A 144,179-nucleotide genomic window follows, 5' to 3' on the forward strand; every position below is an offset into this window, starting at 1 on the left:
AAAGTCATACTATATCGAAAAAAAGTCAGCGTAGTATGGCAAAATATGTCAAAAAAGTCATAGTATGTCAAAAAACGTCAAAAAGTCATAGAATAGTACACCGAAGAAAGTCATAGTACAGAATGTCGAAAAAAGTCATAGTATAGTATGGCGAAAAAAAGTCAGTGTAGTATGGCGAAATAAGTCCTAAAAACATCATAGTTTAGTATGTCGAAAAAACTCACAAAAGTCATAAAAAAGTCATAGTTTAGTATGTTGAAAAAATTTGAAAATTTCACAGTATAGTAAAAAAGTCATAGTATAGTATGTTGAAAAAGTCATAAAAAAACATAGTATAGCATGTTGAAAAGTCATAAAAAGTCATAGTGTCAAAAAGCCATCAAAAAGTCATAGCATAGTATGTCAAAAGGTCATAAAAAAGTCATAGTATAGTATGTTGAAAAAAGTCATAGTAGAGTATGTCGAAAAAAGTCATAAAAAAGCATAGTAGAGTATGTCCTAAAAAGTCATAGTATAGTATGTCGAAAAAGTCACAAAAAGTCATAGTGTCAAAAAGCCATCAAAAAGTCATAGCATAGTATGTCGAAAGGTCATAAAAAAGTCATAGTATAGTATGTTGAAAAAAGTCATAGTAGAGTATGTCGAAAAAAGTCATAAAAAAGCATAGTAGAGTATGTCCTAAAAAGTCATAGTATAGTATGTCGAAAAAGTCACAAAAAGTCATAGTGTCAAAAAGCCATCAAAAAGTCATAGCATAGTATGTCGAAAGGTCATAAAAAAGTCATAGTATAGTATGTTGAAAAAAGTCACAAACGTCATAGGATAGTATGTATGTATGTAGTATGTAGTATGTCGAAAAAAAATTATGATGTTTTTAGGACTTATTTCGCCATACTACACTGTATGGCGAAATAAGTCAAATAAGTAAATACGTTTTTTTCGACATACTAAAACTATGATGTTTTTAGGACTTATTTCGCCATACTACACTGTATGGCGAAATAAGTCCTAAAAACATCATAGTTTTAGTATGTCGAAAAAAAACTCACAAGTCATAAAAAAGTCATAGTTTAGTATGTCGAAAAAGTCATAAAAACGTCATAGTAGAGTATGTCGAAAAGTCATAAAAAGTCATAGTGTCAAAAAGCCATCAAAAAGTCATAGCATAGTATGTCAAAAGGTCATAAAAAGGTCATAAAAAAGTCATAGTATAGTATGTTGAAAAATGTCATAGTATAGTATGTTGAAAAAAGTCACAAACGTCATAGGATAGTATGTCGAAAAGTCATAAAGTCATAGTACAGTATGTCGAAAAAATTTAAAAATTTCACAGTATAGTAAAAAAGTCATGAAAAAAATTATAGTATAGTATGTTGAAAAAAGTCATAGTATAATATGTCGAAAAAAGTCATAGTATAGTATGTCGAAAAAAGTCATACTATATTGAAAAAAGTCAGCGTAGTATGGCAAAATAAGTCAAAAAAGTCATAGTATGTCAAAAAACGTCAAAGTCATAGAATAGTACGTCGAAGAAAGTCATAGTACAGAATGTCGATGTTGAAAAAAGTCAAAGTATAGTGCGTTGAAAAAAGTCATAGTGTAGTATGTCGAAAAAAATCATAAAAAAGTCATAGCATAGTATGTCGAAAAGTCATAAAAAAGTCACAGTATAGTATGTCGAAAAAAGTCATAGTATAGTATGTCGAAAAAAAGTCAAAAAGTCATATTATAGTATGTTGAAAAATCATAAAAAAGTCATAGTGTAGTATGTCGAAAAAAAGTCAGTGTAGAATGGCGAAATAAGTCATAAAAACGTTATAGTATAGTATGTCAAAAAATCATAAAAAAGTAATTTAGTATGTCAAAAAACGTCACCAATGTCATACTATGATGTTGAAGAAAGTCATAGTACAGTATGTTGAAAAAAGTCACAGTATGTCGAAAAAATGTAAAAATGTCACAGTAGTAGTAGTATGTCGAAAAGTCATAAAAAAGTCTTAGTATAGAAGGTAAAAAAAAAGTCCCAGTATAGTATGTCGAAAAAAAAGTCATAGTATAGAATGTCGAAAAAAGTCACAAAGTATAGCATAGTATGTCGAAAGAAAAACATAAAAACGTCATAGTACTGTATGCAGAAAAAAAAGTCATAGTATAGTATGGCGAAAAAAGTCATAGTATAGCATTTCGAAAAAAGTCATAGTATAGTATGTTGAAAAGTCATAAAAAAGTCATAGTGTAGTATGTAAAAAAAGTCAAGTATAGTATGTCGAAAAAAGCCATTAAAGGTTATTTTTTGGGCTTTTCCGCTTTTAATGGATAGGACAGCTATGTGAGAAAGAGGGAGAAGAAATGCAGGAAATCATCACTGGTCAGATGCGAACCATGGACCTCTGCATCAAGGCATAAACCTCTATGTTTATGTGCCCCGCGCTACCCACTGAGCCAACCCAGCCACAAAAGAAAGTTGTTAAAAGTCATAGTATAGTACGTTGAAAAAAGTCATAGTACAATATGTCGAAAAAAATCATAGTATAATGTCAAAGAAAGTCATAAAAAGTCATAGTATAGTATGTCAAAAAGTCATCTAAAAGTCATAGTATGTCGGAAAGTCATAAAAATGTCATAGTATAGTATGTCGAAAAAAGTCATACTATATCGAAAAAAAGTCAGTGTAGTATGGCAAAATAAGTCAAAAAAGTCATATTATGTCGAACAAAGTCAAAAAGTCATAGTATAGTATGGCAAAGAAAGTCATAGTACAGTATGTCGAAAAAAGTCAAAAAGTCATAGTATAGTATGTCGAAGAAAGTCATAGTACAGAATGTCAAAAAAAGTCATAGTATAGTATGTTGAAAAAAGTCATACTATAGAATATTGGGGGAAAAAAAGTCAGAAAAAATCATAGTATGTCGAAGAAAGTCATAGTACAGTATGTTGAAAAAAGTCACAAAATGTCATAGTATAGTATGTCGAAAAAAGTCATAGTATAGTACGTCGAAAAAAGTCAGTGTAGTATGGCGAAATAAGTCATAAAAACTTCATAATACAGTATGTCAAAAAAGTCACAAAAAGTCATAATATAGTATGTTAAAGAAAGTCATAGTACAGTATGTTGAAAAAGTCAAGTATAGTATGTCGAAAAAAGTCATTAAAGATTCTTTTTGGGCTTTTCCGCTTTTAATGGATAGGACAGCTATGTGAGAAAGGGGAGAAGAAATGCAGGAAATCTTCACTGGTTAGATTTGAACCCTGGACCTCTGCATCGAGACATAAACCTCTATGTTTATGTGCGTCTGCTCTACCCACTGAGCCAACCCAGCCACAAAAAAAAAAAGTAATTAAAAGTCATTGTATAGTATGTCGAAAAAAAGTCATAGTACAATATGTCTAAAAAAGTCATAGTATAATGTCGAAGAAAGTCATAAAAAGTCATAGTATAGTATGTAAAAAAGTCATCAAAAAGTCATAGAATGTCGGAAAGTCATAAAAATGTCATAGTATAGTATGTTGAAAAAAGTCATACTATATCGAAAAAAAGTCAGCGTAGTATGGCAAATTAAGTCAAAAAAGTCATAGTATGTTGAAAAAAGTCATAGTATAGTATTTTGAAGAAAGTCACAAAAAGTCATAGTACAGTACGTCGAAAAAAAGTCATAGTATAGTATGTCAAAAAAAAGTCAAAAAGTCATAGCATAGTTTGTCGAAAAGTCATAAAAAAGTTATAGTATAGTATGTCGAAAAAAGTCATAGTATAGTATGTCGAAAAAAAGTCAGTGTAGTATGGCAAAATAAGTCATAAAAAACGTCATAGTTTAGAATGTCGAAAAAAGTCATAGTATAGTATGTCGAAAAAAGTCACAGTATAGTATGTCAAAGTCATAAAAAAAATCATAGTATAGTATGTCGAAAAAAGCCCTAGTATAGTATGTCGAAAACAAGTCAGTGTAGTATGTCGAAAAGTCACAAAAAGTCATATTATGTCGAAAAAAGTCACAAAAAGTCATAGTATAATATGTCGAAAAAGTCACAAAAAGTCATAATATAGTATGTCGAAGAAAGTCATAGTACAGTGTGTCGAAAAAGTCATAGTATAGTATGTTGAAAAAAGTCATAGTATAGTATGTCGAAAAGTCATAAAAAATCATAGTATGTCGAAAAAAGTCATAAAAAGTCATAGTACAGAACGTCGAAAAAAGTCACAAAAAGTCATAGTATAGTATGTCGAAAAAAGTCACAAAAAGTCATAGTATAGTATGTCGAAAAAAGTCATAAAAACGTCCTAGTACAGTGTGTTGAAAAAAAGTCATGAAAACGTCATAGTAAATTTGTAAAATGTAACAAAAAGTCGTAGTACAGTATGTCGGAAAAAGTCATGGCACAGTATGTCAATAAAAGTCAAAGTATAGTTTTTCAAAAAAAGTCACAAAAAGTCATAGTGTGTCGTACAAAGTCACAAAAACGTCATACTATAGTATGTTGAAAAAAATCATAGTATAGTTTGTCGAAAAACGTCACAAAAAGTCATAGTACAGTATGTTGGAAAATGTTACAAAATAATATCAAAAAGTCATAGTAAAGTATGTTGAAAAAAGTCACAGTATAATATGTCGCAAAAAGTAATAGTATGTCAAAAAAGTCACATTATATGTAGAAAATAGTCATAAAAAGTCAGTATAGTATGTGAAAAAAGGTATAGTATAGTATGTCAAAAAGTCATAAAAAACTCAGGTTTGGACCCAAGTGCAGAACAGATAAGGAGAAAGCAGGTGGAGTTCAAATTATTTAATTAAACTTAATAAATAAAATAAACTTATAGCACAAAGTCCAAAAACAGGCAGATAACCAAGGGAAATCAAAAAGAAAACCAGGAACACTGAAACATATATATCTATACACAACAGAAACTAATCACTGGAAACAGGCAAGACTTCAGAACACAAGGAGAGACAATGATCTGAGCGCATAGACTAAATACACAAGGCAATGAGAGTAGTAACGACAGACAGGTGACATGAGGGCTGATAAACAGGTGAAATACATCCGGGCGGAGCAGACAAGTCAAACAAGACATGAGAAATGGCACCACCACAAAATAAAACAGGAAACCAAACAAAATCCAGGATCATGACGGGTAACAATAACACAAACTGGTGACTGGTAACACAAAGGCAGGCTGGCGAGGGACGACACAAAACAAGTGTACAAGGGAAGACATGCTGGGCAGGGCTACAGAGACACATAAGGCAAACAGCACAGACACAGAAAACTCAAACAAAATGAATGAAACAAGAATTGAAAACCAGAAAACACCAAATCAGAAATACTGTCTTAAAGTTATATAAACAACAAAAAGTCTGAAGGCCTCTGGCCACAGAGCAGGACCGTGACAATAGTATGGTATGTCGAAGAAAGACTTTTTATGATGTTTTTCAACAAACTATACTATGGTATAGTTTGTTGAAAAACATCATAAAAAGTCCTAGTATAGTACGTCGAAAAAAGTCATAGTATAGTATATAAAAAAAAAACTAAAGTCATAGAAAATCCTAGTACAACTTAAAAGTCATAGTATAGTATGTCGAAAAAAGGTTATAGTATACGGTATGTCGAAAAAAAGTAAAACTATAATGTTCCACAACAAAACAAATGTTTTTATTCAAGAACAGTGGAGGAAATATTCAGATAAAAGTACTCGATGCAGGAAAATGTCCCCTCTGATAGATATATTATATCACTAGATTATTATTACTCATGCATTCATGTAAAAGCTGGATTTTACTGTTTACTGTGGTCATTTGAGGTGGAACACATTTTTAACTGCAACTAATGATTAATGTCATTATGGATTTGTTGTACGTTTTCTGTGCAAAAATCAATGCAAAGTAACTAAAACTGTCAGATAAATGTAGTGAAGTAAAAAAGTACAATATTTCCCTCTGAAATGTAGTGGAGTAGAAGTATCAAGTGACGTGAAAAGATAATACTCACTTGAGTAAGTATGAATGAGAATGCCACTTTATACTTCTACAGTACTTTAGTAGATGTACTTAGTAAAGTTCAACATCAATTTTAAGACATGTTGCCTGCTGCAGGTGCCTAATTTTTTTTTAAATGTTCATTCATTAGATGCCACTGTATTATTGAGTATTAAGGAAATAATTATAGGTTTCTTTGTTTAAGTTGATCTGTGGTTGCGTATAACACACAAGAGTAATTTCAAAGATAAAAAATAACCCCCACATCAGGACAGAAAGAACCTTAAGAAATGTACAGCTTGGGTTTAAAATGCATGAACTGACTTCATGTCTTTCTGTCTGTCAGGAAATGCTTAGTCACTCGCTCGGTGACTCACCAACCCTCTGGAGGTTCGACTTGTTCCTACCCCCAGCATTGACGGTATGACCATCCACAGATGGTCAGCAATGCTCAATCAAGAAACATGTTGCGCGCCATAAGCGCTGCATAGCAGCACGTTTTTGGGCTAAAATGCTGAAAAATACACAAGTATAAAAACCACAAACGGCCTCTACGTTAACTTGTATCAACAGTCTTTTATTTGGCCATACATTTCATTCATTCATTTAATAATTAATATACATTATATATACATAAGCAAACAAAGACATCAATGTCCTTGTTTATTCATCTTGCAGTAAAGGTTGGCAGTGCATTCTTGGCCTTTTTACCAGTGTCATTGGGTTTCTTTCATTCATCCTCTCATACACACATGGTATAAGTCGGCTCAGAGCCGTACCATCACGTGTTTGTGCTGCAAAAGTTCGATCCAGTTCAGCCTCTTCTCAGCGGTCTCTGTTCTGCTCATCTGCGCCAGTACTGAAGAGAGACAGGAACAATGTTTTTTTAGACTGAACAGAATAGAGAAATTTACTTTTTAACATGTCGCCAGAGGAGGTGCTGCGTATTTTAGCCTGTTTAATCCGAATTGTTCATTGGTGACGTTAAGTATGTTTTGTGTTTGGGTACACGTACCTGAGCAAACTTGTGTATCTGCTCGACCACAGCAGCAAACAGAGCGCCCACACTCTCATCAATCAGACTCTGCATGTAATGGACTGCCTCCTCATCCGACAGGTCCAATCTGAACTTGTCCTGCACCTGGAAGCAAATGACGAGGTCCATTAAAAACATTATTCAAGATATACCAGTGTAATTACTTTGCTCCATCTAAAGTGCCCTGATAAATTAAGCCCCCAATGAATCTGCTGTGTCTAAACTCCACTGAAATAAAAAAAGAAATGTACCTTTTTCACTGTCTTGTCAGGCTCCAGGGCGATGTCAGGAATGTTGGCATCCACCATAAGAGAGAACAGATTCAGGATCAGGTTGGAGTATCTGAAGAAATAGAGAGAAGAAGGATTTAACCTCATTGATTCAATATGTGTGGTAATGTATTGTCGTTTTAACCTTATTGTAACTTCCTTACAAAGACTATAACTATTTTTTTTATTTGGAGTTGGAGATTTCTGCTGATGTGTCATACTGTTAATTTGATATATTTTAGTTCACCAGATACAACTTGACTATACTTCCCATTACTGTCTAGTGACATGGACTTAAACTAAAGTCTGAAATGAATCTAAAAACTGGTAAAGTATGAAAACCAAGCGGCAAACACAGATAATTCATCACAGCACACATTTAACGCCATTATTTTTATCCGAGTTTCTGGAAGCCCCTGGCTGCTTAAACTAAGTCTCTGCAAGTTTACTTCCATGCTCTACTGACATACTTTGGTACCAGTAACAGCATAAAAGGTCGAATGTCATTTGAATGGTTTAAGAAAGTGGTCAGCAAAAATGTAAAATAGACATGATTTATAGCTAAATTTGTACTAAAACATGACTCTTCTCTTCAAAAAATTGTTTGAAAAATTCTGTGCATTTGTGTGTCCGGTCTCCTTACCTCCTGAGGTGCAAGAAGGCGGTGTAGCACTGCTTCCTGAACTCTTGGTACTGCTCGCTCTGCATGCCTCCCATCCCCTCCACCATCTCTTTGCTCAGCTTCATGGGCGGAGGCAGCGGTTTGGGGTCTCGACCCAAGATGTAGCCGAAGTCGATGTGGAAGAGCTTTCCTGTAGGGAGGAGAGATAATATTATAAAACTGCTTCATAAGCTAGGATGTCAATAAACCAATATCTGAAATCTGACATGTTTGCCTCACCGGTCTTTGTCAAGAGCAGATTGTCCAAGTGTCTGTCTCCTACTCCGAGGATGTATGTGATGACGCAGTAACCAGCTGGAAGGACGCAGTGAGAGAGACGACATTGATTAACTGCGTTTTGCGGGTAGAGCATACCAACAGATTAAACATGGCTCTGTTAAAATAAAGTGACTCACCGCAGCTCTTGACGTAGGTGTCCATCACCTCTGAGCTGATGCCGTAGGGTCCTTTTTCACTTGGTGCATGCTTTCTGAAGAAGCTCTGTTGAAACAAACGGTGTGATTATTGTCAGCTAGAACAATATGTAAGCGATGTCCTGATTGTTTGTCCTCTATGCTCACCTGGATGTTGCCTTCAGTAGCCAGGACTTCAGCAACAGGAACAGACTGAACAAACTGCATAAATCCTAGAACAACAATATAATTATTTATAGTTGTAGTATAGAAAATACAGCAGTAATAAAAACACATTTTATATATTTTTAAACATTTTCTACGCTTTTTTAAATTGCTCTTTCAGTAACTATTTGTGCTGCTCCTTTTTTTTTTTTTTAACCCTAACTAGCATATGAAGCCTTATTACTGTATGTATTACATTTTTATAGGAGCCTATTTTCTGTTGTGTTGAGAGGTCATCACTTACCGTGCTTGGTGCTGGTGGCCAATACTTTGTAAGGTGTCAACTTTAGGTCCAAATTCTCTTTCCTCAACAGCTATGAGCCCAAAAACAAAACAAATATTGTTTACATTATAAAGAGACACAATGGAAGCAACAACTGTATTTTCTGTGTCATTATTCTTCATGAAATAATACATTTAAAAAAACAAAAAAAATTCACGGATACAAATATACTGTAGCTGCATAATACCAATACTATTGTGGACTTTAATGTGTCAACTGAAACATTTTTCATAGTAGAAAAGAAAACCCAAAGAGACCAATGACTATAAGTGCCTAGTAGTCTAATTAAATTAAACTAAAACTACCACTAAATACAGTAAATTCCCGTTTATGAAACCAGCCAAAATAAGAGTATTCTTACTTTGTCCATGAGCGAGATGATCTGAAGGATGAGCTGATCCTGTCTCAGGTCGTCTCCATGTTTGAAGATAACTGGGTACATGGCTCCATCCTCAGCCTTGAAAATCAGTTTGGCTGGCATCAGAGCGCTCTGACATACACACCCAAAAGGGAAAAGACTCATGAACAATGTGTCACACCGATACTGTTTTTAGCCAAGACAAAGCAGAGAAGATGAGAAAGTGATTTGTGAGGATGAAAGTTAATTTTTCTGTACCTTGAAGAGTGTGGCCGTCTCGGGGACGATGCCTCTGATCCTAATCTGAGGCTCCAGAGGAAGAGGAATCGGCTCGATCTCTGAAAGATTCACCTTCTCGTTGTCGGCCAGCAGAGCCTGCAGTCGCTCCGTCTGTAGACACATGGGGAGGGAACACAACTCAGCATGGATCAGTGTGCTCATGTGCTGTTGCAGTAAAAAGCAACTGCCATACAAATGAATGATTTTGTAGAAAAAAAAAAAACTGTGATTGAAGCATGTTTTAGACATATTTGCACAATAAAATATGGAAACACACACTGCATAATTTAAATAGGCAGACTCCGAGAGAAAATACTGTTGTAGGTTTAGTAAGTATTTACATGTGCAGGTATTCTGTTGTTACCTTCTTCTTGCGATTTCCGCTCTCCCTTTGCACAGCCTTCATCAGCTGCACCAGTCTGTCTACAAACGTCTGCTGGGCGGCCAACAGCGACCGCATCACCCTCACGCTCTTATCACCCTGGAGGGAAGACGAAGTGTGTCCGTCAAAAGGGAATAGACAAAGAAAAAAATATATAGTAAGTGTTGTAGTTCAGTTTGTTGCAGAACCTATACAGACAGTGCTACTGTGATGCAGACATGTATCAGAGTGCAAAAAGATTAAAGGAATGGTTTGACAACTTGTTGTCTAAATGTATGCACAGTACATGATTTGTTCCAAGGGCCTGACCTTGAGTAAAGCCTGACTGAACCTCCTCATGACGTTCAGGTACATCTCGTGGGTCTTAGGATCTCTCTGCTGGGTGTCCTGATCCTCACATTCCACAATCACATACCTTAAGACGGCACACAGGTTTTGCAGACAGATGAATATAAACACAAACCATGTTCAGCAATAATAAACTAAGAGGTTTTGAACTGCTACTCACCAATACAAATAGTTGGCGAGTGTGGAGTTCTTGCAAGCACGGGAGATAAGAAATGTGCACAAGTCTTGCTACAAAGAGATAAAGAAAACATAAATACTTTTAAGATTTCTGGCACAATACTGTGTTTCTGACTCCCTGTTGCTTCATCAACTGATGAATGTCTGTGTGTTATGGGGAGATTGATACAGATTAAAACTATATTCCCCAATATAACGGTTTCTTTGCTCTACTTTTCTGTTCAGCAACATTTTGCCTTCCCTACCTCTAGATTCTCGCTGTCGGCCCCTTCCTTGCCTTTCTGCGTGGCAGTGGAAGGTCCAGATGTGCCAGACAGGATTTGGGAACTACAGATAGAGAAAAAAAAAGTAAAGTCAGAGAACATGGCAATTAAAAAGTTAAGTGCAATTTTACTTTAACTGGAGACATGGTGTGTTTTAGACTGTCTCTGTCTCCAGATTCTGGCCAGAGCTCTAGAGAGTCACGCCAGTAAAATCACAACACCCTAAGAATTCATTACGGCTTCTGAAAGAAAAATAATCAAATTCTGCAAAGCAGCAAATACTCTCCAAACCAGTCAGAATTCCTGAGGTAAATTTAGATCTAGGCAGTAAAAAACAAAACAAGAAAAATAATCACTGGAGGTACGACAAATGTTTTGCTTCTCAGTGTTATTTTTTTAAACATTTTAACAACTGACCACAACAGAACCTCCACATGTGCCTTACTTCTGTCAAAGCTGCTAGTAGTGTTGACGTATTTATGATCCATAGCCACAGTAGCTGTTATAACTTCTCATCCAAATACTGACCTGTCCAGTGCGGAGTCATCTGAAAGTCCCTGGACGTCTCTCTTGCTGCCTGGCTCCAGGCCTCCCTGAATATCACCAAAGTTCTCGTACTTGAGCGCCTGGACCAGCTGGAGAAGATACATCAGCAGGTCCTAGAGAGAGATGAGACGGGAATAATTATGCAAAAGACTTTCTTTCCAAAGTACTTAATATTTTGGATTTAAAGCTCAGGTTTATCGTTACATAACTCATTCATTTTTAACAGCACTGTCTTCATACTTTTGTGATAAGCATACTTTGGAAAGTAAACTTTGGAATAAAGCTTTGTCTCAGAAGACTTTAAAGTTTTTTTTTTACACACTAAGTTATCATCATCATCATCCACCCACACAAGTATACACTCCTGCTGACCCCTCTTAGTCCTCCTACACCTACCTCATCATCTGCCTGCTGCAGGCGTGCCACAGCGTAGCGTCTGACCGTGGGGTTGGTGAACTGGGAGGACAGCAGCTCCAGGGAGTCCTCCACATCCATCGGCCTCCACTTCCCCAGCAACTCCAGAGCCTGCTTGGCCTCCTGGGGCAGATCCCAGTTCACACACTTGAGGAACTTTGTCAAGGCCTGTGGCGAGAGATGGAGGAGCATTGAACATGTGGGAGAGAAGAGGATTGAGATAAGATTCTGAGTAGACTTGGGTATGGCGGAGCATAGTCTTGCATTACCAGATCTATCTCCACAGCGCTGTGGAGTAAGGTCTGGCTACAGCACACATACATTCTAAGATAGGAGAAAAAAAACGCTCAGGGTTGTTTGCATTTCTTTAAACCAATCCCAATTGTCTTGGGCGGCGCTAAACTCTGGACGCAGTGACGGTAGCTCTGCAAAATAGTCTCGGGTTCACACAATACAGGAACGTGAGCGATTTAAATTAGCTGGATACATGGTCAACGTAATTTGCTCTTACCAGTGTATCCCCGTGTGTACTTCGTCCACAGCAATCCTCTCCAATAGGTCCCAAAACATCCCAGTTAGATAGTAAAAGCCCTAAACATATTATTTGTAAATCTTTACAATCATTCCCTGAAAGAACCAAGCAGGACTGCCTTATTGCATGATCCAAATTTTCCTCCAAACTTTCCATTTTCAGCGTGTAGCTAGCTAACTCGAAGTTTATTGTTGTATCCTGAAACAAAGGGATTTTGACAACGGCAACAGATAGAGAGCGGAAGGTGAGGGATATCACGCTGGATGTCAGGCAATTGTCCTGGAAATGTACTTCCTTTGATCCAGACTAGTCAGAGCAGAATATAACAAACACACGCACCTTCTCCTGTGTGGTGAGGTAGTATCTGAACTTCCACACCAGGTCCTGTTCTTCAGAGCTCAGCTGCTTGGTTGGAGGGTAGCTCACGATGATCTGTTGGTGCACGCACACACACACACACACACACACACACACACACACACACACACACACACACACACACACACACACACTTATTAACATTTTATTAAATGTTTGAGATCTCAGATAGTCCATTAAAAATAAAGGCACTTTGACTTGAAAGGAAAAAGGAGAAGAAGATGTGCTTTAATAAATAACAGCTGTATCTGAAAGTTAAATTCCTTGATATCCTTCTTTGATACTGAAAATCAAAGCGCTTCAACTGAGCATAACACCCAGAGAGATGATCCTTGAGTATTAATATCTGTGTTAAAACAGTTTGTTCCAAATGCAGAGCCAGCGCTGTTAATTCAACCAAATAATCACCAGTGATACTGCTGAACTGCTAATTTGACTTCTCAGGAGTTTGAGGTCCTATGACGATGCCGTCCTATGATGATGGGTTTGACTTAAACTAAAGGAGACTGAGACTGCTTTAAGGTTGTTGCTCCTAAACTTTGGATCTGTGGACATCTTTAAAAAGCATCTCAAAACTTGCCTGTGTATCATTTCTATTATTTCTATTAATGTTGTTTTTACTCCTCTTGAGTCTGTATTTTATGTCTGTATTATTGTGAAACACTGTGTGACGTCAGCTCTTGAAAGATGCTATTAATTTTAATAAACGTACTTGGTTACTGTTGGAGTTGATTACAGTATGTATGGACCCTAAATAAAAACTAGACTGCTTGTTACTTACATTAAGCTGGTCACGTGTGGCAGCGTTGGGCTTCAGGTCATGATCTGAGGGCCCACTGCGGAGGCTACGAGCCAGTTTGTGATGCTTGCTCTCAACCAGGTTCTCCTGTAGAAAGACCATGAATTGGAAAATATTGCGCATATATATATACAGTATATATACTATAAATTAAACATGCCAAATTATTGTCTTATTTGTACATGAATGCACTTAAAAATTCATATAATGCTAATTTAATAAATATGTACCGTGCGTGCGTGTGTGTATGTGTGTGTGTGTGTGTGTGTGTGTGTGTGTGTGTGTGTGTGTGTGTGTGTGTGTGTCTGTGTGTGTGTGTCTGTCTCCTCTCACCATCCCCATCTGTGGGTCAGGAACTTTGACGATGTCGCAGCTGGTAAGAACAGGTGATGTGTCGTCTCCATCCTGAGTGGGGACAAAGTAAAATAAACCAATCAGCTGGTACCGTTTTCATTATGATTCATGGATACTACATGTTACAATTGCACCTAGTTATGTGCTTAGAAATATGAAAATACCTTTTCATAGTAGACAATGCTGTATTCCTTATCATTTGTTTTGACACGGGGAAACTCCACCATGAGGTACATGAAGTTAGAGCTGCGTTTCTCACTCTGCAAAAACATACACGAAGAAAACGTTTTAATTAAAAAAAAACAGATGACACATGCAAACACTTAGCCTAAACCTACAGCAGAAAAAAGGTTGTGAACACAACGTTGACATATCACCTCAATTTGATATAGCTAACGTGTTATTTACACATCCATATAAGCATTCATTGGAGTTGTGTTTGTGGCGAATATATTAAAACATAGCGGCCCTTAGAGCTAAATGCTAACATCAGCACATTAAGCTGGAACAATGTTCACCATCTTAGTATAGTGTTAGTATGCTAACATTTGCTAATTAGCACTTAACACGAAGTACTGCTGAGGCTGATGGTATTTAGTCATAAACCAAAGTATTGGAAAACATTTCAATTTCGACCTGATGGTGGCGATAGATGAAAAGTTGAGGGTTTACCAAACTTATTAGAATTCATCCTGAGGGGGACATGAATGTCTGTACAAAACCTCACAGAAATCCATCAAATAGTTGTTAAGATATTTTATTCTGGACAAAGTGGCCTTTTCCACCACAGGAATAATAAAAAAAAAAATGCTGTTTTGAAACACAGTGGAGCTAAACCCACTCACCTCGTTGATCATCTCAATTTCTCTGAAGGTCAGACGGTCCAGCCAGTCAACCTTCACCATGTGCCCCTGTCGATGGGCCTTTGTCAGCTGGATGGAGAGAGAAAGCAAGAAAGAAGGGAGGAAGAAAGAGGATAGGGAAACAGGAAAAAAGGTTTACTAAAATACAAAAAAACACAGAGGCTGAGGTTCTGTTGCAGCAGAACTGGTCACAGCAGGGTGGCTGATGTGCAAACAGCTCAACCAATCATGCACAAATCCAGTGCCAGCAGCCAATCCAGCATCTCCGGTCACACACTCAGCAGCCAATCCACTCATCAGTCAGTGTGGGTGTCGGGAATGAAAGCACACATTTGGCCATGAACAGGAAGACCACAACTCAGCTGGTTAGAATTAGTACTCACTCTTTAAAATAACATATGACGAAGTAGTGGTATCAGCCTAGAAAAAACTTTGGGTACGATTAAGTCAACTGCACTCGGAATTAATAAAAAATGTTGGAATCAATTAATCTATTATAGGAATTAAATGTTTAAAAAACCTGATGTAATCAGATGTTAAAATGAAATTAACTCCCTGACACCCTCCCCTAAATATTACAAAAAGCTGCAACAAGTTGGAAAACATAATTTTCTTGTGTCAACATAAACAAGAAAAACATGCACACACACGCTCTTACAAAATACACTAATGTATAGCAACAGCAGAAAACTTAAAAACCAATGTGTGTGATGCTTTCAAGAATGCAGCCGTACACCTTGACAGACAAGTGTTTACACCAAAATCTGGGTCAAAATGTATTTGTAAATGCATTGAATGAGTTTATAAAACACTTGGGGTCCCCACTTAGAACATTGCAAAGTGTTCAGGGATTTAACAGATGAAGGGCGTATTTGTACGTTTAAATAATGATGTGAACTTCCCTGACACAGTCTTAATTGTTCTTATGTGGTAATCCACATTTAAGCAGTGAGTGATACATAAATCACTTATATATAAGTGATTTGCAAATACGTTTGGACCAAGCCCTTCTTCACACACACATACAGTACACAAACACATTCTGCATTGCCAACACTAACTCCTCCACTTGTACTCACATCACTGAGTACCTCCAGGTCAGGGCCCTGGAACAGATGATGGTTTAGACACGACTTTGTATCGGTGGGTTTCTCTCCTTTCCCAACACCCATCTTATTTCTTTCTTTCATTCATTCATTCATTCATTCATTCATTCATTCATTCATTCATTCATTCTCACACACACACACACACACACACACTTCCTTTTCTTCCCAATCCTTAACCCTGTTCTCCTTTCCACACGCATACAGTATTGTACCTTGGCGAGTCTGCCCATCTGGTCCTCTGACAGGCTGCTGCTGGTGCGTCCTGGTGTGGTGGTGGGCTCTCCTCCATCCCCCTCAACACCTGGCCAAACCTTCAAGTCATGCATACCTTGCCGAAACATACTAGAAGCCAACAGGAGAAGTTTTTTTTTTTTTAAATTTCATATCAGTGTTTTTTTTGTTGTTTTAGTGCACTTTTACATAGAAATCTTACAAAATGCAGCTGTGAGGTGAAGTCAAAGCTGATCGTTGAACCTAGTAACAAAACAGAACTTTCCAACATTGTTTTATTGTATCAGTAACAAACCACAAGTAATAGTGTGAGGTTAGACTCACCCATATTTGCCAAACAGGGTGACAGTGGTTCCCCCTACGGGGACGGCTCTGCCAGGCCCATAGATGTCCCACACTGTGAGAGCAACCTGGGCACTTTGGGGAAGGTCTGGGTACTTGACTGGCAGCCGCAGCCACTCGTTCCAGCTGCACATGACAGCAGGACAGAGGTTAGAGAGTAAAAAGAAAGGAAATAAAAGGTCTGAGGAACTGAAATGTAACTACAGGAAAAAATATTTGCTAGTATTGGAGGGAGCTTAGTGTCTTTTCAGCTATGAAGAAGGTAAAATAACAATAGGGCAACCTAAGAGGGAGCAGATAAAAATACTCTCATAAACATTACAGAGACGTTTTTATGTCATTTTGGGGGGATGTCTAGTTCATTTGATATCACAGAGAGTCTTGTGACTGAAAAGAGAGAAAACACACAGAAACAGACAGCTTGGTTCTCACTTCCAACGTGTACTGAACGCTTTGTACGAGGTGCGAACAGGCAGGGCAAGAGGTTTTCCTTCAGCAAACACCTGACAGGTGACATAGAGGTCCGAGCAGTTCTCCTGGTAGAGGCCAGAGAACCGCAGCATCGGGTCCTCGAGCAGAGCTTTGTAGCTCTTCTGCTCTCGTTTCCCCTCTAAACTGCCTCTGGAAAGAAGAGAGAAGAGACAAAGTAGGGAGGTGAGAAAGACGAGAAACAAATATGTTGTTTGCTAATGTTATCAAGAGTGCTCCACTTGTTCTTTACAAATATGTCAACATTTGTAAACTTTTTCTTGGAAGGTTTGTGTTTTTTTGTGGTGTTTCCTTAAACATCACTTTTACAGACTGGGCTTAAAGTTGATTTAGATTTTCCATATTTTAATTCAAAAAAGAATAAAGACTAGAGACTGTGATGATAGAGAAATGTGATTACAACAACTTAAATAGCATCATGTGTTTTGGGATTTTTCTTTTTTTGCTCTTTAACATATAAAATAGCAGTATAAGGACAAATAAAACTATTCATTTACATCAACAAATACGTATAAACCTATTTCCATAGATTTGTTGATCTACATGCAAAAGTTTTCTTTTTACAAGTTCTGATCTGTTTGTTCTTTTCTTTTTGCTCTCAATGTGAAAAAACACTAGCATGTAGTGTACATTATAACTAAATTGACTGCATCAGTAAAGATGGTTAATATGTATTTCGTTAAAATTGAGATGCGAGAGAAAATCCGGACACAGTTTACAATTAATTAGACCAATTATATTGAAATAATAAGACTCATGAGATTTGCATATTTTAATAATGATAGATGACAGTGCTTTCAGATCAAGAGTCCTGAAAGTTAACATCAAATGTTCTTCAACTTCGGTCAAATGATGGTGGATTCAGTTTACTGAGTTAGAATAGAACTTTATTGTCCCAAAAGCAGGGAATTTGAACTTTAAACAACAATATATCATTGATTTTGTATCACATTTCTGTAATAGGCCTATTAGTCGATTAATTAGAATCAGTTAATTATAGTGTGATTTTTCTTTTAATGTATTGTGTCCAAAAATTAATTTGGACACACTTTCACAAATGTGAGGAGTTGCTTACTTTTCTTTCAGCTGTAGGTCTGACTAGAAATACAACTAAAGATTTTGATCATTGTCAATTAATTTGTAGATCATGCTCTTTAATAATCGATTAGCTTCAAAATGCCCATCTTCAACGTACTCGTTTTATCAGCTCAAATGTTCAATTTGCAGCCGTATAATGTAAATCATAGAGAACCAGAAAATCATTATAGTTGGCTTGAGGAATGCTTATTCAATTATCAAAATGGTCAGCTATTAATTTTCTGAACATGGACTACTTAATTAACTGACAAATTGTTTCAATACAAGGTCAGACTACATCTCTAAACACATTTCACTCTGGGATTTGTTATGATAACTGTGACATTTACTTGACTGTTTGATTAAAATTGGATAGATTAACAGACAGACAGACTGAAAATATGTCAATGAGACACGCAAACACACACATAGCAAGCATCCTGTCAAGTCACAAGATAGATTAGTTACACCGCCTGACCAAAAGCGACGCATTAAGTACAAAACTTACATCTTAAGTTGAACGTTGATGTCCAAGTCACAGCTGTAAACATAGTTAAATTTATCAGTGTCCATCTTCCGACGGGGGAAACACTAAATGTTGAACAAAAACCTGACGACTTCAACATGAAATCCCGGACGGTTATAAGGGACTTTACAAGCGGTTGGGTCTGCGACAAGGCCTCGGCTCAGCACAAAACACTCTGCGAAACCCCGTTTAAACTACTGCTCGCAAGAAAAGCTACTTAATCAGTCTGTACACACGTTTACAAATGTAACTTTGAGTGCCTGTATTCAAGGTAAGGACATTATTTTAACGGATGCCCCACCGGGCATGATTTTATGTTTTTGATAGCTTCACAACAACACAGCATCAGCCAAAAATCTACAGCCAGGCTAAAGTAGTCGATCCTCGATGCTGTAGGATTGATAAAACTGAGGAGGCAATCATTGTATTGTGTATTGATTCGTCGAGCCTGATTGGACCAACGAGGAAGTAGAAAAGAGGCGGGGTTTATTTTACAGTGTGCTTATAAAAGGGACAGTGCACCTAACGTTAACAAAGCATGGCAATTATATACAGCTCTTATTATTTTTTCTCTATTTATCTGTACTTATTCCCCTCTGGATATCAATAAAGGCTTTCCTTATCTCATCTTGTGAAAATATTGTAGGCCTACTATATAATGTAATGATTTGTACTAAAAGAAATAATATCTGTGTAGGAAGTGTCTGTTTCTGAGGATCCATGTCTTTCTTTCTTTCTTTCTTTCTTTTTCTTTCTTTCTTTCTTTCTGTGTTTTGTGGGCTTGGAAAAAGAGACAAACTGTTTTGCTAATTTGACAAAAACATACAATATATTTGATTCATATTCAATATGGGCATATAGCGCATACAACATTATGCACATTTGTTGTTTATTTTCCCCAGTTTCTAAAGTTAAAATTTCAATGTTTTTCTATATTCTATGATATAGGTTATTTTCTCCTTATGTTTATATGCCTAAATGAGTGATTACAAATCTAAAATCAATTGGTTATTAGCTACACCTCCTTCATGTATTATATTATTGATTTTAGGTAGTTTTGGATATGAAAGTCAATTAACATGCAGTTGTATATGTTAGGTAAATGTAAACATTGAGGATAACAAAAGAGAAATGAATAAATTATGGATGTATTTAGCTATTAGGGTTCCACTTTATTTCTTCATTTTGTGTGATGCCTTCGCAAATGTTTTTTTTTTTGTAAAGCTATGTAATTTTTAAAACAAAATTCCTTTTATTTCAACTGCATATATTATATTATAGGTCCAAATTGGATGGGATTTATTTATTCATCAATAGCAAATCAGACATAGATATTTGTATAGTATCAGAGAGATACAATACCCTGTTTGCCCTAAAACAAACAATAATAATAATAATAATAATAATAATAATAATAATAATAATAATAATAATAAAATTGATGCACAATATTTAGGTAATGCGAACTAGGCATGCTCTTTAAAATTGCATTGTACTATGTATGTTTACAATTAATTATTTGCTGAAATTAACATAGTTATAGAAATATGAGGAAAAAAAACGTTTACAGCACGGGTTTACTGGCCTCTTAGGGTACAGTTTGTCTATGGAAGATATTTATTGACTGTGAAGAAGTCCCAACAAAAACAGTCCTGTTACCAAATGATGACAGCCCCTTGAACATTCAAACAAAGTCCTCCGCAGTTAAAACATACTTGTCCCCAAATAAAGTGCATATCCGTGAAGGGCAACAGGCGTGTGACAGGAAAATCCTCATCTTTTGTTTTAATGAGGTCCTCCCTTTTCATCAACGCTGACGACAACCGGTTGTCAAATCAGGGTGTGAAGTCATTGTCGGGGAATTGTATGGGACCCACAGGCTCTGAAGAGGTCAACACCACCCGAGTTAAACTTATGGAAGAACATCTTCCATCCTTTGAAACAGCATCTGAATAAAATCAAGTGAAGGAGAAAACTGACCTCTAATATGCTCAAACCATCTCTGCTATCAGGTGTTATTATGTATTCCTACCTGTAGGCCTATATTGCTAATAACAGATGACAAAAGTACTTGAACTTCAACAAGTCTCCATAGAAACAATGTACAGCTTGAGAGAGGCAACTGTGAGTCATACACATCGAATGAATGAAGAAGCACCCCTGACTGATGAGGGAAGCCTATCAACACTCTCCAACGACTGTGGGGGTACCAGAGAAAAGGCACGTTAAACACCACGTTATGAGGCCTCAGGGCCTCCTGTGAGAGGATTTTTCCTATGATCTTGCACTTCAGACTGCAGACAGCAAACAACTGGAAGAAGATGAGCTAATGTGTTGTTGGCCCAGTGATACTGCATTGCATTGTCAGGTCTGATCACATTTTATATTTTAAAGTGCTCATATTATGGTCATGGACTTTGGGCTTTTTCACTTTGTAAACCTATAACATGCACAAAAAAGATATATAACTCAATAAAAGAAAGGGGAAAAGCCAAAAAGCATAATATGAGCACTTTAAAATTACACAGAAATGTACACGCCTGCACAACATCCAGTAAACTAGAGCACAATGGATAATGGATTTTTGGGGCTGATGGATGCAGATATCAAGGATATACAGTATAGGCCAAATTACATAAACAGGCATTTGGATTTTTAGTAGTTACTTCTTGATGATGACAATAATAAAAGTTGTGATACAAATACTAAGAAAAGTATTAAAGAGGAAGCTTCAAGATTCATACTTGACTTTGTAAATAGCAGTTTAACAAAAAGCAACTTACATACTTACTACTTACTTTTCCCCCAAGGATTTCAGCCAGATCTCATGGCCTTTATCAGCAGATAAAGAAAATGATGTGAGACATGGCTGAAACTAAACTATTGCTTTAACAAACTTTTAATTGATATATTCTGATCAACTTCTTGTCAAACTTTGTAATAAGTTCTTCGAAATTACTTTTTTTTCCTCTGCAATATTGTATGTTTTTAATTGTTTATCAATACTAATATACTCACAAAAAGCCAATACTGTCTGACAAGTTTCTTCTTCCCTGACACTCTGCTTGTCCATCATTCCTATGAGGTTGGACGGGACCTGCATGAGGTCACAGACTGGAGTTAACGGTGTGACATCATTAATATGATGTCATTCTGCTGAGGTAGAAAGGGGTCAGAGGTTACAGCAGGCTCCTGCAGCTGAAATGCTTATAAATGAGATCAGACTCCTGTGTATGAACATACAGATGGGTGAAAACCAACAGTTTCTCTGAACATCATTCTTCCAAAAGAAATTCCCTCATCTAGTAAGTGGAGACACCTTTGTCAAAAATCTCCCATAGGCGTTAAACTGGTTTGAGATCTGGTGACTGTTAGGCTACAGCATTTCATTTACATCATTTTCATCCTCATCGAACCATTCAGTGACTCCTTGTGCCCTGTATGGAAGCATCTGCATATGACAAGTATTACATGTTTTCCTTCACCTTGAAAGCAGCCTGAGTAGATCATCTGAAGCCCTTTTAACTCTATATTTTGAGTATAGAACTTAGATTTATTAATTTCAGTAGATCAGTATTTTGGCATGTGTTTTACATGTACATAAGTCTCAGCTTCAGTTTCTGGACAGCGAACTGGACAAAACCATATGAGAGGTTGAATGGTGATGAATCATGTTTGATAATTCCATCCCATCCCTCTTTCTCTGCTCCTTTTCTCTCTTCCTCATACTCTCCTTGGACATCACCTCTCTCTTTCTTTCTTTCTCTCTCTCTCTCTCTCTCTCTCTCTGCCCTCCATCTCACCTCTCTCCTACCCTTCCCTCTCTTAGTCACCACATGGATGTGTCATTATTTCTATCACTTTAGAGGTTCATGCCCGCTGAAGCGCAGCGAGGTGATCTCCGGAGTGCCAAAACCGCGCCAAGATCTTTACCCCCCCTCCCCAATGAATGGCACTGCTGACACCTTCTTCAGCCAGGCCTGTGGCCACATGACGACACTGACCACACCTCCACGCCATGGTCGTAAAGCTCCAGGATGTATAAATAAGGGAGCAAAGGGAGAAGAGGAATCAGAAACTGACCAGACCAGATGAAGATGGAGCTCGCCGGGGTTAACTGGGTGCTTGCAGCTGCAGGGCTTCTTCTGTGGACCACTGGTGGGTCGGCTGCACCCATGGAGTGTCACTTTAACTCCAGAGGTGAGATCCACATGCTCTAAAATCTTATCCGGAAAAAGTAAATATATATCTCCATTCTTACTGAGTTCATTTTTGACTGGCATGTGTTGTTCCAGCACTGTGTGTGTTCGAGGGGAGCCACTACTCGCTGGGGGAAACCTGGATGGACAACATGTGTATGCAGTGTACCTGTCTGCACCCTGTCGGTGTCGGTTGCTGCGAGACGTGAGTACACAAACAACCTGTGTGGTTTGGTGTCCAGATGCCCTCAGTTACTGTACATGCGCTGTATAAGTATCCAGGCTCTTACTTTAGTAAATGTAGCAATACCATGATTTTTACACCTTTACTAAATGTAACTATAAGTAGTAAAAAATAAAACTAGTCATGATGCAGAATTGACCTTTTCAGAGTGTTTTATTATATTGTTTTATTATTATGTTGTCTTATTACTTCTGATGTAAACAGCATTTTAATATTGTTGCTGGCCGAGGCTCAGTGGAACTATTTTATCAACTTTTTAGGATGTTTAAGGATATATTAATAGTACTATATATTTATTACTATATTTTCTAAATATTGTATATTTTTTAGTGTACTATGGATCTTCCATTGTGTCCTGAATAAAGTCATTATTATTATTATTATTATTATTATTATAATAATATATATACTGTATATTTTATAATAAAATGTTACCATATATTTTATAAGCTGATCATATGCTTCATACCATAACTAGTAACTTATTAATAAGTCAAATACATGTAGTGGAGTGAAAACGACCATATTTCTCTCTAAAATGTAGTAGAAGTATAAAGTAGCATAGAATTAAAGTAATACCTAAAAACTCTACTAACAGTGCTTGAGTAAATGTGCTTCGTTACTTTCCACCACTTGCATTAAGGGCTCAAGAACATTTTGGATGCTTTTATTCAGGCCCTTTTCTTGAAAATGTCAAGACTTGACTGTTTTGGAAGATCACATTAAACTGCAACCTCTGGCGATCATTGCTGATTTTCCAACAGTGTTAGGAGTTCACAGTCCACATTACAAGAATAAAGTTGGGTACAAGAAATCTGTTTTTTTGAAGACATAAGACTGAAAAAACTGCAAAAAGCCAGTGTCTTCCCCTTTACCTTGATAACTGTCCAGGGTACAACGGCCCGTGGATTTCCCTGCGTGGTGCGAGGTGCGGGTGGAGCAAGTGACCTGCAAAGTGTCCCTGGTCCAGACAGCCGACCCCCGCCTGCCCTGCACCCCAGATGAGGACATCAAGGACCCCAGCCACGGATCGCTTCAGCAACAACTCCACGGGTAGAAACCCACTCAGACCAGCGACTATCTGTTCAATCTGTTTGCCTGTGAAACCAATATTCACTATAGTTAAATACCAGTAACCATTTTATACACATACTGTACTAATATAAAACTTTAACAGCATCTGTACTTTTTGGATTGTATCATCAATGAAGGAAATGTGTCTGTGAAAATATATTGAAGTAAAACTCCAGCAGAGAATTTTTTTTTAACACTGAGCACCAAATTATATACCACTTTAACACATTTAGACATCAATCTTTTTAAGATATACTTCATTTTCAGTATAGGTTTGAATTTAGTTATTACAGTAAACTGTTTGACTGCTTCTTGAATTAATCCAACAATGACTTATTGTAAATATAAGCAAATATATACATACACTAATATTTATGACAATTCCTGTTGAATTTGACCTGTTCTCTGCTGTAACTCATTTATCCTCCAAATAAAAATCTTGTTTACAAAGAGAATTTATGTAGAATTTTGTAAATGAACTTCTTCACACGTAATTATCAAATTTAAATCACACTTTTAATTATTTTTTCTCTTGTAGTATTTACATCTCAATACAGCCTTTGCTCAAGCTGAAAGAAAAAGTGAAACAGTAAAAATATTCTGAATACGAAAAAGTTTTTTCATAAAATGAGAGAGCAAGTGTGCGAATGAGTAAAGGAATCAAAAATTAAATAAATACAGAAATGCACAGCAACCACAGTGACAGTTGCGCGTCATGAGGTCTAAAAAGAAATATGTATTTAAAGTTAAGATGCGCCGCGAAATGCATATGAAAAGAAAAACATAGGTTGCATAATATACATATGGAACTAATCACTGGCTCCGCATATACAATGCAGACAACAAAATCATAATGCTCCTTTGTTCCTATAATGTGCACCTTTGTGCTAAAAATACTGTTTCTCTCTGTAACACACACACACACACACACACACACACACACACACACACACACACACACACACACACTCAAATAGTAATGCTGTTGGCCCCTGAAAAGTGGGACATGTAGGATGCCAAGGCAGGGTTGGTGGGCAGGATTTTGATAGGCAGATCCCAGCTGAAGGTATCCACGTCGACATGCTCCGCCCCGGCCCAAACTGTGACCTCTGATTGGTTCTGCAGAACTGTGGGCGGTTCCATAGGCTCCCGGGCAGTGACGAATTCAAGGTGAAGGCGCCATCTCAGCATCACTGTACAAGCAGAGTTCCAATTTGGGTTGTTAAGTTGATGTGTGATAAATTGTTATTGACCTAATCCTGCATATTATGGAGTTACAGTAGAAAATAGCTTGATACATGGGTCTAAATAACCTTGTAAACCCTTTAATAGTTGAGTTCTTTCTGGAGATATGTTAGATGCCTGAACACTATATTTGGACAGATTTCTTTTTCAGGGATTATGAAATGTTCTAAACCAGGTCTGACACTGTGGGCCTCCCCCTCAGACAAAACTGATACAACTGCACTACCTCCATTTTTGGCACCACTTAAAGTTTCATTGATACTGAAGAAAACTGATTCTTGAGTTATAAGAAGCATTTTTCTATGACTTAGAAGTGGGCTTATAAACATTTGTTCACAAATAACATCGGAAATAATTATATCTTCAAGGAGTGTAAGTCATGCTAAATCTTTTTTTTTTTGTTTTTTTAAAGATTATTTTTTGGGGCCTTTCTCCCTTTCTTAGCTAGTGACAGTGGATAGATAGGAAAGGGGGAGAGAGTGGGGGATGACACACAGCAAAGGCTGCAGGTTGGATTCGAACCCTGCACCGCTGCAAAGGACTCAGCCAACATGGGGCGAACGCTCTTACTGGGTGAGCTAGAGGTCGCCCCACGCTAAATCTTAAAATATATGCATCATGTCTGGGTGTGAACAAACATTCACAGGTTGCCTTTACCTAAAGTCGGACGTGTGGGAGAAATTTACCCATCTGTTAAAGTTTTGACATGTAAAGCATTCTACATTTGATGTGTAAATGATTACTATTCACATTTAGTCAAACGATGGCTCATGAAACATTCTATTAATAATGGTCCTAACTACCAAAAACAAACTATTTTCACTATGTCAAAAGGTTTGGATGACAAGTCACTAAAATAGTCTTAGACTTCATGTTTAACCAAAAAAGACCCCAAAACAAAAAGAACTTCTGCTTATCAGACCAATCCGTGAAATTTTTAAAAGCTATAACAGTGCAAATATTATCATTATGCAAGCATGGAAAAAATAAAAATAAAACTTGAGACGTCACATTTGACATGTTTCAGCCTACTGGTGACTGACCTATGTCTGTGCTGAAACCCGGCGTGACGTTGAGAGGGATGGGGAGAGAGAAGTGGCTGAAGGCGGTGTGAAGGCAGGACTCCATGTGTCGCCCGTGTCCAGTCACACTGATGACCTGTCCGGGGCGCCGCTGGTACTGCTGCTGGATCTCCTCCTCATTCTGAAGGCTCACTGAATACTGGAATACATATACACAGGATATTATTGTTAATATTTAAAAAAAAACTTTTTGTACATAAATGGAGAGTGCAGCAATGTACATAAAAAGAATGGCAAACACACCTGCAAGCAAGGAATGTCTCCCTCTGAAAAGTTGAATGTGCCTATAATGTCCTCCCCAAGTCTGTAAACAGTCTTGAAGATGCAGAACTTTGCCACTTTCCCACGCATATTGGTGATATTAAACATGTCTGGACAACAGAAAGGAACACACAAGTCAAATATGGACATACAAATACAAACCAGTTGAAAATATAAATCAGAAAAGAGGATTAAAAGTAGAATACCAGTATTATTTAGAGGTCCAGAGCGTTTACTAAACTATTGTTACTATTTTGTGTCTAGTTTACATTTCTTTTTTTTTTTTTTACTTTTGTCATCCATTTTAGTACATCTTCATATGACATGTTTACATGTCACATTTAGCTGGAAATTAGCTGCTCTGGTGGTCAACAAAGTAACAATTAACACAAGGCAACACAGGTATATTTCTTGCTATAAACTTAAATCGTTCTATGAATATATTCAACTTCAAGAAAAATAAAATAGCAATAATAGCTGAAACTGACAAAAGCAGAATCATGCTTTGGGTTTAAACAGAACAAGTAGAGTGAGATAATAAAGCAACGAGCAGCGAGACAGAGAATCTGACTCACGGGGACAGCGTCTCGAGGTGGTGATCATCAGCATGTCCAGTGCTCTCTCCAGAGGCCGAGCATCCCTGCGGCTCGCTTCCTCTTCCTCTAGGAATGGATTGGAGGGGGAAACCTCCTCATCCTGTGGAAATGGAGGCTCTGGCATGCCTACAGGTTAGACAGGAAAATGTCAACAAAATGACTATTTTTTTGCAACTCCATTTTCTAGGCAACGCATCACTGTCTTTATCTCCACAGGCCAAAGAGCATGGTAAATCGCAAATAAACAGGCCTTTTTTATTTGCCACAAAATCATTTCTGTGGTTTCATGGCGCAAGTGACACACACCATTAGCACTGGAAGCTTTACAGTGCAAAATGCAAGCAACTGAAATTAAAAGTAGTCCAAATGCATCTCACCTTGCAGAACCAGCACTCTGAAGGGAACTCTGAGTAGTTTGATAGGAGAGTTGACTCTCTGGCAGCCGATGGTCAGTTTGTAGACGTACTTCACTGCCTGACCACGGAAACTAGGAGGACCATCTATGGGTACGATCTCACTGTATGAATCTGTGAGAGAGTGAGTACGCATGTCAGACTGTTTGAATCACACACAGAAACAAATACGTTAATTTATAAATGTTGCATAACCATTAGGGAAAAGAAATACTAAATATGAAACACTTAAAAGCTCTACAATGTAAAGGTGTTGTCATTTTTTTTTTTAAACATATGTACACACATACAGGTTTTACTCTCCCCGGGGTCCAGGCGCAGGTCACAGAATAATATCTTAGGTGGTGTGTCCAGCACACACTGACCTCGCTCTCCTGTAAAAGGAAGGATTAGTATTTAGGTGTTCCGAGGCATGCTGCACACAAAGCAATAAGGCTAATAATATGTTGAACCTTTTAAATCTTGGTTTATTTAAAATGCAACACAAATGTGTAAATGTTTTTATCTGGCAGATAGTGATTTTTCATTTCTGCTTATCTCAGATTGCATATATTCCTCCCCCCACTAACCTCTGCTTGGAATAAGCACTGTGTTGCTCTCAGCCTGGACATCCTGTTTGTTGCCCTGGGACGGCAGGGCCACTCTGCTTTCACTAGCATGAAACTGGCAGTGGATCTGGGCACTGGCCCATGCCAGCATCTCACTGGGACACAGTCAGATAACACAAGGGTTACACAAGGGCATTTATAGAGCGATTGGTTAAATGATTGCTTTAGGTGTCCTGCATTACATTGTCCCAGTCTATATGAGGTCACAAGAGACTACACAACAACCCAGATGGTCACGTAAAAATGACGACATACTGATCCACTAATTCAAAAATAAAAAAACATTTCAAAAGTCCCATATACATAGCATAACTCTTATCCTGGCCCATGGACCTGCATGTTACATTATCATATGTTTATGATTGTTGACTTTTGCAGTACTTCTTTTTCCCTTTTCTCTTACTATGTTTGTTGTGACCGTTTTGCACCAAAATACAAAGACAGATTATCATCAGCATCCTTAACAATACAGAGATTACAGAAAAAAACAGAAATACTGTTTTTTTTGGAATACCTTACCAACATCAATGGTCAGTAGTAGGGTACCAGTTCTTGTTTAAGCACACAAGGACCTTTGTCTTCTATCTACATTATATATATATATATATGTAGTGATTCTGTGACAGTAAGTAAGTAATCTTTGTCGATTTGGATGTGCCTTCAAAAGCTTGGCTAAGTCACGATATTCTCCCTCCAAATAGTTTTAATAGTTTATGTTTCGCAATATTTATAGTATTTTACAAATGCAGAGACAGAAGGTGGAATATTCATGTCTATGATCGGTGAAGAGGTTAAATGAGTTAAATCCTACCTGGTGGCAGAAGTGGAGAGGTGGGACATCGGGTTGGTGAATGTTATGAGACACTCCATGAGCTCCCCGGCCAGAAACACGGGGCCTCTGGCCATGGAGGCCACCACCTCGATCATCTGTAACGTTAGACACCAACAACACTACTTAGCAAACCAAACATCAAATCACTAATATGGAGAATGCACTGGGATCCTTAAATACTTTGCTTTGTTATTCCAGCAAGATGAACAGTTTTGTATGAACATACCGCTACAAGCTAGCTAGTCAGACTGCAGACATAGCTAAGTTAACTTGTTTGGTCCTGCTTGCTAGCTAAAGGGTGCTGTTTTAAGAGTAATTTAAACAAATACCTTGGCCTCAAACGTTACTGCGGAAAGACAATTACGCTGTCTTATCCCAAGGCGGACCTACATTTACTTCTAGAAGAAAACGATACAAAATGTGACTGTGTTTCCCTAAGAACTAGACATTGCGTATCTGGTTAGTTAGCTAGCATCCCAGCTACAGTAAACAGATGGTCTATATCCGCTGTTGTTCGACCAATCACGAACCAAGAAAAACAAAAGTCATAAAGAATAAAAACAAGTGTCAGGAAAACACGTTATTTCTTAAGTATATACTCTGTTTGACATTCTAGTGTCGCCACAATCTTAATTTAACATGTTTTTACACACTTAAACGGCAATTTAGAATTCCAGTAAAAAATGTTGGTCGACCATTTAGTACCGTGATACATTTTTTTTCCTAGGATGGCGAAGGCATGAATCGCCCTCTAAGAATGTCAAGGAAAGCCAATCAGAGGCAGAGTAAGGCAGAGTAGGGCGGGATATGCCAGAGTGATAGAAGGCTCTGGGATATGCCAAAGAATTTCTAATATGGGAAGAAGTTCCACTCTCTCGTTACTTCCGGCTTCTGAACTGGTTGCAGTTCCACCAGAGTTCCATATAGGGGGCGCTCACAGGCGAGTGCAGAATGAATGGGACTCTATGGAGCTATACCCCTCAAAATCCACTTTTCTCAGAATATAATTTTTTGTCTAGTAATTTGAATGTTGCATTTGAAAGGGGAGGCTAAGAAAATACACACTGCTGGGTGTTAGATTTTTTTAAAGTGGCTTTTTTGTTCTAAAAAGCCTTTTAAAATGTCAATGACGTCATACACATATACGGCCAGAGATACTGCTTTACGGCAAGCTCTGAGTCGCTTCCTTTTTTCTCTCGAGGCATCGACAACACAGCTGACAGATTAGACTCTCCCTGTCAATACACGTGCTAGAAAGAGGTTTGCTAATGTTTTAAAGACCACGGCGAAATATTCACTCTGACATTCTGGTTCTGCTTCGGATGCCGTCAAGCGGGATCTCCGATCGTAACCAGTCCTTCACTGACCAATCAGCATTCATTAGCAGAATGCTAGCCTGTTATGGGCAACAACGACTCAACCTGTAACAAATCGAAAGGGCATAAGTACTCGTTCATTCAACTTTTGACCTATAATCCATGTTGAATTTGCAAAAACTACAATCAAATCTGAGATTTCTCAACGACAATCAGGCGAAAGAGACAAATTTAGCCGTCTAGCTCCATAGAGTCCCATTCATTTTGCACTGGACCGTGATCACCCCCAGTGGAACTCTGGTGGAACTGCAACCAAAGTAGGTACAATGGGGCTTAATAGGGAGTGGAACGGCTTTCCGTAGACAGGCTTTGGATATGCCTTCAACCATCCTGGGAAAAATAAAAAAAAATCCGCCCCGTGGCACAGCTAACGAGGGGTGGACTGTTGCTATGGTAACTTGTAGGGAGGCGTAAACTATCTACAAATAACTAACACCTCACATTCTACAGAAGTTGTTTTATAACGCTTTTAATACATTGTATATTTATCTAAATGTGTGATGCCTGTCAATTGAAAGGAGGAATAATACGTGGGGACGAGTATAATCCCCCCTTCTTACTCAGAATGGTACAGGCTCAGCAGCGGCTTTTTGTCGGATTGTTGTATCCCTAAAGTAGGCTTGTCAGGTATTTATTTCCAGCCTGTTTACCAATTTTAACGCCATCAAACACAAATAACAATTAGCCATTCTTTGATTTTCCATCTAAGGTAGAGTTAGCTAGTAGCTTGGTGGAGGTTTGGATCAACGAATGTTGTAAAAGGAGGCGTTATGTGTAGGCAGCCTGAGCTAATTTGTACCTGAGATATTTTTCTGAGGGCAATAAAAGCCCTTGTATGAGTGGTAAATTGATTTGCATATTGAGCGCAGTGTGCTAGGTGCTAGCAGAAGCTACAGGGTCCTGACTGAGGTCGGTTTGGAGCAGCAGTGGGATGACGCAGTCTCTCCGGTATTATATAAAAAAAAACAACCTCTACATGATTAATGATTAAGGTGTTAAGTTATTAGTTTGCGGCTTTGCAACTAACCGCCGGTTACTGAGATGTTTGCTTGATATCGGCCCTGCTGTAATGTCCATCAGGTAAAAGTGATCACCACTTTTTAACCATTTTGTTTGATCATCTTTAATGTCATTGTAGGTGTCCCGGATGAACGACTGAGAGCGGCATCCTTAATACTTTCTAACTGTCAGCTGCTGACGGCACAGCGATATCCGGACTCCATGCAAAGAGGGGGACGGGGGTCTGCCATTTGTTAAAAGAGGAATCCAGAAGGTGATGGTGATGCAAATTGCTGCAACTAGCCCCCGAGAATATGAACATATTGAGCTGTAGAGGCTAAATTACCTCGTGGATAATACTAATCTTATGATGCCACTGGGACCTTCTACCCGAAGGAGCAATTATTTACCTGCAGGTATTCAAAGTTCGTCCGTTGGGAACCGGTTTAACTCACAGGAATGACCATTTGAAGCTTACTTGAACTACTTAGAATTTTAAGATTTCTAGATCACATGTAGCTTACCTCCTTAGTGTTTTGCTCCATGGTGAAGGCACGACAAACTAACTCTGTTGACATAAGGTGGTGACAACTCCCTATCATTAATGACAAGTGGTTTCATGCTCCCATTCATACATACTTAAGCTCCACATTGCTGGGTATCCTGCTAAAATGACTACAGAGTGGGGTGAAAAATCCTCAGCGGACCTTATGAGTAGGTATGTCTCCAAGGAAATGGGATATGGAGTGCCCAAGGAGGGTTGGCGTATCTGCCTGGCACATGAGTTCAAGGAGAAGAGAAAGCCCTTTCAAGCAAAAGATGTCTCGCTGTCCAATTTCTTGGAGCACATCGGTCTTGGAATCAGGTGAGACATGCACTCCACAATGTACAAAACACTACAAAAGCCCATGTCTACAGTTTTCTATGATAAACAAAATCCTCCAACAAATAATTGCCATTGAAAAAAAAATCAACATTCATTCAACAATAGTAAATAGTCTTTAACATGTTGTACAGTGCACACACCCTAGAGATTGTTTCCTCTAATGACAGTTTACACCTCCATATGTCAGTGCAACCTGTATCATTTAACCAACGTGGATGTTTTCCTGTGTAGTACCTGGGCAGGCATTAGCCTATAGTGTCATATTTCTGCTCTACTTCTTATCTCCCAGTGCAATCCTGCCTTGAAATGGTTGATGCTACTATAAGTTATATTTTCCATGCACTCCGATAACAAAACATTTACTTGTCCACATAAAGGCAGTTTAATTTGCAGTTAAAATGATAAATTTCAGCAGACATCACAGTAAACCATCAAGAAGCATTAAAACAGTATTAAACCAGTTTAGCTTATTGTCTTAGTTTTTTTTTTCAACAATGGCTAAAGAAAAATGTATTTCATGTGTCATAAGCCTCTTTCCGAAGAAGTAGTTACAGGAATGTAGCTATAGGAACAGTCCACTTCTAAACAGTTCTACTAACTACTCCCCCAAAACCGTTTTTTTTGTTTTGTTTTCACACTGGCCAAGTGGCCATAGAAACTGGTACGATGGGTAAGTTTAACTAGCATTAACAATTAGCTGGTTGAATGCGTGATGTTTATCTTATGAGTTGGCATACGTAGGCGAATTGCAACAGACAGTGAAGAATATGTACTGTTTGTGTTTCAGACGTTGCTAGGTCACTAAGAGAAGACACACCAGCCCGATAATCGGGTGTCGGGTCGTCTGGCGAGGTCCGTGACTCGAGTCTGTTCGGTGTGTCCCGTGCCGTCGGCCGTCCGAGGAGCCGTCGGCCTTCATTTGGGCCGACCTGACATGTTCAGTCGGGGACAGGGCAGTCAGGACTCACCCGGAAATGGGAAACCGCTCAAAATCTGACGAAAATCTTTTAAACTGACCTTTGTCAATCTGAAATGAAGACCGATTCAGCAACTGCATGGCCTATTTCTCGCTTAAAATGTTTTCAAAAAACACGTTTCGGTGAACTATTTTAGTACAATATGAGATCGTATTCTGAACGAGCCGCCATGACAGTCTGGCTGTGAATTTCCGGAGAAAAAAGAACCACGTGACGCGTTAGTCCAATCAGCTGCCGGTCTTCATTTTCTGGGAAATAATCGGACTGTTAATGGAAACAATACAGAGCAGCGCCGCCTGCTGCTATGGAGACATATTACGTTTCGCGCACACGCAGAGCGTACGCTCAAGTCGGCGTCGCCTCAGTGTGTTCTGAGGCATTTTTTGGACCTCGGGGACCCGACTGATCAGTCCGACTGGCTTTTCTGCCGACGGTCGGCCCGTCTGGTTGGTGTGTCAGGGCCCTAAGGGTTCCTAGGTGGAAAAGGGAAAAGACCCTGCCCTGAAGTAGGAGCTGAAAAGGAACTGCGGTCAGAGGAACTTAAAAATCCCCAAATTGGTCCAGTCGGAACATCAGAAAAAAGGGTTCTAGGAATGTTATGTTCTAGGAACTGCAAAAATCCCTCCGGTTGGAAAGGGACTTATATTTTCTGTCTCTGTGTACAGATAGAAGAGCACCTTTTAACACCCGAAGGGGGGTGAAGGGTTCTTTTGTAGTGCTGTCTGCCATTTTGTTTAGTCTATTCAAGAGCAGATAATATAGTTCTTGGTGTTTCCTGCCTATGATTTTGCCTCTGTATTTCCATACCAGCAAATTAGACAGATTCAATTCAGTTCAAAAAGCGTTCTTTATAAATGTTCTGTTGAATCAAAAAGGGTGTGGTCAACTTAAAATACTTCCATTGTTTTCAGAGGAAATTAACAAGTGGTTGGCCCGTCTTTAAAGTGGTACATGAGCTCTGGTCCCAGGTCAGGTTCAAGGTGCTGGTAATTTAATTCTCCAAAACTTTTAAAGCGTTCCAGCATTAAAGACAGGAAGATTTTAGGTGATCCATTCACAGTCCCACAAACCTAATGTCTGCATGTAAAGTGAGTACAGCTTAAATCTCTGCATCCGAATTGTCACCCTACAGCTATAGAAAAAAAAATCCAGCACAGATCTCAACATCTGTTGATCTGATCGCGTTTGTTTTCCCAACAACCTGCTGACTTCCAAGATGCAAAGTGATACATTCTGCAGCTTTAGTGGATTGATGGGCACACAGCCAGCATCACTTTCTCTCACTTATGTCAATCCCGAGAGTGTGTCTGTGTCAGAGGGAGTCTGGTGCGACAGTCATCATCTGTCCGTCATCAGGCCCGCTCTTTAGTGATTTGGACTCAATGGGTTTCTTATTGATGACTTTTGACTGAATAACTCAAGCTTTTATATAATTTTATTTCCATCCAAATCACAGCTATTAACGCTTCTACTTTTTTCACATTGTCTCCCCACGTGACACCTGCAGTGAAACGTAAGCTTGTTTATTCTCTATATGACATGTAATTTCCTTAGAGCTGCGAGCAAACACACCAGTGAGGTGCGTTGTTTTTGTATTATGTGACATAGTGCTCTGCTGAAATCCAACAAGTTCCCAGAAAATTGTTTAAACAGTCCACGTTAAACCACAAACTTGCTTCACTTCTTCAATCTGTTGCAATGTTTTACAATGCTGTAAAACAACCATACTGCTGACATTTTCTTACCCAAGGTGTCTCGGTCTGTGTAATCGCCATGGCAACATTTGTCTATTGCACAGATTACTGTGATAGTCTTTATGCAGTAGGATGAGGTTGTTTGGAGAGTGTTAAACCCAGGGTGAGCCACAACTTCAGCTCTTCATTATTTGAGTAAGATGTGGAGCAATATAGAATTACTATAATACATAAAAGAAATCCACTGTACAAGTTACCACCGTACAAGCAGGAGTGCCTTTTTTGCTAGAAAAATATATAGAAATACTGTAAATTATTGAGGCTTTTTTCGCTTTATACTGTACCCAAACAAGCTAATTGTGTAACAATAAGTTAATGCAGTACTTTATAGTTAAGCTTTGAAAGTAAGAGGAATTTAAAATGTGTCTTTAACCTACTTCATGGTCATTATAAGTTGCAATTGATTGTTTTTCACCAAAACCTTCCACTGAGCGCCTCATCAGTGGACCAATGCTTCAACCTAAATCAGCTGAATGGTAAATGTGTTTGTGATTAGATATCAATTAGAAGGACTGGAAACTTAGATTTAGGTTAGCATACTTTGGGTCCGTTTCAGAAAGCAGGTTTAGTGAAAACTCTTGAGTTTGTTAACCCTGAGATGAGGGGAAGTCTGGGTGTTCCGTTTCAGAAAGGGAGGTTATTTAAACCTGAGAAAGAGGGGTTACTCCAAAGTGTGCCTCGCTCTGAAACGTTTTTTTAAACGTTTTTGTAGTGTTCCCTGGACACAAACCAGTGAGAGCCATTAAAAAGAATTAAATGATTATAAATTATAATTCTGTTAATAACATGGTGTTGCAACCTCAGAATGGGATTAGTAGTAGGGCTTTGACTTTTACCCAAAAATCATATTTGAAGTTCGTTTGTTTATGAATATTAATATTCGAATATATTCGAATATTTATTAATAATATTTTGACCATTAAATGCCTTCAGTAAGACTTATATTGGTATCAAACTTCGTATATGTTCTGTCCACCAGAGGGCAGTGTATCAGTCAGTAGGCGTGCAATGATGTTGTTAGAAGAAAAACACACTGCCACCACTGTTATTTTTTTTATTTTTTTTTTTAATTAAAAGTCAGACTCTGGATTAAACACAAACAATATGCTTTCAACAGGAAGGTCGGATATTTCACCGTAGCCTACGTAAGTGGTCTAATGTTCATACTTTTGCGCTGGTGTGTGCGTCGAGCCGCGTGTGTATGGGGGTGTGTGTGTGCGTCTGGGGAGTTTGTGTTGTGAGAGAGTGAAGGTGATTACCGGTAGCTTCAGAGCGAGTAGCGACTCTATAGTCTTAGCGAGAGAAACTAAGTGTCTCCCCTGTTCTTTCTGACCACGGTGGGAAATCTGGAGCAGTAGAAGTTAACCCTCTCCTTGATTTTACGTTGTTATGGAGAAGGAGAACCAGGAAATGAGTCGGGGGAAATGCGCTACCAAGCCACGGCCGAGCGACGTGCGTCGCCGCGACGTGTAGTTACATTTTGAAATGCGTGAAAAAGCCTCGGAATCTGAATTGAAAACAAGGTTTACAAGCAAACACATTTACAAAAACTAATGCCCATAACAGGTTCGAAATTCGAATATTAAGGGCTGCCTAATATTCGTTCGAATATCAATTTTATTTTTTAATATTCGAATTATATTCGAATATTGAAGTTCGGCGTCAAAGCCCTAATTAGTAGTAGCTTACTTTTTCGCCCACAGGATTGCACCTAAATGAAATTATAGGTGTAGTACCATTCCAGTTTTCACCAGTAATATTATAGGTTACCTGGGATTAAATATGAAATTAATATTAGAGCTTACGCATTGACTCGAGCAGCAATTTTCTCCCACACCAATTCTCACTATTTTGCGTGTTGCTTTTTTAAAACAAAATATATATTCAAACTCGCTGTATGTGCGCTTGAGTAGTTCCAGTTCCAGAGGGATAAAGTATGCAGACCGATTTGTTTGTAGTTGTTGCCATGGTGAATCGTAGTATAATGGCTCCATTCATGCTGCCTTTTTATTGTGGTGCTGCACGCTTAACTCTGAGTGAACATCCTCTGAGTTGATTGAAACAACTCAAATCAGCTGTTCTGGAACCGAAAACTCAGAGTTTCCCATCTCAGGGTAAATCAACTCAGAGTTTAGGGTTAGACTCAGAGTTTGTTAAACCTCCTTCCTGAAACAGGCCCCAGGCCTGTATTTATACAGTAGATTAATACCAGCTGAGCCGCAGAACAAGAAGATCCTCACAATAATGCAACCTGCCATGGCTTCAAATAACTCGCTTGAGCTGATCCTATTCATCTCCTGAGTGGAGCTGTAAATCGCAGACCATTGTTGTTTCTCTGGACTGAGCTTTTCCTGTGAAGTTATTGTTTGCAGTACAGACAGGCCCTGCATTGGCATGCACAGCAATTTTGCAGTTGCATTGGATCTTCCTCACAACAACAAGAAAGCCCTTTGATGCTGAAACATTATTTGGTGTGTAAACACGGTCATAATGCTAAGCACAAAGCTACATTTCTCCATGTTTTGACATTCGATGCCGCAGACTGTTGAGCCGTTGAGCCACATTAATATTAGGTTGCTTTACTAGAGTTTCTGGCAACCTTAGGTGGGTTCTGGAATGAAATGGTAACCTCCAGGGTTAAAGAACAGATGCTTTTTCACACAGCAAATGCTATATTTCTAAAGGGTGTGTTTAGTCAAAATTGATCGAGACAAGATACTTTAGTATCTGAGTGTCTTACCACCTGCTTTGATGGGGAAAAGCCTGCTATACAAGCAAAACGTATATGGTTGTTGAAGCTGTCCATTTATTTTGAAGCTTGTACTCTTTGGTTTCCTCCAGTGTAGGGGTTCTTAAATCGTTTGTCAGCCCAAATAAATATGCCTTAGACCAAAGATGGATGAAGGCCAAAACTAGAGATGCCAGTGGTTCAGTTGTAGCACTGAACTAAATATTTTAGGCAGCATCTGTAAATGCAGCTGTTTGGGATTTTGCATTAAGCAAATAACAGGAAATTGTAGCACCTGCAAAGTAAATGCATTGTGTGTTGTTCACCAACCTGTCAGCTTGCTGCAGATATATTTAGCAATGGAAAAGAAAGCATGTTTATTGCATCCTGACCTTTCAAGGACCACTCAAAGTCCAGGATCTAAAAGTTAAAATGATGCAAGCTAAATGTAATGAGGGGCATCATTAGCACTGCAGCCTGTTTTGTGCTGAGCTAATGGCTTACCTACTGAAATATAACTCCTCAACTCAGCAGTAGCTTGCTACTTTGTGGCACATGAGCGGAAAGTGTACCATGTCTGAGCTCAGAGCATACACGGATGAATGAGTCGCGTTAACTGTGATATTGTAAGCCTGGGGCTGTGGGTGCGGTTTGAAACCTTTGTAACATAGCCTTATTAATATTTTACGCCACAACCCTGGAGTGCTGCACCTAGACACACTTCAGACATACTCTCACTGCGAACAACACTCAAATAAAGTAGAGGTGCCACTTTGACCTCATTCCATTTACAAGTGCTTCCTTCATGAAGTTGCACAATGCCCTCGTGTGTGTGTGTGTGTGTGTGTGTGTGTGTGTGTGTGTGTGTGTGTGTGTGTGTGGCTGCTTTTTAAATAAGCAAGGAGAAAACGCATGTTAACCAGTTCCATCACATGCTTGTGATGGTTACTTATAAACTAATTTGATAATTAAGAATGTCCCTATTCGTAACCCTTTAACACATGACTGTAGTTAGGGTGCAAGTATTACCACTGACTGTCTGAATATTTGTTGATGTCCTCGCTTGTTTTCTGGCATCTTTATTTACTTTCTCATCTGCATCTTCATTTACTTTCACATTTGCATCCTTCCACTTATGATTTTAAGGTAATCTGTTACTTTCATTACTGTAAACTTTATGTGTTCATCCAGGTATCTAAAGTGGTGGTACAAGAAGACACAGGTGGAAAAGAAAGCTCCATTCATTGATATGTTTCGTGCCCAACCCTTGCGTCAAATATATGGTGAGTTCAGATCTATCTTACAATAGATATAATACATATAAAACAATAGTTATATGCTGAATGGTTGAATTTTAGACAGACAAGTGGTCCAACATCTACGGTTTTATCAACATGTTAACATGTGACTACCAGTATAATTATGATTATCAATTTTGTGTAATCTTGAACCAAAACCTATTTTGACCCTTTGAATTTGACCAGTTGGGCGCCCGGATAGCTCAGTTGGTAGTGCGGGCGCCCACATATAGAGGTTTACTCCTCGACGCAGCGGGCCTGGGTTCGACTCCGACCTGCGGCCCTTTGCTGCATGTCATTCCCCCTCTCTCTCCCCTTTCATTTCTTCAGCTGTCCTGTCAATAAAGGCCTAAAAATGTCCAACAAATAATCTTGAATTCAACAATTTAAGGTCTTAATAGCAATTCTAATGTGACTGAATCCAAGTTGACACCATACTCTAATCTGCAGGTGCTCCACTTGGCGGTATTGGAGGAGGCACCATCACGAGAGGTTGGAAGGGGGAATTCTGCAGATGGCAACTAAACCCCGGGATGTACCACTACAAAACTGTCACAGCAAACCAGGTATGTAGGATCTCAAATAGATGAAAACTCATGTGATGCTCATGCATACTAAATCATAAAGAATAACTAAAGGATATTTATCTGGCTGTATATACAGTGAGGAAAATAAGTATTTGAACACCCTGCTATTTTGCAAGTTCTCCCACTTAGAAATCATGGAGGGGTCTGAAATTGTCATCTTAGGTGCATGTCCACTGTGAGAGACATAATCTAAAAAAAAAAATCCAGAAATCACAATGTATGATTTTTTTTAACTATTTATTTGTATGATACAGCTGCAAATAAGTATTTGAACACCTGTCTATCAGCTAGAATTCTGACCCTCAAAGACCTGTTAGTCTGCCTTTAAAATGTCCACCTCCACTCCATTTATTATCCTAAATTAGATGCACCTGTTTGAGGTCGTTAGCTGCATAAAGACACCTGTCCACCCCATACAATCAGTAAGAATCCAACTACTAACATGGCCAAGACCAAAGAGCTGTCCAAAGACACTAGAGACAAAATTGTACACCTCCACAAGGCTGGAAAGGGCTACGGGGAAATTGCCAAGCAGCTTGGTGAAAAAAGGTCCACCGTTGGAGCAATCATTATAAAATGGAAGAAGCTAAACATGACTGTCAATCTCCCTCGGACTGGGGCTCCATGCAAGATCTCACCTCGTGGGGTCTCAATGATCCTAAGAAAGGTGAGAAATCAGCCCAGAACTACACGGGAGGAGCTGGTCAATGACCTGAAAAGAGCTGGGACCACCGTTTCCAAGGTTACTGTTGGTAATACACTAAGACGTCATGGTTTGAAATCATGCATGGCACGGAAGGTTCCCCTGCTTAAACCAGCACATGTCAAGGCCCGTCTTAAGTTTGCCAATGACCACTTGGATGATCCAGAGGAGTCATGGGAGAAAGTCATGTGGTCAGATGAGACCAAAATAGAACTTTTTGGTCATTATTCCACTAACCGTGTTTGGAGGAAGAAGAATGATGAGTACCATCCCAAGAACACCATCCCTACTGTGAAGCATGGGGGTGGTAGCATCATGCTTTGGGGGTGTTTTTCTGCACATGGGACAGGGCGACTGCACTGTATTAAGGAGAGGATGACCGGGGCCATGTATTGCGAGATTTTGGGGAACAACCTCCTTCCCTCAGTTAGAGCATTGAAGATGGGTCGAGGCTGGGTCTTCCAACATGACAATGACCCGAAGCACACAGCCAGGATAACCAAGGAGTGGCTCTGTAAGAAGCATATCAAGGTTCTGGCGTGGCCTAGCCAGTCTCCAGACCTAAACCCAATAGAGAATCTTTGGAGGGAGCTCAAACTCCGTGTTTCTCAGCGACAGCCCAGAAACCTGACTGATCTAGAGAAGATCTGTGTGGAGGAGTGGGCCAAAATCCCTCCTGCAGTGTGTGCAAACCTGGTGGAAAAACTACAGGAAACGTTTGACCTCTGTAATTGCAAACAAAGGCTACTGTACCAAATATTAACATTGATTTTCTCAGGTGTTCAAATCATACAAATAAATAGTTAAAAAATCATATATTGTGATTTCTGGATTTTTGTTTTTAGATTATGTCTCTCACAGTGGACATGCACCTACGATGACAATTTCAGACCCCTCCATGATTTCTAAGTGGGAGAACTTGCAAAATAGCAGGTAGAGGTGTTCCCCTCACTGTTTTCCTCACTGTATATTTTGGTCCATGGACAATGGCTCCCTGACTTATTTGAATCTCAGCAATCAAAGTCCAGCAGCCTGTTAAGTCAAGGTTTATAAGAAGTCACATATTTCTTGACAGGCTGGTTTTGGGATTTTTTTTTTTTTAAGTTGATCATTCTCTTAATCCATAGGACAGTCCCTATCCAGTACCAGCCAAATGCTGAAGAGAAAATATTTAAACGGTTCCCTGCAGTTAATCCACATTATTGGATCTATTTTGTTCTTTTGTGGTGTTAATTTCCTATTCACCTGAGTAACTGGTCAACAACTAAATGCCACATGAACATATTTCCAATACGGCAACATTGGAGTTTAATGCTTAGACAATTTTCAGTTACATACAATAATACTAATTCAGGCGTTGGTGTAGAGGAGACAGATTATTTACCTACAGCAGTCTCTGTAGACTATAACGCAATGCATGGTGTGTTTTGAGGAGTGGGTGCGACTCTTTTTGTCCCTGGATAAACTCGCTCTATTGCTGTTACTGTCATTTCCACTACAGCCGTCTCCACCTGAATGTAGAACCAATAGCTGGATGCACATTTAAGTTTAGACATGTCCCCAGAGGGTTGTCAGAGGGCACTCTGGGAAATGTAGGAAGATAAGGCTGCCTTCACACTCACTGAGTCGGCTGTCAGACGGTCTGGCGAAAATGCAGGTCTTTCCATTCATTTTGAACTGGTGTAGTTTAGGCTGCGGCGGTGGGGGCTGAAGAAAATGCAAAAGTTGATAATTGACGAATGAATGAATTCACATTATTTTCCTTTTCTTAGTTTACAGTGTGTTTGCGACGCGGTGGGCAAACAGTTTACCAGCAGGTGCTATCTGTAGAGCGTCCTCCCACACTACAAGGCTGGAACTGGGGCTACTGCGGAGAGTATGCCTTCTATCATGCCTTGTACCCCCGCGCCTGGACTGTCTACCACCTGCCGGGACAGAATGTCACCTTAACCTGCAGACAGATTTCCCCAGTCATCCCCCATGACTACCAGGTAACAGAGGCATCTCTGGATTTCATACAGTCCAATAGAGTTATGATACTTTTGTTGCAATAGGCATTATATTTTGTTTTAATATTGTAGATTTAAGAAAATACAACAAGGACTTAAGTTTTTGAAAATAATAGATTCCATCACATCTTGGCCATTAAGACAAAAATTAGACCGATATTACCTTACAGCAGTCAGCAGCAGCGTATATGTTGGCCGATAAGTAACAAGAAATTGTAGCAAAGAAATGCCAAACTAGGTTTAAGGTAATTTAGTAAAAAAGTGTCGCCATTACATGGCAAGGGGATTTTTTTTCTCAATATAAAATATCTAGTTGAGTAGCTTGGTCACAATGGTAACAGTATTTATACTTTATGTTTAAAAAAGATAACTATCGACTATATGTTATCAGTATTGTCCTAACAAATCCAGTATCAGATATAATTAAAAGACTTGAATGTCTTACTCCTAAGAAGTCCAATTGAATTTGCACAAACAATAAATAGTATAGTTGCTGAAAAGCACACAAGCTTGTTGAAATAAATGTGGGCTAATGATTCACCTACTCTACATAACATCTTGTTTAAGCCAAGCAATTAGATGGTTAAGATATGTCCTAATTACAGAATACTGATAACCCATGACTAAAAAGAGCATCCACACAAAGACAAAAAAGCCTTTTTTCCTTCTTCAGGATCATTATTGATCCTTGCTCATGTTGAAATTGTTTTTTTTTGGTTGCTAGGTTCAAACGGTGTATGTATGTTGACATGCTGGTTCTACAAAAGTTTTCTACATATTCCACCATGTATATCTCCCTTCTCTCAGGACTCTAGTCTCCCAGTGGCAGTATTTGTGTGGGACATAGAGAACAAGAATGACTTCGCTCTGGATGTCTCCATCATGTTCACTATGGTCAACGGATCGGGACACAAGGATGACAAGAGCGGGGGACACTGGAATGAACCATTCCACCTGGAGAAGGAGGGGGAGGCGGTGTCTGGGGTCTTGCTACATCACTGCCCTCCAGTGAACCCGTACACTCTGTGCATCGCAGCCCGAGAACAGGTTTGATTTACAAGCTTATGATTTTTAGCAGCTTCAAGGTTTTTGTAAAAGGTTGTACTGTACTGTAGGTACAGTAGCTGTACAAACAATTATCAGGGAACAAACAGGATTTGCAACAATAGTCTTGGTTATCTGGAAGTGGAATTATAATAATCAGCTGGTTGTGAAATCTGTGGTGTTAGTGAGCATTAGGTTTTAGATTTACTGTGTGTGTGTGTGTGTGTGTGTGTGTGTGTGTGTGTGTGTATTTTAACAGCCCGACAGGGAGGTCAGTCACCAGACAGCGTTCAGTCCAAAGGGAACCTGCAGTGGCCTGTGGAGTGACCTCATCACTGATGGACGGCTGGACTCTCCTACAGGTCAGTGCTTAAACACACGGTGAAGGGATGAGACAGATTCATAATAAAACAGATGTCTGAAGTTGTTTCCTCAACATGAAGCAGAAACATAAAAAAGAAGTGGGAAGTAGAATGAAAGAAACTGATACATAGTAAAACACCCACAATAGCAATACATCACTTGAGCATTAAACATTGTGAGCAGATATGACAAAATGTAAAATAGTAATTGGTGAATAGTAATTGGTGTAACTATTTTCAAAATGATAGTTCAATAAATAACAGGTACAAGTACATAATCGCTGAGATTTTGTGCAAAAAACAGTGATATTTTATATTTTATCGAGTGAGTTGACCCGACTCAATGAATAAATAAGTGGTGGATAAAGAGCAAGAGCTAAACCACTCCATTTCTTTAAAGTAAAAAGGAGGTTGTTTACCAATTTTGTGATATTTTCTCTATATGTCATTTTTAATACTGTTCTGTAGTGATATATAGTTTTAAGTTTGATGGAGATGCCAGGTATGACCCATGTTAACCTCCTTCTCTGACTAACCTCCGCAGGATCCAGCCCGCCGACGCCTAAGGGAGAGAAGGTGGCAGCAGCGTTGGCTGTAGGCTGCTCAGTGCCGGCTCAGAGCCATAACCGCCTGGAGTTCTGCCTGGCCTGGGACATGCCCACAATCACCTTCGGCTCTAGAGAGAGGGAACACATCAGGTACGTCAAACACACACACTGTGAGGTGCTTTGCAGAAATGCAAAAGCTGGGGTTTGTTATAGCTACAGATATCTTTCTCCCTGTTTTTTAATTCCATTTGTTACTTTTAACTGAAAAAAGACCACACTAGTGTTTCTTGTTAACTTTCTTTGCTGTGGTTGTTTGGTGTGGGTCACTTTCAGTGCTGTGTACAGTGTTGAGCGTTAACAAAGCTATTGGCTGTCCATGCTTATTCCTTCTTTTTTTTTTTTTTTAAATCCCAGTCTCAGATGTGTTTTTGCATTTGTGATAAATTGCAGCCTACCAATTTGCCATGTATAATTTATTGTGGCCAAAGTACAATAGGCCTTCCCAAATGCAAAAAATAAAAACCTACAGTGACGTCCAAACAAATATACTTTAAATGCCGTGTCCTATTTCAAAGCATCAGGCCCAACTGACACACCTTTGACCTCTATGTGGAATATTATGTAATGCAAGGCAAAAGTAAGACCTTCTTAAAATGTTAATCAAAATACAGTGTTTTCTGCTTTTGTATTTGCATTTGTTGAACATGCAGTGTCTCTAACATCAGCTTGTGGCTTTTCTTTGTCCAGGAGATACACGCGTTACTTTGGGACCAAAGGGGACGCGTCCCCCTCGATTAGTCACTACGCCCTAACACACTACACACAGTGGGAGAAGAGCATTGAGGAGTGGCAAAGACCCATACTGCAGGACAGGTAGTCTGTAGGTTACATGAGAAATAAACACTAGTTTATCAAAAACTATGATAAATTACATTGACCTCAATACCAATCAATAGTTTTCTGTCTATGAATGCTTAGAATGTGTTTATCCTCTCACCTTGGCTTGTGTTGCAGCTCTCTCCCCTCCTGGTATAAGTCAGCCCTGTTTAACGAGTTGTACTTTGTGGTGGATGGAGGCACGGTGTGGACAGAGCTACCAGAGGACGCTGATGTCAGTGGTGGGGTGCGCAGCGAGGACGGGGGGCTGCCAGCTCAGCCTGCTGTCATCAAGGAGTTTGGCCGTTTCGCCTACCTAGAAGGTAAGTGCCAAAGTGCCACGTGTTAGTCCGCAAGACTAGACACATAGTTTAGGGCTCCAATAATGAATCGATTAGTTGATGGACAAAAAAATTCCTAACTAAGCAAATAATTGAACATTCCCTGGTTCCAACTTCTTTTAATGTGAGGATTTTGTGCATTTCTGTTTTATATAATTGTAAACTGAATTGGGTTTTGGATTGTTGGTCAAACAAAACGAGATTTAAAGACATTACCTTAAACTCTGGGGAATTATATAATGGGGATTTTTCACTACTTTGACATTTTATAGACAAAACTATTTAATAAGTTGCAGCTCTACTGCAGTTTGTTAATCAAGGTCTAGAAACTATAAACGTTGATCACATTGTAGGCTTTCATTGATTGCAGTTTACAACTAAATATTAATGTGACATATCTGATATTAAAGTGAACTTGAAGTGGTGTCCAAAAAAAAAATGTGTACACAAAATACTACATACCAAAGCATGATCCTTCATGCTAACACTTGCTAAGCAAAAGTCATGCATTTGTTTTCGTTTATTGAAAAAAAACAGATCTGTCGCACAAGAGAAAAACAAAATTGTATTCAGTATTCAGGGTTGGCAAAAGTAAAAAAAGAAAGATCTGCCTATATTAAATATGTGACCAACATTACTATGTTATTGTTGTTTCCCAGGTCAGGAGTACAGAATGTACAACACATACGATGTGCACTTCTACGCCTCCTTTGCACTTATCATGCTGTGGCCCAAACTTGCCTTGAGTGTGCAATACGATATTGGTGAGTGAAGTGCTGTTATCTTAATGTTTTATCAATTATCCAAGCATGTGTATTTGATAAAGAGCAATACCAGGGCAAGGGTATATTTAGGGGCATTAATCTCTTCTCAGCTGGCAGTGTGGTTCAGCAGGACCCCACAGAGAGGCTCCATCTGATGAGTGGGCAGTATTCTCCTGTCAAGGCCAAAAATGTGGTTCCTCACGACATAGGAGACCCAGGTAGGAGAAAGACAATCTCGTTAACTACAGGGATAACTCAATGTTTGATTTTCATAGGTTTCAGTGCATTTCTGTAGCCTGGTTGACACCAGACCCTTCTCAGTTGTAACTGAGAGTGGGTCTGGGGAAGGTTAATTCACAGCCCATTTCCAAAGGGGCGTCACCAACGGACGCCGCTCAAATGTCTCTGGGCGCAATTGGATAGTCCTTCAACCAATCAGACCAACGATCCGGGTGACGGAGCAGCAACAGCGGCATCAACGGGTTGCTGCGCTTCGGTGGCCGTCACGTTGAATGTAAACAAAAAGCTGCTTGCTGTCGCTGCGCTATCATCATCGTGTAAAGCCCGCAACCTCAACGGTTGTGATTGGTGCCTCGATTTGGAAAAATTGTAAATGGGCTTGAATGTGCTCTTGGCCAGACTGACTTGCAGAGCAAATCTCAAATTTGCCGGAAGTTCGTCAGGGTTTACAACATGATGACTCTGTCCCTAGATGATGAGCCATGGCAGAGGGTAAATGCCTACCTCATCCATGACACTGCAGACTGGAAGGACCTGAACCTGAAGTTTGTCCTGCAGGTCTACAGGGACTTTCATCTCACACAGGACAATCAGTACCTGCAGGACATGTGGCCCGTCTGCCAGGTATAACTGATCCATATAGTCTGCATTAGGGCTGAACGATTTGGGGGAAACAATTCTAATTGCAATTTTCCTGCCAGATATTGCGACTATGATTCGATTTGCGATTATTATTTTTTTTTTAGCTACGTCTTGCACCTTCTACAATTATGTTAAATAAAGGAATACAAAATAAATGAAAGAGCCACTGAATATGTAACATTATTCCAGCATTTATCGTATGAAAAAACAAATATAATAATGAAAAGCGGAATAAAAAATGTTAAATCAAATGTGACACCAAACATTCAACTAAATATTTCACATTCGATCGTCTTCACGATTAGCTAATCGCATTCTTTCAAATCTCGATTTCGATTTGAAAACCCTAGTCTGCATTTCAGATCCCATCTGTAGTGGTAACACAAAATATGAGTATACTGGATTATATGGTGCTTGCTCAGATTTTTGTTCCACTCAACTATGTTATTGTGGTTGTTCTGCTAGGCGGTGATGGAGTCAGAGATGAAGTTCGACCTGGATGGAGATGGCCTGATAGAGAACTCTGGATATGCTGACCAGACCTATGACGGTTGGACGGTGACTGGACCAAGGTGAGAGGATGAAAAACATGGTTGCCCTGAAATAAACACTATCAGTAGAGATTAGGTTACAGAAATATCTAGGTGAGAGAAAGAGTATCCCTTGTTCTGAGTACACAGGACTCCCTCCCTTGGGTTCTCTTATATCCCAGTGAATCTTAGTGCTCTGTGATAACACCCAGTAGCTATTTGCACACAGTCCACACCTAATACCATTAAAATATTCAAATTCTATTAACAAATTAGTAACCTTGAAACAATGAATACTTGGCATCCAAAAATGTAACCGCTCTATTTTGATTAAATTAAATCTAATCTAATCATTAAAATCTATTTGTATTAATTTAGCACTCCTCATAGAAAGAAACTACTGTATGATGATTGCATAAATGCATAAAACCTTAAGTTAGGGCTGTGCAATTAATCGCAATTTTACAATTTTGGCTCCTAATCACAAACACAAAATAATCGAGAAACATTTTTCTGCACATTACGTTTTGCAAGTAAACTCTTATTTTGTCTTATATTCTGAATGAAAGGGGGAAAAAAAGTTAAAACGGGAAAAGTATGAAGGGAAATTTCACAATTCTAGGTGTTTTCACTTTAGTGTATGACTCTTCACTGTTTTTTTTAAGTTCAATAATTGCAACATCTTTCCAAAAGACAATGAATAATTGTGTTAATCACAATTTCAATATTGACCAACAATCGTGATGATGATTTTTCCCCCCATAATCGAGCAGCCCTACCTTAAGTCTGAATTGGATAGCAGGGAGAAGGAAAAGGAAAAAAGCACGACTCCTGACAAAGAAGGAAAAAATGAGTTGTGCATAGCTGCAGTGCTTCTCTAACTGTGACCTGAGGGCCAAGGTTGAGTTCAGTACTAAGCTTGACATTTTTCCATGAAGTCAATCCTTCAGTGTTTTAAATGATTACAGCAAGGTTACATTTGTCTCAAATTCCACACTGTTTTTATGTGAGAGAAGTCACATTAATTAATCTATTTTATCTGGTGTGGTTTTGTGTATTTGTATTCTACAGTGCGTACTGTGGTGGGCTGTGGTTAGCGTCCCTGTGTGTGATGTGTAAAATGGCCAAACTGGTGGCCAATGAGGAGACATACCAACGTTATAGAGACATCTTGGGCAGGGGCAGTGCTGCTTTTGACAAACTGCTGTGGAACGGTAAGTAAATATCTATAAAATATTTATTAGATTAGATTCAACTGTATTGTCAGTGTGCAGTGTACAAGTACAAAGACAGCGAAATACAGTTTGCGTCCAACCAGAAGTGCAAAAAAAAAAGCAGAAAAGTGCAATGCGATATACAAGTATAGACAGGTGGTGCATAGGCAGGACAAGAAATATATTGCAGTGATATAAGAGCAGAATAAATATGGCTATGTAATATGAACAATGTATGAACAACATGTACAGATATGTGCAATGTAGTAGCAGTGACATACTAGTAGTAAGAATAATATAGATATATGCATTGTATTAAGAGAATATATAATAAGAAAAACTGAATAAATATGGATATACTGAATGAACCATATAGACAGATATGTACAGCTATGTGCAATGTGGTAACATAAGAATAGTAAGAATAAGTGTATGTGCAGGATGAATAGTATGAAGAGCAGTGTAATATGGCTATGTATAGGTTATATGGAAAGGGTTCACTCAGTTGCATTTAGTGCATATTTAAAAACCTACATATTGTGTATTTTGATCAAATCTTGTGAAAAGCTAAATAGTGAGAGGCATGACAAACTCATTTGCTTATTCCCACGTACTGTTAAACACATCAATGATAAAAAAATAAATTATCTTGAGATGTAAACTGCCTTTCCTTTACTTTCTATTTTCCTTTCATGTTTAGGCAAGTACTACAACTATGACAGCAGTGGGAGAGACCTTTCTAATAGCGTCATGTCTGACCAGTGTGCTGGCCACTGGTTCCTGAGAGCATCCGGGCTGGGAGAGGGAGACTACCAGGCAAGTTCCACAAGCTCCACCTTTTTAAACTGTAGGCAATAAGCCCTGCTTTTAGTAGAGGAGCTGTTTAGCCCTTCCAAAGCAGTACAAGATGACATGGGGTACGTCCCATAGCACTTAAACTGCATCCCTGATTCCTCCACTTGCCTCCCTTCCTCACATCTTAGTCCCTCCCACCGAGGAGGCCTGGGAGAGACGCAAGGAAATCATTGGAGGAGATGTGCGGGCAAATGTGTTTTAGAGGGATGAGTCCTTTTCCTCTGAAGCGTCACATGAATTCGTCCGCTGTTTGGACGGAGTAGCCGTTTTTCTTTTTTTGAGCAAAGACATCCAGAAACTGGATTCAACTTTCAGTTATCTCCTCCTTTAGCTACTCTCACTCCTATTATATAGCTATTCTGTACTTTTTATTTTCCCCCTTTCTGCTTTTATACATGCATAGTAGCAAAATAGCTTTTTGAAATTTGTTGGAATATTGTAAATATGTCTAATTGCACACAGTACATAGTTTTTTGGATTCTTTTTTTGGGCTTTTCCTCCTTTAATTTGACAGGACAGCTAGGTGAGAAATGGGAGAGAGAGGGGGAAGACATGCAGTAACTCATGGTCGGATTCAAACCCTGGACCTGTGTCGAGGCATAAACCTCTCAGTATATGTGCGCCTGCTCTACCCACTCAGCCACCCCGGCCACCATCGTGTTTTGTTTAATGTTCATGACCTAACATCTCTTGCTTTCCCTACGCCAAGCTGCAAATTACCCAAACATCAACAAAGTTGTGTTTTCACATTAAGACATGCATCAAAGCTTTGTGGTTTCAGCATCATTTCCTCTCTCCCACCAGGCTTTTCCAAAAGAAAAAATCCAGAGCGCACTAAAATCTGTCTTTGACTTGAATGTAATGAGCTTCGCTGGAGGCCAGATGGGGGCAGTTAACGGCATGCGTCCTGAGGGAGTGCCCGACCGCTCCAGTGTCCAGTCAGATGAGGTCTGGATTGGAGTAGTGTATGGACTGGCAGCCACTATGATCCATGAGGTAAGTGTGTGTTTTAGTGTCTACACTGTACCACAATAAAGTATATATTGAAATTTTGTTGTTGTTGAAAACTATAGAGGAAATATTTATTCATAATTCAAACTGAAAGTCCAAAGAGAAATTGAAAGTCCAAAGAGAAAACGAAGCGAGATCAAATTCAAAATATTATCATTTTTTTAAATTTTCCATTGATCAAATTCAAAATATTATGAACAGCAAGGGGAGCTGACTGCTGGGTTATCCTCTTATTTCACATGATAGAAACTGATGATGTAGTCTAAACACAAACCACATTTCATGCAACAACAGTGAAGTTTTCATGTAGTTACTATAATTGGGCCCGTGTTAGTGAGGACTAGATTAGGACTGTATTTAAAGCTGATTCTGGTTTCCAACTTCGCCCCAGGTGTGTCTGTTTAAAACACGGACGGAGACAACTTCTCTCTTCTGATGTTTTATTTAATGAAGCAACAGTACAAACATGGGTGTGGGTAGCTCTGCTACGTGTGTTTGTGTGTTGTCAGATCTCGAGGACACACACACACACACACACCCACACACACACAATCTCAACCGGGTAGTCATCATCCGAACTGCGACCTCTCCTTTTTCTTTCTCTCACTTTTTTCTCCGGGTGGTGCGCGCAGTGTGAGGTGCGTGTCCGCGCTATTCTCCGGAAAACGTGTGTGAAACAGCAGATGGAAATTATAAAAAAGAAATCAATTCTATAATCTGGATCGGGAGTTTGCCGTAGCAGCAGCAGCAAACAACTGGAAACTTCTTACAATTTTTGTCTGCTATTTCACCACTAAATTCAAAATTGAGACTTTTTTATGCGAGCAATTAATTGTGTAGAGTTTAAATATGGGCAGTTTCACAAACATTGATGGCCAACTGCACATTTTCTCCGATGTTGTCAGAAGCTCCAGTCTGACGGGACAGCCAGCTGGTGGCGGCCGGGATCGCCTCCCTGCCGGCCGGCCAGTGATGCTCACAGACACCGCTGTCAGCTGGAAGTCTCTCAATAGAATCATGTTTATTTCCTGAAATATGGCTCGTTTACCGTTTGAACACATTGTCATCAATATTAACAAGGTTTAAAATGACCCATTTTTCAAATTTGGATATCGTTTCAAAATTGGAAATCAAATGAACAAAAAAGTACACAGGCTGTACAAAAGGCCGTCAATCAGGAGTGATTGTTGTGAGTACGTGTCGGAGAATAGCGCGGACACGCACCTCACACTGCGCGCACCACCCGGAGAAAAAAGTGAGAGAAAGAAAAAGGAGAGGTCGCAGTTCGGACGATGACTACCCGGTTGAGATTGTGTGTGTGTGTGTGTGTGTGTGTGTGTGTGTGTGTGTCCTCGAGATCTGACAACACACGTAGCAGAGCTACCCACACCCATGTTTGTACTGTTGCTTCATTAAATAAAACATCAGAAGAGAGAAGTTGTCTCCGTCCGTGTTTTAAACACACACCTGGGGCGAAGTTGGAAACCAGAATCAGCTTTAAATACAGTCCTAATCTAGTCCTCACTAACACGGGCCCAATTATAGTATCTACATGAAAACTTCACTGTTGTTGCATGAAATGTGGTTTGTGTTTAGCCTACATCATCAGTTTCTATCATGTGAAATAAGAGGATAAGCCAGCCTGGTGGCCAAGCTGCAGACAGATGCTCCTCAACAGTGTGCTCCCCAGCAGTCAGCTCCCCCTGCTGTTCATAAGGGGCCTCTGCACCCCTTTCGTTTCAGACCCTCCCACCAGCCTTTGGGCCACGCCTCCTCATTTACATTGACATGTGTCAAGTCCAAATGAAAAGCCAATGTTAAATGTAAATTCAAAAGCCAAATATTAAATCCAAATGAAAATCCAATGTTAAATTGAAATCGAAAAGCCAAATATTAAATCCAAATGGAAAAGCCAATGTTAAATATAAATTCAAAAGCCAAATATTAAATCCAAATGGAAAAGCCAAATGGAAAATTAAAAAAAAATATATATTTTTTTAATTTGATCAATGGAAAATTTAAAAAAAATAATATTTTTAATTTGATCTTGCTTTGTTTTCTCTTTGGACTTTCAATTTCTCTTTGGACTTTCAATTTGAATTATGAATAAATATTTCCTCCATAGAAAACACTCAAGTAATTTATCATTCAAAGGCCTGCATTCTTAAGTTTGCAATGGTTAAAAGTCTTAATATATATTGTTAATCATAAAAAAAAGTCTTAATATACTGTATTAATCTAAAATGTTGTTCTGTTAACTATGACTCCAGCTTCATATTAAAGGGACAGATATAATAGCGGTATTCAATCTTCTCACCTAACTCTTGTGAATAAAGCAAATAAGCCTATTTCAAAAAGTACATAACCATTTCTTTAAGTTTCCACATGTTTGTTTAGGGACGCTGCCCTAGAAGTAATAATAATAATATTAATTAATTAATTACATTTATATAGCGCTTTGTCATAAACACCCAATAGTGCTTCAGGGTGTGGGGACTACTCTCTACCTCCTGGGTGGTGCACCAGGTGGGTGCACCACACATCAGCTCGGTAGAGAGGGAGGGGAACATGTTTTTGGTGGTGGGGGAAACCGGAGCACCCGTAGAAAACATGCAAACTCCACAAAGAGAGGCCCACGATGACCAGGGTTCAAACCTGGTACCTTCTTGCTTTGAGGCCACAGTGCTAACCATTGGGCCACCGTGCTGCATGTAGAAGTAACTTGATGTTTGCCTGGCTGGTTGTATTGACTGTGTGACATTAGCTGAAATACTGCCTCACACCTCTGCGGCTGTCTTTTTTTAACTCAGGGCATGCTGGAGGAGGGTATGCGCACGGCGGAGGGTTGCTACCGAACTGTGTGGGAGAGGCTGGGCATGGCTTTCCAGACTCCTGAAGCCTACTGTGAAAAGAGCATCTACCGCTCTCTGGCGTACATGAGGCCTCTGAGCATCTGGGCCATGCAGCTAGCCCTGAACACCTCGCAGAAGGATCAGACCACATCAGCTCAAACTGGAGCCACAGATGGGGAGCAGGGACGGGATTTGAGAGAAAATCAGAGCTAGGACCTGAGCCATTAGACTGGTGAGATCGGAGAGGTACAGCGAGTTCCTCTGAAAACAACTTCCGGACTCTCCTGCAGCCACCACCCTCATCTGCATTTTTCAAGAGACTGCAAATGGTTCCTGATTACTTTTTTTTTTTTTTTTTAAAGTTGTGCGATGTCAGGTGGTAGCCAGGCTATGTCAAAATCAGAGCCAGTCTGTATTGATAATAAAAATTGACCTTGTGTTTCAGCAACATATTGTCTGTTTGCACGCACACACATGCAAGCACTACATTTCACAATCCTCCATAATGTTTCCTTATTTGGAACAAGTTTATATGCTAAATATTTGAGGACTGTTGTGTTATTATACCACTCACATGTAGTCATTGTCTTTAACAGTTAAGTACATCAGATGGCCTGTGGGTTAATAAAGAAAGATTTCTTGAGCCGAAATATACACTTAAACACTTAGTACAATTAAATTTGAAGGCTGTACTAAGGTAATATGCGATGAGTAGTGTTGGAAATTGATTTCTTTTTATGGCATTTGGTGCCTTGTTGCATGTTGGCCATATCTACAGTATATTAATATAGCGGCAACATTTGCAATGTTTTTTAAAATCAATCCTCATGACAATCATGCTAAATAAATGACAATGAGATTCAACAGCAGGTTCATTGTGTTTTTTTCACAAAACATTCAAATATTTTTTCAACAAGTAACAGGGACATCAGAGTTTATTGAAGTTAAAGTTACTCAAGATACAGACAGGTGACAAATTAAAGGAAAAACTGAATAAATTAATTGAGAAACCCAACAAATGAGGACAAGGAATCGCTGCATGGTATCAACATTAAGTGGGCATGTCTGTGAAGGGGAGACTCGTAGGTACTTTTATTCTGATATCTTCAGGTAAGTGGTCAAGGCATTAATTTAGCTGGTGATCCGGCTGTCAGTTTGTAGAAATGCTACAAAAAGTTGCTGTTATTTGCTCCTGTGTTGTTTCTTAACTAAGATTGTGTTCATTTAATGATGCCAACAAGCTGTTAATCTTTATGCGTGTAATGTTTCCTGAATTTAGAGCTCTAATGCTGCTAACACAGCTTTCTATATTTTGTCAGTTTAATTTTCTGTTATCTGGAAAAAGTGGAAGCTACATAATGCAGACTTGTAGCATCTAAGGGTGTGGATTCTTTTTTTTTAAAGTTTCAATTACAATTGGACTATTGACTTTAAATTCAATTATTTTGGATACATAGACATACAGCAAAGTATGATGTGCTAGTTATTTTGCTGCTGGTTTCTCACCTTTTCCCCTGATTATGGCAACTACCTTGGTAATTAAAGTTGCATGGTTATTTCAACACCAGTTTCACAAAAACTGAACCTCCTAACCATCTCTCCTTGGGAGCAGCCTCTACAGAGGGGCAATATGCAATGCAACCTTCCTCTTAACCTTCCTGTAGTCCTCCAGGATGCGATCAGTCAGGGAGGAGGTAGCAGGCAGAAAGGACTGCTTTCTCCTGGGAGCTGGCAGCAGTCAGGAAGGAGGCAGAGAAATAGGGGTCAGTGAAGGGACTTGACACAGTCAAATCAAGTGTTTGGTCTTCCTCAAAGCACACGTCTTGTTCGTCCTCACCTTCATTCACACCCTCCAAAATGTCCTCTGTCTCCATTGTGACGGGGTTCACCTTCAGGGGCTGTCCAGTCTGACTCAGCAGGAAGACCAATCAGCTCTCCTATGAAAAAGAAGAGTGAGGATCTCTCTCTCTCTCTCTCTCTCTCTCTCTCACACTCACACTCACACACACACACACACACACACCTCATTAGTTGTATTCAAAGCACTCTATATTGATACCATTTAATTTTAATATCAGAGCTGTTTCTGCTATGAGTATACATGTATGGTTTGCTTTGGCAGTGGGAGTGATACAAATAAAGCCTTGTTCAGGGTTCGTACACCTTTTCCAAGGTAAAATTCAAGCACTTTCAAGGTCCATTTTAAAGCTTTTTCCAGCACCGTAAACCACTGTAAATTACATACCAATACATAGTCAAAATTATTATTTAGTGTTTTTATCACATTAAAAGAGATAATGCTATAAACAGCCAAAATTGTGTTTCGTAATAGCAGAAGGATCAGATATCTTCATGGTTCATAACATAACATACAGTAAGACAGCTATGGAGAGTAGCACTGACTGGGAGGATTTGAGCCAAATGACATGCAGCTGGGTTATTCTGTGTCAAATCAGACAAAATCCAGGAAAACAGTTGCTGCACCCTTAGATTTTGCTCAAAGTTTATGCTACCTTTAATGTCTTTACACACTTTTTTTCCCAAATCTAGCCGTACCATGCATGCTGTACCAACCTGTAATGGTTCAATCATATTGACATGTTTGTCTTCCACCCTACAAAGTTTGGGCTGTCTATGAATAATACTTTTCATTATATTAATGTCCAAATATTGCTTCCCAGATAATGTGATTTTCAGGCTGTAAAACTGAAGTAATTTCAAGGGCTGAAAATATGAAGACAGGATTTGAACAGAAATATTTTACAGGCCTTGGTTTTGGGACACATTCTTGATATAGACAAGGTTTGAACAAAATCTGAGACAGTACAACAACAACAACAACAACAACAACCTGTAATTCCATTTTAACCCAGAAGACTGACAGTGCACAGGCACCTGCCTGATAAATAGCCTATATTAATTGAAAAAAAAATGCATTTCATTGCCAAGACATATACATTTATCTACTGGAATAGAGCAGTGTAAATATTGCATAAGGGCATCCTCAACCTTACAGTAGGCTACTTGTATGACATGTTATGTTCAGCAATCAACGATTGTTGTTATGCACTGGACTAACGTTTGCAGGTTTTAATTTGCGGGTAGTTAATGTTATATTTACTGTGATGTAACTTTGGCTATGTTCACTGCATATTCCACAAATGAACATGCCATAACAGACATGCAATACTAACATTACATTTTCACACCTACTCTCAGTCACTTAGCCTGCGAATTCCTAGCTAGCAGTTACTAGCGTAAACAAATAGGCGCTAACGTGTACAGTACATAGACAGTAAAAGGGTACAGTAGGCTACTTCAGTTGGCTTACTTTAAACTTACTTCATGTGACTCAAGAGCACAGACTCGCCCATTGTGAAAAGCTGCACGTCTTTTTTGCAGACTTTACAAGAGGCAACTTGTGGGGTTTGTCCCTGTTTAATCCATAACTTGTACTTTTCATCTTCCAGCCAACGTTCATTGAAACGAGAGCAGCATATTTACGAATCTCACTATGGCCTGCCAAGACCCGCCCTACGAAGCAGCTCGATTGGTTGGGGTTAGGCATTTGGATAGCCGACCTATACAAATGGGGTTACGTTACCTTGCGTAAGCATGGACGTCTGGCCAATAAATGCTATTAAAGAGCGGGTCTTGGCATAGCCATAGTGGAATTCGTAATATTGCCTCCCGGCATGGTACAGTAGTGGTTTCATGGGGGCGGAGTCACACCTGGCAGATCGCAGACACACATGCAAGCGAGCAGGTTTCATTTTAAGCTCTCCAACATTTTATTTCTCCATTTAATAAACAAACTATTCAGTCAGATAAGTATTTGTTCTGAAAGAAATAGTGTTACAATTTCAAGCATTTTATCCAAAATGTAAGCACTTTTCAAACCTTGAAAACACAACATCAAAATTCAAGCATTTTCAAGGATTTCAAGCACCCGTACGAACCCTGCTTGTTGAATTAAAGTTGAAAACCCACAAACCATAAGTATCATGTTGCCAGATATCAATTAGACGTACCAGTGTATTTGGCAGGTTGGAACAAATGCTGGTGTTGACAGAGTGGACCACATCCCCGGCGTAGTTGAGGAGGGATGACGGCCTGCTGGTCACCGCCGCAGTCCCTCAATCCTGGTTCCCCCTGTCCAGGCCTTCCAGGAGGTACTGTAGTTTGCACTGGAACTTGGAAAAAAAAACATATTCATGCCAATGAAAAAAGTCTTGCTTTTCAATCTGAATAATGCTTTCATAAAATTATTTAAAATATCATAACATAAGAGAGACACCAACCTGGACTGAACCTGTTCAGGTGGCAGTAGAAAGACTCCAGGGATGTGGACCTTCTGGCACAGCGGTGTTAAGGAAAAACTCAGGAGCAGCACAACTCATTTCACATACGTGATGAAGGTTCAGGAGACCTTGATAACTTACACAGAAGCATTTAATGAACACTCAATTGAGTAAACAATTAAGCAGGCAGTACAGTTAAACCACAATGTGTTATTGTGCAGTGCCGTCCCAACTCTCTGAACTTTCTGTCTTCCTGAAGGTGTATTTAAACTCGTTACATTTAGCTGAACCTTTAAAGGCAAACAAAGATATTGCAGTCACCTAAACACAGATGATAAAGCCTAGTTCAGCCTCTCTCTCTCTCTGGGAAGTATATGCTAAAGTGTGGCAGGCCCACCGATCTCCAAAAGGAGTCAAGGGCGTGGAGCATCAACCATGGATGTATGACGTCGCGATACCACGCTTCAGTCGTGTCGGACAAATGGATCTGTACCGTGAGAGAAGGTGGCAGCAGGAATAGTGTGATAAATACTAGTGCTGTCAGTTAAACGCGCTATTAACGGCGTTAACGCAAACCCATTTTAACGCCGTCATTTTTTTTATCGCAAGATTAACGTTCTTTTTGGCCTAGCAAACTTTGTAGTTTTTTCACATGCTGTTGCAACAACTAGTAACGTTAGAAAAACTACAACACCACACCGGACCTAGCTAGACCGGAAACAAAACAACAGACACACTTGTTTGGGCTTGCGAGCCGGCCAAAGAGTAGTACATACCTGCAAAGTAGTCGCTTTTCGCCGAAAATCGCCATTTTGAATGAGAAAATGTCATCCACGTGAATCGTGTAGATCCGAAGAGTTTTTATTTATATATATATATTAGGGCTGTCAAAATAACGCGTTAATTTAGATTAATTAATCTGAGAAAAAATAACGCGTTAAAATAAATAACGCAGATTAATCCATTCAATATTGACGTTTGACCCGGAGCCGTTCTAGCCACCATTGGACTGTAAAATGAAGGAGGGAGACGAGAATGTGCTGCCTGGATCATTAACTGGAACATTTACTTGTAAAAATCTTCTTCCTGCCAACCCTGGCTACCGAAATCTGGTGCCACTTATATGTCTGCACTTCTCTCTGATGCTCTGAAACAGACGATACAGGTAACACAAACACCGCTGCATGTGACGCTAGTTAACACTATACTCGACAGCAGCTAACGTTAGCCTACCGCTAGCTAGTTAACACTATACTCGACAGCAGCTAACGTTAGACTACCGCTAGCTAATAGCTGGATTAAACACGGTTAAAATGCTGACAGCTAACGCTAAACAGTGTAAAGTTTGATTGTGTTTTACTGTAGAGGATTCAACACCGGTATGGTAACAATCTGCAGCTACCGTCGGAAAAACAACACAGACGGTGCGTTCAATGAAACTGGAAACTACAGCTTCGTGGTGCATTTGAAATTATTGTAAATGTCCCTTTCCCATCTGGTGGTTGTTTTTGTCGTTCAACAGCAATTTACTAGTGAAATAAGTTATTGTTACGGTTATACATTATTATTAAATCATTTAATTTTGACCATATGGCCTTAGTAATAAACAAGCCGTTCTTTAATGTCACCGACTGTTGTTTAGTACCCTTTTTTTTTCTTTTTCTTTTTTTTACTTTCTTAAAAAGTATCGGTTCAGGCACCATTAATTATGTATGCGATTCATTTCAATTAATTAATCACAAAGTATGTAATTAATTAGATTACATTTTTTAATCGATTGACAGCCCTAATATATATATATATATATATATATAAATCTTTCGGTTCAGGCACCGTTTTAAAAGTATCGTTGTATCATGTTGATAAGAGTATTGAAATGAGAAAAAAAATAATGGGACAAAAAGAAATCAAGGGACATTTAGAATAGAGAAAAATGTGCGATTAATTGCGAGTTAACTATGACATTAATGCGATTAATCGTGATTAAATATTTTAATCGTTTGACAGCACTAATAAATACATTTTAGCCATTGAATTCATTTTTCTTCCTTTGGAAGTTCTAAAATCTAAGTAGTGACAACAAAACTGTTGGTGAGTCCACATGATACAAACCCTTCGTGGTCTCGTGACATCCTTAGTTTGCCAATAACACTCTTGAGGCTCTGGACCAAATTTGTCAAAAACTGGTCATTAAGGGGTGCTACAAATGTGAAAAGTTAATTTTTTATAAAGGGCTCATGCAATTTGTACAAAATCTGGAGGGTACGATTTAGGGCCTCTTCTGAAGCCACGCCCACAATGTTGTACTGATTGGTCAAAGTGGCCTATTACACTTTTACTTTAAATATCTGATATTTGCCTGATCAGCATGTCTTCTCTTCATAGCATCACAGCAAATTAGCTATGTATTTAATATCTAAAACATATATACCAAAACCATATTACAAAAGTTATCATTGCTCTTTTTTTAACCAAAATACAGAATATTGATTCATGACAATCATCAACATTGGGACTTTACAGTCAGTGAAGGCAGCAGCGTCATGGCCTTGACACAGTGAAAATATAGCCTCATTCTGACATTTCACCTAAATTAAAACAAGCATTACTGGATAATAATAGGAATTATTAGTGTGCAAACCCAACTAAACTGACTGAACACATATTTGTAGATGCAGAAAATGCTTTTTGTTTGTTGTTTGTATAAATCACTACAATGTAATAAATTAACAATTTATAAAAGTATAAAGTAAAGCTGATCTACTGGCCTTGGGGCTAGTTGGGGGAAAGGTTTTATGCTATGACCGGATCGGATGAAACCTCTAGGAGTTTGTTAAAGTATGACATGTGGAAATGGCCAAAATCACACAAATTTCGAACTTTCAATTCAAAATGGTGGACTTCCTGTTGCGTTAAGGGTATGGCTCCAATGAGCTTTTTTGTACGTCTTGACATGCTACATATGTGTACCACGTTTCGTTAGTCTACGTTAAACGTACTGCAGGGGCTACATTTTTTTTATTTTGTAGGGGGCGCTAGCAAGCCATTTTTGTGTCGCCTATTCCCGAAACCCTTAAAATACGTACATTTTCACCAGACTTGATGCAACCTTTTGTGCTTTTCGCCATCAAAACAGGAAGTGGGTGTAACTTGAGTGTACATTGACCAATTGGCTTTGACCAAAACTTTTCAGGATTCATAAGAGTCCAACCAGGAAGAGCGTCATGTCTAAAAGCCACCATGGGCTTAGCGGATAACGGTGGTACTGCACCCCATGGCCCAGAAAGACTTTTCACATAGACTTTGCATGGCGAAAGAAACTTCTATATTTCAGCGGATCATTTATTGGGGGTACATCAACTTACCAGCCCGAACAATTAAAGGGTCCTTGTTTAAAACGTCACGTTTTTAACATTTTTAAAATTCACTAGTAGCCAAATCCAGAGTTATTAAACTAGGTATGACGAACGTGCATAATGACGCGAGTAGAGTCGCGGGACTGCGCGCGCCCGCTCACATGACTGTTCTCCCGAGGTCCTGTAGCTAGCTGTAATAATGGATATAGCTAATGGTTGTAATTCACCACGTGTTCTATTAATACGTCCATGGTATTATCTTATGATACACCCGAGGGATGTATGTATGCTGTAAAGCCTGTAACGTGGATGTAACGTCATGTATGAAGCGTTTCCCAAACTGGCGGGGCTATCGGCTAGTAGCTATTAGCGGTAGCTAGCATGGATGTATTAAGAGAACGATAATACCATAATTAGCTATATGCCTACATAACGTTACTACAGACATAGTGATTACATTGCCTTGGTTCTCTCTTATGATACATCCGAGGGCTGTATGCTGTAAAGCTTGTAACGTGGATGAGGGATGAAGCCATGGATGAGCCCTGTTCACGAAACTGCAGGCTAACCTTAATAGCTAGCGCTAGCTAGTAGCACGACATAATGATTAAATCTCCTTGGTTGTCTAAATACATCCATCGTTTATTTAGATAAGCATGTAAACGATCAGGAAACACAATGTTTAACATTAGTGAATATTTTAGACAATGAAAACGGCGAGTTCATGAGTTCGCCACTTGTAAGAGACATGAAAGAGAAGGTCATGAACGAGCATGTTGCTACTGGTTGCTACGACAACACAAACAAACTGTTGCTGGTACGCATGTCCATCGTGATGTCATGGGCCAGTCAACACGGAAGAGCCGAGCTCCGTGTTTGCGGTTTTGAGCACTCTCATCGGAATGTACGGGGCTTCCCGCCGAACACTGTATCCAGTTCTCTTAATACATCCATGAGTCCAACCCTGAGGACATCTACAGGCCGATATTGACTCAAAGTTATAGTGCCCCCTAGTGGCAACAGGAAGTAGGCCTAAAAGTCAAGGTGATATACTTTAACGAACTCCTCCTAGAGATTTCATCCGATCAACTTCAAATTCATTTTGTGCCATCTCAAGACCTTAACGATGACAAGTTATTAAAATCTTGAGTTTTCGTCCAACGGTGTGGGCGTGGCGGCCATTTTGAGCATTTATCGATGAACAAAGAAGTTGTTGTAACTTTAGTGTACGTTGTCACATCTGCCCAACATTTCTCGCGTTTGACAAGAGTCCAGGTCTGAGGACATCTATAGGCCAAAATTGACCTTTGGTCATAGCGCCCCCACGTTGGCAACAGGAAATCAGCCTTGACAAACATCATCCGATTTACATGAAACTTATAATGTGTGGTCTACATGTGATACTGAGCCGCCCCCTATACTTTAACCACGCCCACTTACTCAGACCACGCCCCCTTTTATGGCTTTTGAACCATTTAAGGTAGAGTCTTGTGTGAGGTATCATTGAACTCAGGAGAGAGTTCCTTTTAAATTGGTGATGGTTTGATCCACCCCCTATGCTTTAGCCACGCCCCTTTAATAACTAATGACCCGTTTGATGTACACTATTGTGTGAGGTTTCATTGATCTCAGGAGAGAGTTCCATTTTCATTGGTCATGGTTTGGCCCGCCCCCTATGTTTTAGCCACGCCCCTTTCACAGCTAAAGAACTGTATGAGGTAGAGTCTTGTGTGAGATATCATTGAACTCAGCAGAGTTCCCTTTTCATTGGTGACAATTTGCAGTGTCTGAGAACGGCGCAAATGCACGGTCGCAAGGAGCGGTGTCCGCCATTAACCCAGACATGCAAGGAGGTGCGAGGGCCCGTCCAACGCCGCTTGCAGCTTTAATTAAGTTTTGAAATGTTTTGTTTATGACCAATGTTTGTTTACTTTATAAGATATTGCATTGTTTTATTCTAACAGCTCATGGTGAAATAAATCAAAAAACATCATCGAGGGGAGATTGTTACATAAAACATTGCTTGACAGAATTTGCTCAAACTGTTTTTTAAGTTCCAGCAGCAAAATAGTGGAATGCTTCTCATGTTTTAATCAGGTTAAAAATGCTTGAAAAACAGACAGTCAATGTTGTCTGATAATTCCTCTCTGAATGTATTCACGCTGATCTGTACTACAGGTGTAGCCTATTTATTAGTGTCATTTTCACCAGGTCTGACATGTGTGCACATTTTCCCCTCAAAAATTAGGGGTGCACCGAATGTTCGACTACAGAAATTATTCGGCCGTAAATAGCACCAAAAAAAAGTTCAGCCGATAGCATTTCACCATAACACAACAGCAAATCCCACAACATGACAGCATTTCACCACAACAGCAAATCACACAACACGACTGCAAATCACACAACACCACAGCAAATCCTACAACACCACAGCAAACCCTAACCCTAAACCTAATTATGGGCATTCTCAATTGGTGACGTCACCAATTGAGATAGTTGAGACGCTAATTATGCAGGCAAGGGCATTTCAGGCAGTTAAGGAGAAGTTCTTTCTGTGGGAGGAAAAGCTCCCTTTGGCGTAAAATGTGTTTTTATTTACTTTAAAGACCTATTACATACACAAAACAACTATATAACACACTAAATGATGGTGGAAATCCCCAAAAAGCATAATAGGGCCTGTTTTTAAATCATAAAACGTCCCTGGGTGGGCTTGAACCACCATCCTTTCGGTTAACAGCCGAACGCGCTAACCAATTGCGCCACAGAGACAACGCTAGCACAGACCTGAGGGGGTGGGGCCTCACTCTTCAAGCCCCACCCATTTCCATTTGCTACTTTTTTAACTTTAATTCAATATCTATGGATCCAAAGACGTGATACAAACCTTCCGTGGTCTCGTGACATCCTTAGTTTGCCATGACACTCTTAAGGCTCTGGACCAAATTTGTCAAAAACTGGTCATTAGGGGGCGCTACAAATGTGAAAAGTTCATTTTTTATAAAGGGCTCATGCAATTTTTACAAAAAAATAAATGAACGTACTGCAGGGGTTAAATTATTTTCATTTTGTAGGGGGCGCTAGCAAGCCATTTTTGTGCACCTATTCCTGAAACCCTTAAAATACGTAAATTTTCACCAGGCTTGATGCAACCTTTTTTAGTGTGCAAATCAAACTAAACTGACTGAACACATATTTGTAGATGCAGAAAATGCTTTTTGTTTGTTGTTTGTATAAATCACTACAATGTAATAAATTAACAATTTATAAAAGTATTTTTCCCCTCTTTTTTCTGGGCCAGTAAAACTGATCTACTGGCCCTGGGGGCTAGTTGGGGAAAAATGTTATGTTGGTGCCAATTATTTTAGAGTTGATAGCCCATGTAATTGTAGTGATATAAAAAAAGGAATCTATCAGTCTTTAATGTGGAAAGACTCAAACTGCAGGGACTGTATGTCTCCTGACAAAGCCGTTATGAAGGCATAAAGAGCCTCTTCCTCTCCCCCACTGACCTCGTTTTTCCTAAAGCTGCGAATGAGGTTAAAAAAAGATAACTTTCGTCCCTGGGTGGGCTTGAACCACCAACCTTTCGGTTAACAGCCGAACGCGCTAACCAATTGCGCCACAGAGACTTCTGACTGTGCCAATGTTAGGTTTGGTTAGGTTTGGAAATAACCTAAGCGAAACAGCCAGAAATAAACATTTAAAATACGTCATACACATTTTTGGTCATACTGCCCAGCACTAGGTGCCGGCAGTTGTTGACATTATTTATTTATTTAGGCTAACGTTAGCTAGTGATGCACCTATAGTTTCCAACCACAAGGAACTGACTTGTGATTGGGACTGGCATTAACTTCCTTGGATAACTATGACATTGATGACTGAAAACCTACAGAGACATAAGTAAAGTTCTGTCACTGGGATTTTTAATGTTAGGTTACAGTACACTGGTAAGAAAATCTTTTCGTCCCTGGGTGGGCTCGAACCACCAACCTTTCGGTTAACAGCCGAACGCGCTAACCGATTGCGCCACAGAGACGAAGTTGGTGCTTACTGCACAGATCAGGTTTTTTGATTCTGTGCTTCACAGCGACAACGGATAGACCATGAACAAGGGGACTGAGTGAACTGCAGGCGTGTTACTGCTTCGGGGGAAGGGGTTCTTCATAGCCCAGGTAGCACAGTCGGTAGAGCATGAGACTCTTAATCTCAGGGTCCTGGTTATACTCGCGCAATTTATGAACAGATGTTATAGGTTCTATTGGACGCCCCTGTTAACACTTTAATGCGTTACAAATTATGTAATTTGCACCTAAGCATGATGTTTGGCAATTCCCCCAGAAATGGAAAAAAAAAAGGCTATGCGCCCAACGTGGGGCTCGAACCCACGACCCTGAGATTAAGAGTCTCATGCTCTACCGACTGAGCTAGCCGGGCTGCTGGACCAGGATGGAAGGTAGAGAAGATAAAGGTACATTAGGTAGCATATGACACTACAGAGTAGGGCTGAACCGTTGAAACAACGCAGCCACGCTGCTGTGAAAGCACCCTGAACGTTATTAGAGTTAATCGTTGCTAACTAACCGAGCCTTCAGTACTGCGTGCCTGTATCCAGTAACTGCACGTATGGACTCGAGCCCGAATAAAATCCTTCATTTTATTAAAATGGCTGTAAAAGTTGCGAGTCACGTGACCAAATCGCAGCCTTTGCGATTAGGAAATCGCGTTTTAACATATCGCGATATTATTGCAAATGCATTTAATCGTTCAGCCCTACTACGGAGGTCAGTTACCCGACGCAACAGAGCGTCCACTTGTTGTCTTCTGCCAACAATGCAGGGTCGTTATTTTGCGATGAGCTCACAAACTCGCACTCTAAAAACCTAAGGAAACCCCTGGAAATTTTTTTTTACAATCATTGATAAAATTAAGTCAGGCTGGAGAACAAAAACAATCTGACAATTCCCTAACACATAGGAAAAAAAGTACACGCCCAACGTGGGGCTCGAACCCACGACCCTGAGATTAAGAGTCTCATGCTCTACCGACTGAGCTAGCCGGGCTACTGTTGTAGCAATTGAAAGATGGTTTTAAGAACGTGCAGTCACCTTTCCAATACCCTGATTTTTTTTTAGATATAAATTCCATAAAGTTCGTCAAAACAAGTCTGCAAGGAGGTGGTATGATGCGTGGGTAATCACTAAAAACTAGGGCTGTCAAAATAACGCATTAATTTTGATTAATTAATCTGAGAAAAAATAACGCATTAAAAAAAATAACGCAGATTAATCCATTCCAGCCGTTCTAGCCACCATTGGACTGTAAAATGAAGGAGGGAAACGAGAATGTGCTGCCTGGATCATTAACTGGAACATTTACTTGTAAAAATCTTCTTCCTGCCAACCCTGGCTACCGAAATCTGGTGCCACTGATATGTCTGCACTCTTCTCTCTGATGCTCTGAAACAGACGATACAGGCAACACAAACACCGCTGCACGGGCGCTAGTTAACACTATACTAGACAGCAGCTAACGTTAGCCTACCGCTAGCTAGTAGCTGGATTAAAAACGGTTAAAATGCTGACAGCTAACGCTAAACGGTGTAAAGTTTGACTGTGTTTTAGCCGTCGGAAAAACAACACAAACGGTGCGGTCAATGAAACTGATAAACTACAGCCTCGTGGTGCATTTGAAGTTATTGTAAATGTCCTTTTCCCACCTGGTGGTTGTTTTTGTCGTTCAACAGCAATTTACTAGTGAAATAAGTTATTGTTATACATTATTATTAAATCATTTAATTTTGACCATATGGCCTTAGCAATAAACAAGCAGTTATTTAATGTGACCAACTGTTGTTTAGTACCCTTTTTTTTCTTTCATAAAAAGTATCGGTTCAGGCACCGTTAATATTGTGTGCGATTAATTTCGATTAACTAATTACAGAGTATGTAATTAATTAGATTCATTTTTTTAATCGATTGACAGCCCTACTAAAAACGTTTTTGACTTATAAAACGAGTGACACCGAGATCGAAAGATGGCATGCTACTGTGGTACAGCGACATAAGCAGATCCCCTGACGGCTTATGTCGCTCACTACAGCGGAATGTGCAGGTCATCGAAGTGGCATGCCGCTTGTGTTCCACCGGCACATACCGTTAAACGGCAGGTGCAAGTGGTAACGTTAGGGAAGTAATTTCATATATCCTTGCTGATGTCAAAGTTAATATTAAACCTAGCTTGAGCTAACATGACTATTGCTGTTCTTTACAATTGTGAAAGAATGTCCTGAAAATTGTTGCCAAGTCAAAAAGTAGCTATCTTGAATTAGGATTTCACAATCTCTTTTACTGTAAAAGATAAAACCAGTAAAGTTACCTAGGCATTAACCAACGTTAAAGATCAAAATTATGTATGCCATCGACACGTGGCCTGTGGTGACCTGAACTTATGTTAGTTTTGACTAAAGTTACTGAATCTACCTCGATTAACTCTATATTTCCCTATAGGTTCTTAACATAGCACATAGAGGTCGAACTCTGAGTAACAATTACTGCTAAAGCTATTAACGCCAAGTTCATGCTAATTGACGTTAATGTTTAAGATAGCACCGCTAACGTTATGTGCACTGCGTTTAGGTTAACATATTTTACTCAACAGCTATGTGTCAATCAGTAATTACTCCTACATTTACATCAGTATTTCCCAACTAAACACTTTCATTTTAATCGTGACTAATTATTAAAATCTTATGTTAAACTTAAGTCACTTTCTTACCGTGAAGTAGAGCTTGACGTCAGCTAACGTTAGCTTAGCTAAATCTCAAACGTTGGCCTGATGGGCGTTGCTGATCGGTGCTAGGCCTCCAGTTGCGCATCAAATAACTAAAATAAAGCGTTGTAAAAATGGCTTTTACGAGCCGAAAAGTTACCCGATGTATACATTTAACCTTCGTGAATAATCCAAACAACGTTTCAAAAAGTTTAACAAAACTGAAAACGTGCGACACATCTTGTTCAGATATGCTCTAACAACGTGACAGTTTTTTTTTTTTTTTCCCATCCGGGATCTTTAGAACAAGGCCGGGGTGATGATGTTGTCTTATGCTGCGTTCCAGACACAATTTTTAGCCCGTAAGTTACGACCTCAAGTCAGTACTCACGACTTGGTAGCGTTCCAGGCAAAGTCACCACAAACCCTTCCGCAACTCCATGCTGCGTTCCAAAAGTGTCGTAAATCTTGTCCAAATTATAAAGATTTACTGCTGTGTTCTCTATCATTCCTTAACATATATTTGTATGCGTCTTGTTGTAGTTTTTTTTTATTAATTTGTAGTTTCATTTTGAATTGCTATAGTTTTATTGTCGTAATAAAGATGTGAGCACACCTCTATTACAGAGATAATTTGTGACGACCTGACACGCATCATCATTATTATTATACATGCATGCACATCATCTGTGAACTAAGTGACAATGTAACGTTAGGCTATATGTAACCTAACGACATTTCTCGTCGAGGTTAAAGTGTCTTGCAATATCAGTACCCCCACTAACACAGAACGTTTAGGGAACGTTGGGGAACGTTAGTTTATGGTTCCCTAAAGGTTAGTTCGAACCAGACCAAAAACTAACGTTTAGGGAACGTTCCCTCATGGTTAGCTATAACGTTCCCTAAACGTTAAGGGAACCAACCAACGGGAACGTTCTCCTGTGGTTGCACTGTACCTCCACACAACGTTCCCGTTTGGTTGTTTTTGGTTGTTCTGAGTGCGGTTTTGAAAATGTTTATTTATACCAGCTCCATTTAAGTTTTGAAGTAGCATATAAAAGGTTTGCAGTCACTTGATTTAGATTCACTCAAAAAGTGTCTTGCGACATCAGTCTCGTGTCTCGTCACACCCCTAGCCTACTTATTACACAATACCATATCAATGCTACTTCAACATAACATTAAAAGTACAACATTAGGCTATGTATACACACTTACACACATTTTCAGAGGTGGAAGAAGTATTCAGATCCTTTACTTAAGTTAAAGTAGCATTTATGTTCTTGACTGTAGCAGTACTTTGCCTTATTGTTTATTTCCTTTTTATTATGTTTACTGTGTGCACCAAATACACCAAGGCAAATTCCTTGCAAGTGGAAACTTACTTTATGGATATGAAAAATATGAAATATAATATTTAATATAAAAAGCTATGTAGACCTACTGTAACTCATCAGGCAGAATGGTCCCTGTCAGTAGCCTAATCATCAGTACTGTACTGATACATAAACGTGTAAGAACACTTTCCATGTTGGAAACTGATGTATATGCTCTTGGGCATTGTGTTCTGTAACAATATCACATTTATTATATAAGCTGATCACGTGTTTTGTTATATATTAATCGACAAATCAACTTGTAACTATGGTGTGGGATAAATGTAGTGGAGTAGAAAGCACAACGTTTCCCTCTGAAATGTAGTAAAGAAGCCTTCCGTTTAGTTTATAAGATATTGCATGGTGTAGCACCATTAACCCTTATACAATTTATTCTAACACAGTGATGGTAAAACAAGACAGACAAGATAATCAACAAGGGGAGACTGGTATTTAAAACAATGCTTAACAAAATGCTTAACAAAATTTGCTCAAGCTGTTTTTTCAATCACAGCAACAAAACAGGAATGCTATCCCTACAAATATTAGAGAATGCATTACTTTCAGTAGTTAGTCAGTTTAAAACTGATGGTAAAAAAATAGTTGAAAGACAGACAGTCATGTTGTCATTGAGGTTTGATAATGCATCAATGTATACAGTATACAGATGTATTTATAAATGTTTTGTGGAATTATAATTTGTATACAGTTAAAACCCCCCAATAATCAAAACTGGCCAGTGCAACCCACCCCCAAAAAACTATTATAATTTCCTTTACATAAATGAAGACATTCTTGATGCAGAAAAGGCACAAATTGGTGCAGAAAAATTCACCAGAATACAGGAAATGAAGTGTTTGACATTCAAAATTTCAATTTTGCTCAAAAGTGGATATCTCAACCCACCCAATGTTGAACCCAAAGTTACGCCCTTGTCTAACATATAGACCCTTGTATGGTCAGGCACATCAGTACATATCTGACTTATGAGTACACATACAAGGAATTGGGCTCTATTTTTTGTTTTGTTTTTGTTTTTTACAATGTTATTAATGTACTTACACATGAATAAACATAATAGCGAAGAACAAAGGACAACAAAGCTGAACGAATAAATGTAAAGAATAGGTAGTATTATTTTTTAATAATTTTCTTGTGACAGAGAGAGCACAGAATTTTAATTTCACTCGTCCTATGCGTATAAAACACCACTAGATGGCGCCATTCAACTACAACAAAGCACCGGCGGCTGGAGTGAGGGAGGCGCCAACCGCTGCATACAAACAGGTTTGATCTTCATTTCTCAGCGAAACAGAGAGTAGAGAGGATCGGGTCAGGTGTCTCGGGTGAGCAGCTATTATGTTTATTCATCATCTGTGAAAAACCGGGTTGTAGTTGTAAGCAGCACACGAGGAGCCACGAACAAACCACGTGATCAAATGCGGAAATTGTCCTATCCTGAAAGTGTAGCCGGAGAAAAGAGAAAAGAGGGGAGTGGAGGCTGTGGTGTCCGTTTGTGTTTTGAGCTGCTGGTGGTTACTAGCTGGACCAAACAACACGTCCACACACAGACGCTCGGTTATCTGCACGGTTAGATACAGTGCGAGTGATCACCTGCCGTGAATAAAAGTCAGGTAAGCTTGACGGTAGACAAACCAAAAGAAATGTGACAGTTTGTGTTAACGCGATAACTTTTTACGGAAACGATTAATAACACCCAACAAGGACAGACTCACCTGTCGGGACAGCTCACTAGCTAGCATGTAGATGTTCATGTTGCTGTGTAGTTTAATAATGTTAGTTTCAGTCATTTTGTGTGTGTATGTGTATATTTATGTATGTATTTGTGTGTGTGTGTGTGTGTGTGTGTGTGTGTGTATTTACTGCAGTTTTTGTAAAAAATGTCACTTTTTGTGTGTATTTATTAGGGCTGAACGATTTTTGAAAATAATCTAATTGCGATTTTTTCCCCAAATATTGCGATTGCGATTCGATATTCAATTATTTTTTTAAGCTCTTTGTCTTCTGTATTATTCAACAAAGAATAATAATATAATAATTTATAGTATGAACACACAATTACACACTAGACAGTTAAATAAGTAAAAATATAGTATATATATCTATATACACACACACACACACACACACACACACACACACACATACATACATAAGTGTATTTTTTTTACAGTGCCCAGAGAGGAGCTGCCTCCAGCCCCTCCCCCTCGTGAAGTTGCGTGCTGCCCTGTGCACTTGCTCAGAGAGGCTATCGTTTCGTTAGCTAGTTGCTGGTGTTCTTGCCGTGGGATTAACTGTACTAATAAAACTGTTGAAACACCGCGGCCGCGCTGCTGTGAAAGCTCCCCGAACGTCATTTATCAGAGTCTGTTTGTTACCCCTCTCAGTGGCAGCTCCTCCACTCCATATCTTTATAACGGAGCTAACCGGAGCTAACCGCTAATCAGAGCTAACCGTTGCCAACCGAGCCTTGAGTTCTGTGTGCCTGTATCCATTAACTGCATGTGTCGGTACACGATCCGTTCTGCCTGCACGATCCGTTCTGCACATGCGCAAGATAATACTGTTTTACCGAGGATACGACCTGCACGATCTGTTCCACGCTAGCCTATGGCTAGCCTCCACCGGGAAGCTAACGTTAGTTTAGCTAACAGCTAATTCGGCTAACCGCTAGCTGACAGCTAGATTCAGTCTAAAATAACGTTAACTCAAACGTAATGGGAAAAGCAGGCTACAGCTAAATTAAGACTTCACAGTAATAACAATAAAGACAAGTATTGAGTGATTGTATTTTAAATGAGCACAAGTAGAACTGACGTAACAGCTGTTATATATGTTAGGTGTTTGTTATATATGTCAACGTTTATTTTCAAGTTTTATTTTGAGGGTCTTTTAAAGTTATTACATGCTGTCTCAGCTAGCAGTTAGCCGAATCAGCTGTTAGCTAAACTAACGTTAGCTTGCCTGTGGAGGCTAACGGCAGACCGCTACAATCAGCTAGCGGTTAGCCGAATTAGCTGTTAGCTAAACTAACGTTAACTAAAACTACGTCGACCGGAAGCGTGGAACAGATCGTGCAGTGTCGTAAATTCTCGTACAACCGCGCATGCGCGAACATTTTGCGCATGTGCAGAACGGATCGTGCAGGCAGAACGGATCGTGTACCGACAGCATGTATAGACTCAAGCCCGAATAAAATCCTTCATTTTATTAAAATGGCTGTAAAAGTTTTAAACTACAACTCAGAGTTGTTTGAATGACAGAAATCAGCTCCAGGTACAGCGTAGCGTTAGCGTGCTAGTTGATGCTTTCTCTGCAGAGTGCAGACTGATTTGCTCTCGCGAGTCATGTGACCAAATCGCAGCCTTTGCGATTAGGAAATCGCGTTTTAACATATCGCGATATTATCGCAAAAGCAATTAATCGTTCAGCCCTAGTATTTATACAGTCACAGCCTTGTTATATTCATTGTGTTGTGCTGCGTTATTGACCTTTTTTTCTTACACGCACAATTAAGAGTGAAAAACAAGGAGGCTGTATAAAGGGCCACTACAACCCAGCACATGTGCAATATCTAGATGTGCAATATCTCAGCTATTTATTGTTCAGATACAATTATTTACAGTATTGTCTAGTATGACTGATACAAATGTTGCAGATACATTTTCTGTTGATTCACTTTTCAATTAAACACCTAATTGTTTAAGCTCTAGAACAGGGGTCACCAACCTTTTTGAAACTGAGAGCTACTTCATGGTTACTGAGTCATACGAAGGGCTACCAGTTTTATACGCTCTTCTGAAATAACTAATTTGCTCAGTTTGCCTTTAGTTATATATGATTATTAATGATTAATGATAGTCATCTATGTGAAGACACTGATCACGTTAATGATTTTTCATTATCAACAATGACTTAACAAGGTGGGAAACAGGTAATATCAATATTCAATTTTCATTTTTAGAACAGGCCTGAGGGCTACTCATGTGGTCCTTGGGGGCTACCTGGTGCCCGCGGGCACCGTGTTGGTGACCCCTGCTCTAGAATCACATATATTATTGACTGGTGCAACAAAGAACAAAGGTAAAGCGCTAAGGACAGGGTTAACGGTGTAGTGAGATAGTGTTAACTTTATAGTGAAATTTATGTTTTTCCGTCACGCCCAGTGTGTGTCTGTTTCTCATGGAGGAGATGAAATCACTTTCCAAAAATAACAAGCATCAATTCAAAGCAGGAGACGGACTTGTTGCTGCTCGCTGTGGCATCTGCTATTTCAATGTATCAACTGTGGCACAGAGCTGAGGGAGGGCTGTCAGCTTCATGATTCAGATAAGGTTCATGCATGTAAAGTAAGGTACGGTGCTCACATCCTTTGGAGGTTACCACAGTGTGAATATACAGCAAGAACAGCTGTTACCAATAATTCATTACTTCTAACAACTCATTTATAAATACATCTGTGCTCTTTAATGACACAAACCATCCCATTTGCTTTTTGGGTCACATCTGTTCTGGTTGACATTGCAAATACATTCTGACCTGTACCCCACACTATGTTTGTGTTCAAAACATCAAACACAACAGCCCTGTTGCACCGCACAACACTATCTGGTGTCACAGCTGCCTTTTACCTTGCAACCGTCAACAACTCTGTTTTACTGCCCATGCTGCTGCACGAGGAATTGGAGAAAATAATTTTCCCTTTGGTTTTTCTCTTCCAAATGAGTTTGGCTAACCTGCAGGTTTGTTTAAAATCTGTTTGATTGTCTGGCTGCTCGTGTAGGCTATCTTGCTCTGTTGGGTTGCTTTTTAAGGATGTTACTGTTTCCCCAGTTCTCAGCAATATTACTGATAGCAAGGATGGCCATGACTACAAAAAAACAGATCCAATATGTAATAAAGAGGAATTATCAAGTTGTATACAATGGCAGTGGTCAAATTAAAGAATATATTTCATGTGACAACTATCACCTAAAGCATTTATGTCAACACCTGTAAGCTTGCGACGTTTTTGCAAAGCTGTTTCCATCCATCAGACATACTTTACGTGTCACCCTGCTGCTCTCACAGCTGGAGATGTTTGAATCTCATCAGTGGCTTTCTAATCATAGCGACCCATTTAGGCACCCAAAACAGCACTGATATTTCCTACTGTTCAAAGTAGATCATTTGGTGATTCAAACCTATTCTCAGTGGATGTGACATTTTTCTGTTCCATGATGCGACATCCTTCCCTCCATGTTGCAGCAAGAGCAAAGCAAAGACTCTGGCGCTGTGTCTTTGTTCCCAGCCTTGCCACATTAAAAGAAGAAAGTGCAAACCACAAGTAAATCATGGGGTCACTGGTCTCACAAAATATGTAAAAGGAGCAATTAAATGGTTATACCACCCACTCAAAGGAATCACAGGTATCAAGACTTGGCACAGCTGATATTTTATAACAAGAACATTTCCAAGGCTATTGTTAGACCAGCAGCGTTAGATTTTTTTATGTGTCCAGATTGGAATATTGATCAAGACTGCAAAAAAATAAATATATGTTAACATGGCTGCATACATGATCCTCATCTGTCAAACTGTCTGTGCTGAGATCAGGTATTAGCTTGTCATAAAGAGTGAGAGAAAACTTTTTTAATCTTCTTGCGTCCCAACAACACTCAAAAGCCACCACAGTACCTATACTGTATATTTATAGTCACCATGCTTGTGAAGGGAAGCCTCTTTTTTGAAATACAAAGTGTGTGTGTGTGTGTCTTTATTCTCAAAAGGATTGTTGTAACTATGCTTTTTCTTTTAAAAACTTGGCACTTCAAGTGTGGCATGTTGCTGTATAATTAACTAGGGGAATACTGATTATATCTATGATTTAATTTGTCTTTTGATTATAAGGTCACGAGTCGAATACATTTTCGATTTAAAAAATGTTTTTTTTCAGCCTTGACACTCACAATAACAAGGACCACATAAATGCATTATACGTTTACAGGGGGGCACTTAAATGCACCATAAAAGTCCAGTCAGAGACCACATGCTCTACATTTGTTGTTGGCATAGACTGTATACAGTCTATGGTTATTGGTTTAGCTAGCTACATAACACAGGGAGGGAAGGCAACATGTTGTCACACGATGACTTCAGGGAAAGCAGGTATTTTCTAGTTCTGTTGTTTCTCCGTCAACTCTGACTATGGCAGTGGCCGGTGTTTCAAAAAGTTCAGCAGCAGGCTACAGTCTTATATGCTAACTTATGCTGTGTCTTCCGTGTGTTTTTTTTCTTCTTTTTTGGACACGTGCAAGTAGGCCAGGTTGGAGAGAAAGAAAATACTAGGAGACTTGTCGATACTGCTTTTCATTTTGTTAATTGAAATTGAAAGCTCATATCGGTGGATTTTCCATATAAAATCGAAATCGTGACACCCCTAGCACTAACTATTAGCAACATGCCAAACCTGGCGCCCTGTACACTATCCATGCTGCCTGATTGGTTCAGGTGCCCTTCGAGATGATTTTAACAAAGCACCAGTACTAGTAGGCATTCATTTGTACTAATAATAGCATTATGTCTGCCCCAACTCTTGTGGTAAAATGATTTGACCAACTGTCTTGTTTTCACTACTGAAAATACTACTGCTACAATTACTAGTATTGCACCAACTACAGTTTCCACTTCTGGTAACATTAGGAAGGGTAATGAGTAATTTGTGGTCATTCAAAGCTTTCACCTGGTTTTTAATATGTAAAGTCACAGTTTTAGAAAACTTGTAGAACTGTACACGTGTTGGTTATTGTTGTAATAACCAACACAAGTAATGCCTGAAAATAAGGCTGCTCTCTTGAGTATTATTGCAGCAGTAGATTACATAGCCCTGCTATCTATCCCTTTCACGTGTACTGCCATTTATTTCCAGCCTATATTTCAATAGTTATATTGGGCACCTCCCAGAGATGTGATGAATGTTTTCCATTTGTGTGAAGCCCATGAAGAGCAGCTTCAGCCCTTAGCTAATCCTCTTAGACTGTTTTGTTGTTTCCATTAATTGAAGTCACTGCTGGGAGTCTCTGATACTCTTGGATTGACTTGTACAGCAGAGCTGTGCTCTCAGCTGAAATACAGGCTAACCTGGGGCCATGCATTTGGAAAGAAAAACACCTACTGTGGCGTGCTATTATTTCCCTGTTTTATTTCGCTCTCATGTTGAACCTTTACCTTCCTCCTTATCTTCCAGTGTTCTTCTGTTGATTTAATCATTGCCTATTGTTTTCTGTCTCTTTCTCTCTCCCACTCTCTTTATATTGCTAAATGATTCTCCCTCATTGTCTCCTCTATCCTAACTTGTTTTGCAGGCTCGTTCTGCGGTCACACTGCTGAGATGACGAGGCTGTGACAGCGTGTGTCCAAGTGTGTTGGTACTGGATTAATTCTTGTGAAATGGCTGCAGCTAAGAAGAGTGAGTTTTTATTATTGCTTTCATTGCATGTTGTAATAAATGTGATGTACACCAACTTTTCATATTTAAAGGTATGTCTCCTAAGTCTTTCAGTAGTACAAAGTCCACTCTAAAGCTGTGGAATCAATTTTAAATTGTAGATACTGCTTTGAGGCAGACAGGACAAGCAGTAGTTAATATCTAAGTTGTAGCCAGCCCAGGCTAACCCACTGTCTTTTGTTGTTGAAATCACTCATGTGGCATCAGGCTGCACAATTAATTAATTGCATAAATTCATCTTAGGGGAAGTGAGATAGGTCCAAACTTGCCCAGTTTGGCAACAGAAAGAAAATCAGTCTACTGTTACTACTTAAGTTACACTCTAACTTCCGTTTCACTTGGATTTTTAAAGTTTCTTAGAAGGGTTTGGCTGTTGCAATTAAAAACAGGATGACAGATTCTTCAGTATAATGTATTGTGATTGAGAGCCCCACATTAACCTTTTCACCGGTGAGACATCCTGGGGGCATTGCAGGAAGGATAATCAATTAGATTTCATTCCATAATCGATTTGTTCTTTCAGTTGGGTTTCTTGGGAAAGGGGTGTGTTGATGCTGGCGAGTCTGTGTCAGCAGATTTGTGACAAATTTTTGTGAAGACAAGCAAATTTATTTCCTTAAAAGCAGGAAGGGCTAAAAAAAAAAAACACTGGAAGAGAACCTGGCAGAGAGCTGTAAATGACTCCTCACATTTTTATCACAACCATGAATATGCTTTATCTCTGACCCAGTGGAGTATAGGTACAGTATGTGGTGTTTTCAAGGACCACTCTGCAGGCCTTTGTTCTCTTTGATAAGGTCACTGAATGAAGGGCGGTGCAAAGGGAGCTTCTCTATTGACTTCTTGCATATATTTTACATACGTATGTCTGGGGTGGACTGAAATGTCACAGGAAGAGTGTTTGTTGCCTTTTTCTACGGGGAGAGGTTGGAATGTGTTGCCATCTTTAGGAGAATAAATGTATTTTATAAATGAAAGACACTTTTATTGGGTAGTTTTGGTCTTGTCTCTTTAGAACAATTTTAGGCAAGGATCTCTGAAGAAGTAGTTTGCTATTCAAACTTTGTTTACACTAATGTAGTAATGCTAAGTTAAAAAGCTCCACATTACGTTGAGTGAGAGCAGGAAAAAAAGGATTTTGTAAAACACTGATGTGGTTTTCAGCTATTACCAGGGGTCAGCAACCTCAGGCACAACATTTGCACACAGTAGCTCAACTAAGGCACATTAGCAATAAGTGTGCAAGAGAATATTTTGGACATTTTCCAATCTGCATGCCAAATGACCTCTTTAACAGCCGTTGGAAGGAGCACAGCCTGTTATTTACGGTAGTTTGACTTTTTCCCCATCCGCATTCCACGAAGACCCGCCCTACTCTGCCTCTGATAGGCTAGTACTCGTTGCCTTCTTCACAGAATGCGACGCAAAGGAAAGAAATAACACTGCCTGAGCGGGCCCGGTATAGTGGCAGGCTTAATGCTGATATGGCACACTGATTAACAAGAACATTTTAAAATGGCACTTCATATTAAAAAGGTTGCGACCCCTGTGTTAGACAGTAGATGAAACCAACACTCTCCTAAACTTTCTTTGTAATCATTTATTTTGTATGTTAATATAGCTGACTATACAGTATGGGCCCTATTAGATACTAACGATCTAAGCGCACAGCGTGAAGCGCATGGCGCAGGTGTGTTTAAGGCGTGTCCAAATCCACTTTTGCTAGTCTGAAGATGGAAAAAAGGGTCCGTGGGCCAGGCGCATGGTTCAAAAGGGTTGTACTTAGTGTCTTAAGTAATTCATAGGTGTGTTTTGGGCGTAACATGCAATAAACCAATTAGAGTGTCATCTTCCATTCCCTTTAAAAGCCAGGCACGTTTGTCAGTTGGCGCATTGCTATTATGATGGCAGATTTGCGCCGTAATATTTTTATTTGTAATCTTTTGCATGTTTGTGTGCTGCTGCGCATCCCTGTGTGTGCGTGCGCTGTGCAGAAGCCTAGGCGCATTTTACTAATGCGCTGTTAAAATAACAATGAAATGCTGCGCTATTGACTAGACCAGGTTTTTGTTGGTCAATGGCGCAATCACTTTCCGCTGCCTCAAGATAGCAATACGCCAAGAATTCACCTGAACACACCTCTCTGTAAGACCAGCACGCCCATGGGCGCACAGATGGGCACAGGTGCATTTGTTATTATACAATGTGGACGCTGGATGGTCTTAAAATAGCAAAGACACTTGCGTCGGGCTTTGCGCCGCGCCGGGTGCAAGATAGGGCCCCATGTGTCGTCACATATATTTGTGCTTCTTGAGATGGATTTGTGCAGTGAAATTGTAAGGCTGGCAAGTAGTGTACTTAAAACATAATTGAATTTGTGTTTTAAAAACGAGTCCCAGGTGTGTTAAGTTATTAATATCTTCACCAGATGGAGAAGCTTGCGATTTACAGCGAGTGATGACTTGAGGTCATTGAAACAGGACGGGAACTTGGCCATAGTGCTTTTTGGAAATCACATGACAGAGCTGTTTAATTGCAGGCGATGGTGGTAAGGAGACCTACAAATATTGCATTGATTGAAACCAAATGTGGTGCTTCTTTTGGTCCTAAACCTGCTGCTTTTTCCCCCGTACAAACGTGCAGATTTTTGTTTATTTGGAGCATATTGATATTTTGGTAAAAGAGAAAGAGTTCAGATAAGAAGGCTGATAGGCTGAGCACTGTAATATCTAACAGAGGCAGACAGACAGATTAGTGGAAGGACAGAAGTAGATAGAAATTAATCTGAAATAAGCCAGTTCAGTGGGATTGCATGTGCGTATGTGCAAATGTTATGTTGTGTGTGTGCACATGCATCTGTTTAGTTATGGGTCTGCTACTACTGAGAGGGTAAGTGTGGATGTATGTCCATGCTCTGGTGCTGTCTGAGATTATCCAACCTATTGAAAAAGGCCACAGATCTCAGGATTGTGATAATGAGCCTGACAGAGGCTCGGCCCAGGGCTCTGAGGCTGTTTGTATACGTGCAAGTACATCAAATGCAAATATAAAGTAAAAAGAGCTGAAGAAGTAAACATTAAAGCGATGCAGTAAAATGTGCCAATGACAAATGTTTTTTTTCCTATACACGCTAAATAGTTAAATTACTTTTTAGGGGAATTTGTAACATATTTAGGTGCCAAATGGTTAGTCACTCAAACATTATGCAATATATCATCAACATTGTACAGTTAAGAATGGTCATATTTGTTGCTCTTGAGGCTGTGAATCAATGTAATTGATGAGGCTGTGCCGAGATGATTCCTGAAAACAGGACAGGATGAGTAGAGCTGTAGTACTCATTGCAATATGCAAAATGCTTGAATTTTGATGTTGTGTTTTCTAGGTTTGAAATGTGCTTACATTTTGGAAAACTTGCTTGAAATGCTTGAAATTGTAACTGTATTTCTTTCACGACAAATTTATTATTATTTTATTAAATGGAGAAATAAAATGTTGGAGAGCTTAAAATAAAACCTGCTCGCTTGTGCATGTGTGACTGCGATCTGCCCGTCTGTTTCCATATGTGATTCCGCCCCCTGTACAGGTCCTATACCCTGACCAATCGGCTATCCTAACCTTAACCACTCGAGGTGAAATGCCTAACCCCAACCAATCAAGCTGCTTCGTAGGGTGGGTCTTGGCGTGGGATTTGTAATATCGCCGCCAGGTTGTCGTTTCAATGAACGTTGGCTGGAAGATGAAAAATACAAATTATGGATTAAACGGGGACAAACCCCACGAGTTGCCTCTTGTAAAGTCTGCAAAAAAGACGTGCAGCTTTTCACAATGGCCTTATGCAATATTTACACTGCTCTATTCCAGTAGATAAATGTATATGTCTTGGCAATGAAATACATTTTTATTTTCAATTACATAATATAGGCTATTTATCAGACAGGTGCCTGTGCACTGTCAGTCTTCTGGGTTAAAATGTAATTACAGGTTGTTGTTGTTGTTGCACTGTCTCAGATTTTGTTCAAACCTTGTCTATATCAAGAATGTGTCCCAAAACCAAGGCCTGTAAAATATTTCTGTTCAAATCCTGTCTTCATATTTTCAGCCCTTGAAATTACTTCAGTTTTACAGCCTGAAAATCACATTATCTGGGAGCAATATTTGGACATTAATATAATGAAAAGTATTATTCATAGACAGCCCAAACTTTGTAGGGTGGAAGACAAACATGTCAATATGATTGAACCAGTACAGGTTGGTACAGCATGCCCTAGATTTGGGAAAAAAAGTGTGAAAAGACATTAAAGGTAGCATAAACTTTGAGCAAAATCTAAGGGTGCAGCAACTGTTTTCCTGGATTTTGTCTGATTTGACACAGAATAACCAGCTGCATGTCATTTGGCTCAAATCCTCCCAGTCAGTGCTCAGTTCTTACATTGATTCAGACAGGTTAGATAGCAAGCAAAGTCTACTTAGACAGTGATACATTTTGAAAAATAAAAAAAATACTTGTGTTTTGCTTAAATATCTGATCTGATACGAAACACAATTTTGGCTGTTTATAGCATTATCTCTTTTAATGTGATAAAACCACTAAATAATCATTTTGACTATGTATTGGTATGTAATTCACGTGATGTAAGGTGCTGGAAAAAGCTTTAAAATGGACCTTGAAAGTGCTTGAATTTGACCTTGGAAAAGGTGTACGAACCCTGTGAATGACAAAATTGAACAATGCTGCCAGCTACACCCACCACCATCATGGCTGGTCTACACAATAAGGCTGACTCTGTCGATTTTACAGTATGTTTTGAGGCATGTTTGATTGCAATGCTTGTTCTGTAAATACCAGTAGCGGTTTTTGGCACGGGCGAAGTGGGCAGCCGCCCGGGGCGGCATTTTTTCATGACACATGGGGGCGGCACGAGCCCCAGGAACGGATCACTGGCCTTTCCGTCAGTATCAATCACTCAATAGGGGAGCAGATTTCATATGATAACATCATTGATGATTTTGCATCAAGGAAGAAAGGTCAGGTTTTAGTTTTAGTTTGTGTTTTCTGTTCTTAGTGCTATAGTGTAATAATTACATTCTCTTTAGTGTGTTTTCACATTTGTGTGATAAAGGATTTGTGCTATTTAGAATATTTATTCTATATTTTATTTGCATATTCTTAATATTTTATATTATTGTTGCTCTCTGCTTTTGTTAAATTTTATATATATATGATTGTATATATTTTTGGCACATATATATATATATATATTTATTATTATTATTATTATTATTATTATTATTATTATTATTATTACACAATTATTACAAATTATACAAATCCTTCATTAGAACATTTGAACAACAAACTTAGTCCAACTAAATCCAGTTATTTAACTATTGCAATTACAACAGGAAACACACTTTTTAAGTTGCACAATCTCCACTTCCAACATTTTCAAAAGACAATGAACACAATTCTGCAAAATTCTGCAATTTTGTGTTTTGGGGTGCTCGAAGGGGGTTTCGCCCTGGGTGTAATTCAATGTAGAACCACCACTGGTAAATACACACATAACATCACATTTTAGCAGTGAGTCTTACATTCATGCCGCTGATGATTTTGCCTTAATAATAGTTGTCACATGTCTTTTAATGGATGTTCAGTTCTCACTTTAGAGGAAGTTCAGTTAGACTCATTTCAAATGAAAGCCCCCTCTCTTGCAAACTCCAGAGTACAACGTACCCAACTCTAACTGCTGATAGACTGGCTTACAGTATGAAAGCCCGCCATTATTAAGCTTAATGTGTGAATCTAATTATTGTCATGGAGTTCTATTGTATGCACTTCTAGACTTCATACAAAAAGCCTCTTATAGTTCCCAGTCAGAAGTGAAGAGTTTTGTGCTTTTAGATGTGATATTTCTGGAGAGTAAGAGAGCTGTAGTGTAACTTTTGTAGTTAGAGCAGTGTCTCATGCACATACTTAACTTTGGTGGTGCCAAACTTGAGCCTTAACCAAAAATTGAGCTGAAAGAATTGTGAAAACCAAAAGTTGAAAAACCCAAAGATATACAATTTATAATGATATAAACATGTATACATTTGGGGAAAACGTCAGTCTTTAAACTGTCCCAAATTGTTAAAAGGTATGGTATATACTGTATATCATACATTGCTCTTAATTGTTAAATGTTGAATACTCAACCCCAAACACTACGATACTACATTTCTTGTCATCAAATACATGGGTTTTATATACTTTCTTATCAGCGTCACTTTTGAAAAATGGTGGAAATCTTGATAATATTTTACTTTAATATATGAATTGAAGGCACATTGTCAGAAAAGAAAACTCTTTTTCAGATATAAACCTACCCTGGCTCTTGTTATCCTTTATCTGGATTTGGGAGAGACTTAGGATATTGTGCTTGTATCTTTAATCAAAACTTCCACTATGGGATATTGTTAATATTGCAAGGTGTTCTGCTTTATCTTTCCATATCAAACAGCTTTACATATTAAACAACGTTTTAATATAACCAACACACACACACACACACACACACACACACACACACACACACGCACACACACCAGCCCGCACATATGGAACATTATGTAACTCCTGAACTCATTATTGTGACCTATATTGCTGAAAGCAAGGATTTCTAATCTCTAATATGAGTCTGTATAAAAAGTTTAATGGAACTAGGCCAACTGGGGCAGTAATGTCCTGTGCTTCATGTAATGCAAAGACATAATTCAGCATTTGAATTCAATTAAATGCATTGGTGCAAGAAGTATACACAGTAGACTTGGCTCTTCAATATTAGCAAAAATGCATTTGAGACTTTCAAACACTGAGGTGTGATTAATTGTAGTAAGGCATGATTGTTCCAGCGAGATGTAATTTAATTAGTGCTTCATGTGCTATTGTTTTGGAAGTAAGAAATATTAATTATGTTGCTATCGGTTTGATCTTTGAGATAAATGTTACATTATTATCAGGCTCTGCTCTGTTATCTTATTAATTAATTATTATTTATTTATTTATTTATTATTACAGTTGACACCGGTTTGACTTTGGCTTGTCATGGCTTGGCAGAAAAAGTAAAATTATTCTCTTTTCGACAAAAATGTGTGACTTTAAGAAATATATTTCTGGTCTAGATAAGGAGGCGAAGAAATGCCTCTGCTAACAAATTTAAAGAAAAGGAGACCCATATCCCAACTGTCAAGATGGCAAGAATTTCCCGATTAAAGTTTAAATTGGAGTTAAAGTCCCTGAAAACTTGGTTTCAAAACTTTGTATGACTGCATTTTTCCAACAATCAAAGTTAATCTAACTAAAATGGAAGGAGTCTCTGTCTGTATGTTCTTTGATTTTCTGCCAAATGGCATGCTGGGTACAGCTTGCTCTCTGTCGCTTGCTACAGTCAATTAAAAAAGATGATGAAAAAAGACAGACCAGAGATGTTACATTGTAGCAAACTCAAACATTTTAAGCAATGTAACTTTCAGAATGAATACTTTTATTCCGGGAAATAGCCTGGTCCCAAATAGCTAGCTGTTAGCAAATGCCGTATATACTGCACTGCTAGGGGCCGCAATTATGTCATGGCAGGTGTATTGCTCAGGACCCAAGGAAGCTCAGTGTTGACTGTGAAGTTGTTTGGATGAGCGGTTCTCGAGAAAGCCTTTTCCACACTAACTAGTACATATAACATCTGGGTATTTATTAAGAGGTAATCTGCTTCATCAGGACTGTGTGGGCGTGGTGGTTTGATCAGATTTGATTAACATAAGCAACAGTCATTAGATTTTGATTCCAATGTTGCTAAATCATGATTGGTGCATGGAAGTCTGTGACATCACCTTTTTCCAACTGAGCCCCGTCCACTTCAAACCAGTAAGAACACAAACAAAAGCACAAATCGCTCATGTGAAATGACCAAAATTGTTCTAACTTTGGTAGAAAATTGTGCGTTAATACTTGACCCCATGGCTCATAGAAAGCAGTTCATTGGGAAAACATGCATTTTAGGTTTTTGGAGCAATAGGCACAAAGTTGATTTACATTTATAATAACTTCAGTTTTGCTTTATCTTAAACTACTTTTTTTTAACTTAGTCTTTAAATGAGAATATCTTCTAATGTGAATTAAGCTAACATCTAGCTTATTGAATTAATAATGTTGAATCCATATACCTGTTCAGTGTGGTGATGAAAATGCCTTGTGTTTTCATTATGACACCCTGTGAGTCTGGATAGAAATATACCCAAGCCTGAGAAGCAGCGCCAAAATGCCTAGTTCCAGAGTTAAGTGGTGAATTTTTTCATTTTTAGTTAAGTGGCAATAAGAAACATGGTGCCAAGGAAGTGTGTGTGTTTATGATATAGACAAGGTGATCCTTGTCTATAACACACACACACACACACACACACACACACACACACACACACACACACACACACACACACACACACACACACACACACACACTGCAACAGCCATTTCCCGAAGAGTTTCTTTGGGAAATTGTGTTCAAATTTAAGTGATGGATGAGTCCCAAAAACAGGACAACCTCCTATTAATACAATATGTAATAAACATTTAAAAGGTTGTGTAAGTGTAGCAAATGTTTAGTTATCTCTTATAGTTTAACTTCTGTACATGTTTTACTCTCCTCTGAAGTCTGGGAAAGTGTTGCTTTATAATCAGCCCCAAGGCCCTTCAAATTCAGACAAATTGTTTGTTGTCAAAGAGAATTATTGTTTTTGGAAGGAGGGGGTTTATTTGGAGAACAAGTTTCCATTCTCTCACACTGGGAATAAATGCCTGGGCAGGAGAACAATAAATATCAGTGTCTCTCAGTGTCATAGGAGAGCGCTAAAACCTAATGGGAAGTAATATGTTTAGCTTGTAAGCCTAAACTTCTTTAGCTCCTTTATTTTGACACTGGGATCCCATGGAGATATAGAGGACTATTTAATGTAATGTTATTGAAAAGGTAAGTTTGATGGCAAAATCACCATAGTAACTGAATAATTTAAAAGGCCACCTTTTAATTTGTTTTACCTCTAGGGTTCAAACTCTATTAGAGCTGCCAGTAGCCTACATTCGGTCGCAAAGCAAAATAATTTGTAAGCAGTTGTGGTCAGTAATAAATCTCCATCATATCAGCAGGGGAAGACATGATTGGCCAATTTCTGGTATTCAAAAAGGCCCCGATATTACCAAAACATGACTGTAAATTGGTCCCTCGCCCCTGTGATACCAAGAATCAAAACAAACTTTCTAGTCTTAGTGACTCTCTTGTTGATTATAACTGCAGCCAGCAGAAGCTCCTGGAGCATTTCTACCATTTTTCACTCTAAATCATCTACTCTTTTCAGACTTTTTCAACATCCATTTATCTTATTCTTTTCCCCTTCAGACTTTTTCCTCTCTCCTTTAACTGTTCAACTGCTTTCTCTCTTTGCCCTTCAGTCCTGCCAACACTATAAAATAAATATATATATATATGAGATCAACTATGTGCTATGTGTGCATATGTGCCTGTGTGTGTGTTTCAGGCCTTGGCAGCTCCTGAGCATTCACACTTTGCAACCATAGCAGGTCACTCAAACCTGCTATGGTTGCAAAGTGCCTAATGTCACTGATAGTCGACAGGCCCGGTTAAGCACGTCTTTTCTCTCTTTAAAATGGATCCAGGAGTGGTTTTGTTCATTTCCGACCTTCAGTGGCTCTTTCCTCTTCTCTCAGGTTGTGCGAAAGCAGGAGGCGTTCGGTTCTCAGAGCCCCCCGCTGGTGGAGCCCCATCACATGTTCACTTCGACGAAAAGCTGCATGACTCCATCGTCATGGTGACTTCGGAGGATGATGGCAACTTCATGGTCAAGGTGTGTTTAACTAACTAACTAACTAACTAACCTGTAACTCATTAGCTACAATGGATGAATACGATTTGTTTAAATTTAAGGTTGTAAGGTGTAAAGTTTTTACATGATTGTGAACATTTAGACTCTACTGTCTCTTGCGCTTCTATTTTATCTTAAAGTTTTATCTCTACCAACGTATGTATGCGTTGTGTATCAAATTCAGGTCCTGTTACTCATATAAGACTCGCAGGGTTCAAAATTAACTTTTCAAAAATGCTTAGTCAATGTTCAAATTTCACCAGCCTCTCACTAGATTACCATTGTTTTTTTGGCTGGTGAGTGAATCAAATCTACCAGCCACTTGCATATTTTACCAGCATTTGGCTGGTGATATTGCTAATTTTGAAACCTGAAGGCAAAGAATAAAATCATTTTTCCATCATTATAACAGGTTATTTTCCCCAAGGGGGTCTGCCCACTGACATTTTTAAGAAACACCTAATTTAAATTACTATACTACCCATATCCAGCTTATAAAGGTTAATTGAGTGTTTTTTGTTGTTGCTCATAATCAGTTGTTGAAAATAATATTTGATTTTCCGTCTTTGGTTGGTTTGATTGATACCAAACTCGCTTCAAAAATAATTTTCTCTCACAACTCAATAGAACTAACAATCATATTAATCAATATGATTTGAAAGCACTACATTATCTAGTCAAGATAAACATTTCAGCTGTTATTGAGGATCTACAGTTCAAGTCATTACTTGGATACTTGTCCAACATTCAACACCTTTAAAACTCACTTAAAACAGTGGGTTCTAGAAAACCAGAGATGCACTCACTTTTAACTGTCTCACATTTCATCACCCATACACGTTCACTGTTAAATTGAGTGCAGTATAGAGGTGGAGGAATAATTTCTTTGTCATCATGTATTTCTGTTTGTTTGTTTGTTTTGTCAATGTATATGTCACCATTATGTGTACCTTTTAATGTATAGTGAATGAGTCTTATGACTGCTGGCTGTCTCTATGTTAGTCCTATGTTACCTGCATAGGGACTGCAGATGAAAAGTAGTTATTTTTACTAATTCTGGCATATTTACATGGTGTTTTTATACAACAGTGTTCATAAATATGCATGGTCCCTATAAAATAAACCAATAAAATAAAAATAAAAAAATAAATAAAAATAAACTGCTAAACTATGACAGGGGACCCATGGATGTGGTGTAGTAGTTAATCGTCAGGAAGGAAGTAATTGACAGCAGTAAATGAGACACAATGTCATGCATGACACTTAGACTGAAAGAAGATGTCATCTGCAGTGCATAAGATAGGGTTGTTGTCATGCTTTTTATGCAGCAAATGTTGCAATCACATCCATTTAGTTTCAAGGATTCACACTAAAAACTGGAACTCTTTATCTGTATTAGATAATGCTTGGCTTTTTTTTAGCAAGCTCACTTATCAGCTGGCATCATCACATACTCCCTTGGATCAAAACGTGTCCTGGAGTAGATTTCTGCCCAGCCAACAGCCATTATTCAGCCCCCATCTGCTTTATGGACACCATTTACAGCAGAGCACTTAATCCAAGTCCAAGTTAATGTTCTTGCCAGGGTTATAATATCTTTGTAGATCAGATTCACAATAAAAACAGGCAATTAAAACGCCGGATATAGTGTATAAAATGGAAGCAAATGGGAGCAGGTAAGGACAAGACTGGGAGTCAGCAGCTAAAGGTTGATTAAAGGTTCTTACTGTACAGGCACAATATCCTATTTCATTTCATCAAATTATTCAAATTAAATAAAAACCCAGGCCAAACCAAGCTACTATACTAAAGATGTAAACAGATTTATTACCACCGCTCAAACAAAGTAATCATTTTTGAAGCAGATATTAATTTAGATTTACTTGAATAAACAACAACACTACCTTTTCACAAATCTGTATGTATCTGTATAGTCCACTGGGCCTGAAAGTCTTAACAGGTATACTCATAAGTATAACTCTTTGATCTAGTGGGGGTAGTGTCCTCAGTTTCTACGAGCTTTGACGGGCTTCATCTGCAAAACATCCAGGAGAAGATTAAAGTCTTTTCTCATCACTGTTAATCTCCTCTGTCGGCTATAAAGGCAGAGAACAATGATATCAGACTTCTCATCTGTTTTTTTGCTATCAGCTCTTAAACTCTGGAGGAGCTCAATGTAGGAGCCAAGCAACAGAAGGTGCCACCGGCTCCAAAAAAACTTCAAAAACTGTAATAACAGGAGCCGGTGGAAAAGAAAAACGTACTTCTGTGTCTTAAATTTGACAATCAGTTAACTTGTTTCAGCTGGGCAGACTTCATTAACATAGAAGCTGCTGGTGATTGTGATGCTAATGAAGGGTTGCATCGATGAAACATGTTCCCTCATGTTCAATTAAAACGTAGCTCATTTATTTCTTTGAGATTTCTGTTTTTTTTTTTTGTTTTTTTACAGCTCTTCAGTCCTACATTGTCCTAGATGCAGTTATTAATGGCTTTTTTCTATTTATTAGTAATTAATATTACTGTGAATACGCATTCACCATTGCACTATTATTAGCATTGATCAGCAAAGATCCTTGGCTGGATTTGAGCACAGGACATGAAATAGAAATATCTCAACTCAGAGGATGAATCCCAATGACTTTGGTGGTTTTCCTATAGCACCACCATGAGGTTAACATTTGTGGTTTCGAATGAAATTACTTTCCATCTAGCGCCACCATCAGATCAAATTTTAATTTGTCCAATACTTTGGTTTATGACCAAATACTCGGAAAACGAATGACCTTCCCATCAGCCTCAGGGCTAATGTTAGCATGCTAATATGCTAAACTAAGATGGAAACCATGGTAAACATAATTATTAAACATCTGCATGTTACCATTGAGCATGTTAGAGTGCTAATGTTAGCATGTAGCTCAAAGCATCGCTGGGCCTTACAGAGCTGCTAGCGTGGCTGCAGACTCTTAAGTCTCGTTTTTAGATGTTGGATGAGGACACTAAAAATGAAAAAATAAGAACCTCGCCTATGTACAGGTGAATAATAGCTCCTAATGTGAAAACAATTCAAAAGCACTGATTTAAATGTTTGAGAAAAGACATGCACACAGGCAGAGGACCGACACCACATGATTTATCTATTGTCATGGATTTGTTACCCTTTGAGTGGACGGCACACAAAACTAAGTGCATTTCAAGTAGCTTACGTTTTCAGAAAAGATTTCCTGCCTGCAGGCAGAGTAAGTCCTAGAATCATTTAAATCAATATTATTATTTGGTCTCATTTTCTCTCTTTTTACTGTCACATAATAAACCTTACCTTCTCGCTTTAGTTGATGAATTCAACCGCTTAAATTAGGGCTGGTTGATATGACGATATACAGTATATCAAAATATGGAAAATGAAAATATCTATCATATATATATTTTTCTATATTGTTTCTATCGTGATGTCAAAAAAACCAGCGGGCGTTACAGCAGTATTTACACAATTTGGACGACTCTTTATGTTCTGATACGTTATGTTCATTTTGCACTCAAGTTCTTAGTAAAATGAGGAAAAATACTTTTCATATGTCAAGTATTTAATTTGCGCAGGAGTATACAAAAATAAGCTTTACCATTTGGTTAATTCATATTAACTATTTATTTTTTTGAATTACCAGAAAACATGCTATATCGTGGTAAATGTTGGTTGAAGTTCACTAAACTTGGATGGTGTATCTGCTCTAATAAACACCAAACACACTCAGGAGCCTTTCAGGTTGATTTTCTTCTTCTGCTATTTCTCAGTTACACCAAAATTCCAAACGAAGGTTTTGTGAACACTCACTGTAGCTAAGCCTTTCCAAGCTTTGAAACTATTTCACAGCCAAATCAATTTGCTAAAACGCTGCTTGTGCACGTGTAGATGGACTACAAACTTGGCTGTGACCTTCACAGTTACAGAGCAGTGTGAGTTTGTGCGAGTGTGTTTCACAAAGCTCTTTAAGCGCGCTTGAGAGTGGGCACAGAGTGCTGTCAGCCCAGCGTCGTGGCTCATCGTGGAGCTGAGGGGAGGGGGGTGGTGTTGCTATGGAAATGGCCGGGGGGGTTGTACAGACCAAATATGAGGTGGGAGTGTGTGGGATGGAAGTGTTATGCATGCAACAGCTGTATGAATACCAGTTTTGAATAGGGTAATTTGAATTTCACAATGTCTGTATGTCACTGCGTCAGGCGGGGTCACATAGAAACAAACACAAAATCCTTGGTAGTGTTTTTGTGTGCTTTAGTATCTGATGAAGATAATGGACATAAGCAGCTGTCAGTGCTGCAGAGATCAGCTGGAAAAAGTGTGGCTGCAGAGGCCAATTGAAATTATTTGAGTGACTCAGGACAGCCATGTTTATAGACTTGCAGATTACGTTTATGAGCTTTATCAGTAGGTTAACATGCACATTAACTACAATCATATTACTGTGAGTAACCAGATTAAGGGTTAATGACTGCAAGGATGTGTGGCTGCCTACAGGAAACATTGCCATAATAAAAGAGATGGGACATAAAAAAGGGCTATACTTGTGTTTAGTTTTGGTTTAGAGCAGCACTTATTCATATTTTTATATTGACAATGGATCTTAGAACTTTACTGTTTTGGTTCACCACACTGATTAGCGTTGTTTACAGGCAGTTGTCTTCAGCAAAAGCTCTGATAAACCCACTGTATGTTACCTGCTCAGCACCAAACGGAAGACAGACACAGTCAGTTAGTTACCAACTGGTAAACATAGTGGAGCATTTCAGCAGCTAAAGAGGCAGAGATTTCCCTCAGGAATTGGTGGAGAACAAAACAGAGCTCAAAGAAGAGTGAATATTGGACTTAAATCAGTCAAATCCTTAATTATGATAGCATTTCCTCAGTTCAGCACAGTTCTTTTATAGGTTAATGTCTCATTCACTGTCCATGGAGGATTTTTGTTTCTATTTTCTCCCAGTGACATCTCACATGTAAGGATGTCCAGTTTCTAGTTAGATTACATTACATTAAATGTCATTTAGCTGACGCTTTTATCCAAAGCGACTTACAATTGCTATATATCAGAGGTCGCACACCTCTGGAGCAACTAGGGGTTAAGTGTCTTGCTCAGGGACACGATTGATGTATCGCAGTGGGAATCGAACCTGGGTCTCCCACACCAAAGGCATGTGTCATATCCACTGAGCCATCACCATTTTTTTTACCTAGTTAGTAAAGACTGTTGCATGTTTATAAATACTGACTAAATTGTCTTGGTGAACTGGACATACAAGCTCATAAAATGTGTGGTATTTCCCCTCAAGTTGAGTAAAGAATTGCACCATTGTTTTGGATAAATGATGACTCATTTTTGTCTCTGGGTGTGTCCGACTCCCAGTGTTACACATAGAACATTTTAAACAATGACATGTTACCGTCATCGTTCAGTAGAGCACTCGTAAACTAGACTTTAAATGAATCAGAATCATATTTATTACTAAAGTAAGTTTTCACTTGCAAGGAATTTGCCTTGGTGTATGTGGTGCATACAATAAACGTAATAAAAGAAGCAATAAACAATAAGGCAAAGTACTGCTATAGTCAAGACCATACAAAATAGATTTATTAGGTATATTTTTTTTAGATTAAGAGTCTGTCAGAGTCTGTCACTGGGGGCCTTGTTGATGAGGCCCAGGAAAATCGGGAAGAAACTGTTCTCGTGGCGTCAGGGTTTTGGTCCTGATGGACCGCAGTTCCTGCCAGAGGGGAGAGGTTCAGAAAGTTTGTAACCGGGGTGGGAGGGATTGGCAACAATCTTTCCCGTCCGCCTCCGCGTCCTGGAGGCGTACATGTCCTGGAGGGACGGCGGATTTCAGCCAATCACTTTCGCAGTAGAGCAGATGATTCGCTGCAGTCTGCCCTTGTCCTTAGCAGTGGCAGCAGCGTACCAGATGGTGATGGAGCAGGTGAGGATGGACTCAATGATGGCAGTGTAGAAGTGCACCGTCATTGTCTTTGACAGGTTGAACTTCTTCAGCTGCGGCAGGAAGTAGATGCTCTGTTGTGCATTTTTGAGGTCCCGGGAGAAGATGGATCTCAGGAAGCGGAAGGACCCCACAATGTTGACTGTGGAGTCACCCAAGGTGATGGGGGTGGGTGGGGCTGCGTCTTTCCGGAAATCCACAACCGTCTCCACTGTCTTCAGGTTGATTAACTCCAGGTTGTTCTGACTGCACCAGGTCACCAGGTGGTCAATCTCCCACCTGTAGGCAGACTCATCACCACCAGAGATGAGTCCAATGAGGGTGGTGTCGTTCGCCAACTTCAGGAGCTTGAAGGACCGGTGACTGGACGTGCAGCTGTTGGTGTACAGCGACTTACTAACTGAAATGTTTCACATTGGTTATCACTCCTTGGTCTCCATCATTAAAGCAACCTTTCTTTTGGTCCAAATCTGCAGCATCACATTCATATTACATCAATTTTTCAGAGGCAGTTCACAGTGTCTGGACATGCGTGGGACTATGCTCACAGGATGGTTTTTCTGTGCAGTGCTCTTTCAGTATTCCCTTGCTTCCCTTCCCACTTCATGCTGTCTGCAGCCTCTGCTCTGCTGCTTTAGCCAGGGCTCGTGTGGGGATGGAGCTGCCGTTTGCAGCTCTTGCTGGAGGGTTTTTAGGCTTATCTCTTCATGCCTGCACTTCCCTGCGGTCTCCTCCTCTCTCTTGCTGTCTGTCTTTTTTTATTCTGACTCCTCTGTGAGGCTTTCTTCACTTCTCTCTGTGACGACTCCCTCATGAATTTTTCTCTTTGCTAAATGTTAGGCAGCTACCTCTACATCACTCCCTTCTCTCTACCTGTCTGTTGCTCTTGCTCTCACTTCCCTACTGTCTAGTCTCCTTTTAAATTTTGCATAGGGGTAGTATGAATTGCAAAGGTGTGAATTGTGCTGTGTGCCTTAGCAACAGGAGTGTTGCGTTTGGTTGTGTCAGTTATGTATGATAACAATTTGGAACCTGTTTTTTCTTTCGTTCTCCTTTTAAAATTATTTTATTTGACTCAACCTAATGGATGATCTTGAAAAGGGCTGCGACTGATTGTTTTTCTTATTGATTAATCTGTTGATAATTTTTTCGATTATTTAGTTAATCGTTGTAAAATGTCAGAAAATAGCAAGAAATACCCATCACTAGCTACCAGATCCAAAGGCGAAGTCTTCAAATTGCTTGTTCTGTCCGACCAGCAGTCCCAAAACCCAAATATATTCAATATTCAGTGATATAAAATCAGAATAAAGCAAAACATATTCACAGTTGAGAAGCTGAAATCAGATAATGTTTGGTGTTTTTTTTGCTTAATAAAAAAAAATCAAATGGTTATTTAATTTTCTGTTGATGAACCAATCAATTAAATAACTTATCTTTTTTGTGGCTACAAATCCCTTTTTAAATTGAATAATTAAGTGTACTTTCTGAATTTTGGAAAGGAACCTTCAACGAACGAATATTTTCATTATTGATTCATCTATTATTTTGAATATTAATCGCTTAGTCTGTAAAATATCAGACAATAGTAAAAGATGTTTATCACAGTCAAAGTGGCGTCTTCTTGTTTTCCAAAACCTAAAGACATTCAGTTTATAAAACGGAGAAAAGCAGACAATTCTCAGATTGGAGAAGCTGAAATCATGGAATACTTGGCAATTATTAGAAAAGTTGCAGATTAATCTTCTGTTGATCGACTAATCATTGTAGCTCTAGCTCTGGCTATGCTAAAGATCAGCCAAGGTCAGAGATATTCAACTTGTTCATTGCCACCACACAGAAAATCCATGCCGACTTTGAATTTCGTCCTTGTGGGGGCCCATGCTGGCGTCCATGTTTTGGTGGTCCTACTATAGCCTCCAAACTGCTGTAGAAGGTGTAACCATGAATAAGATTTAGCTCTTGAATTACTGACAAATCTTTTTTCGCATGGGATTAGTATTATTGGAAGATTTTGGAATTGAGTGAAATCCAGGAGGTAATTTAGTTTACTTCCCATCAGGCTGAAATTGCCAATTTGGCAGAGGTGAGGGGGATTAAGATCGCCAGAGCAATAACTAATAATTTCAATTAGAGCACTCCCTCACAGAAAACTCAGCCCAGCCGTGTAAGGCTTATGAGAATTAGTTATCCATTTTTCTCATAGAAATTAATCCTTTATTATTGAGCTGTAATGGATTTGCACTATGCCATGTGAGGCCAAGTCAAAGCCTGCTTCCCTCTCCCTATGTCACAGTCGGATTAGTCCAAACTTTGGAGAGAGAAAGACCGCCATTGTTTTCTTTACTTGTCTCTTTCCCTTTCAACTCTCTAAATATCTCTCTATCACTGTAGGTTGGCTTCCTAAAGACGCAGCACCGGTATGAAATAGTGTTCACCTTGCCCGAGGTCCCCGCTCTGGGGAAGGATGTATGTCCAGCACCAGTACCCAGTCCACACCTCCGGATCACTGATATCACACCGGCACCAGAGGGTAAGATCATGGAGGAAAAAACAAAACACAAATAAACACAGCAGAGAGTGCATCTAAAAGAACTTACTTCACACCATGCTTGCCCTGAATTCCATTCAAGTCTATCAACCACGGAACAGTGAACTGTATATTGCAGCTTTGTTGGACTCTGCACACTAGCTGGAGAAAGACCGACAGGGAGCCTAGTTTGCTTAGTAGTGTCTGCAGTCTTCTCTTTCAGGCAGCACACAGCTCTGACGACTCTTCCAAAATGCCACATCCAGGGCAAAACAGTCTGTAATTCACTCACTGCTACTCTAAAGCTTAATTGCTGTAAGTGCAGGTTGGATAAGGTCATTTGTCAATGCCATACTTCAGGATTACTTTGTAATATAGCCCAACTGATACTGTTTTTAAGGCTAATATAAAAAACAAAATTCAAATAATGGAGTATATCATCATTTTTAACATAAGCATAAACATGAATTATTTACAAGGACCCCTTTAATTACTTTTATTTTTAAAGTTGTGACCACAAAATGAACTGAACTGACATTTTACAGATGAAAAATCCCCTTGCCAGTAACCCGGACATCACAAAGTAAAAACCAAAACAGTAAGAACACAACATAATAAAACATTTGATCGCATTGTGACATAATAAACGGCAGAAGCAAATAAAAATAGTCAATCCTCAAGTAAAATCAGATATTAAAGTGCAAGTCACAGTAGATCTTAAAGCCCATGTTGCAGGGTTTATTTTCTAATGAATTTGTGCAATTTGCTTGTTGGTAATAAACATTTAAACTGTTACCCAATAACATCAAATACAATGGATATCACAAAACGGAATAAAATACGAAAAAAGTAGTACTATTTTACAGCGGTTTGCAATGATTCTCTTTTCCCCCACAATGCATTGCATTACGTCACGTTGGGGAGCCTGTCGGTACACGATCCGTTCTGCCTGCACGATCCGTTCTGCCTGCACGATCCGTTCTGCCTGCACGATCCGTTCTGCACATGCGCAAAATGTTCGCATGCGCGGTTGTACGAGGATTTACGACACTGCATGATCTGTTCCACGCTTCCGGTCGACAGCCAAGCTAACGTTAGTTTAGCTAACAGCTAATTTGGCTAACCGCTAGCTGATTGTAGCGGTCTGCCGTTAGCCTCCACAGGCAAGCTAACGTTAGTTTAGCTAACGGCTCATTCGGCTAACCGCTAGCTGATTGTAGCGGTCTGCCGTTAGCCTCCACAGGCAAGCTAACGTTAGTTTAGCTAACGGCTCATTCGGCTAACCGCTAGCTGATTGTAGTGGTCTGCCGTTAGCCTCCACAGGCAAGCTAACGTTAGTTTAGCTAACCGCTAATTCGGCTAACTGCTAGCTGAGACAGCATGTAATAACTTTAAAAGACCCTCAAAATAAAACTTGAAAATAAACGTTGACATATATAACAAACACCTAACATATATAACAGCTGTTAACGTCAGTTCTACTTTACTTGTGCTCATTTAAAATACAATCACTCAATACTTGTCTTTATTGTTATTACTGTGAAGTCTTAATTTAGCTGTAGCTGCTTTTCCCATTAAGTTTGAGTTAACGTTATTTTAGACTGAATCTAGCTGTCAGCTAGCGGTTAGCCGAATTAGCTGTTAGCTAAACTAACGTTAGCTTCCCGGTGGAGGCTAGCCATAGGCTAGCGTGGAACAGATGCTGCAGGTCATATCCTCGGTAAAACAGTATTATCTTGCGCATGTGCAGAACGGATCGTGCAGGCAGAACGGATCGTGTACCGACAGAGACGACAGACGAAAGCCCCGTCTCTGTTCACTAGGGATGGGCGATACCACACTTTTAGGATTCGATACGATACCAATACTTTTTCTTGCATTTTCATCGATATCGATACCGATACCGTTAATTTCTTATTCCCAATTTTTGTCAGTAAAAATATTATTACATTTAAGACAAATCACAAGACAAATACAGACCATTTATACAAAATGTATTATGATCAATACATAATAAAATTAAAAGTAAAATAAATAACATAAATATAAATGAAATAAATTAAATATGAACAAAAACATACACATTTTCAGGCCCTTGGCTGTGTCGCTGTCGGCTGTGTCGCACGTTGACGCTCATTCGCTTGTCTCACGTGACATGGGCCAGCTCAATACGCTGCCAGGTACAGGGGTGTCCCGGCACATAGTCATTTAAGTAAGTAATCTAAAACAGCTGAAAGTAATGCATACACCCCCAATTATTATTTTTTAGTTTATATCGATATTTTTTTAAGGAAATCGATGCCAAATGAGTAGCGTGAGTATATCGATCTATCGATACCACAGGATCGATACGCCCATCCCTACTGTTCACTGTCTATGGGCTCGGTCTGTGCCACTGGTGTTGCAAAATATGGCTTTTGGTCTTGACCCGAGTCCCTTTATTATGTGTATAATAATATTGGAGGGAAAGTGAAACACAGCTTGGACAGGGATGCTGTTCGGCTTTTCACAAGTTTAGACAGGTAGCTACGCCGACGTTTGCTAACGTTAGCGCAACAGCGTTAACCTAGACTGCTAGCTAGGTAAATATTACGACTGCCTTCGGAGTTTCCTATATCTGCGTCCACGTTGTCAACATAAGACATGTTGCGTTAGTGCTCCCTACAAAAACCCACCCATCTCGTAGGAGCGAAGCTTAACATTTCATTCAATACAATTATGGTACAAAAGGAGCACTAACGCCACATGTCTTATGTTCATAACGTGGACGCAGATAGAGGAAACAACGAAGGCAGTCGTAATATTTACCTAGCCGTCTAGGCTAACGCTGTTGCGCTACGTTAGCAAAACGTCGGCGTAGCTTTAGCTAGCTGTCTAAACTAAAGGGTCCATCAAAACGTGAGATATCTAATCGAAAATGTACTTACAACGTCGGGGGATTTCACAGGTGGGACTGACTGGCAAGTTAGCCCATAGCTAACATGCCTTCTATTTCTAGATCTAGCTTGATTACCAGTACTTATCTGAACTAACGACATGATCACTGTCACTAAATATAAAGAAAACATTGACTTTCACTCGGTGCTATTCACTGACAGTAAAAACACCTCTTCCTCATCCCAGTCAGTCACCATAGTTCTAGTACTAGACTGAGGCACGTCTCCCCAACGTGACGTCATCACCGAATTGCGTTAAAAAATCCACTAAACGACTAAAACGGTAAAAACTGGCCTTTAACACTATTTGGTGACATTTTTAACAATGATATACATATGTTGAGTGCTTTATGTACCCATTAATCAACAGTGGTGGTTAACCTGCAACATGGGCTTTAAGTTCCTTGAAGAGCACTTAAATGTCATTCATTACATAAATCCCCTTTTAATTACTTTTCTTAATATTAGTTATCTTCCCTAATCCCCATACAATGCAACATTCATTCAGTTAGTAATTTACAAATGCAAAAAGAAGTTAACATGTGCCTGTTTTTATTGCAGGCAGACCTGATATCAAATACTTTACAAGTGACTCTCAGCGGCACTGTAACAGGCTGCTGCGGTGTCACCAGATGGCTGAGGATTACAGGAACAGACAGCTGAGACAGTATTTCGCTCAGCAATCCGTCAATCATTACAACAAAACTCACTTTCAAACACTTTTGTTTGTCTTGAATTCTTGTCACTCGTCGTGCTGTCAGAGGTGGTAAACCCTCTTTACTGGACTCCCCCCTCGCCACCAAACCTGCTAAATTGGGCCAAGGGTGATCCTCTAATGTTTCTGGGAGTCCTTCCCACTAAATGCCTGTAACTAAAGCAGGTTACTGACCTTTACCTTCAGCTTACTGCCACACTCGTTATATTACACTCTGTGCCTGGAGCTGTGTATATGATGTCAACAGCAGAGTTTATGTTTACCTGTGTGTGTGTGTGTGTGTGTGTGTGTGTGTGTGTGTGTTTAAGTCGGCTGCCTTCATGGGTTTTCCCATCATTTTGTTCTCTTGACCACATGATTGTGTGTCTAGTATCGGTCTGATCCATATTCAAAACATCGCCTCACGCAGAGATACAAAAAAAAGTGTTACATGTGTGAAGTAAAACTCTGCAATAAAGAGGAAATCCAATCTCTCTTCTTCTTCTTCATGTTTCTCTCTCTCTCTCTCTCTCTCTCTCTCTCTCTCTCTCTCTCTCTCTCTCTGTTTCCCAGGAGGTCTGAAGGTGACGTGCGAGTACATGGCCCAGCAGGAGGGAGTTCTCTGTGAGGAGGTGCTGCTGCAGAGCGAGACCAACCAGGACATCTGTGTTAAAGTAAAGGTTCACGCCAGAGTCATGGGTGAGGCTACTTTACAGATATAAGTGATAATAATTGCTTTAGCTTTTGTTGGCTTGTTTAACTGTTGGGGAACTGAAAGTGTTTCCTGTTAAAACTCAACATTTCACTGGCCTTTTTATATTTATATTCAGTAGGACGTAGGATTTCCCCATTTCTGGACTACATATCCCTGCCTCTGCTGAATAATTTTTTATCCCCGGTGGGAACAAAATGTATCCCCCCCCCCCTCAAAGTGATCAATGCTACTTCACCAATAGACCATATATTATATACCTAAAATAGAAGTAGGCTATTTTAAACTACGTAAAGCGCTGTAGCGTGAACAGTCTATAGGGCCATAGAACGATAAAATCTGAGCGGCTGGTTGTATTTAGCCGCAACAGAGCTCTTGGACGCCGGCTACCAGCAGCAGTTGTTTAGCCGCCAATAGGTGACTGTGAGCCGGCTACAGGCACTGCCAGATGACGGTCCTCTCAGGGCCGTGGTAGTTGATTATTGATTATAATTATTATCTCAGTTGATCGTTTTGGTCTATCAAATATGTAAAAAAAATTGTCACAAATCACAATTTCCTACAGCCCAACGTGAATTATTTAAACTGCCTGTTTTGTCCGACCAACAGTCCAAAACTCACAGATACATGTGAGAAGCTGGAATGAGTCTTGATGAATCGTCTTTCAAAATAGCTGCTAATACATTTCAACAATCGATTAATTGACTGTTCAGCCCTACTTTTTTGTATTTTTTTTTTTAAAACGGAACAATACAATTCAATTGGTTGCTCAAATTAGAGCAACCAAATGCAAACAGGTGACAGGTTACAGCAGATTGTTGTAGGGGGTGGCTGCGTCATGCCAAAGGTTTTTCCCTCGTTGCACTGCAAGGGAGGATATCAGGTGTGATGTCGATAAAATGTGGCCAGACAGAGAGGAGAGATTAGTTGACCCTTGAGGTTGATACATTTGCTGCATATTTTCTTTTTTCTTGCACATCTTGTACAACAGTTCCTGATTATTTTGCTGTTGTACATCTTTTTTTCTGTACAGGCTTCCTTTGTGTGTTTGTGGTTGGTTGGTGTGTACAAACGTTTGTACATTGAGCAAGTATAGTATGTGCCATGACTGACATCAATACTCTTCTGCTGCCTGAATATAGCAACTGGACAATATTACACAGGGTCACTGTCACCCTTTTAGAGTACACTGTCATTTGACAAGATGTCTTTGCATTTTGACTGTCTTGGTCTAAACAATGGTAAAAGAACCTTTTGTATGGATGGCAGTGATTTATTCATTGATGGATTTATTTACATTTGAAACAGGAGTTAATTATTTTAATTGAGTAATCACCTTTTGCAGGTCACATAGAGTGATGTGCTGAATGTACCACATGGTGTGAGGATTGTACTTGGGAGTTTTGACAATTCAGTAAATGTGCCAAAGCGATTGAGAAAAACTGTAATCGGTGTGCTACTGCCTCCTACTGGTGACTCTGTACACTGGGTCATTTTAACAGCACTAAAAAAAAAACTCAAGTGATAAAAGTTTGTTTTAAAATCTCAAGAAAGGGGATCAAATTCTTGGTATTTTATAAAATGCAAAGTTCTTCTTTAGGTGTACAGAAAGACTGTAAAAACAACTCTCCTACATTGTAAGATTATTTTTCTGGTCTCTGCTATTGTAAAGCTCTCTGAGGCAGAGAAGAGCCTGTAATGAATTTGCATTTTCTCCACTTAAATCAGTGTCAGTAAGCTAAGTTGTCTTGGTGAGTATTTATTTTTACTCACGCAGCGTTGTCTGAACATCTGTCCAGATGTCTGTGTGTAATTGAGGCCTGGATGATGACCAGATCAAAGGATTAAGCTCTGCTGTTACTCTTAGCTGCACTACTGCGTTTAGATCAGTGGCTGAATACATGTGATGTAACATTGAACTACTGAATATAGCCATTTGTTGCAGTCCTAATGAAAATAAGTACTCCTTTATTTTGAGCATATTTATGTGTGTCTGCAGTCAATACCCCCACTCTCTTACATTATGGAAATGGGTGGGGGGGGGAAAGAAAAGTGTGTTGCATTGGCCGGGAATCGAACCCGGGCCTCCCGCGTGGCAGGCGAGAATTCTACCACTGAACCACCAATGCATTCATATGTGTTATGTGTGCACTAACAAAATTTAACATTGAGTTACGAAAACAGGGTTGAGTTCAAAGTTAAGTTTGTGATCTAAACTTATCACTTTCTATCACAAGAGGTTAATGAATGTTCATTGTACATGTTTAATTCAGCATGCATGCATTATGTACCAACACTGCCTTGTTCATAATCACTACGACAGAGAACTGAAGAGGTTGATCAGTTCGTAACAGTACAGAGTGAATAATTTGGACTCCTGTTCTGATTTCTGTGATCATCTATTGCGTCCTGCTCTGCAGCTTTTCAGACTAGAGCCGTTCAAAAGGGAGCTTCCTGTGTTCCACATGGGAGGGCCTAAAACTGCATGTAAGCAGATACTTCCAGGTCGGAGGGGGTTGAGGGGGAAGTGTTGCACTAAACGGAGCTTCTTAGTCAGTCCTTTATCACATGCTGTGTGCACACATGGATTATATTCTTACAGTTTGTGACTGATATGTGTGACCTTTCAATGGACAATGAGTGACTGTTTGGTTCAATGGAGACAGAATTAGCTCAGTTTTAACCCTCTTGAGAAATATGCTCTTCATTTGCGTCTCAGCCAAAAGTCAGTTGCTCTTCAGCTTTTTCAAAATGCTCGACAAGACTTTAATAACAAATACAAGAAAAAAGAGGACACATCATTCCCATGCTTGCATCCCTTCACTGGCATCCTGTAAGTTTTAATGCTAATCATGTTTAAGGTACTGTGGGCAACATGTGAAGGCACCAGTGTACTCCATCAGCTACTGTACTTGTCAGGTGGAAGATGGTGTTTGGAAACCCTCTCCTCCTGCGCCTTTCTGACTTCGGATTGGGGATGCTGTGTCCATTTGTGTCCATTTCTGTAACTTTCCTAAACCAATAAGCAGACATTTACACTCTCTTCATGCTGTGATTGGCCAGCTGTACAGAGGTGAGAGGAGCCAGGGTTTGAACTTCTCTCTCTAGCTCTCTTTTTTTCATTCTTGGTACAACTATTTCTTTAACTGTTTATCTGAACAACTGAGTGCCACACTATAAATATCCTTCAGGAGGAACTGTCTGCCGTTATCCCTATACTTAAACATTATTGCGTCTCCCCGCTTCTCTATCACGGCCGGCTTTCCACTTACCTAGCACATAACACTTTTGCCTTCCAAAGTGGTCAGTTTTTTTTAGCACAAAGCAGCCTGAGATTGTCAGACAGGGGTCTCCTGGCTGTTCCAGATATACTGTAGTACCAGGGGTAACCAGGCTACTTTGAAGCTCCCAGCTTGAGGCTCCCAGGCAAGCCAAATATTGTTTAAAATCAAGTCAAGTCAACTTTATTGTCAATTCTGCAATATGTGCCAGACATACAGAGCAATTGAAAATACATTTCTCTCCAACCCACGGTGCAATAAGGACACGTACAAGTATAAAATAAACAGATAAGAAATATATACAAATAAGATAAAGAAAGATAAGTTATATATACAATAAAAAAGAGAAGTAATATGTACAATACAGTAATAAATTCTAAATAGTGCAAATGTCAGGCAAAATCAAACAGTACAGAAAACTAAAGATAAAGACATTGAAGTGTGCAATATGAAAGGAAGAGTTCCTGAGTGTCTTCTTTTTTTATAAAGTGGCTGGTGCTGATCCTGATGGAGCGGGGGAGGGTTCAAAGTCCAGAGTTCTTGGGGGCAGAGAGGAGCGGAGGGAGAGAGGGGAGGGTGTTGAGTTTCCTGACAGCCTGGGGAATGAAGCTGTTCTCCTTATTACAGATATTAGAAAATGTTTGAAGGATGGCAGAATGGTATCATAGTTGTAATACAGAGTGACTTCAGCTTCAAAGGTAACGGATACAGGCGGTATCTGATCCTGGAAACACCTTAGTCTGTGTATGTATTACCTTAGACTGTATAACCATGTCTAATGCCTATGGATGAAAACGGCAGACCAAAGTATTTCGCCCATTGCTCGCTAAGCTTTGAGAAAGTGTTTAATGAACCTGTTGGATTAGTGAATCTCTCTCTCCCTCTCTCTCTCTCTCTCTCTCTCTCTGCCACTTATCTAGATCGTCACCACGGTACACCCATGCTACTGGAGGGAGTCCGCTGCATCGGGGTGGAGTTGGAGTACGACTCTGAACAGAGCGACTGGCAAGGATTCGACTAAAGTTCCTGCTCCCCTACACCTGAAATACACACACACACACACACACACACACACACACACACACACACACACACACACACACACACACACACCTGCCATCACTGAAGTGTACCCCTACCAAATTAAACACACACCAAATAGGAAAGTGTGTACACACAAATGATTTAGTGCCACATAATGTACATACAGCGTTCAGTGTTGGATTCAGAGAAATTGGATATTTGCGTCCTGAGAACATTAACATACAAACACATTCCTCTGCTGCAACTTTCACAACATCGACAGCATCTCAACAGTTTCCTCCAATTCTTGTTTGTCACCATGATGTATTCTGTTGTTAATCTGTGTTTTCCTTACTGAACCTCTAGAGGGCAGCAGCACTCTTTGAATCAGTGCAGCCTCAGATCCCTTTTCACCGCCTCTTGTGCTCCAGTTCACTCTTTTCCTGATGTGCAAACTGAGTCCCATATGGATTTATAGGTGAGGGAGCAAATAAGGGCTCTTTTATTAATTTAGTAGTTTAAAAGTGACCTATAGAAAGGAATAGAAACCTGCACAATTCTGGGAAAAAAAGAAAGAGTTGAACTGATTAGCAATGTGGAGCCTGTAATGTCTCTGTTTAACCTCAAGGTGGCCCTGCAGACCACTGTATGGAAAGCTGAAGTTATATATCTTCAATATATGAGGTTCCTGTTGTGATAACTAGTACTTTTCATTTTCTGCATTTCCCAGGAAATCCCAAAGAGTGTGAACGTATTTTAATAGGTGTATGTAAGGTGTATTTGAGGAAAGTATTTGCAGCAGCAATAATGAAAAGAGAGGCTTTCCTCTGAGAAACAGAGAAGACAGAAAAGAATAATGCTTAAAAACATGTGCGCTAGCTATATGGCATTAATCTACTGAGGTATTATTTTCTGGGATGACCTCCCTGCATGATTATGAACATTTGTGTGAAATAGTGCATCTAAAAAGAAGTGCTTTGTCCTTTTATTGTAAGGAGTTGACACCAAATTCGGATGATTAGTGTCTATGTTTTAGATCTCTGCTACCAAACTTCTACGTTGTTGAGCTGCAAATATAATGGCATGTCGTTATGTTTTGCCACTTTTCACAAAATAAAAAAAAAAAGTACAATCAAACAAGACTTTTTTAAGGCTATTACATAGAGCCGAAATAAAGTATAGTTGATTAATTGATCAGTCAATCAACAAAAAACTTAATGTGCAGCTATTCTGATAATTATTTAATGATTGAAGACATTTTTCAAGCCAAGATGTCAACATTCTCTGGTTCCAGATTTGCAAATGTAAGGATTTTCTTTATTTAAATTTGATACGTCTGGGTTTTGGACTGTTGGTTCGATAAAACAAGATATTTGAAGACGTCACCAGGACATTTGCTCCCTTATTCTCTGAATTTGGATAATCAAGAAAATAATCATTATTTTTTATTATTTTGTGTTTTGGGTGGATTTTCCCTTTAATAAAACCTGCTGCAGCCACTTCAGCAGAGTTCGGGAAGGATTTGTTTCTTTTGTTTGAATTCATTCATAAAGCCTTCAGAGCACACATGCGACGCAAAGTGCCTTTCATTATACCGTCCTGTTTCTCATTTAGCTTGATTCCCATGTTGTTTTACCATCTCCTGCACATCCTGCACCCACCAGACAAACAGTGTTAAATCCCCTCAAACAGGTGGATCTGTCTCTCAATCCCATCGCTCCTGTCCCAGTACGAGTGCAGATCAGAGAGTTCATGATCACTTTTCAGCTCTGCTTTTTTCACATTTGTGCCATGATCTGGCTGCACTGTCGTCGTTCTGCGTGAATCAACATTTTGTTTTGTTATACCCTATTGAATAAATCAGCCTTAAAGGAAATGATCCTGTGTGTAATGTCTCTACATAGTGGACCACAAGCTGTCGTCGTAGATTAAATAGATGTATTTGATGTTTGCTTGTAATAGGTCAAAGTCGGCTTGGTTTCTTCTTCTAAAGTGAAACACTCAATAGGTTACTGTTTCAAGAATGTAGCAGTGTATTTGTTGAGATCTGTCTTCTGTGTGTGTGGTTTGTATTTCAGAATATCAAAAATGAATAAAAGTTAAGTGTATGTTTGAGTTTTGTTACTTATTGTGTCTTCAGTCAATTCACAGCAGGAACACTTGGTGGCAGTCTACACCGCTGCACTGATGTCACCTCTGTTACACACAATATATTCTCATGTAAGATTTAAAAACAAAATCAACATTTTAGATTGATTTGAAAGTCTTCTTAGAACTTGGGGTTTTATAAGATTAACTAGTTTACATGTTCAAAGAGCAAAAACTAACTGGTCATTTTAACTGAAACTTTAATTGAAAACACTGTATTTAGCAACGTGAGTGTGTACACTTTCCCAAGAGACTGAAATCAGCCCCAGAGGTGTGAGAATATAGCTGTTTTTAACATTCAACACATTTGTTGCCATTTTACTGAAACTTCTGTTCAGTCACTGTTCTCATCTGAGGTACAAGATCACTTTTTACTTGTGTTCAGTCAGAAATTTAATTTAAGATAGAAGAATCACACCAATTGAAAACATATTTCGTGAGTTTAACACAAATATTGAAGAGACTGACAAATTTTCTCTTTTGTAGGCTAAATGTTAATTAGATGTTTCCAATGATCACAATCCAGTCTGGATTCCTTTGTTGCTTCATACTTTTAGAGGCTGATTTGCATAGAAAACATCAATGTTTTCTGATGAACCCTAAAGTTCAAAGAAATGCTTTTTTTGAGCTTCCTGTATTTATCTGCCTCAACCTCTTTGATTAGATTCAAATATGGATGGTTTGCACTTTTTAATTTAGGGCTTTTTGCAAATGAAGAAATACTTGATTTGGATAAGTGCTTTCAAGGTTCTGGAAGAATAGAGATATGTAGAATTTCGGTCTGCTTCGAAAAATTTTAGCTGCAAAATGTTTTGTTTTTTTAAATTAGAATTAGAAGGTGGTGAATGTGCTAAAGAAACAACTTTTTAATCAGTGAAATGTGAGGTTGTTGGTTAAACTGGCAGCAACTATGGACTTACAACAGTCTCATCATGACTGATAAATAACAGGCGGAAATGTATACAGTGCAACAACAAACCTTCCACTAGTACTACTAAAACAGCACATAATTTCTCTTACGTAAACGTTAACACTGGAAAAGGAGTTGCTTTAATCTCGTTGTACATGGGTATAATGACAATAAAAGGCATTCTATTCTATAACAGTTGAGTAGGACATGACAAGGACAGGCTAAGCAGTCTGTGTGTGGATGTAGATAACAAAGAAACGTTAAGTTCAGTTTTAGCTGTTCAATAACCAGCTGCCGTTTAAGTCCACATTATAAAGATAATTACGAATATTTAGAGACAAAAGTGCATTAGGAGCCATTAGAGTATCACTATAAGTTTGTGCTGAAAAACTCAACTTTAAAGCTTATACATTTAAAACTTTTAATTTCCAGATTGGCACTTCTGACAAAGTATTCTACAAAAAGGACCAATCTTAGATAACCATTGCTATTGAAAATGCAAATTGAAAACTTCTAAATGCATCAGTATAGCACTTAACTTAATTTTTTTGAAAATGTTAAATATACATTTGGCAATCCAAAATAAATCAGTATCGGTTGCTTGAGTGATATTTGCGAAGATATGAACACAAGTTTAAAGAATTGTGCCGAGTTCAGCACAGTGGGACAGTTGGGAGTCCTGAGTTAAACCCGGACACAGCAGCCCCAGCCCCGCTGCCGCTGCTGCTGCTGCAGACACAACCTTTCTACAACAGTCTGCTAATGGTGCAGAGCTGCGGAGGAATCCATTTAGTAAACAAAGAGCAAGACATCTTTTTCATTTCGTCGTTACTGGTTCTTTTTTTTCCAGTCTTGCACATGTGAAGTCTATTTCTTTCTCTTACTGTTTGCTTTTATTTGAACACCACAGGTGTGTGTTGTATCAACAATGCTTTAAAATTGTGACGGGGAGAAGAACAGTTTCACAGTGTGCATTAATTAGGGTACACAGCACTTTATTGTTACAGTGGTAGTATAGGCTATTGGTGGTGTATAGGCTACAGTCTGGGTCAGGATTAATTTGGAGTAGACATGCATTAACTTTGAGCTCGTTGCTGCGGCAGCGTCTAAATAACCCACGTGTTGGTGTGTGTGGGTAATAAATAGCTATATTTAAACTCCGAGCTCTAGGTTAAAAGAGAGAAATATTAATACTAAAACTATGTTTTCCAGTTATTTGTCTTAAACCTTTATTTTAAATAATCGACAGTGTGTCCCTTTAATGCAACACAAGTCTACACAAGTAAAATATTTTGTGTTCGTACATTATAACTTGTAGCCCGACTTACACATCTTTATAATACTGTATTAGTTTAATATGTACAGTATGCATCTATGATTATCCAGTGTAAAATCAAATTATTTGATCAGTATTCTGTTGATTGACATCGTGGTGCTTGGCAGCTATCAAACGGAAGACTTCCCTGACAGTCAGTAAATATAAATGTAAACTCCTGATAGACTAAAAAGCGTATTGTTATACTCACATGTAGCCCTATACCTATACGTTAAAAACAAGGCCGAGTTTGTACTAGCACTGACTACAAAGCATTCATTTTCTTCTCATAACAATTCCTATAAAATGAACTAAATTCCGTTTACTTAACTGCAGTTCTTCACGGTGACCCTGTTTATGTTTTAGCCATTTGGTTGAAGGAATTACAGATTCTTCAGTTGCAGTTTTCTTGTGTTTCCTTATTTGTGCAATCTACTTTATAAAGCAGATAAATTGCGTCTGTGCAACATTATTTCAGTAATCTGACTTTGACTACACAGCATTAAAGTTCGAGTTAGAGTGTGTAAACAAAAGTTGAGTGAGAGTGAGGGATAGCATATAAAAAGATATGTTGATAATAAGTCTGTGCTTAAAGTGACCACATTCTGACCTGACTTCTGTCACTGATATTTATCATAAAGACGAGGCCAGTGTGGCTGTTAATTTGGAAAATAAACTCCAATAAATGGTGCGTAAAGCTGCGTGTCCGTCAAACTCACGCGTATTTTCCCATTCCCACAAAGCAGCAGGAGCAGTTGTACGACTTTTCATACTAGATCCAACGCATTTTTCACCTATTTTCATCTATATTTAATAATTTTAATTATTTAATATCGCAGCTGCTTGTGAGTGACATAACGTGCTTCGCTATTAAAAAAGAAAAAAACATTTTCAATATTACTGCCTCTTATAAAGGCTTGGGAAATCATAAATAGTCTACATGCATTCGTTGTGACAAAAATCGTATTTTTCTGATGACTGAGTCCAAACTGAACGCTATATACACCAGGTTGCATAAATCATCTGAAATGAATCTTTCCCTAAAAACACACCTCCATGGACTCGTACATGCGGCCAGATGTTTGCCATTCCTGCACAGATTTGTCTGGAGCTTGTGTGGGATGTGTGAACTCTGAGTGGCCCGGTGGCCTCCCTCTGACCTCTGGGATTACAGTAATCTCTGCTGATTGATCTGATTGATCAGATTCATCTCCACGAGGCCGGGGAGGAGTATATGAGGCAATCGGTGCATGGTTCAAGTAAACATTTGTTTCATTTTGGCCTGCGGGCAAATACAGGCAGAGAGTAGTTGTGGGTTTTTACTCTGGCTAAAGGCATCAGGATCTGCAGTAATGCAGTAATTAGGATTTTGAGTGGAGCAGAAATATGATTCATATAAAATGGAGTTGAAGTTTAGGGGAAGTCGTTTAGGTTTGATCATCATCAGTAAATAATTGAGTTGTTTTTTTTTCCCCTGATTGCACTGCATGGTTTTAAGATGACAGTGCATTCAGATCATCAATTATAAAAAATATTCTAAAGTAAACATCTCCTCAGGGCAGAGAGAACTGCCATAACATTTCAAAAGTAGGGAAACTTGGTTATTAATCTATCCTACTGATGAAGTAATTAAAAAAACAACATGACATGGCACTGATTGCAACGTGATAAATAAAGATGTGGTCGGAAGAAGTAACACAATGATGTTAAGATACTCTGTTACAAGTAAAAGTTGTGCTTACAAGTACTATCAGCAAAATAAAGTTCTCATTATACAGGATTATTGATGCATTGACATGTAAACATAATATTTATGTTGCAGCTGGTCAGATGAATCTGTTTTATACTGTTTGGGTAATTTAATAAATGCATCATTCATTTCTATGAAAGTTACATCTACAGTAGCCTTTATGTTAATATTGTGCAATGTAAACAAAATAAAATAAGATAAGATAGACTTTATTAATCCTACACTGGGGAAATTCCTGTGCTACAGCAGCTCAAAAGAAAAAAATGTATACACATCAGAATAACACAAATACACATTAAGTAGACATAGGAGAAAAAAATATACATAAAGTATAAGAAATGGAAAAATAGAATTAGTTATAATAATAATAATAATAATAATAATAATAATAATAATAATAATAATAATAAAAAAAAAATAATAGTAATAAAACACATATTTACACAATAAACACCCTTATATAAACAGACACTGATATATAAACACTGATATACAGATGAGTAAGGTGCAGATGAGTAAAGATGACATATTACACAGTTGATAACAGAGAGTAATAAATATATAAATGCAGTAGTAGTGCAGAATATTGTCCAGTGATGGCTCATATTGCAGAGACAGCTAGCAGTGCTACATTATGATGTTGCATTAAAGAGTCTGACTGCTGCTGGAACGAAGGACCTGCGGTAGCGCTCCTTCTAACTTCCTGTTTTAAACTGCGTTTTCACTTTTATTTTATATTTTTTATTATAGCCTATGTGCATATTATTAGTCTCCCAGGAAGACCAACTGAATCAGTGGCGAATACACGTATCTATCTATCTATCTATCTATCTATCACTATGAATTTGTTCTACTTATTTAGGCTATTTTACATTGTGTATCAGGTTCCCAAGAAAGACTAAAGAGGTGTCAGTCAGTGCTGCAAATATCCTGCATGACACTTTTTGCAGCAAAAGCAGCAGCTATAAAATGTTCATACGATTGCTAAAATATTATAATCACACCACATAATGACACAAAAAATGTTTCCTTAATGCGCCTAAAGATTGAAATCAAAATATGAGAAGTATTTAGAAAAGTTATAGACGTAGTATAAGTAAAAATAGTAAATAAATGAAATTGAAATAAAAACACTGGAGAGAAAAGTTGTGTGTGTGTGTGTGTGTGTGTGTGTGTGTGTGTGTGTGTGTGTGTGTGTGTGTGTGTGTGTGTGTCGCAGCACAGCAGCAGCAATCAGTCCCCTCTTGTCTCGCTGCTGAGTGCAGCGTCTGATTGACAGTTTCTATTCATCCTCTGTGAGATTAGGCCAGCTGAAAGGAGTAACGACCCATGGCTGTGTGCAGTAATTACGGCCTCGGATAAGAAAAATAAGAAAAAACACACATGGCAAACCTATAATTATATAATTCCGCTCAAAATCCTTTTTTCCTCTTCTCCGCAGTGTTTTCAAAGATGTTTCACCTGTATAGAGAAAATTCCAGCCAGTGTTTCAGTCATTCCTGCAAATGAAATCATCTCACAATCACAACAAACTACAGGCTGCACCATCAACACCAGAAAATGGGCTGGTGATTAAGGAAGATGGCTCTGCATACAGGCTAAATGGTAGTCATTGACTGTGAATGAGATGTTTTATCTGCAATGGAAAACAAATAGAAACCTCCATTTATGCTCTTTTTTTTTATTACTGAGAAGAGATTGTGTGTTACCAGTGGGGTTCTGCAGGAGCGCAGGGTGCCATCAACATGACATAAAACAATAGACTTGAGGCAAAATAACAGGAACACCTGTTGATCTTGTAACTTTTGATGAAACTGTTAATTCAATCTTTTTTTCTCTTTAATTTCCAGGCTGTGATATTTTTTTATGTGTTGCTGCTGTTGTATCCAACCTCAAAAATGTAACAGGATGTGACCAATATGAGTTGTTGAGGGCGATACCTTATTTTTAGAATAAGATTATACAGATGATGATGTTTTGAGTTGATATTACAGATGTTTGTATTTGAACATATTCTTGATGAAAACTGACAGTTTTGACAAAACACTACCAATTGATTTTGTTCTCATCTTCTGAAACAGCAGTTAGGGACATAAAAAACCTGTTGAAATCCAAACCTATAATTTTAGTCACTACTAACTCTAGGGTATTTAAAATTGCACCTAAACACTTGAATGTAGGCTAGCTGTTAAAGAAAATGAAACAAGCCTCAAATCTGGCTGCAGGCTTGTACAAACCTAAACCATGTCATGAATGTTTATTAAAAATCCAATAATATAGCCTACACCAGGCCTATGGGTTATGCAAATAGTATTTTGATTAAATTCTGTATTTGAGAGCCTATATTTTCATATTATGAATTTTGAGGCCCATGAATGAGTGAGATATAAAAGAATATGTCTTTGTCTTTGCACTCAGAGCCGTGAAACAATGTCAGCGTCTGACAGAGCTGCGGGGAAGCCCGGGCAGCGCTGCATTTGGCTGTTTCCAGAGTGGAAAGCGCACACAACCATCGTCTCATGTCTCCGTGCTCCGGGATCCCGGTCTGCAGCGTCGCTCAAATCCTCTTGTCAAAACGTACCCTACCAGCGGACCAATCAGCGACGACACTGCGTGGGCAGGAAATGACGTCTGAGGTTCATTCTTTGTAAAGTGTACCGTGTCACCACAAATATCCTCCACACACACACCAACAACATCTCTGCTCTGTTAGCGTAGGCAGGGTGTATCAGCCGCCCCGGCAGACGTGATGTTTCAGCTGTAAAGCAAATTATAAAAACTGACACGAGCGCTCCAGAGTTTATTTGGGAGCTAATGTGACCATTTTCCCGAGAGACCCCTCCTGAAGGGTTTCAACACAGACATAGCCTATCTTCTCTCCAAAAACAGAAGACCACCGACACCTTTATGTGGCCATCTCACCACCAACAACATGCAATCACGGATCCGCAGAGGCAGTCGATGTGACCGGGGCTGAAGTAACAGGCTGCTGCTCTGGACAGACCAGGAGAAACTTTCTTCCCTGGCTTGTGCCCCGTGAACTGTGACCGTTGCTGTGTGGGTTGCTCGCCGCCTCTCACTTTATTTCTACGTGGGTGAGCAGTGTGTGCGTGTGTTTGTGGCACCTCCCCGCTCCTCCATAGATCTGGTTGCCCCCTTGTACCTTACAAGCTGCACCATGCATTTCTTCTGCACCTCCTGGCTACTATAGCCTAGTTAGAGCAGGATCCCGAGGTCCCCCCACACCCCCCTCCGACCTGCTGACTTGGGTTTGGACTCCGGATCGTGTGTCATGCAGCGAGACCTGAAGCGTTCCCCGGTTCCGTCGCAGGACCGCGTGGTTCATTTGTAACTGGATCTACTTTTTTTGGAGGGAGAGGAGGGCATGTTCTTGTCTCTGGAGAACACTTGCAAAGAGGAGAAGAAAGTAGAAAGACGTGGGTGAGCAGCAGCGACAGAAGGACGTAGAGATAGCCTAATATTAGAGAGTGCAACTTAGGCTACTTGTAGATGTTTGATCAGGCCACGACTATGGGCGATGGGAACCACCGCTGTGGACGCAACCCGCTGTGTCCGGACCGGATGGAGACAGTATGCCGCTCCGAGATAGGAAGCCGGTCCCCGGTTCAGAGTTCCACCGACACCCCGGGGACAGCAGCGTCCACCCCGACGTCCTCCAGTGAAGACGGACACGACAAACTTTTGGGAGTGGACCCTGACTACTGTCGAAGGATATTAGTAAGAGGTAAGTAAACGAAAACAAAACAAACAACGATTTTTTTTCTGTGCGTTAATCTAAGTAGGCTATCATATGTGTGAGTTTCCAGGAAATTGAGGCTCTTTTAACTTCACTATTATTCTTTTCACAATTATCCCAACAATAAGTATCATAGTCATAGGATCACCCCAGACAACGTGTTGACAGTCATAGCAATTAAAGTAAGGAAAAGAAGAAAAAAAATCTTTAATTTGGGACAAATCTTCTAAAAAAGGAACCTGAATGTGGAGTTGTTTGGTGCTTCTCCGATTAAAACATGTCAAAATGGTACTAGAAAATATAATTAACTGAAATAATGCAGACATTAGTCTATTCAAACACAGAAGTGTGTAAAAGTTGGACTGGATGCTGAACAATAGATACAATACAATACAACACCTCTGGTGCAGGGTGGACTACACATAAACATCATGCTGTGGAAACAATAGGCTACTCTCACTTCCGTGATACCTAAATGATTGAACACCACCACACCCGTAAATATTAATTACAAAAAAAAATATTGCAATATAGGCAATATATTGTTTGGCACAGTCTCAGCTGTGACAACTCCTTTGTTCATTTGAAAATATAAAAACGTATTTAGTCAGATTAATAAACAATGATTTCATGTATATTCTATATGACTATATCGCCTCGTGCCTAGTGAACAATTTCTCTTTAACACATCTGTGTCTGAAGGTTAAAAATCACATCTGAGAAGGAAAAAGAAAAAAAAGAAACTGTTGAGGATAATCAGGAGAAATTTCTCCATCGATAACCACTGTAAAGGTGTGTGTGTGTGTGTGTGTGTGTGTGTGTGTGTGTTGTGTGTGTGTGTGTGGCAGGTTACTTGTCAGTAGCTGATTGTCTTTGTGTGCCAACGTTATGTTAATGAACACCAGAATCATATTTAATATGTCCACGCCCTCTCGAGGCCCTGCAGCCTTTGAATGAAATCACTGCAGTCTGCACACATTCTTAAAATTAAATTTGTATTCTATATACTTTATAAGGGGTTTTGGAGTCATATTTTAAGATCAAAACATTTGTATTTCATTTATGTTTGCACGTTAAATTATATAAAATTAAATTGCACCGTAAATGTGTGTCATGTGCTTACATGGAAGCTTAAAGGGTCCAATAACATTAAGACAATATATAAATAGTATAAATCTGTCTAGACCTGTAGGTTATTCAAGGTCTTTGCATGTAGGACATTTGTAATAATTTCAGCACGTAAACAGAACGACCCCGTGAGGGGGAAACAAATTTGAATTTAAAATATATTATTATGTGATGCATATTTTGAATGTGAATCATTGTGAAGTTTTCCTGCATGAAGGATATTTTTTTATTAAATGCTTTCCAAGAGCATAAACTCATCAGATTGCACGGTTTCAGAATTCCGTATAGAAAAAAAGATCAGATTAAATTGCAACTGATATTTTTGTGCAAGACTTTTTCAGCGGTGTGTGTAACTGTTTGCTGTGGACAGAATCAATATGTCGGCCTATCAATCCTCGGTTATAGGCGGATGTTGTGGATATTTGTGTTTCTGGCTGGTTAGTTGATCTTTTATTGGACGTTTAGTCGTGCGGTGTCCTGGCATATAGAGAAGTTGCTCGTTTAGCCAGAGGATAGTCAAATTAGTATAAGAACGAGCAATTTGAGATAGTAAATGACACAGAGAACGTGAGAGGAGGAGAATCACGGATACATGGCGAAAGAGTAAGAGACTTGGATGCAGAAACAAATAATAATTTGAAACTGTCTGCTTCTTCAGAGAGTCGATCAGTTCCAGTGTTGTTTGTAATCGTAGCAGCTGTAGGAATAGTCACAACATTTTCTTTAACGATTATTATTTCAGCTACTGTCATCTGTAAGACAGCTTTTTTTTTTTATCAAATTACATTTCTCTACTGCTGATCACATGACTTTCTGATACTGAGTATCTTTTTTTTTTACATTAGATCTGGTAGGCAGGTGTTCATATAGTCTCTGTAAAACTGCTGTAAAACACTGGTACTTTAACATACAGTCGTTATTGTGCTGCATCAGTCGCTGGTTAATGGTGTCCATCAGAGGAGAAAGTGTCCCGTAGAAGGACCAGGGTGTGAGGCGGTTTTGGTGGAGATACTGTAGACATATATAGAGTTCGCACTGAGCGAACGACGCCCGCAGTGTCAGGATTTGTTTTTTAAGCCGAGTCTGGATGCTTGGGTTTTCCGCAGAGAGGCCGGGGTCACCGAGAGGTCAGTCGGTCTGCACACAGACGCTGGTTCCCTCCTCTGCTCGCAAATGTTTCCATCACAGTGTGAGCTGTTATTTTTGCTCCGGAGCCGGAGAAGAAAGTATGTCTAAATATCTAAATATAAGGAGGGTTTACATCATCTTTTGCGCAGAATCTCACTTGCCTGGCGACACATTACGCAAAGTCATTACGCGTGCGTAAAGATGGAGACCTCTCAGGCATGTTTCCTTAGGCCTGTAAGTTAACCAAACACTGCAGTGCAACTGTCTATAACACTGTCATTGAAATAACAGTTTAATACAGTTAGGGCGTACTAACTGATTAATTTACTGCGTTTCATTAACTATTTTATTCCCTATTCTGTAGCAAAAACAGCCCCAGGTTTTCATTTTACGCACTGATTCTCCTTTCTTTACACCTGCTGTACTTAAGTACCTCAAATATTTTATTTACCCCTACATTACTACACTTTAAAATAACGTTAATGTAAGCAGATATGTCTTCAAAACAAATCCAATTTTCTTGTTACAGCTAAAACATATATATAAATATGTAAACTTAAGTTTTACTCTGTTACTTCAGATGTTTGGTTGCTCCTTCCTATAGAAACAATATGGATATTCGGTTCAATCAGTTTTGTTTCATATTTAATTCAGGACTCTTCATATTTTATTGGATTGCATATTTTATGACCTAAAAACCCTGGACAAAGAGGAGGTCTTGTCTGGCCTACGCTTCCATTCAATGCGATAAATACGAACAAACATTCCCGGCTACAGTGTTACAAACAAACCCAAAAAAGCTACCAATACAAATATCATACTGTTTGAAACACGTATTTTAAAAAAATGTCGATTACAACAAAATTAAAGTAACGATTGTGTGTGTTTTTTTTTTTTTTTTTTTTTATGTATTTAACAGTGTAGACAATAACCCGAGGGCTTGGGCGGGATGTAATGACCCCGACCCATCCAGGATATCTCTCTATAATTTTAATTTACTAAAATCTACCTTTTAATATAGGCTATGTTTTATACTCCCACTTTATTTTCTTCTTTTTAAATAAGTTCTGATTTTGCAGACAATCTTTGGAAACAAAAATCGAAGTAGCCAGTTCTTAAAATAAATCAACTGAGATAAATAACCTATATCCCAGTGTGGAACAAACGACCCAACAACAAATTAAATACGAAAATAAAAGGCACAAAAACACCCGGTGTTGTTGTGGTGGTGGATGGATGGATACTGACGCACAGAGCTTTGGAAACAGCTGAGAGTGAAGCTTTTGATTGGCTCTAAATTCTTTAACTATTTAAATGGCATGCAGAGAAATAACACTATACCACTTCTTTTATGCAATGGATGTGTTTCAAGGATTTTAACTTGAGTTTTTAGTTCATGAAAACACAATATATTTTCATGTTTAAGTAGCCTAAGCAAAACTGACAGCCTGCATACGATCACAATCACGTGGTCCAACACTACGCAGGCAATGCACGGGTTATGTACGCGTTTCAGTTTTGGACATTATAGATTCATAAGGAAAATCTCAACAACAAACACGAACCTTTCCTAAATATGTAATACATTTACTGAATATGGATTATAGACAGTGATGTGGTCAAACTAGGTATTAGCCATTACGAGACACTAATTTACCACACGTGTGTACATACATGTTAATGACAATAGGGCTTTTTTTCACATAGCACAGACGTGTTATTAACACTCCCTTGTGTTAAAAATAACACGCATGTACGTTTATCTCAAAGACGCGCATCCATCAGTTTTATTTCTCTTTAAAGCCGTTAGCCTGTAGCCAGACTCAGAAATACTACATCGGTTTGGCACCGCGCAGGCCTATAGATTCACTCCAGTCTTAAAGAAAGGTGTTTATCTGTTGTTTTTTTAGCCCAAAACTACTGAAAACATGATTCCATTTGTATTTTATAATAATAGTCTCAGTTGAGTGCATACGTCCGCTGAACACATAGGCTACGTAAAGTAGTAAGTAACCTTCAAAATTGTCCTGAGACGTTAGTTGTGTTTTTATTCTGAACAGACGCCAAAGGCACCATCCGGGAGATCGTCCTGCCGAAGGGCCTCGACCTGGACCGACCCAAGCGCACGCGGACCTCCTTCACGGCAGAACAGCTGTACCGGCTCGAGCTCGAGTTTCAGCGGTGCCAGTACGTCGTGGGCCGCGAGCGCACCGAGCTCGCGAGGCAGCTCAATCTCTCCGAAACACAGGTAAGAGGAAGTGTTGTCTCAAGTAGGGAAATACTTGGCGAAAGGCGGTGCTATCAATCCATTTTAAGAATAAAAACAATCAAAAACAGATGCTCTGATAAACACCTTAAAGTAAGTAAATTATACGATTTTTTTCCCCCGCAGTAGCCTAGCCACCGGTTGCTAAGACCTTATAGTCTATAGGATATTTTAATAATAAAGTATTGTTTTCTTATTTCTTGGTCAATGATTTAGGTCATTTCGATTTACATTACCCTAATATTTTAAATGAAATGGTTACAGGTGTGTTTGGGGCCTTTAATTGTCTCCTGGCCAATCAGAGGGGAGGGGTAGAAAAGCCGCCACGCCCAAAACACTGCTCAGCTGGCTTGTTAAATGGACACATCCGGTGGGCCAAACATCCCACAAGAGGGGCACGGTTTTTAATTCAGATTATACTCCGCACAAACACACAAAATGTCACCCATAAATAAGCCCCATGGGTTTGTACACGCGCCAATAAAGGCCTTAAATGTGCATGCAGCCTATATGGCCATACGGCTCTATAGCCTCACATTTGCACTATTAGTCTGTGTATTATGTAGGTGACGTCTACTAATTTAACCAAGGTCCAAAAAATCTGTCCACATTTACATAAAACAATGAGTAATTAATAATTGCGAACAATCCTGCATGTGTGTGGCAGAAGGGTATAGGCATGTATGTCTACATCTGATTTTGGTCCTGCAAAAATACGCCAGAAAAAAAACCCCGAAAAGACGAAAAAAAAAAAAATACTTTTACTCATCATTGGTTGTAGCTAGGCCTACTTCAATTAAAAATATAAATAGATGTCTCTTTGCTACCAGTGCAGCATCAACAGTGAGTAGGCCTATACGACGTTTTCTTGTGCAGCTGTGTGTGTAGGCTATGTGTAATGTAAAAAAACTGTAAAGTTCAGTTTCCCCGTGTTGCTGCCCGGTATATCGGCCTGTCTATGCATCCGAGCTCCTCTGAACACTACTACTACTAACTCACAGTTCAGCTCACAGACCCCGCGCGCTTCATTCAAATCTTCCTGCAGCGCCACGAGCCCAACCCCTCCGTGTTTATTATGTGCGTCATCACTACACACACATACACAGCATAGATAGCCTATAGCCTACAACACTGCAACACCGCATGTTTTAGCTGTGATTTTCTATCTCGTAGACTCATGCGGGAATAATGCACTGAACAGCAGTTTTTTTTTAATATACTTGGTTATTTTAAAATATACAAATCATAAAAGAATATTTCTGCACAAACAATTGAAGCGCATTGTTTTCCCATCTTGACGATCAACATGGCCTACGCTAAATGGAATTTAGTTAACACACAGTAATGTGATTATTGTATTGGTGATATATCTTGTAAATGTCAGATTATCTTTTGAGAAAAGCATAAATCTTGCGAATGTTATCCAATTTATGTAGCCTATAGGCTATTTTACCCAATGTGGGCCTATGAAGGACTGCCCCTGAACACTTGGAGTGTTTTTTTTTTCGACTGAAACACTTTTTTAACAACAGTGCACTTACTATTGGTGCCGTGCTATAGTCTCCAAATACAGATCGAAGTATACACATAGGCTAAGTAAATAACCAACATGTCAATACTATGTAGACAACACCTATCACAAAATGGCCGTTATGGGTTACTGTTTACAATAAGATGGTGCTAGTTTTAAAATGAAAACCTCGAAAATAAATCCACGAAATAAAATTAAAGTATAGGTAAAATTGAGCCAATTTATTTTGATTTCAACAATATGTAGGCTGCACGTCAACGCAAGGAGGCTGGTTTGGAGGTACTTTGAGCATTTCAGACTTAAATCACCTCTTGTGTAAAAACACTTGCTGCAGTAGCTTTACGCATCATCACAGTGGAGTACACCAACATTTAACTCTAACCACAAAAAAACCGCACTCAAACATAGGTGTGTGTGTGTGTGTGTGTGTGTGTGTGTGTGTGTGTGTGTGTGTGTGTGTGTGTGTGTGTGTGTGTGTGTGTGTGTGTGTGTGTGTGTGTGTGTGTGGTTTTGGGAACAGAGCAACCACTGTGTCCCTCATTAGTGCTGACACTAGGGGTGTTAATGGGAGGGCCTCAGCTTCCTCCTGCTGCTGTGGAGACGCTGGGCAGCAGCGGATTGGCTGAATGAAAAGTGCCTGACCTTCAAGTTAGAGCAAAATGTAAATAATGAAAGTGTCCTCAGTAAGGGCGTGAAACATCGTACTGAATTGTCTTAATGCGCTATTGAAGCAGTTTTTACGCGTGATTGAAAGGCTTTTAGTTGGCATTAGTGGACATTTCTTGTCATTATTATGTTCTTTTTATATTTTTTAGCAAATGCAACATTCAAGGCTAATCACGCAAAATCATAAAAGGAAAGATTGAAGCTCTCCAAGTTTTAGGTCCTTTTCAAGCGAGTTGTTCGCACAGTTTTGTTGTTTTCAGGTGACCGTGTTTGTTGGTGTTTTTTAGTTCGCTACTCAAGGTTTTTCCAGGTTTTCCTGCAAGTAATTTGATTTTCATGTTCAAAGTACTGGCCACTAAAGCAGCTCCATTATAGCAAAGCGCGTTTCTTCTATCTATCTATCTATCTATCTATCTATCTATCTAGCTATCTATCTATCTAGCTATCTATCTAGCTATCTATCTATTTTGTTCTACTTATTTTAGGCTATTTAGGTTGTGCATCTATCTATTCAACGTGTTGATCTATTAACAAAGCATTTACTGTTTTCTAAGCTTTCTGTTTTGTAATATTTCTATAAATATAAGCTCCTGTAGGCATTTCGCTACTGTTTCCCAGGTTTTAAAAGTGAGATGGTTTCCGTTGGTAGTTGAAAAACTTTTTTTTCTGCAATTCGTTGGGTTTAAAGCTTTGCAAAAGAGACTGAATGCTTTTTTTTTTTTCAAAGCCACAAAAGGCATTGGAACCTGGAATAACTTGGAATAAGCTTCGTGTTTAGATACAAGGTCGAGTTTTTGGGGCTTTTTTCCAGCACAATTCTGATTTAAGATTTTTGAATTGCAATCGAAATATTAATTTGAAACTTGTAGAAATTATGAGAATTTGGTTTCGGTTAAACTTTACATCAGCTGTTTCGTTGGCATTTAATAACTGTGGCATCCTTCCAAATTTTGTTGTTTATCATTGTGCCAAACCCCCAACTCTCGTACCCAACACAGCATGGAACCTTACACTTGAATTTGAACCCACAAATCTGACAAACAATAAATATTATCACTTGTTATTAAATCAACAAGTGAAATCAATTTCTCTTTTGCTCTCAGAACCATTAGCAACCAAAACATGATCAAAGCATGATCTCCCATCTCTTTATAAAGTTTATATATATATATATAAAAATATATATATAAATAAATAAATAAATAAATAAATAAATAAATAAATAAATATATATATATATATATATATATATATATATATATATATATATATAAATAAATAAATAAATAAATAAATGTGACAGGCCTCTTTATCTGTGACTGAAACACACATAATGATTATAGTAATATGGGAGGTTAGATCGTTAAGTGTTTTTTAACAATGTTTGGGGATTTGGTCATTGACCCATGATGTAACTCCAATTAGTGTGGTCAGGTATTCAAACTGATCACGCAATGAGGCAGCAGATTGGAAACACACACACACACACACACACACACACACACACACACACACACACACACACACACACACACACACACACACACACACACACACACACATAGAAATGCATGAACTTATAAATAATTAGATGAATGTGTCTCGCCAAGACGCACAGAACTTGGTTTAGGCTAAACATAAACCTGAATGACAGGCCTATTTTTAAATTGTGGCTGTCTGGCGAGTTTGACGCAACTTTTGTGGTATTTTCGTCTTAGAAAGGACAAAAACAGTGACTTTTCTTTTGGAAGCACTGAAACACTGAACAACTTTTATCTTGATGAAGACTCAGTCAGCAAAGAGCCCAGCGTTAAATAAACAGGACAAATAAGAATAAATGTTAGAATACAGGTTAATAAAAGCTTAGCCTGTACAAAATAATTACTGACAAATATATTAATGTTATTAATGTTTGTGTTAGTTCTGAAGCAAGTCACGAACGATAAGCAGTAGATCGGTTGTTTTCCAGACCAGCAGCAGTGCCTCTTATAGCTGTAGGCAATAGAATAGAGAGAATACAGAATAAAATACAGAATAAAAAGAATATATATATATATATATATATATATATATATATATATATATATATATATATATATATATATATATATATATATATATTATATATATATATATATATATATATATATATATATATTTATTCTTTTTATTCTGTTTCTTTTGCCTTTACAAGGGTACTGTCATTTTATTTGTGTACCACTGAGGGTGAGTTGTGGAAAATTCCGTTGGACAGCTGCTGTCCATGACAATAAAACGTCTTCTATTCTATTCTATTCTATTCTATTCTATAGCCTACAGCTATAAGAGGCACTGCTGTTGGTCTGGAAAACAACCGATCTACTGCTTATCGTTCGTGACTTGCTTCAGAACTAACACAAACATTAATAACATTAATATATTTGTCAGTAATTATTTAAATTACTCTAGCCTGCAGTTTCAGTTCCATCCCCCAAAATTGATGCATAGCCTGAACCGCGCAGAGTTCATATATCCAACATTAATGTCGTCGATCAAACGCAAATAATTCCACCTTTGAGCCTTAAATGCGTGGAAACACGTGCAACTTATTTTTGAGCTGCAGCATCGTGAGAGGAAACCGACAACTCTTGTGCGTTCAGTAATCACAATGCGGTAACGCGTTACTAAGTAATCCGTTACTAACTCGGAGCTCTGCCTTCATCCCGACAGGTGGCTCCCCGATAAAGGGTAACAGCAGGACACACACACACACACACACACACACACACACACACACACACACACACACACAGATCAGTTTGCTCATGGATGGTCACAGATTATACAGGTGGATGCTTCACTTATTGTGAAGGTATGTTTCCTGCACATGGAGGAAGATCATTCATATTATAGGACTTAGAAAACTTGTGTAAAACTGTAAATGACCACAGAGAATGCGTTAACTGTTGTTTTCCCTGTTTATTTCTGTGTAAAGAGCAGCTTAAAACAACAAAATCTAATGCACCTTTTCATCTCAAACTTATTTTTGGCACTTTAGGTGTACCTCTTAGTTATTAGATGAACAATTTGGAGGCAATTACTCCTGTTTCTTGTACATTTACCTGACAACCACTGACTAATAATGTGTCAAACCTCTCCTTTTTTTTTTGCACAAAAACTTTCACAGTCTTGGACGTGTCCTGCCTGTTCTCATGTGACATCAGGAGATTTTAGGACACATGCTGTGTGGTCACTTTAAGCTCTTCCACAGTCCTCCTGAGTTGAGTGCAGCTGATGTATACGCTGCCAGACTATCAGTCTATTGTTGTTTGCAGCCCTTCCATGGAGAAGCTATGGGTTTAATGGTCCCTGGGCTGTGTTAAACTGTTTTTTAATCCTGCAGGAAATGGGAGCGAGCTCAGTGATGGAATCATGTTTAATCTTTAATGTAAAGCTGGGTGAACAATGCACAGATGTGAGCAAATATTTGCATTTGTTGCCTTTTTTTTTGTTTATGTCCGAGGACACAATTAAAATGAATATTGATTTGATGTATTTCTGCTTTAAAGCTGATGTCTGGTCGGGATGAAACTTAGGAAGGAACTGTTAAAATTTGTTTTAAAATGTTACAAATGCCTTGCACTTAATATTTAGCTGTAACAAATTTAAGGTTCTAAAATATAATTCAATTTAACAATTTCATTCCATTTAATTCACTATTTAACCCTAACCCCCAAAACACCAAAATTCTTATCATTTTGTCATTTAAAAAATTATGCTATTGCGATGGGTGGAGGCAGGTTTTTTATTTTTTTTCTATGATATAGCTACCTACTGTACCTACTGCTAAACAGTGGATTAATTATGAAATGTACACCACTTTGCAGGAAGTTAAAAGAATTCAGGATGTAAAAATGTAAGTGCATAAATACTTTGTAATTTCTGGAGACATTTATTCAACATTATCAAATAGGTGTGATTCCTAAGCTTACAGGACATTTGTTATTTAAAATTAGCTAACAAGGTGATGAATTCCCCTTTTAAAAAGTATTAGTGACTTTAATGTGCATAAATAATAAGAATGATTGAAATATAACAATGTGCAACGCAATATAATGTAAACAAACACATTCACAAAGTGTATCAACTTGTATTTACTGTACATCCTGACCCTAATTTGTAAGAGGTGTGTGTGTGTGTGTGTGTGTGTGTGTGTGTGTGTGGAACAACATCCGATTTTCTAGGGTCCACGCATTCGACATACACTCTGGTTAATTTCAGTGTCTGAAACTTCAACTTTCTGATTAAATAACGAGTAAACTAAAATGACGTAGCCTACCTGCTGTTAAAATAGAGATATGTACATTTCATAGGTCTCTGTTTAGACACATTGCTATGATTTCATTGGCTCACGCTCAAAGAGAGTGTAGGAAGGCCAGAAGGCACACATTCTGGCAGCAAAAGCAAAGACGAGAAACTTTTTTTAATAAGAAGGCATTCATTATATGAATGTTGTTAGTGTATCAGAAAGTATACAGCCACTTCAGCAGCAGACCTTTATTTATTTACCCGCTGAAAAACACATTTTTAGGTAGTGTGCTTGATATGATTTAAAACCAGTAGCTGACCTCCGACAGGTATGCAAGTCATTTGAGATCAGTGTCGCACTTCCTCTCAAGTTCTGCCTGCTGTCTTTTCTCTCACACAGATAACTCTTTGATACCAAACAGCCTCAGGAAGAGTTTAGTGACGGCTGTGAAAACTTATAAATGACGTTGCTGTCTTGTATTGTTTATCCTTAAACCACAGAGGGAAGTTAGAGGTCAGGGATGGCCACAGATCAGGACCCCTAGAGCTGGTATTGTCCTGCTAGGATTTTTTTTTTTACATGTAAATCATCTTTGAGTATCTTGAAAAGCGATCTATAAATATAATGTATTAGTAGTAGTATTATGAGCACTTGGGCAGGGTGAAGAAGAGAGTCAGGGTGACCCGAAACCTGGTTAATCTAAATTCCCTCTTAAGAAGTTTCACCTGCTTGTGCAACTGGTTTCAATCTATTAATCTAGAAGCATTTGTATGATGTGAATTAAGGAATATATACTTGTTTATTTATTGTTGTAGTGGTATATGGACATAGGAGTACACTCTGGGCTTGAAAACTAAAAGATTTTAGCTTTTTTTTCTTCTCAAAAGACAAAAAAGACTCCGTTTGGTACCACGTACTGTAGGAAATCTGTGTTTTCCTCTGCAGACTGAGGCGAGAGGAGACAAGATGACACGTGTGTTTATGTGTCTATGTACAGTGAATGTCCGCATTGTGTGTATTGTTCTCCATGACGGCCCAGACAGACGGTGTCTGGCCACTTGTCTGGAGCGTAGAGGACCCGGCCATGACGTATAGCTGTGCAGATGTAGCAGAGAGGAGATGGCACAGTACGGGGATTGTCCAAACACTCAGAATAGAGAAAGAGATCGGAAGGGATGCAGACAGATTAACACTTGCTGCTTTGTGCTTTCAGCTAAAATGTTTGGTGTTGTAAAGCAACAAACTCTTTCCTCTTTACTCTGCGGTAACCTGAAGCGAGAGCATAGTACTCAGAATGAGAACTTTTGTCCAACTCGCTGATGGTCAGGAAGAAACCTGCGAGGCTCTGATTATCTAATCAGCTGATTAGATAATCAGAAGGACATAATAGCAATTAAGTCTGTATTTGCCTCTGTCCTTAATCACTCTCTCTCAGATTGAATTTACTTGTTTAATCAGTGTGTGTGTGTGTGTGTGTGTGTGTGTGTGTGTGTGTGTGTGTGTGTGTGTGTGTGTGGCAGAGGATGGTGTAATTTTTTCAAACATATGGAGGACCATGTAATCCTTAAACTGATGATAAAACAGGAAAATCAGCAAAATTGGATACAAGAGGTTTTCACTTTTTTACACACACCGTCCAGTGAAGAGGGACGTATAATCCTTACCATGTGTTTAACAAAGCAGCATACGCACAAAAACATTGACCTAAAAGTAGTTGTTATTCATCCAAAAAAATGAATGAATGAATGAATGAATGAATGAATGAATGATGAAAGTATTTTCGGCAAAGCGTACTTAACATGTCAAAAGTTAAAGTACTCATTATGTAGAATGGCAAATGCATGAAAACTGACACAGGCGCCTTTAAAATGAACATATCTTTAGTCACATAAATATTATTATAGAGCAGTTGTAGGTGTAAAAATGTTTGTCTCATTATTTATACACACAAATACAGCAGAAAAATGTAAGAAATAAAACCGTTATACAGCATTTCTTTCTCAGCTTGTCTCTCCATGATATATAAATAAAGTTATGTTACTGTAAATAAAACATGTTCAGTGTATTCACAGATGAATAGATGTGACTCCGGACAATAGCTACTTTACAGTATATACTATTGGGTAGTGAAGGTGCTTTTTTGTTTTGATTTAATCTCGATATTGTTTTTATTTAGATAGCATTTATTTTGCAATAACTATAATTGTCAGATAAGTAAAGCGTGTAATAATTTCCACTGAAATGCAGCGGCGTATAAATAAGTATAAAGAAACAGAAACAGAAATACTTTACTTGAGTAAATGTATTTGGTTACTTTTGACCACTGCCAAAATCATGAATTACAAACCCTCCATCCTTATACCCTTTAGTTCAGGTAACGGGGGAAAAAACGATAGAAAAGTCAGAAACAGCAACAGAGGATTGATCGCTCTTCCATAACAGATGAATATGCAATAGATGTCGTGTGTACAGACATTAAATATAGGGATAAGAGTCCCCAAAAATGAGGCAGCTGAATTGTGAAACCCGTCCTTGGTTTTTTGAATCTCTGTCTGGCTTTTGCCAGCTGTGACAACAAAATCAAATATGATTTCCTAAAAGAACAAAAAAAAGCCATAATGACGAAGGTGATTCGAGTGACTGCGGGGTGACATACAAGACAAGTCATGGACCACATTCAAACCCCTGCTGATTTCTTTGCTGAATGAGTGTAGTACATCTCTAACATTACAGTATGAGAAAGCAGGAGGTAAAGGCTGTTATCTAAACCTGGTGGGGTTCACTCAGGCGTGTGTGTGTGTGTGTGTGTGTGGGGGGGGGAGGGGGGGTGGTGAGTGGACGTAGGACAGGAGGGGAGGGGTGGAGGGCGAGAGAAAGAGAGGCGGACTTTATAACAGTCCCAAGTGCTTTTGTGCTAAGGAGGATTAGGCAGCCATATCTACCAGCGATTCTATAAGACGGGGTTAACCCCTGGCTGAACCTGGCTGGACAATGTGCTGCAGTGATGGCGGACCAGATCGGAGTTATTAGGTGATGGAGGGGGGCTTCGAGGTTTAGGGGTCAGGTAAAATGTAATGATGGTGGTGATATTGGCACAGATTTGAGGGGTGTAAGCGTTATTTGAGGCAGGTTGAAAGTACAATATGATGTTTGGTTGATGAAGGAGAGGAAGAAGGGAAGGGTGGAGGTGAGGATGGGACAAAATTGTAATTGTATGTGGAGTTGTGTACTGTATGTTTTTTGTTTTTGCACTTATGTCCTTTATGTTCCTGCTGTTGTATGTGCCGTGCTTTCACAGCCATTCCACCTGTACTGAAATTGATTCAAACAGCCTGGCCGTGTGGTAATAAAAGAAACTTGATCTTGAGAGCAGTCAGTGTGTGGATGCTAGACGTGTTTGTGAAAAAATTACTTGAAGAGCAGAACCAGGCTGTTATAGCTCACATGAAGTGACCGTTTGTAATCTTTGATTTTGTAATCCTAATGCTGTTAGATTTAAAAAACAAAATTTGTACAGTTTCAGCACATAAATTGTCTAAATGCCGCTTTAAAACCAACTCTACAATGCCAGAGATATAATAGTAAATACCACTTTATTCCTTCAAAATCCCAGAGACAATACTGAGGACATGTCCTCAGCAACCTTAATGGCAGCCACATCCTTGTTTACATGGCTATATGGTTTAAAACAGAACTTCCATATTCTTCACAATAAAAGCATGTTACACAAATTATCGAATGGCACGATAAAAAAAACAAGAACGAACAAATCAGACATAATGCTTAAGAAAAAAAACATCAGTTAAGAAAAGTTTGAGAAGTTTTTAAGATGTCAGCTGAATTGGAGGTTAGTTAGTTAATTAGTTAGTTTATTTTGAACATGTTAAAAAAAAATAATAAAATTAAAATATAAAAGATAAATAAGAGCATGTACATTTCAGCACAATCTTCCAAAATGATTGTAAGTGATTTAAATAAGAAATTCCCATGTTAAAAAAAGAGTAGGAAGAAGTTAAAAAAAACTGTTCTGGTCCTACCCCCTTTTTCTATTTATATACTTTAGTTAAATACAAAAAATTTGATGCTTCACTTTTTATACATGTTTACATACACATACATGTACCATATATCTACCTACCTACACGCACATATACACATGCATACACATAGACACACATGCATACATACATGCATACACACATTTACAATTTTTTTAAATTTCTGTTTCGTTTTCTTCTATCTACATCAAACCGAATAGTAACCCATCCAAACTACACATAGTATATAAGCCCAGGAACCATACAGTCAGTATACAATACTATCACCTCCAGTCCTTTTCGTATACATTCACTATATTCATTTAAAATAGTCTCTTAAAATTGCTCACTGTTGTTCATCTCGTCACTGCAGCTGTTCCATGAATTAACTCATTTGGTTGTGGTGCAGTGATATTTAGCATTTGTTCTTATAAGTTTCTTTTGAAATACAAAAGGTCCTTTTAAGTGATGTTTGCTCTCTCTCATTTGAAACAACCCTTGGATACTGTTCAATAGCTGTTGATTATTTACTTTGTACATGATTTGTGCAGTTTTAAAGTCAACAATATCTTTAAATTTCAATTCAATTCAATTGTATTTATAGTATCAAATCATAACAAGTTATCTCAATACACTTTACAGACAGAGTAGGTCTAGACCACACTCTATAATTTACAAAGACCCAACAATTCCAGTAAAAAAACCACTGTATCCAAGAGTTGTTCCAGATTCCCCCCAGAACAGATTAAATTAGTGTAATCAGCAAATAAAATGGTTTTCAGTGTTCAGAGGTAAACTACTTCAAAGTTTAGTGGGACATGAGACTTGAGAGACTTTAGCGATCATATAGTTAAATAACCCAGGAAATGTTGTGACTTTGAACCAAATTTAGCTTGAGATAGACACTTGTTTTAGTGCACTTTTACACAACTTGAAGTCTGCATCCCGATTTGTATGTTTACCTAAATAATTCTTTGAATAGTCTCTTAAATTCCTTAAATATTTGTCTGTTTTTTAACAAGTTGAAAAAGATATTTTTAATGTATGCTTTCAACATAGTTAGACAAATGTTAGATGACTTGTTTTTTCAGGTTGTCCCAAATGACAACAGATGTGTTTATTATTGTAAATGGTCTCTCACAAATGAAAGGTCAACATGCCTATTTTTCTTGAATCACTGGTCCGTCAAATGGCTCTACTCACCTGAAAAGTTAAAGTTAAATTCACCGAAACAGTCGCCAGTTTTCATTAAAAAAAAAGGCAATCATTTTAATTGTAAATAATTTGTACTGGCCTCATTAAAATAATATGCAAGAGTTTTGAAAAAAGACTGATGTGTTGATCCATCACACACAATTGAGTAAGTCATTGGTTCAGCCCATTACTTTTTGGTTCCTTCAATAATGGTGACCACTGGTCCGTCATACAGTGCCATTGGTGCATTACATTACATATAGTTAGTATCCACTGGTCTGTTACATGCAGTTGAATGGCGGCAGGTCTGCCTGGTACAATCTCCATGGAAAAGAGTTTTCATTGTGTGCTGCGGCTCATCACATGCCTGGGATCAGGGGGTCTGAGCAGGGTCACAGTGGGGGCCACAGAAAGTGTGAAAGACTGTCACCAAGTGTCCTTCTTAAAGACTTTACCGTCACAATCACTCTGCTGCATTATCAGCATTATACAACTGGGCAGCAGAGTGTTATATCACATTAGATGTTTAGTTAATGTTCCCCATCGTCGTAGCTTAGATCAGTTCAGCTTTATTGCATCGCAGTAAAGTGATTAAAAACAGATATAAGTATACAATATATCTGTATATATATGACAGAATTATAAAAACATCTAAACAAACAAATATCGTCTTTATTCCAACTTGGCTCATGTTGGGGCAGAGCTTAGCTGATTTATTGTATGGACAAATATGGATGCCCAGTTGATCTGTAAACTAGGTCTTGATCTGGCTTAACCTTTCTAACTCTAGCCTAGTTTGTGCCGCTCCCTTTGCAGCTGTCTGGATTCACAGCGCAGGCCTCTGATTGTCTGACCTTTGCCCGACTGGCCTGTGTATTTATGCATGCCAGTCTGATCATCTCTCCCTGACCTTGAATATGCATCGCCCTGCATACATTTACCCCCATGCTCTTATTTTGATCTCCTACCTTGTGTCTTGTTGTCCTCATCCTTCATCTAGTCCGGTGACGTCCCACCTCTCTCTGATTTTGTCTTCTTGCTTTACTGCTGCTGCTTCTTGCTTTCTGTATTTGACAGATTTCCACTTGAACTCAATCAGATAAGATAGGCAGTTTCACCTGACAGTAAGTGTAGAAGTGTGAGGTTTTAGATGCGTGTCTCCAATTACACAGCGAGGTACCCTAATTGTTAATGATTTAAAACATTTGTTTTTACATTTTGAATGTTGTAAATGATTTTGTCATTTCTTAACACTAACACAAATTGACATATACTCACAAGCAGAACTCATACCTTTACCTGGAATTATCAGCTTACAATTAGGTGTAATTTGGGAAGTAAACTTTATTTTCATAGTCAGCACAGTTACAAAGTGCTTATCATGCTCAAACATTCATACAATATGATACAATAAAACAAAACCATTACTGGGAATGGTTATACATGGAGAATTAAAACAAAATGAAATATAAAAGATATATTTTTTAAATATACCACCAGTACAAGTAGTTTTTTTTTTTTTTTAATGTGGCAGCTAGACTAATAATAAAAGGGAAATTGTTCCTCTGTAGCAGCTAAAACATGATTTGTCTTAAGCCTGGATCACAGAACTTGGTGAAGGACATGAAGCCAAACCATGGAGGGCTTTAAAAGTAACCAATAAGTCTTAATTTTAATTCTAACATCATAGTACATCAAATTGATTACCCACATTCTAAAACATTTAAATGATCTTCCTGCTCTCCTCTTGTGAATAATACTGTACACATATTTAAACCACTCTTTACACATATATTCTTAATGTTATGCTGACACAATTTCTCTGTCTTGAACTGATTTAAAAAAAAAAAAACAAAAAAAAAAACTTTTCATTAAGATTTCACACAATTCACACAGAGCGGCACAGACATGTTTAAACAACTATACTGTCATAAAGATGGAAATTGAGAAAAAAGGAAAGAACAAAAATCTTTGTTCACCTTTCCTGCTGCTTTGCAAATCATAAAAATGTTATTTGACCATTATCAGTACACAGTCTTCTCTTTCAGATGCAATTAACATCTAGAAATGAACTCGTTCTTAAATGACAAGGCTGGTGATAATATACATTCTTCAAATTGTCAATTTTTTTTTAAACATTTACACCTTCAGTAGGAATCAATGAGCTCTGTGCTGAGTACCACAGACAGGAAGGGGAGACACCCCAGGCAAAACAATCAGTTTTCAATTTTGAGTTTTTGGGCTATATAGCATGTCTTCTTTCAGACTATTGGGGAAAAAAACATCCAAAATACACATTTACGTGTTTATTTTACTACACTTTGTGTATTTGCACCTGCACATTTCTCCTGTATTCAGCAAAAGTTAGCATTAGATAATGCCTCATTTGGATATTTAAACATAACATTTCAGAAAACTTGTAATACAAAAATATATGTCTTAATGTAAGTAATTAACTGGGGAAGTTTCATGTTGATATCTGTTAGTTAATTTTACCCTATTCACCTGTAATGTCTTGCAAAATGTCTGGAATGTTATAATCCATATCTTTAAAGGCCGTTTTCTCGAAATGTGTTTTTCTCATACTCTGAGCCAGAAATCTCCACTATGGCTGTTGACACCATATTCTGATTTATGCAGTGATAAAATCCCCTCTGTAAAAAACCTTTGACTCTAATATGTCAACAAAATAAATCTTTTTACAATGTTCAGATTTCTCTTCTGGAAATGTATGCAAATTAGCGCATATTTAACAAGATAATGCTTAATTTCCATAATTAAACATAAAATTCCAGAAAACTTGTAATACAAAAGATATTTGTCTTAATGTAAGTAATCAAATGGGGAAGTTTCATGGTGATATCTATTAGTTAATTTGTTTTCCTATTCACTTAAATCGAAATCAAATCAATCAACATTTAACAAAAAGACTGTGAAAAGAGGACAATCACTACTCAAGATTGATCTAAAAACACAATGACATGGATATTAGTCCATACTTCCACCAGATTTGGTTTTGCTACTCTCAGCTCAGTCCTAACCTCCTCACCCGCCCTCTCCCCATGCCCTGGCCTTGCTCCGGTAGGCCCAAGTACCGGGGGGTGCAGAAGGCGAAGCCTGGGCAAATGCAGGTCACGCCAGATCCAGATCTCCCGTTGTAATCTCTGGCCTGGCTCTGAACCCTGGATCCCATTAAAAAGGATTTACATCCAATAGTGTAGATGTACTAAAGGCAGCTTTACTTTCTTCTCTTTTCATAATTTCCCCCCACTAATAAAATCCCTGTAAAACACCAGCAAGCGTTTTTTTTTTTTTTATTTTTTTTTTTTTCATCTTCCACCCAGCTATGAATAGGAGGACTGTGATGGGAACAGAAAACCGAGCCACGCCCACAGTAGATAGAGGAGAGGGATTGGTTGGGAGTTTTATCTGTAGTAAAAGCTTTTAAAGGGATGTGGGTCTTTGGCAGGCGGTGGCACATGAGTAAAATGCAGAGAAAGAGATGAGACAGTGTGTGAGCTAACGAGTAAGAAATATAAAAGCAGCTACAGAGAGATTATTTCTGCTGCATATCCCTCCTTCCCCCCCATCTCCCTTCCTCCATCTCCACTATGCCTCCCTCTGTGCTTGGTTGGGTGTTTATAGTATGTTGTGATATTGGGCTATATATAAATAAAATGGACTTGACAGTAAGACTTGCTGGCGTCAGTATTCCTCTCCGAGCTGGTGGATCCTCTCCAATCCTATTATTTCTACAGTGGTCTGTCTTTCTGTAGAGCTGAAACAATGATCTCACTCACTCCAGCTGCATGTCTAGCTTTTTTCAGAGTGCAGTGATACTATAGTTATCACCAGTCAGCCTGATTAGCTCCGCACAATCAACAGCTACGGTCAGCTTAAAAGTTATGCCACCCAATTAGGTGAGCTCCTTGTCACTCCGGTGTTTTACAAGATAAAATGCTGTCATCTGCACAAAGGTGCTCGGGTAAGACAAGTCTTCAGTTTGATCCAGTCACAGACCTGTAATCACTGTGTGTCTTCTTTATGTGTAGCCACAACGTTTTCCTGCCTGAACAAAGGTTTTTAGTTGCTTAACCACCTTTTAAGTTGATGTGCGATGTGGCAGTTCGATAGAGTTTTTTTTAAGCTTGTTGTTTTGCCAAAGTTTTAGATTTGACTGGCTTGTTTGTCGGCTTGTGTTGTCGGGGCTGGATAAAATTAGGGAATTTCTAAATTGACAAGCCTGTTGAAAAGTGTCAAGCCTTCAGCCTTCACCCAGGTTACTTTGAGCAATTTTTCACAGCTCCAAAGAAAGCACAACTCTACAGGCAGACATTTGAATGGTGTCCTTAAGGTCGCAAAACACCTTAACATTTAGTTTTTTGCAATCAAGATTAAATTCAAGAGAGACTTTCAGCCACAAAAATGTGCACACAGGCAGCATTTCTAAAGGTTTTCTCCTCACAGCTTCTGCAGCACAATCCACGTTTGCTAAAAACCTATAAAAGAGACAAGAAAAGTAGTTTGAAAATGTTATGCAGAGAAATCAATGTTTTGTTGTACCGGTCTAACCCTTATACTAATTAAAGAGCAGCCTCAGATCAGACTAAAATAACTGTGTTTGAAGAGATTGTTTGTGTGTTAACATCGTGTGTTTGAGACACATGTGACCTCTGTAAGTAAGTGTGTGTGTGTGTGTGTGTGTGTGTGTGTGTGTATGCGTGTGCTCACACAGTCCTGCTGTGTTTGCATTGTACCTTCATACAAGCTTTATACATTGTTTGTGTGTGTGTTTCCATGTGTCGTCTGGCTGTTGTGCAATCAACAAATGATTATGAAACTTTCACAGGCTTACGCATTTCTGCTGTTACAGGAGTTTCCTTTTAAGTCGTCTGCTGTCAATCCCCATTTATAAGGGATTACATTAATGGATTTCTACGAAAAATCACGAAGAGGCTGATGGAAATAGTGGAGAGATAAACATGTTTGTAGCGTGGTGTAATACACTCGTCTGTTCAGCTGATTTTTTATTGAAACAAACATGTACTTTGTGCTTCATGACATTAATCCTTTTAAGCATTTTTTTTTTGCTTATTTGTTATCGTAAAATTGACAGATTTAATAATGCAAACTGGTTTTAACAGAAAGAAAAAGTCTATGGTCTTTTAAACAACTTCTTCACACTTAAATCAACACCACAACAACAGAACTTTCTAGTTTTCAGATGTGATTGAACTAACCAATCAGAAGCTCAGAATAATACTTAATGTAAATGTCTTTTTTTTTTCATAAAAAAAAGAAAAAATCACTGATTCCCGCTACTCAATGTGACAATTTGCTGCTTTTCTCTGTTTTATATAACTGTAGATTGAGCATGTTTAAGCTTGGACAGTTGGTGGAACAAATCAAGAGGCATTATGTTGAGCTTTAGGAATTTGTGATGTTCATTGTTTTACTATTTTCTATTTCTTGAGGGGACGTTAAATTGGGAAAATAATCTGCAGATTACCAAACAATGAAAATTAACATTATTGTAAATACACCTACTCACAAAAAGTCAGGGATATTTGGCTTTGGGTGGAATTTCAGGATGAACTTAAAGCCACTATAACCTTTACAGGTGAACTTAATGTGACCTTCTCTAAACTTTTGAATGCGCATGTCCAACAGCTCAATGTTTCAGTACTTTCTGCACAACTTACCGTTCTCTAACAAGGAGCTTAACGGCAAAATTCACAACAGGTGTTTAATCCATGAATCAACCAATAGATGTCCTGGTTCAATTAGAATTGGTATTTAAACAGTCCTCCTCATCATGCTGTTCGCATTTTGACATCATGAGACCAAGATGACACCTAACAAGTGATCAACAGTACCTCGCCATTGCAAGGCTTCAAACAGGATGTTCTCAGACGGAAGTGGCAACTGAGCTTAGAGTGTCACAGAGTGTCATACGCAGGTTGCAACAGAGATACAGAGAGACTGGAAGAGTCACAGAAAGGCATAGAAGTGGACGTTCATTGGCCACATCCCACACTGATGACAGCTTCATTTCCACTTAACTCCAGGCACATTTAAGGGAGGTGAGCGGCACCCAAGTGTCACGTCAGACCAGTCGAAAGCGTTTACATCAGCGTGGTCTGCGTGCTAGACGACCTGCAAGGGTACCTGACCACACCACCAGGCACAGGCGTCATTGTCTTGCATGGGCCAGGGAGCATTTATGCTGGACGAGGGACCAGTGCTGTTCTCTGATGAAAGTCGATTCACGTTGAGCAGAAATGATGGCCGCCAACGATGTTGGAGACGTCAAGGAGAGCACTATGCATCAGCCACTGTTGTCATCAGACGACCCTTTGGTGGTGGTGGTGTTACAGTGTGGGCAGGTGTGTCTAGTCAATACAGAGCCCTACACTTTCTGAATGGTACAGTGACAAGCCCATACTACCTGAATAACATCATTAATACAGTCATTGTGCCCCTGCATGAACAACACAGGCCTAATTTCATCTTCATGGACGACAATGCTCCAGCTCATCGAGGTCGCATCATTAGGGAACTGCTGCTGGAGACTGGGGTACCTCAAATGGAGTGGACTTTCTCCAGACCTGAATCCCATAGAAAACCTATGGGATCAACTGAGTCGCTGTGTTGAGGCCCGTAACTCTGTACCCCAGAACCTCAATGACCTGAGGGCCGCCCTTCAAGAAGAGTGGGATGCCATGCCTCAGCAGACAATAACTCGACTTGTGGACAGCATGAGACGTCGTTGTCAAGCTGTAATTGATGCTCAAGGGCACATGACAAGTTATTGAGACATTGACATTTTTTTGCTGTGGTATACCCACCACTGTTGTTGGCTTTTGTTTCAATATATGTTTGAGATGAGGAAATCACCATTGCATGCTTCTACTTAAATGCCCTACTTTCATGATATAATACCACTGTAGCTTGAACTTTTTACATTTTCCATAAATTTCACCCGAAAGCCAGATATCCCTAACTTTCTGTGAGTAGCGGTATATAGGCCTACATATTAAACTCAATCACATGGACCAATTATTATACCTGCCCTTCTAAATCTTATAAATAACTTAAATAATACATCAGAAAAAATGAAAGATTGGCTGCATAACTGGCGAGTTTGCTGTATCACAAATAGGGTTTCACAAAATAGCTTCAATATCTGTACTGAACTTTAAGGTTAACCTTGTACAGTAATGATTTATACTCTTGTCACACATCCAAAGAATCACCACATCACTACATCAAGAGTAAAACAAGTCATTCATTCTAAGGTTCTGTTCTCTTAAGGTTTTTTCCGAGTTTACTTGTTTCTAATCTCTTTGTGAGTGGTTGTTGAGGGATGATACTGCAGTGGGTCTGTAGTGAAACTCGGTCAGGATCGTATACATTTTTCATGTGTGTGATTCCTCTCAGAGGTGGCTGTCCGTGCAGTGATCTTCTGTGACCCCAGCGTGCCCTCCAATCAACATCCCACCCAGCCCTGACTTTTCCACACGCTATACATTAAAGCTGCGGCTGCACTCCATCAATTAAACATGGCGAACAAGGACAGGCAGAGTTCACTGAGCTTTCCTCAATCTGCTGCGGGTGGCATGAAGGATGCAGATGTTTTTTCCTTTTGTTTTTTTAATTTTACATTTTCACATCTTTGATTCGTGGGGCATTTGCATACTTCTATTCTCCATTTTCGAAGGCTGTTTTCAGATTTTTGCACACATACTTCAATATCTTTCTGTTTTCTCTATCGTGACATAATATTCCCACTCTGCTGTATAGCTGTAACGGTCCCCATACGTAGGCTACATTTCTGGCCTATTAGAGCCTTGAAGTGTGAGAGAAGATAAAGTGCATGGGACCAATCGTGATCAAATGTGCAGAGAAAAACAACAGAGTTGATCCAATGGCTGGTACCAGGGGATTACAGCATCTCTGCATGTTCTGCACGCATTTATGCATGTATGACTGGTTTAATGCTAAGGTGTTGTGTGCTCTCACCGCTCACAACCGTGAGTTCACAGAGCTTGCTACTGCATAGATATGCATCAAGCAGTGGTCTCAAATAAGTCAGTTACTGTACATGTGTGTTCAGCCTGTACTTAAGCTCAGAGGGGACAGAGCGTTTGCCGTTGCAGCTCCAAAACTTTGAAATGGACTGCCTCTGTACATTAGACAGGCCTCCTCTCTGTCTAATTTAAAACATCTTCTTAAAACCCACCTCTTTTCTTTGGCTTTTAACACCAGGTAGAGTGTTGATCTTATGTGTATACTTGCATATTTGTATTGTGTTTGTCATATTGTATTTTATTTATTCTACTTATTTCTGTTTTATCTTTTTGTGCAGCACTTTGGAAACCTTGTTTGTTAAAATCGTGCTATATAAATAAAGTGGATTGGATTGAAACTATCAACTTTTTAATATCAGGATGAGTTAGTGACACATTAGTGATCTGCGCACATTATAATGTTCGGAAGAAGAAAACAGCGTGAATGGTTCATGAGTTATGAATCACTTTTAGCAGTAGAAGCTTTGTTCAGTTATTTTTATGATGTAAAGAAACACATACAACTTTTTGTTTTTCTGATTTTACTGGTGACAAATAGTTTAGTACAACAATGATAATGTGAATCTTTCCTCCTGGTTGTTGCAGGTCAAGGTGTGGTTCCAAAATCGACGGACCAAACAGAAGAAGGACACCACCAAGGATTCAGACAAACGCTCCTCCTCCTCAAATGAGTCGTTGGCCACCTGCAACATCCTGCGCCTTCTTGAGCAGGGCCGCCTCCTATCGGGCCCCGTCCCGCCACCTAACGCCCTCCTGGGGCCCCCACATCCATCAAACGGCTCACTGCTGGGCAGCCCAGGCGGAGGCTCCTCCACCTCTCCGGGGATCAGCAGCAGCACTCCTCCCAATTCCCTACCAGGGGGGACTTTTGGGCTCTCGCTGCCCTCTCTGGGTGGCACCTCACCGCGGTTGGGCGTCCCACCGCCGCACTCCCTCTGTTTCTCCATGCCGCTGTTGGGGGGCGCTCATCATGAACTGACATCCGCCTACGGCTGCGGTTCTTCAGCTTTTGAGCCGTACATGCGGCTGGACAGGAAGGAGGCAGATCTGGGAGGGAAGAAGACAGTTTCTTAAGTTATCTGTCCGTCTTTTAGGACACCAGGGTACAGGAACTTGTCTTTGTAAGAGCGTTTCTGCTCAGTCTGCAGCCTATTTGACACTTGAGTTTCAGCAGATGGGAACGAAAGCTACCTGGATCATGAGAAATGTGAAACAGGAATAGACCAGGTTGAGCAGAGCGCCATTTTGTGCCACAGCACTGTTGGGCACACTGACACAAAATAGTGAAAAGGACGTGATGTGATGGAGACTCTCCCACATAAAAAAAAAAAAAAAAACTTGTGAATTTTTTCAAAAATACTGTGTGTGTATGTTGCGTGAACCCTGACAGACAGATGTTGTTATCACTGCTCTCTTCGCAGTGGTTTCAAGTGGCTCTTCACTTTTTGTCCCGTTAGTGTGTGTGTGTGTGTGTGTGTGTGTGTGTGTGTGCGTGTGTGTGTGTGTGTGTCTCTATACAGGCCTTCATTTACTGTTCAGGGAAAAAAAAAACTTGACGTGCATAGTTCAGACAGAATCACTGTCTGAATGAGAACAGTGGTGTTTCAAAGAAAGCAGTTTGTACACATTTCGGTACATATTCCTGTACAAGTGGCCATGTTTGATTTTAGTTGATGTGCTTTCACAATATGGAAGAAACACTGAAAAAAAGAATTGTAGCATATTAATATCAATCTGTTTGGTGTCCAGCAGTAGTTTTTGTAAATTCTTTATTTGGTTGTGTTTGTGTATAAAATAATGTGTGGTAGGATCTGAACAAATGGTACAGAAATCACATATCTAGATCTGAAAGTTTAATATAAAAGAACATGAGAACAACAGTTTTGTGAGAAAGCTGGTTAGACTCTGCCAAAGCATTTATGGATTAAGTTTGGATGGATTAAGGTGTCGCACTTGTGTCCTCCAATCACTGAAGCAAGTCTAGGTCAAACGGAGAAATGATCTTTGAACCCAGATTCACTTTTCAATCTTTGATTCACAGAAATGTCTAAAAAGACGAAAGCAGAATTTTTGGAACAATTTTACAGAACCAAACTTGTGTAGGCCGGAAATGAAAGCCGCTTTTCAAGGAGTCAGTATATCTCAGTCAACACTTGATCCAGAGATTTCTGTTTTGCATCTTGTTCATCCATGTGGTTGGGACTAGAGCTGCAACCATTAGTTAATAAATCGATGTCCATCGACTGAAAATCAGTCTGCAACAATTTTGATAATCCATTAAACCTTTTTTTGTCAGTTTTCTAGCAAAAATACCCAAAGAATGTTCTGGTTCCAGCTTCTAAAATAAGACAATTTGTTCTTTTCTTTTCCATGTATGACAGTGGGTCTTTGGGTCTTAAATCACAATTTTTTCACAGTTTTTAAATCAAGAAAATAATTAACAGATGATTCGATAATAATCGTTAGTTGCAGCCATAGTTAGGACCAATATATAACACCACAATGAGCCATGACAGCTGTAGAATTTGCTGCAACACTTTTCTTTTTCTTCTTTTCTTAAGTTGCAACAGCATCGTAACTATCAGAAGTACTGTTTCATCAGGTCATGTCCATAACCATAAGAAATCTGTTATGTATTTTTACACAGGAAACTTTTAATGTGCATGCTTAGGATGCAGCATCACATGTGAAACATTGTCTTTTTAATATTTCTCTTTAAATTGGTATTTGTGTGTTTGCGCCATGTTTCCCCCTTTTGATGTATTAGAATGACTTTTGGCTCGCCCTCCTGTTAGACGTCAGCTTGTCTTAAACGAAAAGGTTTCCTCTGCTTGCTCCTCTTTAGCACTTTATGTTTGTAGGTTTTTACACATCCTCCTGTATCTCCCCCCGTTAACTCCTTATTAAGAACAGCTTTAGGAAGAGTCATGGTTTGGAGTATAGTTCATTCTTGTCAGAATTAAAGCCAGAAAGGCCCTCAGTTATTTCCAAATAAACTACAGTTTTCCTTCAGCTACATTTTTTATTGATTGTTTTTAAGCTAAATTGACTTCAGGATCTGAAAACAGTCCACTTTAAGACACACATTTCTCTGTGGTTGAGAAAACATACGTTAAATTAATGCATGATTTTTCCTCCATATTTGGCTTTAGCTTGTTGTCCAAAGAAAATCAAAACTCGCCGGCGAAAACCTGCAATTCCCTAGTTTGCCCTCAATTTGTGTGTGTCAGATGAGTTCCCACCCTTTTTCATAACCTCTGTCTCTCGTCTGTTTGCTTCTTCTCATTTCCCCACGTATCTATTAATTTCTAGGTTTCCTGTCATTGTGAGGTTTAATATGTTTTCCCTTTCTCTCACACTCGCTGAAGGAGACCTGACACCTATTTATAAAAATGACATCAATTTACAAAGTTGCTCACTCGTAAAGGCCAGGCTACGTTTAAAACATCAGAGCATGTTTTGCAGATAAGTGCATGGAAAGGTTGTGACCTCAGCCTATGAAGGCCCCCCCCACCCGTCTGGCAGCTCACCGGGCCTTTTTGCACCCGTGTAGCGCCGGCAGGTAGCAGGTGATTTGTTGTTTTTGTTGTATTCAGGCCCCAGCAGTGCTCCGAAAACCCCTGTTATCCATTCACGGCTCTTTGCAGCGGTGTACCTGTTCTGTTGTTGAATATTATTTTCTATAAGCACCATCCATAATTCACACACTGTGGCATCAAATATTAAGCAGAGAGATGGAGCTGAGAGGTCAGGAGGCTTGCTTCTCATGTAAGGCCAGTGTAGCCTTTCACAAACCCTCTTTTTTTCCTTTACTCACAAGAGGGTCGTTTTGCTTCATTGCTAATTTGCTTTCCTGTGGTGTTGTAAACAAAACAGTCTCTGTTCCCCTTTTTTGCTGGAAATATATATAAAAAATGTTGCATGATTTAGAGCTGCACAAGATAGTGGGTAAATGAGATCTAAATCTTCTGTAAAACGCTTAGTTAATCTCCTTTTCAGTTATCTGTCAGTCAGTGTTACAGGAGAGGAATATCAGACATTATGGAACAGATTTTTTGGTTACAAAAAAATCTAACACGCCACATTTTCCTTGACGTTCAGAATCCGCACTGACTCCATATTCTGTCACTGTACAGTGGTGTTTTGTAATGTAAATCTGCAGTTACTGTGTTGTAGCTACTACGTGAAGCTTGAGGCAGACGGTCAAAGAAGTTAGATGGCACTTCTCTTCAACAGAAAGAAGCTTTGTAAAGCCTTGCATCAGTTAAACAAAGCCTTGTTTTTTTTTTTTCTTTTTTCCCTCCATTCCTCTGTAGCTTCTTTTTCAGGCAGTTCCTTCTCATTCCAGCTGAGTGGAAGCGTTGCTTTTGTTGTGTGCAATCTGTGACATCTTGCACTTGTTTAGGTTACCACCATTTCAGAAGCATTAAAGGCCTTCTCGTGGCTCTCACTGCTGCATCAGGAGTTTTTTCTGATGGGTAAAGTCCTTTGAGATTGTGTGGAAAGATTTCTTTATTTTAAAAATGAACTGATTTATTTTTTTCTTTATGCACAGCCAAGGCCCTGCAAAGGCCATAACTTCTTTTCTTTAAGCAGTAAAAGTTACTTAATGGCACCAGCTACTACTTATGATGAACAAACTCTATGTACATAGATATAAACGTATATATGAATATATATAAATGGGTCTTTGCACAATGTATCTCCATGTCTGCTCCATGTAATTTTAACAGGAAAAACTAAATGCGACAGAAGCTTCAGAAAAAAAAGACTTTATATATGCTTTACAATTCTTTGTCTCATTAACATTTTGCACTTATTTAAGGAGGCTTACTTCTGTTTCTGGGCTGACAGAGCTGTTTCTACGCTCGGTCAAGATATTGTACAATATGTATATGTATTTTTATTCATATGCATATAAATATATGTCTATGTAATTTGGCTCCTGTGTTCTGTTTTCTTCACTTTCTCACCTGCTTCAAGGCCACGCAAACCAAAATCCGAGATACTTGTGGACAGTTTTTTAGCCTTCATAATGGAGAAAAAAAGTTATTTCCTCATTTGCTATACAGAAAGGTGTGTGTGTGTGTGTGTGATATGAATCTGACTGCTTTTAGAGGAATATTCAGTAAAAAACCAAAGTCAACCAAATCTACAAACCTGTTTGACATCTTTTGACATGTTTGAGCTTTTTCTATTCACACTGACGATTTGGGGGGTTCCTTTGCTCACTTGCGGCTTTATTAAAAACGTTGGCTTTTTTTGTCAAGGCAGTGGACATGTCACCTTCTCAGGTCTCTTTGTGGAGGCCTTTAAATACTTTGCACCTTGAATTCTGTTTTGGTTTGGATGGTGGCACACGGATGGAATTGACATGCCTACATTGACTGGATGAAAATATGAGAATATACTTTCCAAAATGTGGAATGACTCAGGCTATCCTGCTGTAATAAATAAATCTCATTTTCATGACAAAAACAAATATTTTGTTGAAATGAAAAGTTAGTGGAAGAACACGTGACTGCTGGTCACACTACCAACCAATTTCAACCAAACGGTTCTAAAACTAAAAGTGGGGTACTAATTTGATGCCTGACAATCTCTTTAGAAAGACTTACATTTCTAAAGACCTAAAGACTTGATCCTGTAGTTTGAGTAGTTGTAATTTTTGCAAAGCACAAGACAACAAAACGGTTAGTTTGTTCTTTTATTTGTAACTGTGATGTTTCAACTGATTAAAGAGCATACAGAGAATGCAAAGTATTCTGTATATAACTGTCATTTAAACATCAGTCGCATTACAAATACCATCTCTCGTTCTAATATTGATTACCAATCTTGAGGTACTTTTAACTTAAGTAAATTCTGCTACTTTATACTTTCACTAGGCTACACTTCAGAGGCAAATATTGTACTTTTTACCCCACTATATTTATTTGATAACTTTAGTTACTTTGCAGATTGGGATTAATAAAATATATAATCAGTAAATAAATGATGATGTATTATTGGTTAAGATACAACTTTATTGATCCCTGAAGGGACAATCACAAGCTACCCAGCAGCATCTTAGCTCAACCAGTTAAAATGGTGTACACATTA

At 38.9% G+C, this 144,179-nt stretch overlaps 6 protein-coding genes and 6 non-coding genes across 19 annotated transcripts; 4 read left to right on the forward strand and 8 right to left on the reverse strand.

Annotated features, from left to right (window-relative positions):
• Positions 1-6,534: 6,534 nt before the first annotated feature.
• pik3c3 (phosphatidylinositol 3-kinase, catalytic subunit type 3) lies at positions 6,535-18,722 on the reverse strand. Of its 2 annotated transcripts, XM_031289928.2 has the most exons (26): positions 18,312-18,722; positions 16,670-16,858; positions 16,220-16,363; positions 15,877-16,006; positions 15,635-15,661; positions 14,538-14,624; positions 13,857-13,952; positions 13,672-13,743; positions 13,321-13,425; positions 12,501-12,593; positions 11,612-11,797; positions 11,198-11,328; positions 10,652-10,733; positions 10,390-10,457; positions 10,191-10,296; positions 9,864-9,980; positions 9,479-9,610; positions 9,224-9,352; positions 8,824-8,893; positions 8,523-8,587; positions 8,358-8,442; positions 8,182-8,256; positions 7,924-8,092; positions 7,263-7,353; positions 6,991-7,116; positions 6,535-6,834 (listed from the first exon to the last, which is right to left on the reverse strand). In XM_031289928.2, exons 1-26 carry the CDS (start codon positions 18,374-18,376, stop codon positions 6,820-6,822), a joined length of 2,655 nt encoding a protein of 884 aa, XP_031145788.1. In that variant the 5' UTR covers positions 18,377-18,722; the 3' UTR covers positions 6,535-6,819. The 2 variants fall into 2 exon arrangements, with proteins under 2 accessions (XP_031145788.1, XP_031145789.1); XM_031289929.2 differs by lacking the exon at positions 15,635-15,661 and having other exon boundaries at positions 18,312-18,721.
• Positions 18,723-22,135: 3,413 nt separating this feature from the next.
• On the forward strand, positions 22,136-24,268 carry LOC116043333 (microseminoprotein, prostate associated). Its single transcript, XM_031289947.2, has 3 exons — positions 22,136-22,529; positions 22,625-22,733; positions 23,664-24,268. The coding sequence occupies exons 1-3, from the start codon at positions 22,421-22,423 to the stop codon at positions 23,827-23,829; spliced, it is 384 nt and encodes a 127-aa protein (XP_031145807.1). The 5' UTR covers positions 22,136-22,420; the 3' UTR covers positions 23,830-24,268.
• Positions 24,269-24,340: 72 nt separating this feature from the next.
• Positions 24,341-29,598, reverse strand: rgp1 (GP1 homolog, RAB6A GEF complex partner 1). 3 transcript variants are annotated; one of them, XM_035994176.1, is made up of 10 exons: positions 29,213-29,598; positions 28,863-28,978; positions 28,013-28,146; positions 27,734-27,817; positions 27,408-27,557; positions 27,010-27,156; positions 26,417-26,544; positions 26,135-26,312; positions 24,819-25,039; positions 24,341-24,770 (listed from the first exon to the last, which is right to left on the reverse strand). In XM_035994176.1, the coding sequence occupies exons 2-10, from the start codon at positions 28,976-28,978 to the stop codon at positions 24,714-24,716; spliced, it is 1,215 nt and encodes a 404-aa protein (XP_035850069.1). In that variant the 5' UTR covers positions 29,213-29,598; the 3' UTR covers positions 24,341-24,713. The 3 variants fall into 3 exon arrangements, with proteins under 3 accessions (XP_035850069.1, XP_035850070.1, XP_031145805.1); XM_035994177.1 differs by having other exon boundaries at positions 29,110-29,225; XM_031289945.2 differs by having other exon boundaries at positions 24,341-25,039; positions 29,213-29,597.
• Positions 29,599-30,907: 1,309 nt separating this feature from the next.
• gba2 (glucosidase, beta (bile acid) 2) lies at positions 30,908-54,336 on the forward strand. Of its 2 annotated transcripts, XM_031289907.2 has the most exons (19): positions 30,908-31,207; positions 31,398-31,532; positions 31,903-32,123; positions 38,795-38,886; positions 39,352-39,467; positions 41,964-42,182; positions 43,008-43,247; positions 43,504-43,606; positions 44,151-44,304; positions 44,902-45,027; positions 45,169-45,353; positions 46,031-46,135; positions 46,246-46,353; positions 46,848-46,999; positions 47,483-47,589; positions 48,619-48,761; positions 49,462-49,577; positions 50,421-50,612; positions 53,438-53,692. In XM_031289907.2, exons 3-19 carry the CDS (start codon positions 31,930-31,932, stop codon positions 53,690-53,692), a joined length of 2,607 nt encoding a protein of 868 aa, XP_031145767.1. In that variant the 5' UTR covers positions 30,908-31,207; positions 31,398-31,532; positions 31,903-31,929. The 2 variants fall into 2 exon arrangements, with proteins under 2 accessions (XP_031145767.1, XP_031145769.1); XM_031289909.2 differs by having other exon boundaries at positions 30,909-31,207; positions 31,398-32,123; positions 53,438-54,336.
• Positions 54,337-63,837: 9,501 nt separating this feature from the next.
• trnan-guu lies at positions 63,838-63,911 on the reverse strand. Its single transcript has one exon. It is a non-coding gene; the product is annotated as a tRNA-Asn (tRNA).
• Positions 63,912-64,697: 786 nt separating this feature from the next.
• On the reverse strand, positions 64,698-64,771 carry trnan-guu. Its single transcript has one exon. It is a non-coding gene; the product is annotated as a tRNA-Asn (tRNA).
• Positions 64,772-65,107: 336 nt separating this feature from the next.
• On the reverse strand, positions 65,108-65,181 carry trnan-guu. The gene has a single exon. It is a non-coding gene; the product is annotated as a tRNA-Asn (tRNA).
• A 325-nt stretch (positions 65,182-65,506) lies between these two features.
• Positions 65,507-65,579, reverse strand: trnak-cuu. Its single transcript has one exon. It is a non-coding gene; the product is annotated as a tRNA-Lys (tRNA).
• A 553-nt stretch (positions 65,580-66,132) lies between these two features.
• trnak-cuu lies at positions 66,133-66,205 on the reverse strand. Its single transcript has one exon. It is a non-coding gene; the product is annotated as a tRNA-Lys (tRNA).
• Positions 66,206-70,535: 4,330 nt separating this feature from the next.
• c17h20orf27 (chromosome 17 C20orf27 homolog) lies at positions 70,536-105,984 on the forward strand. 3 transcript variants are annotated; one of them, XM_031289916.2, is made up of 7 exons: positions 70,582-70,923; positions 76,654-76,757; positions 86,557-86,693; positions 95,088-95,226; positions 99,427-99,552; positions 103,767-103,893; positions 103,936-105,984. In XM_031289916.2, exons 2-6 carry the CDS (start codon positions 76,739-76,741, stop codon positions 103,865-103,867), a joined length of 522 nt encoding a protein of 173 aa, XP_031145776.1. In that variant the 5' UTR covers positions 70,582-70,923; positions 76,654-76,738; the 3' UTR covers positions 103,868-103,893; positions 103,936-105,984. The 3 variants fall into 3 exon arrangements, with proteins under 3 accessions (XP_031145777.1, XP_031145776.1, XP_031145775.1); XM_031289917.2 differs by having other exon boundaries at positions 70,536-70,635; positions 103,767-105,984; XM_031289915.2 differs by having other exon boundaries at positions 103,767-105,984.
• Positions 101,624-101,694, reverse strand: trnag-gcc. Its single transcript has one exon. It is a non-coding gene; the product is annotated as a tRNA-Gly (tRNA).
• A 5,075-nt stretch (positions 105,985-111,059) lies between the features above and the next one.
• On the forward strand, positions 111,060-142,569 carry vax2 (ventral anterior homeobox 2). Of its 2 annotated transcripts, XM_035994153.1 has the most exons (4): positions 111,060-111,070; positions 112,759-113,737; positions 118,066-118,253; positions 138,663-142,569. In XM_035994153.1, the coding sequence occupies exons 2-4, from the start codon at positions 113,503-113,505 to the stop codon at positions 139,149-139,151; spliced, it is 912 nt and encodes a 303-aa protein (XP_035850046.1). In that variant the 5' UTR covers positions 111,060-111,070; positions 112,759-113,502; the 3' UTR covers positions 139,152-142,569. The 2 variants fall into 2 exon arrangements, with proteins under 2 accessions (XP_035850046.1, XP_031145810.1); XM_031289950.2 differs by lacking the exon at positions 111,060-111,070 and having other exon boundaries at positions 112,655-113,737.
• The last annotated feature ends 1,610 nt before the right edge of the window (positions 142,570-144,179 follow it).

The sequence above is a fragment of the Sander lucioperca genome, chromosome 17 (genome assembly GCF_008315115.2).
Source record: "Sander lucioperca isolate FBNREF2018 chromosome 17, SLUC_FBN_1.2, whole genome shotgun sequence".
Lineage (NCBI taxonomy): Eukaryota > Metazoa > Chordata > Actinopteri > Perciformes > Percidae > Sander > Sander lucioperca.

Excerpts from the sequence above, each read along its gene's own strand:
- c17h20orf27 (XM_031289917.2), top strand. Across the intron at positions 95,227-99,426 it reads TATCACACCGGCACCAGAGG|GAGGTCTGAAGGTGACGTGC; the intron begins GTAAGATCATGG and ends TCTGTTTCCCAG. Across the intron at positions 99,553-103,766 it reads GGTTCACGCCAGAGTCATGG|ATCGTCACCACGGTACACCC; the intron begins GTGAGGCTACTT and ends CCACTTATCTAG.
- pik3c3 (XM_031289928.2), bottom strand. The coding sequence starts at position 18,376 with ATGGACACTGATAAATTTAACTATGTTTACAGCTGTGACTTGGACATC. Across the intron at positions 16,007-16,219 it reads ACCCTGTTTGGCAAATATGG|TATGTTTCGGCAAGGTATGC; the intron begins GTGAGTCTAACC and ends GTTGGCTTCTAG. Across the intron at positions 10,734-11,197 it reads GATGACTCCGCACTGGACAG|TTCCCAAATCCTGTCTGGCA; the intron begins GTCAGTATTTGG and ends CTCTATCTGTAG.
- LOC116043333 (XM_031289947.2), top strand. The coding sequence starts at position 22,421 with ATGAAGATGGAGCTCGCCGGGGTTAACTGGGTGCTTGCAGCTGCAGGG. Across the intron at positions 22,530-22,624 it reads GTGTCACTTTAACTCCAGAG|CACTGTGTGTGTTCGAGGGG; the intron begins GTGAGATCCACA and ends GTGTTGTTCCAG. Across the intron at positions 22,734-23,663 it reads GGTGTCGGTTGCTGCGAGAC|GGTACAACGGCCCGTGGATT; the intron begins GTGAGTACACAA and ends ATAACTGTCCAG.
- gba2 (XM_031289907.2), top strand. The coding sequence starts at position 31,930 with ATGACTACAGAGTGGGGTGAAAAATCCTCAGCGGACCTTATGAGTAGG. Across the intron at positions 43,248-43,503 it reads GCATCGCAGCCCGAGAACAG|CCCGACAGGGAGGTCAGTCA; the intron begins GTTTGATTTACA and ends GTATTTTAACAG. Across the intron at positions 46,136-46,245 it reads GAGTGTGCAATACGATATTG|CTGGCAGTGTGGTTCAGCAG; the intron begins GTGAGTGAAGTG and ends ATCTCTTCTCAG.
- rgp1 (XM_035994176.1), bottom strand. The coding sequence starts at position 28,978 with ATGATCGAGGTGGTGGCCTCCATGGCCAGAGGCCCCGTGTTTCTGGCC. Across the intron at positions 26,545-27,009 it reads CACCTCGAGACGCTGTCCCC|ACATGTTTAATATCACCAAT; the intron begins GTGAGTCAGATT and ends TCTGTTGTCCAG. Across the intron at positions 24,771-24,818 it reads GGGCCAACAGCATTACTATT|TGTGTGTGTGTGTTACAGAG; the intron begins TGAGTGTGTGTG and ends TGTGTGTGTGTG.
- vax2 (XM_035994153.1), top strand. The coding sequence starts at position 113,503 with ATGTTTGATCAGGCCACGACTATGGGCGATGGGAACCACCGCTGTGGA. Across the intron at positions 113,738-118,065 it reads TCGAAGGATATTAGTAAGAG|ACGCCAAAGGCACCATCCGG; the intron begins GTAAGTAAACGA and ends TATTCTGAACAG. Across the intron at positions 118,254-138,662 it reads TCAATCTCTCCGAAACACAG|GTCAAGGTGTGGTTCCAAAA; the intron begins GTAAGAGGAAGT and ends TGGTTGTTGCAG.